The sequence below is a fragment of the Artemia sp. Qi Xiang Cuo genome, chromosome 3 (assembly GCF_049724085.1).
Source record: "Artemia sp. Qi Xiang Cuo chromosome 3, ASM4972408v1, whole genome shotgun sequence".
Lineage (NCBI taxonomy): Eukaryota > Metazoa > Arthropoda > Branchiopoda > Anostraca > Artemiidae > Artemia > Artemia sp. Qi Xiang Cuo.
The window spans coordinates 14106153-14250331 of NC_142796.1; the positions used below are offsets into that span (position 1 = coordinate 14106153).

General features: G+C 35.2%; 2 protein-coding genes across 4 annotated transcripts in view; one reads left to right on the plus strand and one right to left on the minus strand.

Annotated features, from left to right (window-relative positions):
* The window catches only part of Sas-4 (spindle assembly abnormal 4), a 117143-nt gene extending 91444 nt beyond the window's left edge, over positions 1-25699 (minus strand). The window contains exons 1-3 of the mRNA XM_089085901.1: positions 25642-25699; positions 16332-16537; positions 5236-5627 (exon numbers count right to left, since the gene is read on the minus strand). Of these exons, the coding sequence (XP_088942027.1) occupies positions 5236-5627; positions 16332-16503 (564 nt within the window). The 5' untranslated portion in view covers positions 16504-16537; positions 25642-25699. The remainder of the gene's footprint in view (positions 1-5235; positions 5628-16331; positions 16538-25641) is intronic.
* A 5010-nt stretch (positions 25700-30709) lies between these two features.
* Positions 30710-115778, plus strand: LOC148953791 (GTP-binding protein 1-like). Of its 3 annotated transcripts, none has more exons than XM_089086815.1 (14): positions 30710-30805; positions 37358-37458; positions 46897-47008; positions 52673-52853; positions 62747-62925; positions 65859-66022; positions 78259-78497; positions 86123-86267; positions 90471-90653; positions 94379-94514; positions 103161-103294; positions 110067-110186; positions 111360-111599; positions 115478-115778. In XM_089086815.1, the coding sequence occupies exons 2-13, from the start codon at positions 37396-37398 to the stop codon at positions 111564-111566; spliced, it is 1863 nt and encodes a 620-aa protein (XP_088942941.1). In that variant the 5' UTR covers positions 30710-30805; positions 37358-37395; the 3' UTR covers positions 111567-111599; positions 115478-115778. The 3 variants fall into 3 exon arrangements, with proteins under 3 accessions (XP_088942941.1, XP_088942943.1, XP_088942942.1); XM_089086817.1 differs by having other exon boundaries at positions 111360-111522; XM_089086816.1 differs by lacking the exon at positions 30710-30805 and adding an exon at positions 30975-30998.
* The last annotated feature ends 28401 nt before the right edge of the window (positions 115779-144179 follow it).

Consider the following 144179-nt stretch of genomic DNA (forward strand, 5'->3'; position numbering starts at 1 on the left):
GGTCCTTGGGAATGTGCAGTATTTCTTAAATAATCGAGACAAGACCTCAGACTTTAGGGTAAAGAATAGGGGCTCAGAGCACCCCCCCCCTCATATACGAAATAGCTTCTGTTCATTTTTATTTTTAATATCGCTCCTTACTTGTATTTTAACAAGTCTAAGAAAAAATTATATGGCCATTTCCCACTCAGGTGAGAACCTCAAGCGATCCAAAGCACTCTTTAAAGATACTTGTCATAAGCAGTTTCAAAACGTACGGAGTCATATTTGGTACCATATCACCGAGGAGCTTCCTAAAATTATCCTTAAACAAATCCTCTGAAATATGCTAAGCTTCCTTTCCTAATTTAGCGTCCATGCTTATTTGCTATACTGAGCTACTATTAGTACTGATGACAGGTCGTTGCAGCAAGAAGTCAAGTGAGGCCAAAAAGCTGCACAGGCTCCTTCTCCACCCCAATCAGTTCAAAGTCTCGCTCTTTTCTCCCTCCCAGAATTTCTTATTTCCTCGAAATAATTTCTAATGACATCTGCTCACCCGTTTCGAGGACGTCCTGCTTTTCATTTCAACTCAGATGGATGCCCAAAAAAGGATAACCTATCGGTAGGCTCAACTAGTCAGCTATGCTCACTACTCAGGCAGTCAGCAAGGCTCATTACATTATAGTCAGCTCGGATCAACAAACACTTGTTATTGAATGCATCACGAAATAAATTATTTATGCGGAATTTCACCAGCACCATTGATTGGGGCTGTAGCGTAGCACCATTGATTGGTGCTAAACTTCGTTCTTGTATCAAATATTACAAAGAAGTTAAGTGGATGATCATTTTTTTATACTGCTGTCTTTTGTCCGTGTCTTATGTCCTCTTCTTGTATTAATAGTTTTGTTGTTTGCGTTCTAGTTGTATGTCCTTTCTATTGTTGTTATTGAAAAATATGTTGTTCTATTGTTGATTACGGAATAAAATATATATGCGGATTTTCATTGATTAGTCTGAACTAACCCATCGTGTTAAAGCACTAAATTCTATTCCTATTTCTAATATTATAATGAGGTTGAATTATAATATTTTCTTTTGCTTTGAATTTTGGTCGTTTTTCCTTGCGTTATGCCCTCTTTATATATAATAATTTATTTGTGTTTATGTTTTTGTGCATATATTTTTCTATTGTTGTTTGTGTTAAAATGTGAATTTTAATCAAGAAATAAACTCTGTTTCAATTTTTATAGATTTAGAGTTAACCAATCAATCTTGTTCAAGAAATAATTGTATTTTTTTTTTTATTTTTTGTGGTTATGTTTTTGTGTATATATTTTTCTATTGTTGTTTGTGTTAAAATGTGAATTTTAATCAAGAAATAAACTCTGTGTCAATTTTTATAGATTTAGAGTTAACCAATCAATCGTGTTCAAGAACTAAGTGTAATTTTGTTTATATTTTGTGTGTTTATGTTTTTGTGTATATATTTTTCTATTGTTGTTTGTGTTAAAATGTGAAATTTAATCAAGAAATAAACTCTGTGTCAATTTTTATCGATTTAGAGTTAACCAATCAATCGTGTTCAAGAACTAACTTTAATTTTATTTATGTTTTTTGTGTTTATGTTTTTGTGTATATATTTTTCTATTGTTGTTTGTGTGAAATACCCGTTATTGATTTAATCAAGAAATAAACTCTGTGTCAATTTTTATCGATTTAGAGTTAACCAATCAATCGTGTTCAAGAACTAAGTTTAATTTTATTTCTAATATTAAAACGAGGTTGAATCAGGTGATTTTCCTTTTTTTGCTTTATACTTTAATCTTTTTTCCCTGTCTTTATGTCCTCTTATTAAATTAGTATATTTCTGTTTAAATTTTGTTATATATTTTTCTTTTTTATTGTTCGTTTGTATGAAACACCTGTTGTTGAAATAATCAGAAAATAAACTATTTGCGTCAAATTTTAAGGATTTAGTTTGAACAAATCAATCTTGTTCGACCATTAAATTCATTTTTATTTCTTATATTGAAACGAAGCTGAATTACTCAAATCAAATGATTTTTTTTAGCTTCAAACCAAGTAGTTTACACAAAAAAGCATGAAAACACTATTTTCGCTCTTCACGCTAAAGTTTTGTATCGTTTTAAAAAATTAAAGTTGTGAGACAGAGCCAAACTTTAGCGTAAACAGCGAGGCATTGAGGAGGGGACAGCCCCTTTCATATACAGAATAATTTCTGTTCGTTTTAAGTTTTAATGTCGCTCCTTACTTTCAGTAAAGAAAACTTGTTTTTTTATTTAATTTGTGAACGTTTTTGAATTAATACTGCTTTGATTTTGGCTAAATGGCTTTCTCGAAATTTAGTTCTGACGTAATTTACGAATTAATTTACGTAACGAACTTCTATATTCGTATGTTTTTGTTACGTATATTAGGGAGTTTGTCCCCTATTCAATACCTCGCTCTTTACGCTACAGTTCGAAATTTGTTCGAATCACAAACACTCTGAATCCCAGAGGCCGGTTAATTAGAATAGATAGCTCTTTTGAAAGAACTAAAAAAGCTTTAGCGTAAGAAGCGAGGTATTGACTAGGGGATGTACCCCTCATATACGCAATAATTTATGTTCGTTTTAAGTTTTAATGTTGCTCCTTACTTTCAGTTGAAAAAATTGTTTTTTTTTATTTAATTTCTAATCGTTTTCTAAATAATGCAGGGAAATCTGGCGCAAATTTAATGGAAATGTCCCTTCCCCCAAGGAAACATCCTCCACCGTAGCCCCCCCCACCAGAAAAAATATCTCCTGAAAACATCTGTATACTTCCCATTAACCAATACTATATGCAAACAATGTGCAAAGTCCATAACTTGCAGCCCTTCCCCCGAGAACTTTGGGGGATTAAGTCATCCTCAAAGACATATTTATAAGATATTTGACTAGGCTGAACAAAATGGCTATCTCAAAATTTTGATCAGATGACTTCAGGAAAAAATGAGCGTGGGAGGGGGCCAAGTTGCCCTCCAATTTTTGGTCACTGAAAAAGGGCACTAGAACTTTTAATTTCCACTCGAATGAGCCCTTTCACGATATTCTTGGACTACTGGATCGATACGATCACCCCTGGGAAAAAACAAAACAAATAAACACGCATCGTTTATCTTTCTTCTGGCAAAAAATACAAAATTCGACATTTTTGAAGACAGGAGACTGAAACCTCTACAGCACGGTTATCTGATACCCTGAATCTGATGGTGTGATTTTCATTAAAGTTCTGTGACTTTTAGGGGTTGTTTCCTCTTTTTTTCGAAAATAAGGCAAATTTTTGATGGGTAACTTTTGATGGGTATTCCGTTTTTTAGAGTTTCGGTTACTATTGAGCTGGGTCACTCCTTACTTACAGTTCGTTACAACGAACTGGTTGATAAGTGACCCGAGGTACCATTCTTCTACCTTTTCAAGCTCCTGTTGTCTATGGTTCAGGTTCATTTCAGGTACATTTATCTTTCAATCATATTTACATAACATACTAAACATACAAATATATGACAGAGACAAGCTCATTTGGCACAGATAAAAAAAAATTTAAAGAAACAAATGGATAATCAATCAAAGAAAGACATGAAAAAGAAGGAAAAAAGAAAATATGATAATAGACATAATATTAATTACTCACCGCGCCACAGCAGACCCGACGATACACAGAAAAAAAAATAGATTTTTTTCTCTTCCAGCAATGGGACAACAAGAGGGAAACTAAGACCCGAGAAAAAGACCCAAAAACAAAACAAAAATTTTTAACAAATAAATACGTAAATAAAATAAAACTGACAAACTTCTGTCTGTAGACAGGTGTTTGCTTTTGGGGACACTGATGGCTGTGCCTGTCAGACTAGCGCCGTTTGCCACTCTTTGCAACATGTCTGTTATTTAAGTGGTTGATTCAGCAAGGAATGTGCCATCGTCTGCGTAATCAAGATCCCCTAGTTTTTCACCACTGGTCAGCTCAAATTCGTCTTCTGATCTTAAGGAGTTTTTGAAGATCCAGTTAATTAGGTGTTTGAAGAGGAAGCTGACAGCCTTGCTGCACGCCCTAGGCTATTTCGAAGAGCTATGTGAGTTCCCCATACACGCCTATGTTGCTATGCGTGTTCTCAAAGCAAGCTTTTATCAGCCTCTAACCAAGGAGGCAAGAGGTGATGTATGGTAACAAGAAAATTCATCAAACGGATGACTTCACTTACCTGGGTAGAATTATAAGTAAAATGCTGGATGTACTGAGAATGTAAAAAATACAACAGCCAAGGCTCAGTGTTTTTTTCCGCAGTTGAAAAGGGTTTGGAAGAATGGGAAGATAAATCAGTAAGCTAAAATTAGAATATTAGAAGCCACAGTAGCAACAGTGGCCAAGTATGGCTCTAAAACATTGGCGTTTCGAAAGACTGAGTATGATTTGTTAAATATTATCCAGATGATTTGTCTGGTAGTTGGGTAGTAGATAGGTAGCTGTAGGTGCTAGTTTGACTGACCGTATATCAAACAATACGGTCTACGAAAAACATAGTAGTTGGGTAGTTGTAGGCACTCGTTTGCCTGACCGTATATCGAACAATACGGTCTTCGAAAAACATGGTTCGATCATAAAAGAAAAGGGACTAGTCCACGTCTTAAAGCGCAAGGATGATAGATTGTCAATCATTGGGCTTTTCTGTCATCCATCTGGGTACAAACGGAAAGCAGATAATCACCAAATGGAGTGACTCAATGTCATAAGAAAGGATTTAAAGGAAGCCAAATTTCACGGGGGGGGGGGGGGGGGTAAAGAGTGAAGCTTTTAATAGATTGGGGTAGAGGAACTTGCGTAGGTGCGTTGCCCTCATGCAGCTTGGTACAGCAATAAGCTGTTAGTAGAATTAATAGTAGTTTGCTTTTGAACCATATGATCTTATATTGTTTGGTGAGTTTCACAAATCCGTGTCAAAGCCCCTGATTCGTTTCCAATTTCTAGTATCAAAATAAATTTGGACTATTCGGCTATATTTCTTTTTTAATATTAGCATTATTATTTCTAACGATGTAGTTTGCACCATAGGTTCCAAAACCTTATTTTGATCTCTTATACTACAAACATTGGACATACTCTTTGGCTCTGAGCAACATGATACAATACTGTCAGCTATGAATAATTATTATTACATTAATTTAATACCTGATTAATTAGTTGGTAAGAGTATTTGATAATTTGTTACCTTGTGCTGTCTGTCTGCCTCTCTTATTTTCTGGTTAAAATCAGCGTCAATTGAATCTTCAAAATTCTCCTTCTCGGCATTATTATTGGAAGGATTTCCACGTTTTTTCAAGGGGCTTATCACCCTTCTATAACCAGGTGATGGTTTGGGTAAAAATTTCGGAGGCGTATACTGAAAACGTTGAAGTCCTGATCCCTTCCTCAGAAATGGCCTTTTTACAATTGTCGGAGAATTTGTGCATTCCGGTTCCATTTTTTCTTCCTCCAGTTTTGATTTAAGAATCTCTTCAAAACTCTTCGTATTATTCCCAATGGGTGTTTCTTCTTGGTCTTCAAACGTTGTGTGGGATGTGTTAGAAAGTGCTAAACTTTGTTTTTCTGGTGATAAATTTTCTGGAAAGACATGATTTAGTCTATAAAACTGTATAATGACAAAAATAATTAAAAGTTCAACTAAGCTGACTTATTTAAACTGAATTTAAAGAGTAAATTATAAACAATTCAACTGTCCAAATCAAGATATATCCTCTACAACATATTTTGTATGCAAAAATATGATTCAAATATGCACGGTCTATAAGGAAGAAAGGCAAATTTTATCTCTACTGAAGAATTTGAGACGTAGAAGGTGAAGCCAGAAGCCTGAACTTTTTAACCAATAAAGAGACAACTAGACACCTTAGGACAGATCAATAAGAACAGGAAATTAAGAAGAGAGGAAAATCAAAATCTTGTTGAGAAAAGAAAAATATCAACGCCATCTAATTCTCCTAAAAAACATGAATAGTTTTTGTAAATCAACTGACCCAGCAGATAGTTTATTAATCACCAGAGTTGTGGATACGCAAAATGATGAAATCAGTACTTCAATCTTTGCCCATTTGAGACCCAGATAATATTGGATTCTTCAATGATTCTAATCAAGCAATTCTGATTATTCCAGAATACCCACTGAATTCATGTACCTCTTTTCTGTCTCGGGGCCTGTACCAAGAACATAGGAATCTGAAATAGGCAACTCGAACTTGTCTTACAAAACAAATACAACTTACACTATCTAGCGTTAACCATTAGTCATGCAACTAAATATTATAAACATATTAATTGAACTCAATTTTCTCTTTTAGAATTTTGATTCACATTAAGCAGAAGACAAGAGACACTACAGGTAAACATGCTTTAACTTTTCACTGTTCCTCTTCCAACAAAACAATATTTTCATTAAGTTGTCAATACAAACTCAGTTCCCAATAAGTTGAGACGACCAAAAATAACAATTAGAACTACAAGATTGTGTGATGACGAGTGAGTAATTACAATTTCTTGTCTGATAAACATAAAAATTAGCTGTCCATTTAACTTCCCATGTTTATTTTAATTTTCCGCTGTTCATCTTTAAATAATACATTATTTTCATTAAGTTTTCGATACAAAATCAGTTGCCAATAAGTTGAGACGATATAAAATAACAATTTGAGCTATACGATTGTGTAATGACGAGTTAATAATTACAATTTCTTGTCTAAAAAACATAAAAATTAGCTTTCCATTTAACTTCCCATGTTTATTTTAATTTTCCATTGTTCATCTTTAAATAATACATTATTTTCATTAAGTTTTCGATACAAAATCAGTTGCCAATAAGTTGAGACGATATAAAATAACAAATTGAGCTATACGATTGTGTAATGAAGAGTTAATAATTACAATTTCTTGTCTAAAAAACATAAAAATTAGCTTTCCAGTTAACTTTCCATGTTCATTTTAACTTTCCATTGTTCATCTTTAAATAATACATTATTTTCATTAAGTTTTCGATACAAACTCAGTTCCCAATAAGTTGAGACGACCAAAAATAACAATTAGAACTACAAGATTGTGTGATGACGAGTGAGTAATTACAATTTCTTGTCTAAAAAACATAAAAATTAGCTTTCCATTTAACTTCCCATGTTTATTTTAATTTTCAGCTGTTCATCTTTAAATAATACATTATTTTCATTAAGTTTTCGATACAAAATCAGTTGCCAATAAGTTGAGACGATATAAAATAACAATTTGAGCTATACGATTGTGTAATGACGAGTTAATAATTACAATTTCTTGTCTAAAAAACATAAAAATTAGCTTTCCATTTAACTTCCCATGTTTATTTTAACTTTCCATTGTTCATCTTTAAATAATACATTATTTTCATTAAGTTTTCGATACAAAATCAGTTGCCAATAAGTAGAGACGATATAAAATAACAATTTGAGCTATACGATTGTGTAATGACGAGTTAATAATTAAAATTTCTTGTCTAAAAAACATAAAAATTAGCTTTCCATTTAACTTCCCATGTTTATTTTAATTTTCCACTGTTCATCTTTAAATAATACATTATTTTCATTAAGTTTTCGATACAAAATCAGTTGCCAATAAGTTGAGACGATATAAAATAACAATTTGATCTATACTATTGTGTAATGACGAGTTAATAATTACAATTTCTTGTCTAAAAAACATAAAAATTAGCTTTCCATTTAACTTCCCATGTTTATTTTAATTTTCCTTTGTTCATCTTTAAATAATACATTATTTTCATTAAGTTTTCGATACAAAATCAGTTGCCAATAAGTTGAGACGATATAAAATAACAATTTGAGCTATACGATTGTGTAATGACGAGTTAATAATTACAATTTCTTGTCTAAAAAACATAAAAATTAGCTTTCCATTTAACTTCCCATGTTTATTTTAATTTTCCGCTGTTCATCTTTAAATAATACATTATTTTCATTAAGTGTTCGATACAAAATCAGTTGCCAATAAGTTGAGACGATATAAAATAACAATTTGATCTATACGATTGTGTAATGACGAGTTAATAATTACAATTTCTTGTCTAAAATACATAAAAATTAGATGTCAATTTAACTGCCAATGTTCATTTTAACTTTCCCTTGTTCATCTTTAAATAATACATTATTTTCATTAAGTTTTCGATACAAAATAAGGTTACAATAAGTTGAGACGATATAAAAATAACAAATTGATCTATAAGATTGTGTAATGACGAGTTAATAATTAAAATTTCTTGTCTAAAAAACATAAAAATTAGCTTTCCATTTAACTTCCCATGTTTATTTTAATTTTACACTGTTCATCTTTAAATAATACATTATTTTCATTAAGTTGTCAATATAAAATCAGTTGCCAACAAGTTGAGACGATCAAAAATAACAACTTGAACTATAAGATTGTGTAATAACGAGTGAATAATTACAATTTGTGCTTTGAAAAACGTAAAAGTTAGCTTTCCAGTTAACATTCCATTTTCATTTTAACTTTCCACTATTCATCTTTAAATAAAAAAATATTTTTATTAGGTTGTCAATATAAAATCAGTTGTCAATAAGTTGTGACGATCAACATTAACAATATCAATATTAACTACGAACTCGAGTATTTGATTACAATTACGTTCTGAAATATAATATTTATTCTTCGAAATCGAGTAACTAATTTTTATCTAATTTTATTTGTTTCTAATTAATGGGAAGTACCTAGTTAGTTAACGAAAACTTTGATTATGCTCCCATATAAAAAGATGACAAAGTGAGTATAGTTAAAATTTTCAGTTGCTGTTTCAGTCGCAGTAGTAGAGCCATTGGCTCAATTTCTATGCATAGGCGCAGGGAGGGGGAGGCAGGGGGGCCGCTGCCCCCCCAAGACCTTCAAAATTACATTAGATATGGCTGAAAAAGCAGATGGTTGAAAAAGCAGTTGATAAAAGGTAGATGGTTGAAAAAACTGGAAATAATCAGAAATGTCCAAATATCGGTTCCGATATTTGGACATTCATCAATATGCTGACAATCATCGATATGCTAAAGCATATTGATGATTTATAATTTTTAGTGATTACTGATTAATAAAGATTACATAAATATGATAGGACTTGCTGGCAATCTGTGTCCTTCATCACAGAAGTGGCTGCCCCCTCCCCTAGGCCAGTCGCTCCGTGCGCGCCTGCCGCCATAACTTCATCTCCCCCTCCATCACACAATCGAATGCCCCCCCCCCTAGACAATATACTGCCTACGCCCATGTTTCTGTGGGAAGAAAATTACTTCGTACAACGATACTTATTAGACTATTGAGCTGCTCCTCAATACCTCGCTCTTTACGCTAAAGCTTTTTAGTACTATTGAAAAAGCTTCTGATTCTATTTTAAGGAATCTAATCTAAAAATCTAATTTGTGTTTCAGGAGTCGCATTTAAAGAATGGGGACAGAAAGTCAAAATTTCACGTAAAGAGCATGGTATTGAGGAGGGGCAACCCCCCTCATAAACGTAATAATTTCTGTTCGCTTTAATTTTTAATGTTGATCCTTGCTTTCAGTTGAGAAAAATTGTTTTTTTTATTTAATTCTTGATCGTTTTTTTAATAATACGGGGAAAATCGAATCCTCCTCTATGGAAAATTCTCTGCCCCCCCCACGGAAAATCCCTCCATGGACAGTTAGTTCCACGGAACCTCCCTCCCCCATCAGGCAAAGTCCCCTGGGCAATTCCATTCTCGTTGAAAATTACCGCAGAAAATTTCTTGTGAACGATTCTGCGTGAAAAATTCCTCTGAGCAAAGACTATAATTCCTTATTGTTTTTCAAATCACAGTGTCAATTTCTCCTGGAGAGTCCCCCCCCCCAAGAACTTCCCTCTCCATGGAAGATTCCCCCAGTCGCAAATCTCCCCAGGAGAAAATTAACCTCCTCCCCTGAAAAATGTCAATATACTTCCTGATAATAAATATTATACGTCAATAATGGTCTTTCTACAGACCTTTCCCCAGGGGCTGTGGGCGATCATATCATTCTCAAAAGCATAGATGTTGGATCTTCCGACTATACTGAACAAAATGGTTATCTCAAAATTTTGATCAAACAAATGCGGGGGAAAAGGGTGTGAGAGGGCGGCTAGTTGCCCTCCAATTTTTTGAAGGGCATAAGAACTTTTAGTTTCCGTTCAAATGAGCCCCCTCTCGATCTTCTACGATTATTGGTTTAATATGATCCCCCATGGGAAGAACAAAATAAATAACGCATCAGTAACCTTTCTTCTGGCAAAAAAATACAAAATTCCAATTTTTTTCAGATGGGGGATTAAAACCACTGCAGTAGGATTCTCTCATGCGCTGAATCCGATAGTGTGATGTTCAGTAAGATTCCTTGAATTTTCGGACGTATTTCCCCCCTTTTTCGACAATCCTGCAAATTTTCTCAGTAATCGTAGCCGTTGATGGGTAAAACTGAACTTAATGAATCTTACATATTTTAGAATCAGCCCAATAAGCCAACTCTTTTGATGTATCTATTGATATCCGTTTTTTAGAGTTTCGGTTACTAATGAGACGAGTCACTCCTTACTTACAGTTAGTTACCACGAACTGTTTTAAAACAAAGCATATATTTCGGCAACGTCTTGATTGCAACATCTACAACGTCAATCTATAACGTCTTCAACGTCTTGACTGCTCAAAAAAAATATGTGTTTACTCTAAACAAAGAACTAATATTTGGAAGTAAACAGAAAAAAGGAGCCACCAAAGCAAAAGAGTGACTGAAAAATATCTTCATTTTTTCGTACGTAATTTTCTTCGCTAGGCTCTTAGAGCCTAGCCAATTATCTATTTGTTTACTACAGTAAATCTAATCATCTCGGATTTCTCAATATAGCTGTAAGGTCTTTGGCAAACATAATCACTATTCCTTACCAAGCAAGCTTTGATTTTGTTGTATTATTTAAGATAAATTTTAAATTCTAACCCTCAATTTTACTAACAAGTTAAACAAAGTCAAAATTACACCAAAATTTGATGCTAAACTTATAAATGAAAAGAGGGAATAGCTTGCAAAATTTATGGGAAATTGTCCTTTTGTGGGGACTTACTTATGACCTTAGTGGCACCAGGATATCAAGTAGAAGCCACCAATCTTCTTGATGGTTTGCTACTGCCAGAATGTCCTCCAATAGAGAATGGATTGACTTGTGCAGGCTAAGCAGATCGCTCCTGTATATTCGTCGCTAGTGTTTCTGAGTCTGTCTCTGCAGCGCAAACTTGTTGAATGCCAGCGGAGCTCCGCACTGGGTAGTTACAGATTGCGCACACGTAGTACGTGGCCAAAATTTCTCCATCTACGATTTAGTATGACATATGTCACATGAGGCTGGCCCGTCTTATGGGGGATGGATTAATTCATTATTCTCTACTGTCAGTGGATGTGGAAGATAATTTTTAGACGTGGATTTTCGAAAGCCAGAATTTTTCTCTCTTGTTCCTGATTCGGGTGCCAGGTTTTGGATGCTTAAAGGAGAAGTGGTATAACGTTGCTATTGAGTCGTAGTTACAGCAATAGACAGACGTTTTTGGACCAAAAAACCTTCCGTAGTCTACTGAAGGCTCCATTAGCTTGACCAGTTGACTTTTCAGGTTCTAATGTTTTTAATGCATAATCACACTCATGTTACAAGCCCGTAAAAAGCAATAGGTAAAAAAATTAACTGAAGCCAACTATAAACAACAATTTAAAAAAATTCACCCCTAACACTTCTAACATATTAAGCAACATTTTAAGTTAAAACCTTTTAAATTGATAATATTTGATAGTAATTTAGCGTTTACTCTAGACACCAAACCTTTTAAATTGATAATATTTGATAGTAATTTAGCGTTTACTCTAGACATTCTTTAAATTTTTTTGCGACAGAAAATACTTGGCACATGAGGGTTCCCCGGAATCGAAATCCTTGACAGGCAATTCTTCGCACCAAACAAAGAAATATTCATATATTCCGCCTTCAGAAGTCACACCCTTCAGAAGATAGAAATTACAATTAAGCATCTGAAATCTAGTCTTGGCATTTAAAACCGTTAAATCAAGTTCAAAAGTATGACGAACTGATTACACTTGGGCCTAGAATCAGATCAAACAGTTCGTGGTAACGAACTGTAAGTAAGGGGCGAAGCGGATCAATAGTGACCAAAACTCTAGTAAAAGAGAGTCTTGATAACAATAGCTACATCAAAAGAATTGAATTTGGATGCTTATTCAAAATATATAAAATTCATCAAGTTTAATATTATCCATCAAAATTTAAGAGTCTAAGAATATTTGCCCCATTTTTGTTTACGGGGGCTACGTGGAAGAATCTTTCCATCGATGAATTTTTCTTGAGATAAGGGAATTTTCCATGGAGCCAGACTTCCTGGCATTATTTAAAAAACGATCAGGAATCTCAAAAAAAGGTTCTTTTCAGCTGAAAGTAAGGAGCAACATTAAAACTTAAAACGAACAAATATTACTACGTATATGAGGAGGGTTGTCCCCTCCTCAATACCGCACTTTTTATGCTGAAGTTCATTTTAGAACTTTTAAAACAGTTATTATCATAGGCAGTGCAATAGCGCTGCCCAAATAAAGAACGATGTTGGCACAATGCATTATTTATTATTTTTTTTTTTTTTTGTCTTAGACCAATGCACTTCGTATCGACTGAGTTGCCGTAAAAACTTCGAAAAGGGATCATCTGATTGGAAATTGGAATGGCTTGTGCCCTATTAGATAGCCGAAAGTGATAGGAAGACAACTAACACCCCTTCTACACCCACCATTTCTCCAAACACATCCAATCAAAATTTTGAGATAGCCATTCTGTTCAACGTAGTTGAAAGTTCTGGAAATTAGGTAGTTGAGGATGATAACCCCCAATACAGCCCTCAGGGCAAGGGGTTGAAGTTGTGCCTTGGGGGCATGTAAGATTTTTTATAGAAAGCATTGTCGTAGAAACTTCAAAAAGGGCTCAATCGATTGGAAACTGACCGGGCTAGTGCTCGTTTTGATGGTCGGAAGTGATTGGAGGACAACTAACCCCCCTCTCATGCCCACCTTTTCTCCAAACACATCCAATCCAAATTTTGAGATAGCTATTTTGTTCAACGCAGTTGAAACGTTCAGAGATTGTGACAGTGAGGTTGAAACTCCACCCACAGCCCTCAGGGCAAGGGTTGCAAGTTTTGCCCTGGGGGCATATAAGGTTTTTACAGAAAGCGTTGTCGTAGAAACTTCAAAAAGGGCTCATTCGATTAGGAACTGAAAGAGCTAGTTCCTTTTTAAATATTCGAAAGTGATTAAAGAGCAACTAACCCCCCTCTCACACCCACCATTTCCCCACACACATCCAATCAAAATTTTGAGAGAGTCAATTTGTTCAACGTAGCTGAAAGTTCTGGAAATTAGGTCTTTAAAGATGACAAACCCCCCACAGCCTTCAGGGAAAGGGTTGTAATTTATGCCAAGGAGGCATGTTAGGTTTTTATAGAAAGTAGTATAGTAGAAACTTCAAAAATGGCTCATTCGATTGTAAATTAAAAGGACTAGTTCCTTTTAAAAGGACAAGCCCACCATTTTCCCAAACACATCCAATCAAAATTTTGAGATAGCCATTTTGTTCAATGTAGTTGAAAAGTCCGGAAATTATGTCTTTAAGGATGACACTTCCCCCACAGCCCTCAGGGCAAGGGTTGTAAGTTATGCCCTGGGGGCATATAAGGTTTTTATAGAAAGCTATATAGGCTCATTCAATAGGAAATTGAAAGGGCTTGTGCCCTTTTTTATAGACAAAAATGATTGAAGGTCCACTAACCCCCGTCTCACGTCCACCAGGTCCCTAAACACATCCTATCAAAATTTTGAAATAGGCATTTTGTACAACGTAGTTCAAGGGTTCGGAAATTATGTCTTTGAGGATTACACTTCCCCCGCAGCCCTCAGAGCAAGGGTTGTAAGTTATACCCTGGGGGCATATAAGGTTTTTATAGGAAGCCTTGTCGTAGAAACTTCAAAAAGAGCTCATTCGATTGGAAATTGAAAGGGCTAGTGCCCTTTTTCATAGTCGAAAGTGATTGGAGGACAACTAACCCCTCTCACAATCATCATTTTCCTGAAGACATTCAATCAAAACTTTGAGATAGCCATTTTGTTCAACATAGTTGAGAGATGCGAAAATTATGTCTTTGAGGATGACAAACCCCCCAGAGCCCCCAGGGTAAAGGTTATAAATTATGCTCTGGGGGCATAAAAGGCTTTTTATAGAAAGCGTTGTCGTAGAAACTTCAAAAAGGGGTCATTCAATTGGGAATTGAGAGGACTAGTACCCTTATTAATAGTCAGAAGCGATTGGAGGGTGAATGCCCCCCCCCCACTCCCATCATTTCCCAAAACACTTCTGATCAACATTTTGATGTAGCCATTTTGTTGAACGCAGTGAAGGGTCCGTAAATTATATTTTGAGTATAACTACCCCACAGCCCTCAGGCCTAAGGTTGTAAGTTATGCCCTGGGGGTATATAAGGTTTTTAGAGAAAGTGTCGTCGTAGAAACTTCAAAAAGGGCTCATTCAATTGGTACTTGTGTGGTATATTTCCATTATTAATAGTAAAAAGCTATGGGAGGGCGAACGCCCCCCCCCCTCACGCCCATCATTTCCTCAAATGCTTCCGATCAACCGGTTGATATAGCCATTTTGTTGGACGTACTTGAAAGGTCCGGAAATTATTTTTTGAGTATGACAACCCCACAGCCCTCGGGGCTAAGATTGCAAGTTATGCCCTGGGGGCATATAATGTTTTTATAGAAAACGTTGGCGTAAAAACTTCAAAAAGGGTCATTGGATTGGAAATTGAGAGGGCTATTGTCCTTTTTAATAGTCGAAATGAATCGGCGGGAGAATCACCCCGCCCCATGACCATCATTTCCCCAAACACTTCTGCCTACAATCAAAATTTTGAAATAGCCATTTTATTCAGCGTATCAAAATGGTCTGGAAATTACGTTTTTGAGGATAAAAAATCCCCCAGCCCTCAGGGCAAGGGTTGTAAGTTGTGCCCTGGGGATATATAAGGTTTAGTAGAAAACGTGGTCATACAAACTTCGGAGAGGGGCTCATTGGATTGGTAATCAGACGCTCAAGTGCTCTTTTTAAGAGTCAAAGTGATCAGAGGGAAACTACCCCCCTCCCCCCCCAAACCCACACACACGTCGTATTGTCCCAAAATGATTACAATATAAATTTCTAGATATTCAGTACATAGATAATAGTCTAAATATCATATAACAAGGCTTTTGGGGTTGAAACAAACCCCAGTGATTAGGGGCAGGGGTTGTAAGTAATGCCCAGCGGGTATTTAAGGTTTTAATGGAAGGGATGTTTGTTTAAATTTAGAATAGGCTCAGTCTTTCTCCCTGAAAAAGACTATGCCAATATAAAACGCACAGAAATTAATTAAAAAAACTTTTTCCACAAAATATGTTTTTCAAAAAAAAAAGTAAAGAACTCCATTAAACCAAAAATGAACAAAAATAGAATCAAATAATCTATTAATCAAATAATCTCCATTAATATAATTTGTACTTTACTGAAAAACTTCTTTTTAAATGTTTTCACTTTTATAACTTTAAGAAATCAAAAATTAATTGAGATTTTAAGGAATAAATATCAGCATATGTATATTAAACTGACAGTGCACATTTTTTTCCATAATTCTTTTGAATTTTTTTCAATAAAATACAAATTAAATTCTAGCTTTTAGAAAGCATGGGGTTTAAAACCCTACTCATAATAATTTCTGCTCGTTTTGAGTTTGACTCTGTTATTTATTTTAATTTCTGTTTGTTTTGGGTTTCATTTATTTATTGATACTGATTTGTGTTATTTGTATGCTTGGTAGATTATTTGATTCTATTTTCATTCATTTTTGGTTTAATAGAGTTCTTTACTTTTTTTGAAAAACTTATTTTGTGGAAAAAGTTTTTCTAATTAATTCCAATTAAACAGCCCTTGTGTTTCGTGAGTCATTCTCAAATGATTGGAACAAAAAGTCCAACTGTAGCGTAAAAAGCGAGGGACTGAGGAAGGAACAATCCCCTCATATATGTAACAACTTCTGTTCGTTTTAATTTTTAATGTTGCTCCTTACTTTCAGTTGAAAAAATTCCTTTTTTTTGTTTAAGTACACATCAAAATCAATTATTTACCCTACATGAAAATGTTTACCTGTTATTGTAGATAGACTGGCACTAAGTACCTCTCTTTCCTTCTTTTGTGACGATAATAGCTGGTCTAGAGCTTGCTGCTGCCAGTTTTTCAGCGCTTGCAGCTGTTTGAGCAGATCTTTAGAAGAAGGGGAGGGGTAGCTGACATCAGACACAGCAATGGAGTCATTCATTTATGTTGTGAAACAGTCACTGTTGCTTTAACTACTGAAAACAAGATATTTGGAAATTATGTAGGAGCTTTTGTATTTTGATACATGGTTCCAGAGTTAAAAGACTAGAATTAAGTTTTGTCTTTTTAGTTATAAGGGCAAGTTGGCTAGCGAACCTGACAAGCTATCCATCACATAATCACGACTGGCAGAAAGCTCCCTGACCAATATCAACAAGAAAATAAAAATTTGTTGTGCTTGGGAAGCAAATCCTTGGCTGCTAGTAAAGTGTTCCTAATTAGTTGTTTTTAGCACCAAATTCAAACTACAACACTAATAGTTTTAAAACAACCAACAAGTTCTGTGTTGGCGCAGTGGGTTTGAACTTAGCTTGGTAATACAGGACCCAGATATCGCACCCAGCTGTAGTAAAGCACTGCAGGGTAGACACAGGAATCTCACTAATCAAGAAGCGTCGTTAAGCCAATTACATACTACTTCAAACAACCTGACTTAAAACAACCCACAAACTTTGCTGTTTTCTGTACTGTTTAATTCATCAACCTCATCAGATGAGTGGAGTTTTGATAACCTTGTAAAAGCATAACTAAGACCCTATTTCCAATGCCAGTTTACTAAAATAACTGAATCAGAACAACCAAAGGGAGGTCAATTTTCAAATAGCTCGCTTTTCTCAGTAGATATTTAATTTAAATAGCCTATCTTACTAACCAACTTTGTGACTCACTGGATATTCAAGACTTGCAGTTCTAAAAATATTTTTTTTTAACCACACTTCCTTTCCATTAACAACTAAAGCAAGACGGAAGAACAAAAACATCTAATAAAAAGATCTGATTATATTTTCACAAACAAAATTACAGTTTAAAAAGAGATATTTCCTTTGCAGCATGTAGTTGATATGTAAATAATGGTTTCCAGTATTAATGTTTGTGTATGAACCTGCTTCCTTATGCATGTTAGAAGTGGAGTAAAGTTGGGTACGTTTCCGAGCTGTATCCAGGAAGGAGAGGTGGTTATCCGATTTCGATCCCACCTTCTAAAATTTTTTCCAACTTGTGCAAAAGTAAAAATAAAGTACATGTAAACAGATTTTCTTACGTTTTATAATTTTTTTTACTAACCCCCTCCCTCGAACGTTAATCCTGAATAATGGCCCTTATGTGTATGTTTTTATATATGTATTTATCTGCGTGTGTATGTACTCCTTAACTACTGGACCAAACAGTATGGATTTTTTGACACATGCTACATATAATACTATAAGAAAATACATGTGCTGATACTACTACTACTACTACTAACAACTCACCACAGCACCAAGCCGCCTGAGGCCAACACAGCTGCTAGTCCTAAACATGACCCTTATGTGTATGTCTTTATATATGTAACTAAATAAAAAAAAACAAGTTTTTTTAACTGAAAGTAAGGAACGACGTTAAAACTTAAAACGAACAGAAATTATTCCGTATATGAAGGGGGCTGCCCCCTCCTCAACGCCTCGCTCTTTACGCTAAAGTTTTTTTTTTTTTTAAAAAAATAGTGTTGTGACAAAGTCAAACTTTAGCGTAAAGCGCGCGGCGTTGCGGCGGGGACAGCCCCTTTCATATACGGAATAATTTCTGTTCTTTGTAAGTTTGAAAGTCGTTTCTTACTTTCAGTTAAAAAAAAAACTTTTTTTTTTATTTAATTTTGAACGTTTTTTAATTAATTCAGGTTTTGATTTTGGCTCACCGTACATGAATAATTAAAACAAAACTTGCATATTAATTTTACTTTTATTTGGTTAAATGGCTTTCTCGAAGCTTGTTTAATTTTATTTACGAACCTTTTTATTAGTAATAAATATACGTAAATTACGAATTAACTTACGTAACGAACTTCTATATTCATAAGTTTTTAACACTTATATTAGTGGGTTCGCCCCCTAGTCAATACCCTGCTCTTTAAGCTAAAGTTCGAATTTTTTTCCAATTCTTTAAAAACTACCCCTTAATCACAATCAGTTGATCAGTTGAAAAACTTGTTTGTTTTTGTTTTTTTTTATTTAATTTCTGACCTTTTTCTTAAATAATGCTGGGAAATCCAGCGCCCCCTTCAGAGCAATGTCCCTTTCCCCATGAAAACTTCCTTCATGGAAAGATCCTCCCATATAACCCCCGACCCACCCCTCCCCCCCCCTACCAGAAAAAATCCCCCCTGAAAACGTCTGTATACTTCCCAATAACCAATACTATATGTTAACATTGAGTAAAGTTCATGACTTTCAGCCCTCCCCCCGAGGACTTTGGGGGATTAAGGCATCCTAAAAGACATTTTTATCATATTTTCGACCATGCTGAACAAAATGGTTATCTCAAAATCTTAATCAGGTGACTATATGTTATACTATATGTTAACATTTGGTAAAGTTCATAACTTTGAGCCCTCCCCCTGGGGGCTTTGAGGGATTAAGTCATCCTAAAAGACATATTTATAATATTTTCAACCATGCTGAACAAAATGGCTATCTCAAAATTTTGATCGGGTGACTTTGGGAAAAAAATGAGTGTTGGAGGGGGCCTAGTTGCCCTCCATTTTTTTTGGTCACTTAAAAAGGGGACTAGAACTTTTAATTTCCGTTCCAATGAGCCCTCCCACAATATTCTAGGACCACTGAGTCGATACGATCACCCCTGGGAAAAAAAAAACAAAAAAAAAAAAAAAAAACAAATAAACACGCATCTGTGATCTTTCTTCTGGCAAAAATGGATAATTCCACATTTTTGTAGATAGGAGCCTGAAACCTCTACAGTAGGGTCTTCTGATACGCTGAATATGATGGTGTGATTTTCATTAAGATTCTATAGCTTTTAGGGAGTCTTTCCCCCTTTTTTCGAAAATCAGCCAAAGTTTCTCTGGCGGGTAACTTTTGATGGGTAAGACTAAACTTGATGAAACTTATATATTTGAAATCAGAATTAAAATCTGATTCTTTTGATGTATCTATTGGTATAAAAATTCCTTTTCTTAGAGTTTCGGTTACCATTGAGCCGGGTCGCTCCTTACTTACAGTTCGTTACCATGAACTGTTTGATAATCTGTATGTGTATGTACTCCTTAACTACTGGACCAAACAGTATCGATTTTTGGACGCATGCTACATATACTACCATAAGAAAATACATGTGCTGATACACTTTTTTCACAAACTAAGTAGAGAAAATTTCTTTCTTTTTTCAATTTCACCAATCCCTGGTCTAAAACAACAGACTAAACCATGTTCCCAGTTTTCTTCTCAAAGAATATGCAAAACCTTGGCAAATTTTGGTAGAAAATTGATAGATTGCTTTTCAGATTTAGTAAAATTTTTATTTTTGGAGGTGTTTGTGGGATTTGTGAATAAGGTACCACACCATATACATAATCCATATTCAGTGACGGGACAGTATTTAAATACATGTATTTGAAATAAGTGTTTAAATACCTTCCTTGTATTTCAATACCTTTTTGCTAGAGTATTTGAAATATGTATTTAAGTGCATATAATGTACCACATCCTATCCATATTCATATTCAATGATGGGACAGTATTCAAATACATGTATTTGAAATACGTATTTAAATACTTTCCTTGTATTTCATATATATTTCTGGGAGAGTATTTAAAATACAAAATACTTTGACAAACCGCACCAAATACCACCCTGCCAAAACATAACAAATTGCATTTGACCAGTAGATGGCATGTCATTCTGGACCACCTCAGAAGGGAATTCTGCGTGTTGAAACTATGAATTAGTATTACTCACTATAAAGCACAATGACAAAAAATTCAGTTCCTACAATCCTGAAGAGGAAATATTTCATAAGTAAGATAGTTCAGCACCCAACTTACTCTTCCACTTGAAGGTAGTTTAGGTTGGTATAAGAACTCTAGGTGCACGTTCTATAAGGATTAGGTACTTGTCAATTAGCTGGGACCCACGTAAGAAGTCAAGTTTGGTTAATACTAATGAAATAAAACAAAATAGGATGGAATATACTAGTTTAGAAACAAATTTGGGCTATATATTCGCACACTAAGGGGGTGGGGGGAGGGATAAAGCATAGTATATATTAAGGACATAAACCAACCTAACTTAGGTACATTTTTCCCCCTAAACCCCCCCCCCCCCCTCCAAAAAAAAAGTTTAAATATTGTAAACGCAAATACAAACAACAGTTTGCAATCCAATCCTCTATTGAAAGAAGCCGGTTCGAATAGTTTCTTAAGCATCTTCCCTATACAATATATCACGTGGGTTCCAGCTAATTGACAAGTACCAAGGATTATTATACATCAAACAGTTCTTAGTAACAACTTGTAAATAAGGCGTTAGAAACGTTTAGAACCTCTAAAAAAAGGAACTTTAAAAACGATTAATCTATAGAAAGAATTAGCTGTTTGTGCAAATTTATTCATTTGTTATTTTCTTTTTTTCCCAGGGGTAATTGTATCAGACTATTGGTCCTTGAAGATTGGAAGAGGACCCTTTTGAACAGAAACTGGATTTTCCAGTAACCTTTATCAGTGATGAAAAAGATGTTTGCAATGAGAAAGTAATCTTTTCTGCCATTTTTAAGCACAAAACTGTAATTTTCCCAAAAAGAGGACTGAACATACCATTGACTGACAATAATAAGATAGGAGATAAATTTATTAGGATAAAAATATGTATTGAGATTCTCAGTTGTAGAGAAGTAATACTGTAATGTGGGGCATTTATTCCTGAAAAGTCATATAGTCTAGAACATACAAGATAAATGGTAAATGTAGGCATTTATTATCTTAATCCTTGTCTTAACTAAGTTGATTTACTTGATTTTTTATGAAATTGTGTGGAGAGACATATAATTGTGCATAAGCTATTATGAAGAATGGATGGTGGGAAGAATGGTGAGGTGGGGTGGGGTACCAAATGCCTGAAAGAGCACATTTCAATAGCTAAATTATCTAGCTCTACATGAGCATTCAGATAAATATGGGTATATCTGCAAGGAGAGTGTAGGATTTAATCTCAAGTCTCTCTTCATTTAGACAAAGCCTGAATAAGATTATTACAGGGCAACATCTCCTGTATTATTAGAGAAAAATGTTTCTGGCATTTGTTTTAATCCTTTATTTACCTAAACTGATCTGGTTTACACCTATAACATAATGATTTATAAGGGCATTTTATCAATTATGGAGAATGGGTAGTGAATCACTTTTTAGGTACTGTAGGGGGTTAGGTGTCTCAAAGAGTACATTTCAATGGCCTAATTTTCTAACCCTCATTGGGTCTTTAGATAAATATAGAATGAGTTTTGAGGGATTGTGTTCTAGTCCCTCTTGATTCCCACATATATTTTGGGCTTACGACTTTAGTCTACACCCACAGACATTTCCATGGAAGAAGATTTTACAGGAGGAATTTTTTGTGGGGAAGAATTCTCTGGGTGAAATTTTTCACTGAGGGAGAAGAGGGTTTTCCTGACAGGATTTGAAAAAGAATCAAAGTTAGAGATTAATTCAACTGAAAGTAAGGACCAACATTCAATTTTGAAGAAACAATAATTATTCCATATCTGAGTGTTATTGTACCCTCTGCCCCTCACTTACTACACTAAGTTTTTTTGTGCACTAAGGTTTTTTTTTCAAAAAAGCTTCCTGTTTCAATTAAATGACCTTTGTATTGCAGCAGTTATTCTTAAAGAATCATAGGCAGCGCGCTAGCGCTGCCTAAGTAAAGAACAATGTGGGCACAATGTGTTTTTTCTCCACCCGGGCACTTTGAATTGAAGGAGTTGTTGTAGAGACTTCGAAAAGGGCTCATTCAATTGGAAACAGCTGTGACTAGTGCCATTTTTAATATTTTAAATTGATTAGAAGGAACCTCGCCCCCCCCCCCCACACCCATCATTCTCCAAAATACATCCAGTCAAAATTTTGAGATAGCCTTTTTGTTCAGCATAGTTGATTTCCACATAGAAAATATGTTTTTCAGGAGGACACTCCCCCACAACCCTCAGGGCAAGAGTTTTCAGTTATGCCCTGGGGGCATATAAGGTTTTTTATAGAAGGCGTTGGCATAGAAACTTCAAAACTGGCTCATTCTATTGGAAATTCAAAGGGCTATTGCCCTTTTTAAGAGTCAAAAGTGATTGGAGGGCCCCTAGCCCCCCCCCACGCACGTAATTCCCCCAAACACATCCAATCAAAATTTTGAGATAGCCATTTTGTTCAGCATAGTTGATTTCCAGATAGAAAATATCTTTTTAAGGAGGACACTCCCTCACAACCCTTGGGGCAAGGGTTTTAAGTTATGCCATGGGGGCATATAAGGTATTTATAGAAGTCTGTGTCGTAGAAACTTCAAAAAAGGCACATTCGATTGGACATTCCCTGGGCTAGTTCTCATTTTAATAGACACAATTGATGGGCGAGCACCTAGCCCCCCCCCCCCATGCCCCACAGTCCCCCAAACACATCCAATCAAAATTTTGAGATAGCCATTTTGTTCAGCATAGTTAATTTCCAGATAGAAAAAATCTTTTTGAGGAGGACACTTCCCCACAACCCTTGGGGCAAAGGTTTTAAGTTATGCCCTGGGGGCATATAAGGTTTTTATAGAAGGCGTTGTCATAGAAACTTCAAAAAAGGCTCATTCGATTGGAAATTCAAAGGGCTAGTACCCGTGTTAATAGTCGAAAGTGATTGGAGGGCAACAAGCCCCTCCCCTGCACCCATCATTCCTCCAAACACATCAAATCAACAGATTGAGATAGACATTTTGTTCAGCATAGTTGATTTCTAGATAGAAAATATGTTTTTGAGGAGAACACTCCCCTACAACCCTTGGGGCAAGGGTTTTAAGTTATGCCCTGGGGGCATATAAGGTTTTTATAGAAGGCATTGTTGTAGAAACTTCAAGAAAGGCTCATTCAATGGGAAATTCAAAGGGCTAGTGCCCTTTTTAATAGTCGAAAGTGATTGGAGGGCAACTTCCCCCATGAAAACTTCCTTCATGAAAAGATCCTCCCATATAACCCCGACCCACCCCCCCCCACTACCAGAAAAAATTCCCCCTGAAATGTCTGTATACTTCCCAATAACCAATACTATATGTTAACATTGGGTAAAGTTCATAACTTTGAGCCCTTCCCCTGGGGGCTTTGAGGGATTAAGTCATCCTGAAAGACATACTTTTAATATTTTCGAACATGCTGAACAAAATGGCTATCTCAAAATTTTGATTGGGTGACTTTGGGAAAAAAATGAGCGTTGGAGGGGGTCTAGTTGCCCTCCTTTTTTTTGGTCACTTAAAAATGGCACTAGAACTATTAATTTCCGTTCAAATGATCCCTCCCACGATATTCTAGAACCACTGGGTTGATATGATCACCCCTGGGGAAAAGAAATAAAAAATAAATAAATAAACATGCATTTGTGATTCTTCAGGCAAAAAATGGAAAATTCCACATTTTTGTAGATAGGAGCTTGAAACCTCTACAATAGGGTTTTCTGATACGCTGAATATGATGGTGTGATTTTCATTAAGGTTCTATAACTTTTAGGGGGGGTCTTTCCCCCTTTTTTCAAAAATCAGCCAAATTTTCTCTGGCACATAACTTTTGATAGGTAAGATTAAACTTGATGAAACTTATATATATATTTGAAATCAGAATTAAAATCTGATTCTTTTGATGTATCTATTAATATCAAAATTCTGTTTTTTAGAGTTTCAGTTACCATTGAGCTGGGTTGCTCCTTACTTACAGTTTGTTACCACAAACTGTTTGAAAGCAGGACACTCAGCTAAGTTTAGATTGGTGACAAAAAAATCCAGAGGAATTCTGGACACATAGTCTTTAACCATTGAGCTTGACTTCTGCATCTAAACTCTTTTTTTTACCCCATCCCCAAATAGTTCCTCACAAACAATAAAGTAAAAAAGTGAAAATTCAGACAATAGCAAAAAAAAAGTATAAAACTAACCCTACTTTCAAATGCATATACTACTCTCTATACAGTAAAACCAAGGAATACCTACACTTACTTTGGCCATCCACAGCCCACTTCTGTTTAAAATGCAAAAAAAAATGATTTGACATTTTACAAAATCTAGAAATTTAAAATCTACAGGGTCATAAAACACCTAAAAGGCTGATTGGATTGTCTTGGTGGTAGCTCAAATTTGTTTCATAATTCCTGAATTATAGAAGTTACAGTTACCAAATATTGAGTAACAGTTGCCAAATGATTCCAACAGTTGCCAAACAGTTGCCAATATTGAGTAAACAGTTGCCACTTTAGTTGTTACTCAATAATATGATTTGGTATATATTTACCCAGGAAGAAGTTGGTTGAGGTCTAGCCTATGGGATGCTGGAAAAAGTCCTTTCCTATTGTTGTTACTGTACATAACAGTGTCTCATCCTAGAGCTGGCATCACTAAAAATAGTCTATTTGTTTTACTTATAAAAATCCTTAATCATAAGTTACCTATGAGTAAAACCAGCCAAGTGAATAGCATACCAGACTTGTGATACCATGCACTTCAGGATGCCCTTTCATTTTAGCAACCACACAAAAAAGTTATCAACACTAGCCTAGTTAAGCTATTGAAAAGTGGTTAAAAAACATCACTAGTTTATAAATAAGTTGTTCAAGAGTAGCCTATGCTCTTTCATAATTCATATAAAATACCTATTCCAAAAATAACTAACCAATTTCCAAGACAGCAAAAAGTAGCTAAACTAGAATTCTACTGTTATTTGTTGTGTCCTTTAATACAGGTCAGGAGAGGAGTGGTAAATACTTATTACAGTAGCCTAGGCCTACCTAAGAGTAGCCTGTAGTAGCTTCATATTCTACAAATCATCACCATCTTATCCTGCAGGCAATTGTAAGTTAAAGTTTCTGGTTAGTTTCTTTACATAGCCTAAGCTATATGAGACCATAGGAGTGAGGTAAATCAAACCATGAAAATATGCAATCTAAATAGCCTGTGTGTCCCTTTTGTCTCCTCCTGAAGATGCCCAGCTCTAAATCTTTCTCAAATTAGATTGTTCCACCCTTGAAGATCTGGACAACACAGACTAGCCCACTTAAATTTTGTTTCGATGGTAACTCACCTGTTGTTTTCAGGAACCTTCTAAACTGTAAGTTAATTCTTTTACATTCCGTTTTTTTGAATTGAAATTTTGCGCCGTTATTGAGATACCGAAATCTTTTAAAAAGATATTTAGCTTGAAGATGACGCTTGAAGATTAGCTTGAAGATTCACAAGATCATCTATAAAATAATCTGAAACTTGAGGGGAAATAAAATCGATTGATTTTCAAGTAGAATGTCTACTAAAAATGAATACCATAAATATGGTTCTTGATTTTTTTTATTAAAACTCCACCCAAATGATTTTTAATTATTCATATTTAAAATAAATTCCGGAAATTGTAGCTTTTCGCTTCAACTCAACATATGATAATGGTATTATCAAGCACGAATTATTCCTTTTTTTGCTTTGCATAAGAAAAATAATCGTTGTAATATACATATTTATTCTCAATTTGTTTCAAGGCATAGAAGTTTATCTGGTAATTGTCTTCTGAACGAAATCGCAAAAATACTCCCAAATATAACTAAAGAAGTGAAATGCCCATCCCCTAAGAAGACGGATCTAGACATGAAGGATTTAAGTGGCTCCTACAATAACATAAGACTCTTCGAAGCCTTGCTCCATTTTCATTCCAAATATTAATCCCGAGTATACCATAGGATCTATGAAAACTCTCCAGGTCTAAACTACCAGACTTTTCTGCTCTGAATCCCCGACTCCAAAAGTATTCGTATCTCCGCCCCACCTACCGGAATATGCTGAGCAGCTGTTTAAATAACTGATAAACGCCTATTGCATTGCCATATTTTTCTGACATATCAATAACTTGACCAGCTTAAGTTTACAAACTGATTCACACGCTACAAGGTAACACCTACCATATGCACCAACTACCGAGAATTTGGTGGATCGTGTCCTATCGGGAATTACTGAATATGAAACCTTTTGCCTAACATTTGAAGGCCTGAAAACAAAAGCGCATTTTTATATATCCAAAGTTGTATATAACTAGCATCCTGGTACTCAAATTTAGTAAGACCAGGGAAATATGAGAAGGGCTAGATTAGAATAGGCGCCACACCAACAATTTATCATCAAGCATGGGCGACCATAAGGGGGAGGGGTGAATGACACTGCTTTATATTTTACATTTTGTTTTGAGATTTCTATTATACATTGGAAGTGCCTATTAAACCTGGTTTAGCCCCCCCTAAAATTGAGCTTATGGGCGGCCATTTCATCAAGACCTTTTCGCTTTAATTAAAGCACATAAGGAAGCAAGAAACAGTTTCAACAAAACTTTGAAAGAGTATCGTGGGTAACTAGAGCCCGAAATTATTCAACCGAACACTTTATTGTTCAAATGTTTTATAAGTGTGGAAACACAAGCTCTTTTGATAACAAAAGAGCTTACATCTCGAATAGCCAAAGCTTCGGCACTTGTTGGGAGGCTGAGCCGCATCTCCTGAAAGCCAAACATAAGCCGCTTTACCAAAATGCGCATTTACAATGCTTCAGTCAGCACCGGGTTTCTGTATGGAGTGGAGACGTGGCCAGCTGCAAAATCCATCCTCAGTGCCGTCGATGTCCCACAGACGATGCATCTCCGAAGAATCGAGGGAATTCACTGAACTGACTTTGTTAGTAACCAGACCTTCCTGTCACGTTTGGCACAAACTCCTTTCTCGACTTAGCTCACCCAGCGTACTGTTCGGTGGTACGGACAACTCCTTCGCATGTCACGTGACGCCCCAGCACGGGTCGCATTTGACTTCGATCCCACCTTACACGGATGGACGTGACCCAGAGGACGCCCCCCTCCACTAGGTGGAAAGACAAAGCCGATGAATTCCTCGCCCAAACCCACATCCTGGTGGAAGAAGCTGCGAGCCTTGCAAGCGATGGGTCAACCTAAAGGCAACTGGCCTCTTCGTTCTCTACGCCGAACCCTCAGCAAGAGCTTTAAGTCAAGTTAAGTAAGTCAAAACAAACACAACCCTAATCTTCCTCTTAGGCATATCTGTCAGTCATGTTATAAAAATCTATCTCCTTTTGCTCACATACTTTATTCAGCTTGTCTAAATACGGTTTACTATGATTGTTATTTTTTACCATTGAGTTCCAAAATAACTTTAAGATAGCCAATCAATGCCAAGATTTAAAACTCTTAATTTTTGGAATGAAACTCACCGTTTTGAAAATAAAATGAAAAATATACTTTACCAACAATAGTACATGCATTGTGTCTTCTTGTTATATCACAGAAGTTATTTTACCAGATCATGGGCAGTAAAAAAACCATAAGAGGATTTGAATTTGACACTAATATTTCTAGTACATTTTTAAGTCACCAAATAGATCGAACAGCAACAAATTGTGACTTTCTGCCGTAAACGACTTGCTTAAAAGCAAGACATAAAACGTGACCCTCCCCTCTGAAACCCAATCATAGGCAGCGCTAGCGCGCTGCCTAAGTAAAGAACGATGTGGGCACAATGTGTTTTCGGTTTCTCCATACCCGGACACTTCGTATCGAAGGAGTCGTCGTAGACACTTTGAAAAGGGCCCATTCGATTGGAAATTGGAGTGGCTGGTGCCCTTTTCAATAGTCGAAAATGATTGGAGGGCAACTAGCCCCCCACCCTTGCCCATCATTCCCCCAAACACATCCAATCGAAATTTTAAGATAGCTATTTTGTTCAGCGCAGTTGAGTTCCAGATAGAAAATATGTTATTTAGGAGGACACTCCCCCACAACCCTCAGGAGAAGGGTTTTAAGTTATGCCCTGGGGGCATATAAGGTTTTTATAGAAGACGTTGTCGTAGAAACTTCAAAACAGGCTCATTCGATTGGAAATTCAAAGAAATAGGGCCCGTTTTAATAGTCGAAAGTGACTGGAGAGCCACTAGCCCCCCCCCCCCGCGCCCATCATTCCCCAAACACATCCAATCATAATTTTGAGATAGCCATCTTGTTCAGCGTAGCTGATTTCCAGATAGAAAATATGTTTTTGAGGAGGACACTCCCCTACAACACAGGGGGCAAGGGTTTTAAGCTATACCCTAGGGGCATATAAGGTTTTTATAGAAGGCGATGTCGTAGAAACTTCAAGAAAGGCTCATTCGATTGCAAATTCAAAGGGCTAGTGCCCTTTTTAATAGTCAAAAGTGATTGGAGGGCAACTAGCCCCCCACACCCATCATTACCCCAAACACATCTAATCAAAATTTAGAGATAGCCATTTTGTTCAGCGTAGTTGATTTCCAGATAGAAAATGTGTTTTTGTGAAGGACACTCCCCCACAACCCTCGGGGCAAGGGTTGTAAGCTATACCATGGGGGCATGTTAGGTTTTTATAGAAGGCGTTGTCGTAGAAACTTCAAAACAGGCTCATTCGATTGGAAATTCAAAGGGCTAGTGCCAGTTTTAATAGTAGAAAGTGACTGGAGGGCAACTAGCCCCCCCCCCCCGCACCCATTATTCCCCCAAACAAATTCAATCAAAATTTTAAGATAGCCATTTTGTTCAGCGTAGTTGATTTCCAGATAGAAAATATGTTATTTAGGAGGACACTCCCCCACAACCCTCAGGGCAAGGGTCTTAAGTTATGCCCTGGGGGCATATAAGATTTTTATAAGACGTTGTCGTAGAAACTTCAAAACAGGCTCATTCGATTGGAAATTCAAAGGGCTAGTGCCCGTTTTATTCAAAAGGTATTATATGTAAGTATTAGCTTTCGGATAAGCCCTTAACAATTTCTTTACGACAATTCAGTAATCAGCTAGGCCTGGAAAAAAAAGATAGAAACGTCAGTGATAGTGATGCTAAAATAGAAATATTCTTTATTTTTTGGATGCGGCGGACTGTAAACCAGTGGTGAAGAGTTTTCTTCCATGGTGATTTTAATCGCATACTTTTCATTTTGATTCGACGCCATTTTTGAGGGGTTTCCCGCTGTTTTCTGAGAATCGTAGAAATTTGTTGTCGCGCTCCAAATTTACTTCGCAGTTTAACCTAGGTTAAGTAACTTTTACCTAGTTTAACCTAGGTAATAGTTACTATTCCAGAATCAATATTGAATAAGAGATTCTTTGCACTAAATGGTTTTTCCAAAAACATATTTAAAGAATTTTCGGTTACTATTGGCCAAGGTTCGCTCTTTATTAGATTCCAGTTACCCTTGCAACTATAATAGGGACACAGTGGTCTATTTTGTTTCTGACTTCTCCCTTTAAGCAGCTCTAAAGAAAATTACTAGTGTACTGTGATGGTGGCAGATTTCGCCTATCTACGCTGATCCGTTACTAGTCTTCTGATACAAACTTGTGCTTTGTGTTTGGTTACTCTGCAGGAAAATTTTTGTAATGTATGTCTTGATTTGAGTTTTCTGATGAAGTCACAATTCTGAAAAGTCTAAATTATGTCGTTTCCTGGTTTGAAAGTCAAACACTCGTCGTGAATACTATTATTTGTTGTTCTTTTTTGTTTGTTTAGAGTCAAAGCTGTCCTAACGGACAATTTGTGACTGTGAAATATTTCAAAAATTACTCTGATTACCAGTGATTCCTCATTTCTTATCGTTTTTTCTTCTTTGCTTCAGGCTGACATTGCAACAAAATAGCTGTTAGTTATGGCAATTAGGACTTCACTACGATGGTGTATTTTTCTGACTGAGGGAATGTGCAATATAAAATGCCAAAGACAGCTAATTCTCTTGACTGTCTTACTGAAAATATTGACTTGTCCGTCTAATGTATTTAACCTGCTCCTTCAAAAACTCTGCATAGATTTTAATTCTTGTTTCATGGTCCCATGCACAATTAGGTCGTTTTGCTGGGCTCTTATTTCGCTTTTAACCTATGCTTATGTGTAGGTAGTCTGATATGCCAATTTTATATTATCCTCTTTTTACCCATTGAAGTTGAGCAAGAAATATTTGAATTAATATCTTTGATAATTTTGCCTGAAAAGGGCTAAGTTTTGAGCTATCATAGAGTTCGCTGTTTTTGGGTTAGTCTGGGCCATTTTTGGGCTGGTGATCGCTCCGGCTCAGGCTATACATTCCGCCAAAAACCTGGTAATTCTAAAATATATTTCAATAACAAGAAGAAGTAAAAAGGAAAAAATCAAAAATTTTGGAACTGATGAAACTTTTTGTTTTGATGAAATAGAAGAACTGGTAAAAATCTTGTTAAATAGGCTAGCCTACTTTTTTTCAAACTTAAATTTCTAATCATTAAAATATTTATTTTTAAGTGCATTTAGGAATTGGCTATATGTATGTTGTTTTGTTCTTAGGCAAGTCTCAAAGTGGCAAGATAGCCACCAGGAAAGTTTAAACTTACCTCTCATTTACATCAGAAATAAAATTGGTATGTTTTTACCAAATCATATTATTGACTTATGAATAAAGTGAATATAGGCTAGGCTACCACTCGATGCCTTTTTTTAGCCTATGCTCTTTCCAAATATAGGCTAATAATCCTTTGTGTTGGAAATGAATTTTACCCCCACCCTTATATATACCAATTCAGTATATATATTTGTACATTAGGGGGTGGGAGCAAATTTTATTTCTTATGTAAATAGGAGGTAAGTTTAAACTTTACCCCACCCCCCGAGGATATCCACTCTTTGACTGTTGGAAAAAATTAGTTTAGCCTATGCATAAAGTGAATATAGGCTATAAGCTTATATAGAATGGTACTAGGCTATCCAATCTCCTTATAATTAAAAACATTTTAGTCATCTAGTTGGAAAATTTGGCCCATCTGTATAGGAATAATCTAAATTTGCCAACTAGTTGACAATAAATGTTGCCCCAGCAAAACTTAATTTTGCCAACTAGCTGGAAACAAACTTACTCTATAAACACTTTTGTTAGCCATCTATTTGGCTAGTAACTTTTCCTCAGTATAATTTCTTAGCCAATGACTGCCAAAAATCCTAAATAACAAAGTAAGCCTCTACGCTGATGACTCAAAACTTATCGGTCGTGCAGACACAGCAGAGAATATTAAGTCAATCCAACTGGACCTCGATACATTCACTCACTGGACTAATATTTGGAGGCTTGAATTCAACGCATCAAAATGCAAGACTCTCCACCTTGGGAAGAAAAACCCACACACTCAGTACCATATGGATTGTAGGGATGGGTCCCAAAATGCCATTTCCAGCAGCCACGCGGAGAGAGATCTTGGTGTCCTGGTAGACGACGAATTGAAATTTCATATTCATGCACAAGCGACTATTGCCAAGGCTACTCAGACTCTTGGCTTAATCAAAAGAACGTTCACTAGCAGATCTCCAACTGTTATGACCAAGCTATACAAGAGTCTAGTTCGGCCAAGGCTAGAGTTTGGAATGTGTATCGCATGCCCAATCAATAAGACAGACCAAGCAGCTCTAGAATCAGTCCAGAGGAGGGCAACAAAATGTATTAGAGACCTCTATGATGTCTCTTATCCATCCCATCTCCGTAAGCTTAGAATACCATCTCTAACATATCGTCGCAAACGAGGCGATGTGATAACAGTATACAAGCTCCTAAATGCTGAGGATACCATTCCTGGCCTTTTTCAACCGGACAATTCAAACAGAACTCGTGGTCATTCTCAAAAGCAATTCCGAAAACGAGCCAACACCAGACTAAGGAACAAGTTCTTCTCAAATAGAGTTGTCAGCTTGTGGAACTCCCTTAGTGAAAAAACAGTAACCTCTACCAGCGTGGATGCATTCAAGTCATCAGTGGATAGGGAGTGGCTCAACAAACCGTGGTGCACCGTTTGGGACGCCACAAATGATGAATAACTATAATCACTGAAGCTGGCGGACACAGGATTCGTCCTATTGCTAGCAGGTGTGATTTAAGGTAATGACATATATATATATATATATATATATATATATATATATATATATATATATATATGTATATTCACTTATAGAAGGAGAAGACTTAGTTCTGTGGCTTCAAGACTATTTACTCCTGAATTCAGTTTGTTTGATTTACCTTAGCTGTAGTGCTTTGTTAAAAGTACATACTGCCAATTTTTGTTGGACCAGGAATAGTATGTTTTTTGTTTTCTTTTTATGTCATGTTGTTAGCTAAGAAATTATTCTGACAAAAAGTTACTTGCCAACTAGATGGCTAACAAAAGTGTTTATAGAGTAAGTTTGTTTCTAGCTAGTTGGATAAAGAAAGTATTGTTAGGGAAAAGTTGCTAGTCAACTAGTTGGAAAAAAAATTGTTTTCTGGGGCAATGTTTGTTTCCAGCTAGTTGGCAAAATTAAGTGCTGCTGGGGAGAAGTTATCAGTCAACTAGTTGGAAAAATAAAGTTTTGCTGGGGAGAAGGGACTAGTCAACTAGTTGGAAAAGGAAAGTTTTGTTGGGACAGAATTTATTATTATCTAGTTAGCAAATTTAAGTGTTGCTGCAGATAAGTTATTAGCCCACTAGTTGGAAAAATTAAGTTTTGCTGGGGAGAAGTTATTTGTCAACTAGCTGAAAGAATTAATTAAAAATCATAAAAATGAGACAAAAATATTCCTCTAGTTAAGAAACAGACAGATAAATGAAGGAACATACACAATTTATGTCCATTAAATGCAAGATAGAAATGAACAAGACTTCAAATGAACAAATCTTAAAGGGCAAGAGGAGAACTGTTGCCCTTCATTCCTTTTTCAATATCTTTTGTAATATGCCTTTGGAGTTTCAACTTAGTATCCTAAGCCATTCCTTAGATATTACATATATTCTTACTTCATAGCCTAACATGCAGAATAATTGTAGCTAATACATTTTCTATGGTGCCATGCTATACTTTACCCCCCCCCCCCCTAATGTGGAAATGTATAGCCCAAATACATTCCTCATCAAAGCATGTTTTGAGTTGAGTTCCTCAGGTTAGTGTTTTGGGTCTACACTTTTTAATATCTTGATTAATGATACTCTTTCCACTGTCAGGAGTAAACTAACACTCTATGCTGATGATATGAAGCTCATTGGACCAGCCTTGTCCTGTGAAGATCATACCCTTCTACAAAATGATATTGGGCTGCTTGATCAATGGGCTGAGGCTTGAGGTCTTAAATTTAATGTTGTCAAGGGACATCTCTCAGGACACTCACTTTTCTCTGTAAATACTGAGCAAGATCTTGGAATCACTATTGATAATGAATTGAAATTCAGCACTCATGCTAAGAAGTCTGCTGCTGGTGCTAATTCAACCATGGGGCTGATTAAACGTACTCTCCACTCGTTCCCCTAAAGTCATCAGTCTTCTGTATAAGGGACTTATGAGTCCTAAGCTTAAAGTTGGAATGTCTCTAGCCTCCCCTTATTTTAAAAAGGACATAAAAGTGTTGGAAGATGTGAAGAGACATGCCACCAAAGTGATATCTGGCATGCAGAAACTTTCCTACCCTGCTTGACTAGCAAAGCTGAAACTCCCAAGTCTGGTATACAGGAGAAACCCATTTTAATGAGTTAATGAGGGCTAATACACTCCCAGCATTATTTCCCACTGTTGGCCCTAACTCAAGAACTAGGGGTTATCAGTTGAAACTTGTTAAGTAGCCTACCCTATCCAGAGTCCATGCTCAATTCTGTCCTTCAAGAATCATCAACACTTGGAATAAACTCTGTGAAAAAACTGTTACTGCTGAATATGTGGACATCTTTAAATGAAGACTGGTTGCTGAGTGGTCCTCCAGAGAGTGTAAACTCAACTGGGAAGCTATGGATCAGCACAGTGCACCTGGTTACTAAGTAATCCTGAATTCAACTCAAATTGTCAACTCTGGAGCTCTACAAGGAGAAATCCTTTGATTGCTCCAAGCTGCAATTTATGGTAATGCATTCCACAATTCATCACTCCTGTTTTTCTGGTTCTTGTTTTGTCACAGTTAATTCCATTTACAGGTACTTAGGTTGAAACAAGAGAGACACATTAGGAGAATACATGGGAAATGTCTATTTTCAGCTATATATTTGTGCATTAGGGGAGTTGGGGGTAGAGTATACCAGAGCTGCATGTGAAATGTGTTAGCTGCAAATATTCTGCATATTATAAAGTAAGAAATGTTTTATAACATCTTTCCTTCTCAATAGCACCTAATTTAGACCTACACAATTCATTTCCAACAGGAATGACTGTTATATCTGAATTCAGGATGAGATTTTGATTTCTAAAGGCATGTTTAATTTTTAATTATCTCATTAGTGATTTAATTGGAAAATTTACCACCCCCTGATGGTCCCATATATAGTGCAAATTATTTCATATAGCATTTCATAATTTACACTCTGATATATATTGCAAATGGTAACCAGGTTAATATAAAAAGGTATGACCACATTGATGTAACAATGAAATACATATTAAGGCTATATATAAAACCATCAGATGAGAGGGGAGTAAATCTGTGAGGAATCACCCTAAATCACATCTTAGAGCAAATTTAAGGATTTTCAATCCTTTTAATGCTCTGTCATAACTTCTATAGGTTATTTGAAGTGGTTGCTTGCTACATTTGGGGCAAGGACTCAACAGTCTCTCAGTTGCACAGGAACTCCTGTTGTAGCCATCCTTTGTTGATATTTTGCTTGAATGCATCTGTTGAATCAGCAGCCACTAAGTGGCTGCTGAGATTGACAGCTGGGACAGAGTGAGGCATCATGGACATCCCTGTACTTACTCTAGTCATTTGTGCCTATAATACCCTTAAATCAGTCACAGAAAAGTTAAAGCAAGTCCACTGCATGAAGTACAATTTCATGGAGAACTACTCTTCTTCACTGCTTGATCAGCATTCACCATTATAAAATGTCAGCGTTTATCAAACAGTTAGTGGTAACAAACTGTAAGTAAGGAGCAACCTGGCTCAATAGTAACCAAAATTCTAAAAAGGGTATTTCAAAACCAATAGATGCATCAAAAGAATCATTTTTTATGCTGGTTTCAAATATATAAGTTTCATCATGTTTAGTCTTACATCAAAAGTTAAGTGCCTAAGAAAATTTGCCTTATTTTCGAAAAAAAGGAGGACACACCACATAAGAGTCATAGAACCTTAATGAAAATAACACCATCGGATTCAGCGTATCAGAGAACCCTATTGTAGAGGTTTCAAGCTCCTATCTGCAAAAATGTGGAATTTTGTATTTTTTGCCAGGAGAAAGATCACGGATGCGTGTTTATTTGCTTTTTTGTCTTTTTTTCCCAAGGATGATTGTATCAACCCAGTGATCCTAGAAAATCCCGGGAGGGCTCATTCAAACGGAAATTAAAAATTCTAGTCCCCTTTTTAAGTGACCAAAAACAAATGGAGGGCAACTAGGCCCCCTCCCATGCTCATTTTTTTCCCAAAGTCACCTGATCAAAATTTTGAGATAACCATTTTGTTCATCATGGTTGAAAAATACAATAGCTATGTCTTTGAGGATGACTTAATCCCCCACAGTCACCAGGGGAAGGTCTGCAAGTTATGAACTTTGCCCAATGTTTACATATAGTATTGGTTATTGGGAAGTATACTGAAGTTTTCAGGGGAGATCTTTTCTGGTAGTTGGGGGGATGGGTTGGGGGGTTATGTGGGAGGATCTTTCCAGGGGGAAGGGGCCTTACTATGAAGGGGGCGCCAGATTTCCCAGCATTATTTAAAAAAATATCAGAAATTAAATAAAAAAAAAACATTTTTTCAACTGAAAGTAAGAAGCAACATTAAAACTTAAAACCAACAGAAATTATTGCATATATGATTGTGTTTGCCCCTAGTCATTACCTTCCTCTTTACGCTAAAGTTTGTTTTTTGTACTTTCATCAGAGCTATTTATTCTAATTAACAGCCTTTGTGATTAAGGGGTCATTCTTGAAGAATTGGAACAAAATCTGAACTTTAGTGTAAAGAGTGAGGTATTGACTAGAAGGCAAATCCCCTAATATACATAATAAAAATTACGAATATAGAAGTTCATTATGTAAGTTAATTCATAAGTCATGTCAGATCAAAATTTCGAGAAAGCCATTAAGCCAAAAAAAGTAAAATTAATATGCAAATTTCGTCTTAATTATTCATGTACAGTGAGCCAAAATCAAAGCTGCATTGATTCAAAAACGTTCAGAAATTAAACAAAAAAAACAAGTTTTTTTAACTGTTTTTTTTCGTAAACAAGTTTTTTTTGTTTTCTTTTTAAGGAGCAACATTAAAACTTAAAACAAACAGAATTTTTTCTGTATATGAAAGGGCTGTCCCATCCTCATTGCCTTGCTCTTTATGCTAAAGTTTGACTATGTCTCACAGCTTTATTTTCTAAAACAATAAAAAACTTAAGCATAAAGGGCAAGGCATTGAGGAGGGGACAGCCCCTTTTATATATGGAATAATTTCTGATTGTTTTAAGTTTTATAGTTGCTGCTTACTTTCAGTTGAAAATACTTGTTTTTTTTATTTAATTGTGGTAAAATATGGTGGTAGTGTATACAATGAGCTGTATATTTATCCATCAGAGGAGAAGGGTATTGAAGCAATGTGCCTTTAGCAATGAGAAAAGTAAGTATTTATGATTGTTTCAAAGTAGTTTTCAGAGTTTTGAAGGACTTCTTTAAAACAGTTTTAACAACTACTAAAGAGGATACCAAAATGATTATCTCCCTCCTTCTAAAATTCCATGACTCATCCCTGTGTAACACCAAATAAAATTGTAGTTCTCTTTTTGATTAGGTTGCCAATCAAGTTTGTCAGTGATTTAGTATACCACCATGGACTTGCAGAAACTAAGCCTTTTGTTCCAGAAGAGTGAGGAAGAGCCTGTCTCAGTAAAAGTAAGATTTTATGTGATACTTGATAGATACTTGAGCATAGCTGTACATTTGGCTTTTACTGTCACAGGTTCTATTGAAGGATTACAAAATTATTGATAATAAATCTGTGGTTAATATTACAATATAGAAGTCTAAAAAGCAAAATACGGCAAGTAAATATTCAAAAATGTTGTTTGACTTCCACTAAGGTTAATATTTAGTTAAAACAGAGTATATTTTGAATAGTTCATCCTTTTTTTATTATAACCCCAAAAAAATAAATAACACTTAGACTCCCAATAATGTCTTGTTTTTATAAATCATTGTTTTATTGTAACAATCAATTTATCTATTCCTTTCAATCACACTTGTAATCAATGGACTGAATAAAACTTTAGATTTAAGCTTTCATATAGGTGTCAGTGAAGCATAACTATCTAGCCGCCAGAGGGATTTTTTTGGGGGGGGCAGCACAATACTTATTTAATGGTGCTGCCTATTTTTTTTAAAGTCAAGCTTTATGATTCTTTGTTATTCCTGTTCTGATAACGTTTTATTTCTTCATCAGTAGTAATTAGTGTGTGTTTTATGTTTGCCATCTTATATTAGCTAATTGGTAATTGAGGATAAATTGACCTAATGCATGTTTGTTATTATGCCTTTTGACATATTTGTTTCAGACACCCTTCCTAGAATATACAATGCTGAATGTGCACACAGGGCCAGCTTTTAGAGTTGTGTAGACTAAGGTAATAATTAGCTTAGTAGCTGCATTAGGTTGTACAAACTAATTGATAACTGTGGCAATCAAGGCAAAAATTCGTCTTACTACTGATGAAGTATGCCTTTTAACACATTTTTTAGATACCCTACTATAAAATTGTACATACACACACTGTTTTGGCTCTTAGAGGGAGAGGGAGGAGATCAAAATTGAAAAAAGGTGATTTTTAGACAGCTTACCTTTCAGTTAATTGAGCCCTCAGCATGCAGGTATAAATCAAGCTATGGTGTATTAGTTTTCAAACTTTTCTTGTAATTAATTAATTAAAAACACTATAAAGAGAGTATTTTAAAGTAGTGGTAGGTGGCTCTCCAATCGCTTCCAACTATTTATGAAGATCAGAACTTTCAGTTTCTCATTGAATAAGACCCTTCCAAATATCTAAAACGATCCTTTCTATGTGGAGGTGCTGGGGGAAAATGGTAGAGTTATGGCTGTGTACCAAGTAGGCCTAAGCTGCTCTTTTTTTTACTATGACTCAGTTTTTTTCAGTTTTATGAATATTCTAATTTACAGTTCTTTTTAATACTGCATATTATGAGAGATAACATCATTTTTTTCCCAGCAGCGTGGGGAAGGTTTATTGATGTATGCAGTTTTTTTTTTCCATTTAGAGATTCTTCCCTTACAAAGTTATTAGTTAAAAAATGTATTTTCCTACTAAGCATTTTCCTGCTGGCTTGATTCCCCCAAAACAAAGAAATACATCTAGAGAAGGCAAGCGGGTCTATGGTCAGTATGAGGGAAAAGAAGAGAAACAGTCAAATGAATATTTCGCCTGTATAGAAAAAGGCATCTTCAGGGTTTAAAAAAAAAACAAGAAAAAAAAACTCAAATCTAAAATCAACAGAATATATATTTGACAATAAAAATAAAAAAACAAACAAATATAGAATTAGTGAACTAGCTCGCTAATTGTATATTGGCTGGGGTATGGGACTTAATGACTGGAAGTCACTAAATATAAGGTATAATAAACCTTTGAAATGAAAAAAATTGCCAGAACTAGTTACATATCATCAAATGATGGCACTATAGAATTGGACATGGCATTTAAGTCACTGCTTTACAAATACATACACAACCCTTGATTGGAAGAGCTGACAAAGCTCATACCTGGCAGAGTTAACAAATAATAAGCACTTGCCATATTTCAAATAATAAGCACTTGCCATAATAAGCACTGCCATATATATATATATATATATATATATATATATATATATATATATATATATATATATATATATATATATATATATATATATATATATATATATATATATATATATATATATATATATATATATGCCTTTTTTTATACAGGCGAAATATTCATTTGACTGTTTCTCTTCTTTTCCCTCATACTGACCGTAGACCCGCTTGCCTTCTCTAGATGTATTTCTTTGTTTTGGGGGAATCAAGCCAGCAAAAGACTCCTTTAGCTTCCCGCCCCTCCCATTCCCAACCTTTAGCAGAAAGGTAGCTGCAGGTTGTATTGTAAATTTCAGAGTTTTACGTTTGCATACTTTCAATAGCTAAACTCTCATTCACTGTGCAATTTATTTAATACAAATATTTATTTAATGCGATTTATGTAATAAAAGCTAGCCCCAAGATTTTATCTAACATAGGGCGCACTTGTAATAAGATTTAGTTGCATTTCTGGACTACCTGAAGCCAACATCAAAGCAGAGGCGTGATTTTTTCAAAATCCTTGGGTTTTGTGAGTAGTACCATAAAGGCAAAGTTATACTAAAAAAAAACATTATCTGTTTCTTTGGATGCTTAATTATGTAGACATATCTTGGTTTTGACGATGTTTTCGAGGACGCTAAATTTCAGCTGGAAGGGGGGAGGGGTTCACAGGGATCGGGAGGAAAATCGCCCCCATACCCCATAGCAAATTACGGCCCGGCATCAAAAGTTAATCTATCTGAAGTATTTGTGGAATTTTATTAAGGCCTCCTTTATTCATAGAGCTTTATTATCAATTACTCATTGTGTGAGAGCTAACCATATGGTGAACACTTTCTATCTGAACTAGCCAGCCAGATATATATTATTTGTCTATCGTTAGCTATAGTCTCAACATTTGCTAATTCGCGATGTGAATTAGCAAATTCAACTGGGGAAATTGGGGTAATTGATCTACAAATGCGCTTACACGTATGTAGCTACCATAATTTTCAATTATTGAAAAACTTTCAGTCTTTTGAAACGTTTATAATACAAATTGAATGTTCGAGTTAAATAGAGCAAAAATAAGCTATTTCTTTTTTTTTATTTCTTGTCCTTTTAGTTGGAATCTGACGTTTCCACAAAACGTGGTTTAAGTTCTTTCCAATTGTTGTCATTTACAATAGTATCAGCTAGGGTTAAATATGAAAAGATATTTTGTTTCAAACGTTTATGATTGACGTTAAAATTGCAATGCAAAAATTGCATTGATTGCAATGCAATTGATTGCTAAATTGCAAATGCAAGTAACTGGCCTATTTATTTTCTGTGAGATTCCTCTATAAAAGCCGTAAATTTTTAAATATTTTTTGAAATATTGATTTTGAATTTAACATTTAAAAGGGGTTTTCTTCTGTCAAGGTTGTCGTAAATTCACTTTTCGTCTCAAGTTTTTTTTTTCACTCAGAGAAGGAAAAGACCTGGTTTTTTAATCTTTATAATAGATCCAATTTTTGCATGTTTGTAGAGAAACGCTTACCTAAAAAAATTTAATCTTTTACGAGTCAGTAATATCATTTTTATCAGTAGTTAGTTTATTTTTTGAATTAGGTAAGCTTCTTTTCTGATGATAAAGTTTGTGAAAGATCTAAAGCCGAAATGGCCAGCCATGACAAAAAACGAAAATAAAGAGATAGATTTTATTTGGTTTTATGTTAGTTTGAATTTTGTTTTGTTTCAAGCGTTGAAGACGCCTTGTTTTATACAAGCGAAATATCCGCGTCGTTTTAGTTTCTCTTTTTCTTCAAATGACCGTAGTCCCTTTCGTTTTCTTCTTCCTGAGATTTCTTTTATTTTTTGTTCTTGATAAAATTTATATTTGCCCGTTTTATCCTCATCGCTACTTTTAAACTAAAATATTTCACAAAAGTAATTTTTTTATATTTTATTTTATTCATCTTAGTTAAGATTATATATTAATTTAAATATCTGAATGATTATCATTATAGGATAAAACAAATGAGATATAATTGTATTGCTTCGTTCTTGTTTTCACATAAGAGAATGGCAATAATCTTGTCTCCTTCTAGGGCAGGGGACAGGATTATTAAAACAATCCCCAGCCGGGAAAAAAAACAAAATTTTGATTCAAAAATCTACCTTTTGGGTTTTGAACTCACATATCTTTGGGATTGATGTAGAAATGTGAGCAAGTTGTGGTACGATAGGGAGAATTCTCCATTAAACTACTCCAAAAGACCCCCCCCCCGGAAGTCTAAAACTGCACTTGTCATGTTTTAAGCTCTTTTCCCCTAATAGATAGTATCCTCCTCATGAAATAGATAGATAGTATCCTCCTCATGAAAACTCCCACATAGAAGAGTCATGTTGGTACCCTTCGATTCGAGATAGTTCTTTACTTTGCTAATCTATCTCGACTAGTGCTAATGTTCCTCAAGGCAACATTATAAACACGCTGAAACGCTGCCCGATTAGACTACTTAGATGAGAAGAAACTAAGCCCGTTCTTTAGCTCTGAGATCTTAATCTTTCTGTGCAGGTGGTCGTTCTTTGTTCATAATTTAAGATCTTAAAGCTTAGTGATGTTATTAAAAACTGCAAAGAACGCCATTTTTCTGCACACAGAACAATGATGAGAGAATTTTGATGATATACTCATCATTGTTCTTAGACTGCTGATCAGAGCAGAATGATGAATGACGTTTGCAAAAGAACGACATAAGAAGTAAGATTTAAGTCCTAAAAATTCACTTTTAAGCGTTCTTTGTCGAAAGGTGTAAGATCTTAGTATAATGTTGAGCCAAAGAGCGGCCTCACTCTCCACTGAGTATTTGAAGAACAGCGTTTTCAGACGTTGCTTTATCGCTTGATATATTGTTTTGAGAGACATGGTCCCTAAAACCCATCAGTTAGTTCCTTCAAATGAAAATTGAAAGGACACAAAGCTAGAATAACTACTAGTCAACAACGAAGTGACATTTATAGGTGTCTTGTTCTAGGAAAGAACATTTTATGAATGTTTGCGACTCAGAAATAGTATTGAATTCAGTCTGTTGTTATATTTTATTTCTCATTATAATAAATTAAATAATAATTCTTTTTTTTTGTCCAAATGGTTTCAAGTTTATTAGCCACCACATGGAAGCATAACTTATCCAGTTCTCAAATGAAATACACTTTTCGTTTGAGAGGGGGGGGAGGGGAGAATTGGCACAAAGTGAAGTTTCGAGGAGTATTTTGAAATTGTTTTTTTTTTTTTTTTTGAAAGTCGGTACACTAGTGGATTACCTGAGTTTTTTTTTTTTTTTTTTTTTTTTTTTTGGATTACCTGCGCTAAATAGTAAAGGTAATATAATTCTAGCAGAATACGCGTATTTTTAGACCCTAGGCTTTTAGGTGTCTTACAATAAAGAATGTTCTATAAATAATAGAAGCAGTATGTGCTTCAAGTGGTTTTATAAAAATGACCTTAAATGAGCTTGTCAAGAGCGAAGTTTCCTACAGTGTCTGAAGTCTACCTCGCTTTTGACTATGAATACATAGGCCTATAAAAAATGAATTAAAACAGAAAATTATAAATTAGAAAAAATACCTGCTTCTACCTTTAGAAATATTAAACGTGATCAGCATCCACATCATCACGAATCCTCTAATGAAGATACCATACACGTCCTTCCACCTATGTAAGGCTTAAGTTACATACTTGATGTCCAGTTTTCAATAAACATGAAAAATTAAATACACTTGAAGAACACGTACATAATGCTTGAACTGTGCAAAAAGCCATAGCAAAATAGCTAAATTCTGGTGGTCACTAACTTAGTGATTTTCCAAGGTGTTGGCAGCTTTTTAATATAATTTGACTAAAATATGCTGTGATTTATCTTACTTAAGGTTTATTGAAATCTTTCTGTGAAATCTTACGTAAGATTCGAGCTGTCTACAAAGTAATATATTGTAAGCTTAGCAGTTTTAACAAATCATATTAAATTCACCAACAAATTTGCTGTAAATTTACCAATAACATGAAATTTAACTCTTTTTTTGGGATTAATGTGAATATTACCAAGAAAACTCAGTATATTTACAAGTCATATTCTGTAGATTTACTAAGTTTATAGTAATTAATATGCAATGTCAACGTAGTTTTAAAAGCAGATGCTGTTAGTAAAGTTGAAAAAATTAGAGTTTATTGTGACTTGAATTTCGTTGCAAAATTACTAAAAAAAATTGCACCGTAGTGTGGCATTTCAGACTTGTTTACTACTGACCTTGTTAAGTGCTTTCATAAATGAATTGTGAATAAAAATTTAATTTGGCCAACGAGATAACGTTACTTCCTGTCGTTATTTCCTGTCTTGCTTTCATAAATGAATTGTGAATAAAAATTTAATTTGGCCAACGAGATAACATTATTTCCTGTCTTGTTGAGCCTATAGCCAGGAGCAGTGTTTCCACTTTTCTTTTCAAATAACCTGCGAAACTTTGGCGATTTTTGTAAAACGCCTTTTTTTTGTCGGAGACCCCCCCCCCCCCCCACCCCAAAAAAAATAATTGGAAGAAGTGGAAACTGGGCAGGAGAGTAGTGGTGTCAATTCAGTCAAATTTGTGGCTGGATAAAAATGGTTTATTGAGTATATAGGGAGGGGCAAATTTGCTTATATTTTTAACGAGAATAATATAAAAAAGTATTTTTCAATGAACCCCCCTCCCCGAAGATATTTTTCATAAAGGATGTTCATCAAAATCTGGGGATGGGATGCGGCGGGGGGTAAAAGAAGCTGGTTTAATTACCTTTAATTTGAAATGGGTAATTAAGCGTGATTTCATTGACCCGGGTCATTTAACCATTTTTAGCGCCAGAATAATCTTCAGTTTATACAGAACTATTGAAAAGTACAATTTACTTATAATTGAATATTGTATTATTTTTTTTAATGTCGTTTTACAGTTTTAATTCCAAAAAGTACTCAAATGTTAGCCGGAACAAATTAAAAAAAAATATCCTTAAATTAATTTATAATTTATGAGCCACGAGGTGCTCACCAGAATAGGACAAGGGAATGATGTGTTCAACAGGCTATGTCAAGTCTTAAAATCTCACAAATTATCTCTGCATCTGACGCTACATCTTTTTTAACAGCTATATTATGCTAGTACCGCTTTGCGCCGCAGAAAGATGGCATCTGGATCAAGCCTCGCGTTCAAAATAAGCTTACCGTATTGTAACTAATTTCTGTAATTTTTTTTGAATTCTAAAAAATTATCCATAAATTAATTTATAATTTTTGAGCCACGAGGTGCTCACCAGAATAGGACAAGGGAATGATGTGTTCAACGGACTATGTCAAGTCTTAAAATCTCACAAATTATCTCCGCATCTGACGCTACATCTTTTTAACAGCTATATTATGCCAGTACCACTTTATGCCGCAGAAAGATGGCATCTGGATCAAGGCCTCGCGTTCAAAATAAGCTTATTGTAACTAATTTCTGTAATTTTTTTGCGTTCAATAGGCAATTGTAATTATTGAATTGTGATCAATGGGGCTTATTGGAACCTATTAAATTAATTATTTCCTTATTGTCAGAGCTCAATGTGATACAATTCTTTGTTTTCTAGATAGAGCATTTTTGGGTGTATTTATCTATTAGGATAAATTAGAAATGTTCCTATTAGAAGCTTTCATAAAAGCTGCTGTGGAAAATTAATATTACTGTCCAAAAGGCATTTAATAAAGCGCAGTAATTGCGCTTATTCAATAAGTAATCGCAGTTAATTACTATAAGCTAATTGAACTCGTGGAAAAACAAGGGTCTTGGGTTTTGAGAACTCGTTCCTTCAGAGAATTTAAACATGAACTGATCTCAGAAGACGAAAAACTAATCCATTAGTGATGTGATATGACAACCTTGGTGATCAACATCATCCAGATTGGACGGTGGAGTCTTCTTGGGACATGTTATCTGCATGAACGACCTTAGACTCCCAACGGTTTGCACTGGCAACCGACATGAAGTCGTAGTCGGGGAAATACAAAAGGTATCAACCAAACCTTTACACCTCTGTTCAGCCAGAGTAGGAGGACATAACTGCAGCTGCAAACTGGGAGGACAACTAGCAGCTCCTCTTGGATACCCTGGGTGTCTCCTGGAGGCACAGGGGTATTAAGGTCTAAAGTAAGGTGTTTAGCCACGTTGCTTGAAGATATATTACTTAACTATATATACTAATTCGAAAAAATAAAAACAAAATACAAAATAAAAACGACAAAACAAAATAAAAGTCGAATCTTGTCTCAAGCATTCAATTAGGCAAATCTATCGTAACATTTTCTCTACCCTTAACCGCACGTACGGTTTTTTGACATGCGGCATTCATCTTCTCACTATTTTGGCTGTACACTAGTTTTCTCCTTTTTTTAATACTTATATTTGTTTTGTTTATATTTGTGTTTTAATTCATGGTTGATTTAAAACAATTTTATAAATAGCAACAATTAATTTGAAAAATTGCTCACTTTTTAAACTTATATTAAAAGTGAGTTTAAATTTCTTATTTCAGTTTTTGCCATAAATTTTTAATGTTCAAGTCACTAATAACTTTTATCAATAAACACTGTTTACTACTGCACGAATATTCACAATGACTTTTGGTTCTGGATCATATAATTTTTAAATTTCGCAAAAATAGTGGATTTTGTAGTTAATGATTTGGCCAAGATGTTTTTTATTAGTAAATATCGTCGTAATGTTATAGCAACGAAAAAGTACCTTATTGAAATGGGAGATTTAGAGATTTAGACAAATTGGAATAGACTGTTTTATTTAGAAGTTTTCGAAACAGATGAATTAGAATAGACTGTTGCTGTTTTACTTAGACGTTTTCGAAGATAGACGAATTAGGATAGACTGTTGCTGTTTTACATAAATGTTTTCGAAGATAGAGGAATTAGGATAGACTGTTGCTGTTTTATTAAGTGAAATACTAGACGTTTTTGAAAATAACGAATTAGAATAGACTGTTTCTGTTATATTTATACGTTTATTTAGCTTACTTATTTATGGGGAATTAGGATAGACTGTTGCTGTTTTATTAAGTGAAATACTAGACGTTTTTGAAAATAACGAATTAGAATAGACTGTTTCTGTTATATTTATACGTTTATTTAGCTTACTTATTTATGGGAGGTATAGTAACTTTTCCTGTCTGATTTGTTAAAAAGCTTTTTATTTCGCCCCATATACTACCATCTGTGAAATGTTTTGCTTGAGTTTTAAATAAAGGGCATCGTAAACACCAGTCATGTGGTCAAAGATCTTAGGGAAAAAGAAAAGTGAAGATAGATATAACATAGTGCCATTAGGGTATAGCCTTTAGAAACACTTTAATTTTATGTTCAAGAAAGGCTAAAACATTTCTTGGTTTTTGTTAATGCATATTTAGAAGCATTAATTTAATGGTATTTTTTTAGCATCCTTTCCTAAGCCCATCTAATGACGAGTATGACAAGTTGATTCAGGATCTGAAGGATCGTTTTGACAGAGGCAATGGCGAAACCATTTACCATATCAAGGGAGAGCAAGGTTAGTTTGTTCTTAAAAATAGGTCTAACCAGATATCTTAATCATGCATGTCATGCATCTAACCATATAGGTCAAGAGAGAAAGGAACCACATAGAAATCCCTTGGGAAAAAAAGGTTGAAATTAGTAAGAAGATATTGATTCGGAACTGCCTGTATTTTTAAGTAGCAACCGCCCCCCCCCCATGAAATTATATGTAGTCACCTTTTGCGCAACACCTTGGTTTGCACAACCCATGTCTAACCATAGGCTATATTCCCACAGAAAAGGGAATTCCTTTGAAAAAAGGCTGGAAATTAGTAGAAGAATGCTTTAAATTGAATTAACTGTATTGTTAAGTAGGACAACCCCCTTATGGAATAATGTATGCCACATATTTCGTACAGTATTTTGGTCTGAGGGGGGGGGGGTAAACCCGTCAATTTTTTTTTTGCAATTGTTTTCAAAACAAGGGTTCCACAGAATATAGGCCTATGTATTATTTACATAGTTATGTTTAAACTAGGTTATTATATACTTAATAAGTCTATAATAAAACATAAAAACAACAAGTTAAGAAAAAGGGGCGATAACCTTGATAAGTCTATTTAATCGTGATCGATTTACTTTGGATAAGACTGCTGTCAAGTCGATGCAGTGGCAGTTCTAGGCCCGAGCAGGGAGGAGGACACCCCCCCCCCCCAGTTTTCCTTACGTCTGACATTAAATTCATTTTATTTTATATACTTTGGTATATCTAGGTATAGTTTGCCCCCCCCCCCCTCCCATGATCATGAGGCCTAAAACCGCTCTGAGTCTATGTCAGCTCAGAATACCTATCTTGACTTACTGACTTAAGTCCCATCCATCTTCAAAGGTTGTTTTGGAGCCTCTTCATTTACTATGTTATTGATGTGGCGTCTGTATGAGCATCAATCTTCAGACAGGTGTAGAAGTTGCGGCAGGTTGAGTGTAGAGAAGTTGTCTTTCCATCTCTTCGGGGGCCGACCTCTGGGGCGAGAACCATGCACGCGACCATGGGAATTTTCCATACGCTGGATGTGGCCTAGCCACCTAAGTTGTTGTAGTTTTATTTTGTCAATTATGGTGTGTTTGATCTTGAGTTTTTCAAATAGCCTAATATTAGAGACCCTGTCCAGGTACGTGATGCCCGCAATACGGCGAAGTGACTTTGTTTCGAATGTGGCTAGGCAACGTTGGTCATTTGTTTTGAGGGTCCATGATTCACAAGCGTAAATGGCAATGAGGATAATCATTGTGTTGAAAAGTCTTGTTTTTAGCAGTGTCGACAAGTTCTTGTTCCTCCAGATCGGTATCAAGGCTTTAAAGCTAGAGTTGGCAAGCGCCGGGCACCCTCTTATAATAAAATATTTTCACAGAAAAATTTTGATTTTCAGGAGAGGTTTGGCATTACAAAGCATTAAAAGGAAGAATTTCAAGAACTTTACCAAGGTTTCAAAAGGCCGAAAATTTTTGCAATCGGCCGATTTGTTCGGCGTTTTGTCCATGAAATGCCAAATGGAACCGCGACTTGAGGCTTCCAGTACCTATGGTAGTGTAATAATTAAAATTACGCCCCCCCCCTCCTATTAAGCAACGTCTAGAAAAGCCTAACGTTTAAGAGAGATCCTGGTAATCCGACTAATTTTGGGCGCGCAAAGCAACACTTAATGGTCAATATAAACAATAGAAAGCACAAAGAAAATCAAAATTAATTAATTTGAGATGGACAAATTGGCAAGAATTAAATAATTTTCTGAACAGCATTTTAACAGATGCAATACATCAGACTTTTGTGATTAGAAAACAGAAAAAAACGATGATGTGAGAAAAAGAGCAAAAAAGAACATTTAGAATATATTATAAAAACACGGAGTACATTTAAAAAACCAGATAGTAAACTAATGTCTGTAAAACGGCCTTCTGATAATTATGCGCTTTAATATTTGAAGATGAACCTTGCGTACACTTGAACATTTATTGACTTCTGATCGTATCCCGAAAATAACGCTTGAAGATCACGAGACTACGAGAAAAACCATGGAAGAGGTCGGTTGAAAACCCCGACTGCTAACGCACTGTACAGCTCTCCAGAACAGCGCTAGGTAGGAACCAGAACAGATCATCACATCAAATCCTGGTCCAATCTCTGTGAAAAGGAGGGGCCTAAACATCCCTGAGGATGGACGGGACTTGAGTGAACAAAAAAGCAAGTGTTTAAGAAAACGATTCGAATGAACAACTAACCTTCATTTGAATCTTGTTTAATGTTTGAACTTAACGAATACGGAAGTTCGCTCAAACATTGTCTTGTGAATCATGATGACTTACTGATTCTAGGCTGGCTTACCGAATGTTTGGCTTACCATGATGGATTACCGAAGTTTTAAGGCTAGCCTAATTCTTGTCCAAACGACGGTTTAATTTTCCTAGGCTGATTAATTCCCTTCCTGCACAAACAGGGCCATTCCCAGCGTTCCATATATAAACCTGACAAAATGTATTGGATTTTTATGATGCTAGAATATCTTCACACCCTTGTAGAACATTTCTTTACGGGGTTGTTGTTCGAGTCGTGTATATATATAAATTGGAAAACTTACAAAGTTTCAAGAAGTAATTTGCCGCTTGTATCTCTCCATTTAGATTAAATTAAAAAAAAAACAAGTTTTTTTAACTGAAAGTAAGGAGCAACATTAAAACTTAAAACGAACAGAAATTATTCCGTATATGAAAGGGGCTGTCCCCTCCTCAACACCTCGCTCTTTACGCTAAAGTTTTTTATTGTTTAAAAAAATAGAGTTGTAAGAAAGAGTCTAACTTTAGCGTAAAGAGTGAGGTGTTTAGGAGGGAACAGCCCCTTTCATATACGGAATAATTTCTGTTCGTTTTAAGTTTTGATGTTGCTCCTTACTTTCAGTCGAAAAACTTGTTTATTTTTTTATTTAATTTCTGATCGTTTTTTTTTAAATAATGCTGGGAAATCCGGTGCCCCCTTCATAGCAATGTCCCTTCCCCCATGAAAACTTCCTCCATGGAAAGATCCTCCCACACCCCCCCCCCTACTACCAGAAAAAATCTCCTTTGGAAACATCTTTATACTTCCCAATAACCATTACTATATGTAAACATTGGGTAAAGTTCATAACTTTCAGCCCTCCCCCGGGGACTTTGGGGGATTAAGTCATACTAAAAGACATACTTATTATATTTTCTCATGCTGAACCAAATGGCTATCTCAAAATTTTGATCGGCTGACTTTGGGAAAAAAATGAGCATGGGAGGGGGCCTTGTTGCCCTCCATTTTTTTGGTCGCTTAAATACGACACTAGAACTTTTAATTCCCGTTCGAATGAGCTCTTCCACGATATTCTAGGACCACTGGGTCGATACGATCACCTCTGGGATAAAAAACAAATAAACACACATCTGCGATTTTTCTTCTGGCATAAAATAGCAAATTCCATATTTTCGCAGATAGGAGCTTAGAACCTCTAATGTAGAGTTTTCTGGTACTATGAATCTGATAGTGTAATTTTCTTTAAAGTTTTATAACTTTTAGGGGGTGTTTCCCCCTTTTTTCGAAAATCTGCCAAATTTTCTCAGGCGCTTGACTTTTGATGGGTAGGACTAAACTTGATGAAATTTATATATTTGAAATTAGTATTAAAATCTGATTGTTTTGATACATCTATTTGTATCAAAATCCCGTTTTTTAGAGTTTCGGTTACTATTGAGCCGGGTTGCTCCTTACTTATAGTTCGTTACCACGAACTGTTTGATAGAAGACCGTATAACCTTTATAGCGATTCAGTTGAAGTGTCGTGATTTTATGGATTTATTTATTGAACACAATATTTACAACATACATGAAAAACATAATACTCCTCTGGGTTGCCCAAGAAGCTGACAAAAGGCTGTCCAAAGGAGCAGTCCAGTAAGCATGGAAAAACAAAATAATCTTCATCCAAAAGTAATGTACTTGTTCCACAAATTGTTTGATTATAAGAATGTTTAAAGAATTTTAAAATTTAAATTAATGCCCGAAAATTTCAGTTATTGAGAACCTACTATTCTTATTATTATTTTGGGTAGACTCACAAAACTTAGTTTTGGCTCAGGCCACAAAGGTGCATTGCATCCACACCCCCTCCCAACAAAATCATATAGCCAATAGCCTCTGGGCTACTGATGCCCAATAGGGCTTTGTATTTTAAAATGGAGTTGCCTATCTCTTTCCCTTAGTACAACCATTTTCCTTGGTTGTGCAAAGATGTTCAAAGATGTTCCCCTTCTTGTAAACCCCACCAGCCAGCCTCAGAGCAATTTGGGCATGCAACACTTGCCCTTAAAAGTGAGGAGAGTCACCCACCATATGCCAGAAATTAGTGGTAAGAGGGACTTGATCAACTGGTACTAGTAAAAGAACTTCTTTCTCCGATTTCGGGTTTCTTATCAAGGCATTTTTCTTGCACCTCAGTCGGCGCTTTATCTCTCCAGATGGAACAACGCCTCGATTTTGGTGATCTTAATGGCTTCAGTCAGACATTGTTCAGCCAAAATACAGTGCTTTATGGTCAGACACTGGGCAGGACAGCCAGCCTATTGAATGAATCTTGTTATCAAATGTCTGATGTTAGCTAGGGGATAGCTAACTTAGACGGTTTTTATTTACAACTTTAGTGCTTGATTTTTCTTTAAACAAAAATTAATTACTTCTAACTTTTCTAATCTATCAGAACGTTGTTCAACCACAGATAAACTGTTCCCGAAGAAGAGTCTCATTACGATTTGACTGTGGCAACGGCTAAAGAGAGTCTCTTTGCCAAACGTAAATTCCGATTCAGCTATATATGTATTTTTTCTATATGAGCAAGGTGTAATTTTGATCAACTGTATTATGAGCAACTGTTCAAAGGGCGGTTTGACTGATTCCCTAACAATGACTATTGGGAAAGATGAAATACATTACATATTTGATGTATCAATCACAAGGCGAGGGGGAGGGATTTATCCAGAATAAGATCCAGTCGTCGATTTGAAAACTCAACTTTTTACAATAATTTTTCATATAAGTGTTCAGGTTTCCCCGTGGAACATTTCTCTTTGAATAATCAATAGCTATTAGATGTTCTTTATATTGAATAACTTTTTATATTGAATAAAAGATGTTCAATATTTTAATAATTATATCAGTATTTCTTCTGATGAGCCCTAATGAAAGGTTCTACTTGGAAATATTTCGCTAGATTTAAGGTGCTTTTGCTTGTAAATTTACAACGAATTACATTTATGGACTTTGCATGGATTTGGACATTTCGATTTGGTTGATGGTTTGGTTATACTGTTTTGTCCTAGGTAATTGGATAGATGAGAAAGGTTAAAACCTCGTTCAAGTGCACATTTATCTCGATTACTAGATTAGGATGACAGTCCTTTTCTTCTTCTTCTCTCTCTCTCTTTGTTTTTCTCTCTCGCCAAGTAATTACCTCTAAAACATTATATATATTTATATTTATAGATATATACATATATATATATATATATATATATATATATATATATATATATATATATATATATATATATATTTGTGTATATATTATCAATTTAGATACATTTTTTTGTATTTTGCCAATATTACTATTGTTTTAATATTTATTAGATGCCACTACAAAACCCCTATCTAGAGAAGATTATGAGGTGTGTGTGGCAACCTTAAAATCGTTAGCAGCAACGAAGGATGCTGATTGTGTGGCACTACGTGAAGAGATAACTGAAAAAGGTTGTAGTGGACATTTTCTGGTCAGATGTAAAGCAGAGGAACTAGACTTTGTGGAGATACGGTAAGTTGTATTCTCATGCCACAGCTAAGGTATATTATATATACTACAGTCATGCACATTTGTTTCAGAAATGTGGTACATCACACCGCCACAAACAGATGTTGTCAGTGGAGTAAACTATTGATTAATTTCCTAATAGCGTCACTCACTACTTGGCATTCAATAAGATAAGATCAAAATGAGTTTTTTTTTTTTTTTAAGAAAGTTATGTGATTGTGCTGTTGTGATTAGTGAATAATGGCAGCTGCAAAATGCATTAATGTAGCATAGGCAATGGTTCTTAGTTATTTTCTTCATTGAAAGGTTAGTTGTAAGTTTACTAATTGAATCATGTGTAGAAAACACCAAAAAAACAGGTCGTCTACATTCTCAACGCATGTATAAGATAAGATTTTATTCATTATCAATACACATACAATAATACACTATGCTAGTCCCCCCAAAAGCTCCTAGGCCTGTAATTAGGGGAGTCTTCTTAGGGGACTATCCATGACAGTTTATCCTTGACAGTTCACAATTTCTGCACAATTTTGTTCAAAACAGTTTCATACATCATCTCATTTAAGCAAGAGAGCAAATTACTTGAAAAATTCGTTTTGAACTTCCGTGCTTTGATTGTTAAATAGTTTGCTACACAATTTACCTACAAAAAAGTTGCTGCCACTGTTTGCTAAGGTTGACAGCTCGGCCTTCAAGTCTACCAAACGGACCAAATTTCACTCGGGTACCACATGGGCCTATGGTCCTCTCATGATGTTATTTGATGTATATTTCAGAATTTCTGTTTCTTATGGTTTTCAGGGGGTTCTATTATTTACAGTCGTACTGATAGTTGCAAGATGATTCTGCTGAAATTTCCTGTTTCTAGCCTGAATATTTTATTTAATACTAAGAGACCAAGAAAGTTACATCACGACACGTCGTGACTTGAGAGTGAATTCGTCCTATTTCTAAAGAAAACTAAATTTTGGTGGTCAGCCTAATTGCTTTTCCCGTTTTGAAGGGTTGGACTCTGTGTGAAGCTCTTTCCCTCAGCAACATAATATGCAGTTTTATCAGAATCAGCACGTCAGAATTTTTCCTGAGAATGAAATTATCCTTCGAGAAGTATTATTCTATTCTGCTTATTTATTTTCTTTGTTATTAACGGCCCTGGAAAATTGACGCTGATATAAGTTCATTTGCTGGACTATGGAGTGTTTAAAATATAAGGTGCAAAAACTTCAATCGTATTTTTCTCGGGATGAGCTTTGATCACATCCGCATTTATACTAAATCACTAACTACTAACGAAGCACAAATTCAAAACTACAAATTTGAGTAAAATGTCTATCCACACCTGTCAAAAAGTTCCCTTTACATATAATTCGTAAATACTTAAAGGCCTATCTTTCTATCTTTCTACCCCTCTCTCACGCCCACCATTCTCCCAAACACATGCAATCAAAATTTTCAGATAGCCATTTTGTTTAACGTAGTGGAAAGTTCTGGAAGTTAGGTCTTGTAGGATGACAACCCCCCCCCCCCCCCCGCTCTCAGGACAAAGGGCTGTAAGTTATGCCCTGGGGGCATATAAGGTTTTTATTGAAAGCTTTGTTGTAGAAACTTCAAAAGGGGCTCATTCGATTGGAAAGTAAGAGTTCTAGTGCCCTTTTTAATAGTCGAAAGTGATTGGAGGGCAACTAGCCCCCTCCTCCAGGCCCATCATTTCCAAAGACATATTCAATACAAATTGTGAAATAGCCATTTGTTCAGTGTAGTTGATTTCCAAACCTAAATTATGTTTTTGAGGAAGACAATTCTCCACAGCCCTCGGAGCAAGGGTTTTAATTTATGCCCTGGGTGCATATAAGGTTTTTTATAGAAGGTGGTGTCGTAGAAACTTCAAAACAGGCTCATTCGATTGGAAATTCGAAGGACTAGTACCCTTTTTAATAGTCAAAAGTGATTGCAGGGCAACTAGCCCCCCCCCCCCCCCACGCCCATCATTCCCCCAAAAACACATCCAATCAAAATTTTGAGATAGCCATTCCAGATAGAAAACATGCTTTTGAGGAGGACACTCCCCTACAACCCTCAGGGGAAGGGTTTTAAGTTATACTCTGGGGGCATATAAGATTTTTATAGACGGCGTTGTCGTAGAAACTTCAAGAAAGGCTCATTCAATTTGAAATTCAAAGGGCTAGTGCCCTTTTTAATAGTCGAAAGTGATTATAGGGCAACTAGCCCCCCCCACGCCCATCATTTCCTCAAACACATACAATCAAAATTTTGAGCATATAAGGCATATAAGAACGATGTTGGCACAATGTACTATTTATTATTTTTTTTTCCTTTAGAGCATGGCACTTCATATGGAAGGAACCGTCGTAGAAACTTCAAAAGGGGCTCATTCGATTGGAAATTGAGAGTTCTAGTGCCCTTTTGAATAGTCGAAAGTGATTGGACGGCAACTAGCCCCCCTTCACGCCCATCATTCCCCCACACACATCCCATCAAAATTTTGAGATAGCCATTCGGTTCAGCGTAGTTGATTTCCAGATAGAAAATATATTTTTGAGGAGGACACTCCTCCACAACCATCAGGGCAAGGGTTTTAAGTTACGCCCTTGGGGCATACAAGGTTTTTCTTGAAGGCGTTGTCGTAGAAACTTAAAAACAGGCTCATTCGATTGGAAATTCGAAGGGCTGGTACCCTTTTTAATAGTCGTAAGTGATTGGAGGGCAACTAGCCCCCCCCCACGCCCCAAACCGCAAGGGTTTTAAGTTATCCCCTCCTCAACGCCTCGCTCTTTACGCTAAATTTTGACTCTGTCTCACAACTTTGTTTTTTAAAACAATAAAAAACTTTAGCGTAAATAGCGAGGCGTTGAGGAAGGGACAGCCCCTTTCATATACAGAATACTTTCTGCTCGTTTTAAGTTTAGATGTCGCTACTTATTTTCAGTTAATAAAACTTTTTTTTTTTTTTAGCTTATATAGTAAAGATCGAAGTGGGTATAATGTATGGGAACTTCGAAAAGGGCTCATTCGATTGAAAATAGAAAGGGCTGATGCCCTTTTTAATAGTCGAAAGTGATTTGAGGGCAACTAATCCCCCTTCCACTCCCACTCTCCCACGCCAACCCTCCCATTTCTGCTCTTAAAATTTAACCCAATCAAAATAGAGTAAGTGTATCCAAGCTATCAAAGAAAGTAAACAGATTTTTTTGCGAATGGTATCAAGTTTCAAACAGTTCGTGGTAACGAACTGTAAGTAAGGAGCGACCCGGCTAAATTGTAACCGAAACTGTAGAAAACGGTTTTGATACCAATAGATACATCAAAAGAACCAGATTTTAATTTTAGCTTCAAACAAGTAAGTTGAATCAAGTTTAGTCCTATCTTTCAAAATTTACGCGCCAGAGAAAATTTGGCTGATTTTCGGAAAAAGGGTGAAAGAACCCTGTAAAGTTAATTAATCTTAATGAAAATAACAAGATCATATTCAGCGTATCAGAAAGCCCTACTGCGGAGGTTTCAATCTCCTATCTACAAAAATGTGGAATTTTGCATTTTTTTCATTAATAAATATCATGGTTGCGTTTTTTTTTTTTTTTTTTTTTTTTTTGTTTTTTTTTAAAGGGGTTTTAATATTTAACCAGTTGTCCAATAATATAGTGGGAGGGCTAAATCGAAAGGAAAATAAAATTTATAGTGCTCTTTTTAAGTGACCAAAAAATGGAGGGCAACTATGCCCCTTCTCACGCTCATTTTTTTCCCAAAGTCACCCGATCAAAATTTTGAGATAGTCATTTTCTTCAGCATAGTCGAAAATATAATAACTATATCTTTTAGGATGACTTAACCCCCCCAAGTCCCAGGGGGTAGGGCTGAAAGTTTTGAACTTTACCCAATGCTTACATACAGTATTGGTTATTGGGAAGTATAGAAACGTTTGCAGTGGGGATTCTTTCGGGTAGGGGGGGGAGTGGGTCGGGGGTTATGTGGGAGGATCTTACCATGAAGGAAGTTTTCATGGGAGAAGAGACATTGCTATGAAGGGGGCGCCGGATTTCCCAGCATTATTTAAATAAAGATCAGAAATTATATATAAAAAACAAGTTTTTTAACTGAAAGTAAGGAGCAACATCAAAACTTAAAACGACAGAAAACATTACGTATATGATTGGGTTCATTCCCTAGTCAATACCTCGCTCTTTAAGCCAAAGATTATTTAGTACTTTCATAAAAGCTATTTATTTTAATTAACGGCATTTGTGATTAAGGGGTCATTTTTAAAGAATTGGAACAAAATTCGAACTTTAGCTTAAAGAGCAAGGTATTGACTAGGGGCAAACCCTCTAATATACGTATTAAAAATATAAGAATATAGAGGTTCGTTACGTAAGTTAATTCGTAAGTTACGTATATTTATTAGTAATAAAAAGGTTCGTAAATAAAATTAAACAGGTTTCGAGAAACCCATTTAACCAAATAATAGTAAAATTAATATTCAAATTTGTTTTTAATTATTCATGTACGGTGAGCCAAAATCAAAACCTGCATTAATTCGAAAACGTTCAAAAATTAAATAAAAAAAACAAGTTTTTTTAACTGAAAGTAAGGAACGACGTTAACACTTCAAACTAACATAAATTATTCCGTATATGAAGGGGGATGTCCCCTCCTCAACGCCTCGCTATTTTCGCTAAAGTTTGACTTTCTCACAACTCTATTTTTTTTAAACAATGAAAAACTTTAGCGTAAAAAACGAGGCGTTGAGGAGGGGACAGCCCCTTACATATACGGAATAATTTCTGTTCTTTTTAAGTTTTAACGTCGTTCCTTACTTTCAGCTAAAAATACTTGTTTTTTTTTAGTTCCATTTCAGGTCAACTAGAAGAGGTATGAAACTAAATTAAACACTGCGATTTGTGTCCAGATTTTTAAAAGGGTATGTGTTGTTAAAAATTGCTGAAAATTTTTCTCCAGCATACAAATAGCAGGCCAAACTATAAAGTCTTAAAAAAACGAAAAGATTTAAAATGTTATTTGCTTTTCCCCTGAAAACACTATGTCAATATAAAACGAACAGAAATTAATTTAAAAACTTTTTCCACAAAATAAGTTTTTCAAAGAAAAGTAAAGAACTCCATTAAACAAAAAATGAGCAAAAATAAAATCCAGAACATAATTTGCACTTTACTGAAAAAAATATAAATGTTTTTACTTTTATAACTTTAATAAACCAAATAATATTAACATTTTGATTGCTAAATATCAGTATATATATATTAAACTGACAATGCACATTTGACAGTATTTGACTGCATTTTTTTAAGTAAAGTGCAAATTATGTTCTGGCCTTGGCAAGGCATAGGGGTTTTGCACCCAACTTATGTTAATTTCTGCTCGTTTTGAGTTTGACTCGGTTATCTATTGTATTTTCTGATCGTTTTGGTTTTCATTTATTTATTGATGCTGATTTGTGGTAGTTTCACGTTTGGTAGATTATTTGATTTTATTTTTGCTCTTTTTTTGTTTGGTGGAGTTCTTTACTTTTCTTTGAAAAACCTATTTTGTGGAAAAAGTTTTTGAAATTAATTTATAGCAAAGATCGATGTGGGTACAATGTATTATTTTTTTTTATTTTTTTTAGACCAGGGCACTTCGTATCGAAGGAGTTGTCGTAGGAACTTCGAAAAGGGCTCATTCTATTGAAAATAGAAAGGGCTGATGCCCGTTTAATAGTCGAAAGTGATTGGAGGGCAACCAATCCCCCTTCCACGCCCACCCTCCCATTTGTCCATTATGTTTGAAAACTAAATGTTGCCTTAAGATTAAATCAAAATGCACTGTGTTAATGCTAATTCCCAATAAGGCATCTCAGCAGTATCCCAAGAACGACTGAGGGTATTATGTTCAAACTTTCGGGGCTACTTCTGCTCTTAAAATTTAACCCAATAAAAATAGCGTAAGTGTATCCAAGCTATCAAAGAAAGTAAACAGATTTTTTTGCGAATGGTATCAAGTTTTCCATTTCAGGTCAACTAGAGGATGCATGAAACTAAATTAAGCACTACTATTTGTGTCCAGGTTTTAAAAAGGGTTTATGTTGTTAAAAATTGCGGAAAATTTTTCTCCAGCATACAAATAGCAAGCCAAACTATAAAGTCTATAAAAAAACGAAAAGATTTAAAGTATTATTTTCTTTTTCTCTGAAAAGTCTATGTCATTGTAAAACGAACAGAAATTCATTAAAAAACTTTTTCCACAAAATAAGTTTTTCAAAGAAAAGTACAGAACTCCATTAAACCAAAAATGAGCAAAAATAAAATCAAATAATCTACCAAGCGTGAAGCTACCACAAATCAGCATCGATAAAGCAATGAAACCCAAAACGAACAGAAATCACAATAAATAACTGAGTCAAACTCAAAACTAGCAGAAATTAACATAAGTTGGGCTCAAAACCCCAACCCCTATGCCTTCCCAAGGCCAGAAAATATTTTGCACTTTACTGAAAAAAAATACAAATGAATGTGCATTGTCAGTTTAATATACATATAGGCCTACTGATATTTAGTAATCAAAATGTTAATATTATTTGATTTATTAAAGTTATAAAAGTAAAAACATTTATATTTTCTTCAGTAAAGTGCAAATTATGTTCTGGCCTTGAAAAGGCATAGGAGTTTTGAGCCCGTTTTAGACAAAAATTTCTATGTATTTTTTTTTTAATACAAAGGAAAAGGTAATTTTCAAACCCTAGGCGTCAATTTTTACCATCCAATTGCCATCCCTAGTAAGTTTTAATTAATGTAAGGTTTTTACCACAATCCTGAAAAGAATCGTTCAGATTTTCTGGGCATTCTTAATCAAACAATGTTCAACGAATAAGTTATTATTTCACACATTTTTGTTCGAATACTTTAACTTAAAAGTACTGTCGCTATTTAAAATTTTGTAAGTAAAATTCCGAGGGGGATTATCCATAGAGCAGAATTTCTGCAGGGGTGGGGAGATCTTTATCCGCTGAGTTTTTTTGTTGGACAACGCTTTTTTTGTTATTTTTTATTTTAAAAAAGAAAAAAAAACAACCCAAAGCACTCTTTGGGTGTCATATGTCGCTTTGCGATTGCCTTATAAAGTCAAATTTATAAAGAGCAATTAAATATAAAAATTACTTTATAAATGAGCCCATAATTAGCTCTTTATGATGTCCATGTGTCCGGCCCAGCCTTTTCATTCCAAAGATGTTACCCAAATTGCGCTTTTAGTGCACCATGTGCCACTTTTATGATGGCTTTGTCGAGTCTAGGCATATAAAAAATATAAGATTTCTCTTTTAAGAGTCCTTAAACACCAATCTATTATGTACCAGTGCCTCAATAGCGGCGAAGAAAAATAAGAGGACGAATCACTGCTGCCCAGGTAACAAAAAGTGACGTTTTATTGTTGTTCAATGAGTATCATGTATCGTGCAAGTTTCCTATATAAGGTTTCAACAGTGGTAATTTAAAGCATGTACTCTCTGATGTGCATGATGTCATTTTCATTCTAAGACGTCATTTTCAAATCACATGCAAATGAATGATGCGGTGCACGGGGCTGCTGGAATAGTGCGTAGTTCAACTGCCAGATTTTTTCTCCTATGAAAGGCGCTAAGGGAGTTAAAGGAAGTGCAAGGGGGGTATGTGCCTTAATATTAAGGGTAAAGCGGGTAAGGAATCCGTGCTTGTTAAACTCATCACTACCCACACGAAGTGTTTGCAGTACACTACTGTCGTCTGCACCAACTCATTGTTGACAGCCTTAGTAAAAGCTGAGTCCACTACTTAATTTATGTTTGTTTGATGCGTGTGTATTGTTTACTTATGTGTCCTGTAATATTTTTGAATTTAACCAAGTATTGTCTTTGCTAAATAGTAACTTTTCTTCGTTATTGCTTGAAGAAAAATGTCCTATTGAAGACTTAGGGAAAGAACGGGTTATGTTAACTTTTTAACCGTTTGGTGCCCCCCCCATTAGGTAGAAGAGTTCTCATGTGGTTCCAGGATAGGGACAGCTGGGCTGCTACGTACTCTGTAAATTATTAATTCAGAATAAGCGCGTCCTTAGCTTCAGCGATGTAAGATGGCCAAACTTAGGGTTCCTTATCCAGTTCCGTAAAAATTAGCTTTGTCCAGCTCTCAACTTTGATGTGTTTTATAACGTTATTAAAAATATAATTTGTGTCAATTTTAATTGGTTGTAACAGGCTAATGAAATCAGTAAAAGGTAGAGCTCTTTTCTTCTTTGGCTCAGAACTAACTTTATAAAGCAACGGAAAGTAAAACAAGAAGGAAAAGATATTGAAAAGGGGTTTGATTCCCATCTACGTCTTCTTATAGTAACACAAGAACAGAAAGTGAAGACAATCTTAAGGGTGAAAACAGCTCAACTTTGACCCAGTTAATTAAGAATATTATCCAATTAATGGTCCAACCTCAACTTTAGCTCATATTTATGATGGCCCCTTTCAACAAGATACTTGATTTTCCCTTTGACTGACGGGAGAAAATTCAGGGAATAATCAGAATTTTCAGACGTCTTTAGAATACATTTAGGCTCGTGTTTTTCAATAGTTTTCTAAAACCCCCCTCTCCCCACAAATGGTTTTAGATGGAAGGGGCTGGGCGGGGGGGGGGGGGGTAACTCGTCTCGGGTGCAGAAATTTTAAGGGCGCAAATTTGAAATAAATAATCTAACATTTATAATCACTTTGTAGTTTTTTGAATTTTATCTTTATTAAAATAAAGTAGAGGTCGTGGTTGGCTGAGTTACTTACTTACTGTAATATTTATATGGTAATACTTAATACTTACTGTAAGTATAAGCAAATTGAAGAGGCCAGAACCGCCATTGATTTCCCCTGAAGGATAACCCATGCTCATTGACCCGAAAGTGGACCCCCTCCCCCCCAATAAAAATGCTGATGCTACGCCCCTGAGCATATGTATATTATGAATTTGTATTTATTTAATTTTATATACAATAAATGTATATATTATTATTTAGTTTGTGTTTATTTTTTTAATTCTATTTTACAAAATACGAAAATATTCGCTGTTGCTCAGGGATCTCTATAATAATTTAGTGTGTACTTTTGGTATCACTCCTCTAAAATCATAGTATTTCGTGTTATCATTCTGCCATCAACTATCCCCGTTCCGCTAAGAAAACTTCTTCCTCAAGGAAGAGGTTATCTCTTCCTCAAGGAAGAGGTTACCTCTTCCTCAAGGAAGTGGCTGAAGAAGGGATGCTTCAGCCACTTCTTATCCTTTGTTGCAGTTTCCTGCCGTAAATTGTCAACAAAGTCGAATCAAAATCGAACCAGAGTGGTGCTACACGCAAAGCACACCTGATAACCACTGCGCAATCGAACCATATAATACTTCATTTTGTACTTCAGATTAGAATTATGTCATTATAAATCATAATGTGAGAGCATGAGAACGGTTAGATATCAAATAGCTCGGATTTTAAATCGGATATGAATTAATGTTAGGTAAAGTTTTGGTAAAAGCTGTGTAAAAAGAACGTTTAATATTTGAGCATATAACTCTTAATCATACTTTTACATTAGAAGAGGCAAGTATTGCAACCCCTTGTCATTGCTGTTGCCTTTGCCTGTACCCTAAATTATGTAAAACGGTGATGTAGATCCTCAGAAACACCGTTTTTCACAACAAAGTAACTTGTTTATCTGAATCTAGTCAAGTAGCTTCTATTTCTTTGTGTATAAATCCTTTAAATACCCTCTATCCCAATTTCTCTCCGATTTAATCCGCTTAAAAGAAATGGCAAGGATCAATGTTTGATGTGGAAATCCGTACCGTTCAAATCTTATAAAATTCCGTTTTGTTCAGCGTGGCTGTCGTTGGCAATGTCGATGCTGGCAAATCAACTTTACTGGGTGTCTTGACGCATGGAGAACTGGATAATGGGCGTGGCACAGCACGATTGAAGCTGTTTCGGCACAAGCATGAGATCGAAACAGGGAGGACGTCCTCAGTTGGGAACGACATCCTAGGGTTTGACAGTAAAGGTAAGGATTACCTCCTTTTTGGGGAATAACTTTCGTAAGGGTTCTTCATTTTTGGTTAATTAATTAAAAAAAAAACTTTTTCCACAAAATAAGTCTTTCAAAACAAAAAGGAAAGAACGCCATTAAATAAAAAATGTACAAAAATAGAATTAAATTATCTACCAAGCATATAACTACTACAAATCAATATCAATAAATAAATGAAACCCAAAACAAACAGAAATTAAAATAAATAACAGAGTCAAACTCAAAACAATCAGAAAATAATATGAGTAGGGTTGTAAACCCCATGCTTTCTAAAAGCCAGACTATAATTTTTACTTTACTGGAAATAATTCAAATGAATTTACTGGAAAAAAAATATGTATTGTTTGTTTAATATACATATACTTATATTTATCTCTTAAAATATTAATTAATTTTGTTATCTTGAAGTTATAAAAATGAATATCTTTAAAAGAATTGTTTTCAGTAAAGTACAAATTATATTCTGATATAGGCTCCATATGCATCATCAAAGGATGGAAGCGGGGAAGAGAAGAGGTAAATTTGAATTTGTCTTGTTGTTATTTTTTTGGGGAATTTAACTACTGCCTATTTTTGATGCTTCAGAATCATATGCATATGTATCACCAAAGGGCGGAAGAGGAGGACAGAGGTAAATTTGAATTTGTCACCTTGCTTTCTTCATATACATAACCAAAGGGTGTCATCCTTATAGACCTAATTTCCAAAACGTTCAACTACGTTGAATAAAATGGATATCTAAAAATTTTGATTGGATATGTTTGGGGAAAAGGAGGGCGTGAGAGGGGGGGGGGGGGATAGTTGCCGTCAAATCACTTTCGACTATTAAAAAGGGCACCAGCCCTTTGAATTTTCAATCGAATGAGCCCTTTTTCAAGTTTCTACGACAAAGATTTCAATAAAAACCTTATAAGCCCCCAGGGCATAATTTATAACCCTTGCTCTGAACACTGTGGGGGGAGTGTCCTGCTCAAACATTTCCTGAACTTTAAACTGCGTAAAACAAAATGGCTATCTCAAAATTTTGATTGGATGTGTCTGGGGAAATGGTAGGCGTTGAAGGGGTGTTAGTAGCCTTCCAATCACTTTCGACTATTAAAAAGGGCACTAGAACTCTCAATTTCTGAGAGAAATTGAGACTCTCAACTCTCAAACTCTCAATTAGACAACGCGTTCTATAAAAAACCTTATATGCCCCGAGGGTATAACTTACAACCCTTGCCCTGAGGGCTGTGGGGGGTTGCATCCTGAAAGACCTCATTTCCAGAATTTAAAACTACGTTGAATAAAATGTTCATCTCGAAATTTTGATTGGATGTGTTTGGGGAAAAGGTGGGCGTGAGAGGAGGAAGTTTATACGACAACGCCTTCTATAAAAACCTTATATGCCCCCAGGGCATAACTTAAAACCCTTGCCCTGAGGGTTGTGGGGGAGTGACCTCCTCAAAAACATATTTTCTATGTGGAAATCAACTAATCTGAACAAAATGGCTATATCAAAATTTTGATTGGATGTGTTTCGGTAAATGGTGGGCGTTGAAGGGGTGTTAGTTGCCTTCCAATCACTTTCGACTATTAAAAATGGCACAAGCCACTCCAATTTCCAATTGAATGGGCCCTTTTCGAAGTTTCTACGACAACTTCTTCGATACGAAGTGCCCTGGACTAAAGAAAAAAAAAATACATTGTGCAGATAGCGCTCGTATATGCCCCCAGGCAACCACTGAAAATCCTTGCCCTGGGGATTGTGGGGGAGTGACCTCCTCAAAAACATATTTCTTATCAAGAAATCAACTGTACTTAACGAATTAGCTGTTTAAAAATTTTAATTGGATGTGTTTGGAAAAATGATGGGCTCGGGGGGGGGGCTAGTTGCCCTCCAATCACTTTTGACTATTAAAAATGGTACTAGCCACTCCAATTTCCAATCGAATGAGTCCTTTTCGAAGGTTTTATGACAACTTCTTCGATACGAAGTGCCCTGGCATGGAAAAAGAAAAAGCAAAAAACAAAAAATAGAAATATATTTTGCCAACATCGTTCTTCACTTAGGCAGTGCTATTGCACTGCCTATGATAAGAAACTCTGTATGCAAACAATCGGCAACTTGCATTACTTTCATCTCAAAATTTCTATCGGGTATTTTTTTGGGGGAGGGCAGCTAAACGGTGTGAGAAGGGGCCAGTTGCCCTCCGATCACGTTTGACTCTGGAAATGGGCACCAGAACTTTCAATTTCCAATCGAATAAATCCCTTCTGAAGCTTCTACTGCCACCCCTTCCATGTGAAGTGGGAAAAAAAGTTCACACATTGAATCCTTTTGGCTGTATTTTATAGGCAACGATAGATCATTGTATTTGACACTATAACAGTATTAAATTTAAAACTTATGTCTGAAACATGATTAAAAGGAAATGAAAATATTTAAACGAAACCATAAATAATGCAAAAAAGAATGCAAGAGTATTTTGGCTTCTCATCTGAAATTTTTTTTTTTTTTTTGCTTCGGATCTATGAAAGAAAAAAAAAATTAGACTATACAGCTGAAACAATCAAGAAAATAGTGTAAAGAAAAGGATAACTGATCAATAGGAAGAAAGTAAAAGTTGTAAACAACTCCTTACCGTTTTCCATCTCTTTACGTCATTGTATGTCTTAGCTTTTTTATTCTAGTTTGCTCTTTTTCTCTATTCGTTGATAAAGGCTTCCAGGGAAGCCGTAATCTTCAAAAATGTTTCGTATGCTCTTATATATTTTCTCACTCTCTTAATTAGAAGTTATAGCCTTTTTTTATTTCGGTTTATAAGTGTGGTCAAAGAAAATATTTAAGCAATTAGTATTAGCTCTTTGTATAGTCTCGAGGCCAGCTTCTCGGAAGATACGAAATTATTTTATCTCTGAAAAAGGTAATGTTGTCAACAAACCGGTTCAAGGCTCCTTAGATTCGACAAAGATCTGTGAAAATGCTACCAAAGTCGTCACATTCATTGATTTGGCTGGACATGAGAAGTACCTAAAAACCACGGTCTTTGGCATGACGGGTCATGCCCCAGATTTCACCATGCTGATCGTAAGTTCCTTAGACGATTTCTTTGGTCGATTTTGTAGGTTATTGTGTAGTACAAAGAGCCTGGATAACTTGTAAGAGTGGGAACTGGCGCTGCTGTCGACAAAAAAAACTATTAGCACCATCTAGTTTTGGCGACGCGGCATTTTTTGTGTTATAAATAGAATAATTTAATTAATTAGTGTATTAGTGTAGTCTATTTAATTAGTGTAGTTGGTAAGATTAGGCTAGTTATTAGAGTCTGATCTCAGTTCCTTAAAGAAAAACGATTGCAAAGCTTGAAAAAAATGCCAAGTGTAACCAAACTCTAGATGGCATTGATAGTTTATTGTTTTTTTTATCGCCGACTATACTGCAAGTATAACACTACTGTTTGCCGACACTACTCTTTGGTTTAAAAATAATGATAAGTTTATTATAAGCTAAACAAGGCTATATAGCACAGAATTGCATAGTACACATTACAAGATGAATAATATTAATTTCAACTAAATAAATAAAATTTCATGAAGCGGTATCAAATTTAATATATATTATATTCTCTACTCCACACATTTCAAAGCAGGTTAATAACTAGCCAACAATAATTCATTTTTTGCCCTGCACATTTTGCACTTAGGTTGAATTATCCGTGTTTGAGCAAAGTCTGCCTGAGACTTTAAGCAGGGGAGCCTATTAGGTTTAGGTCACTTGTTCGCCTGTGAGTTCAAGCAAATTCAGTCCCCCCTTTTGCATACAAGTCCAATGAACATTATCCGTCCTGAGTCAACCCAGAAATGTCGACCATCCCCAAAGTCCTATGACTCTACCTTAGTTCTGTCCCAAGATTGATGGATGGATGATAAACTATCTATCAACAAGAGAAAATGACATCATTTTTATACATTCCTGAAAAAGGCTTATGCCAGCTGTGCCTCTCACTCAGACTATCAACTGTCTTGGCTTTTCTCCAATTAGCCATGGATTGATGGCAACTTGATTATAATTCAAGGCCAAATGCATTTTCTTTTTAAACATTCCTCTTTTACAAATGGGCAATGTTTGCACTAGTCATCGCAAAGTCCTATGGTACGCAAATCCAAAGTCATATTTTTCTTCTTGGGGTAAAAACAAATGGATACGTAAAACAAGCTATCAAAATTGAGCAAGCTAAGAAAAACCGAAAATAAATAACATAACCAGCCTTAAATAAAGACTATATAAGAGAGGAGAGCATAATTCGAGAAAGGCGAATGTTAAAACAGTTAAACAAATTGGTAAGTAATTTTAACGAGTTCCTGAAGAGGTAGTGACAAGCATGACATTCCGGTAAGCCCTCTCCATTTTACTTACTTAAATGCCTATTTGGTGTGTATTTGCTCGTATGCAAAGACATTTATCATGGCGAGGAGTCAATATATATTGTTTGCATCCATACGCTCTTAGAACGCCAAAAAAGCCTTTTCACCCCTTAATTTTTTAAATATCTCTTGGTTTAATTAACTTATATGAAGCGAAACCTGTGTTGCTTAAAAAAAAGTTCACTAATGAATATAGCACCAGAGCCCCGCAAATTCGTCAGATATTTTAGTGCATATGCTGCTATAACTATTTGTAGTACCAAAAATAAATATTTGTAACTGAATTTCGTAATCCAATTATGTGGTTGATGTCACTTTTATACGGGATCGCTTATATATATATATATATATATATATATATATATATATATATATATATATATATATATATATATATATATATATATATATATATATATATATATATATATATATATATATATATATATATATATATATATATATATATATATATATATATATATATATATATATATATATATATATATATATATATATATATATATATATATATATATATATATATATATATATATATTATGTTTAAGAGGTAATTACTTGGCAAAAAAAAACAAAAAAAAAAAAACAAAAAAAAAAACAAAAAAAACTGTCGTCCCAATCCAGCAATTGAGACAAATGTGCACTTGAACGAGGCTTTTACCTTACCCATCTATCCAACTACCTAGGACCAAATAGTATACCCGAACCGTCAACCAAATAGAAATGTCCAAATCCATGCAAAGTCGTCATCAATAAATGTAAGTCGTTGTAAATTTACCAGCAAAAGCACCTTAAATCTAGCAAAATATTTCCAAGTAGAACCTTCCATTTAGGGCTCATAAGAAGAAATACCACCTGCCTTAACGGGTTTCGAGGCTTTACATTCTTTACCCGGCACGGTGGAGCCTCTACCATAAGATCTATATGGTAACCCTATGTCAGGTAAAACTTGTGAAATACATGCATACTAGTCAAGCTATTAAAAATTACATACAAAATGTGTTTCACTGTTTCCATAATAAAATCCCAGAGGTCACTGAAAGAGACCATTCTGGAACAAATGAAGACATGTCCAGATGTATCTTTTATTGGTATCTGGAACCAATTACCAATTTAAAGATCCTCAAGCTTGTTTGAAAACCCCTACAAACTCAAACTTCCAAAAAAGAAAAGCGCAAGAGAAATTATATTAAAATATCATTCAGTATTTCTTTATAATTTTTTGTATATTTACTTAAAAGTTCATGATGCATGAAACTAAATTTTTTGAATTGCCAACTAATTTTTTTGGCAGAAAAACCTCTTAAGATCAATTTTTCACTCAGCTTTTTACATCTATTTTTAAAATCTGTGTAATTACTGCATATTTTTGCATACCTAAATAATTGGGAATAATAAGCGAATAAGTTATATTTGAATGTATATTACTTTCAAGAAATGGAAAATTAATTACTTCAAGATTAAAATCATCCGTTTTATTATATAATTTAAAAACTAATTTATAATTATTTGAAATATTAATATTTAAATCTAAGAAATGGTCGGAGTGTCCCATCCCATAGCTAGGCTCAAGAATTAACTCTTGTGGATAAATATTTTTTGAAATCTCAATAAACTCTGCACAATTTATTACTAAAAGGTCGTCCAGATATCTTTTATTATTTGAAAGGTTATATTTTACATTGCTTGGGCTATTTTTATTTATCATATATTCATATTCTAATTGACTTAAAAACAGGTCTGCTATAAATTGACTCGCATTCCCACCCATAGGAATACCTACAGTTTGTTTATATAAATTCCCATTGAATCTTATAAATGTATTAAATAGAACAAATTCCAATAAATCGCATACCATATCCAAGCTATAACATCTTGAATTAATAATACTTCTAAAGAAATTCGTCTATCGGGCTTTTTTATTAAAAGTATCAATTTTCAAAAATCTGATATTAGACAAAAGAAAAGATTTCTTTATCACCATTTTCAATTTTCCGAATACTAAATTTAGTGACAAATTTGTATACAAAGTAGTAAAATCAAATGACTCGACTCTTTTAGCTGAAACATTCGCCAAAGAATCTATCACTTGTAACGAGTTATTAACACTCCAATATGGGTTAAAGTTAGAAAATTTTTTAATTCCGGAGCAATATGCTTTAAATTTATTTCTAATTTCTCCTAAAATTAAAGATAGATCAGTAGCCGCAATTCTGGTTGGACACCTTGCTGCCCCAGCAATAAAACGTGGTTTTGGTGGATTTTATGAAATTTTATCGTCCAATATAAGAAAGAAAACTGTTTATCATTTTCATTTATTTTAATATTGAATTTTTTCAAAATTCTTTCTTCTATATTTTCAATTAAACTATTCTCCTCCATATGAGCCTTTTCGTATGTATTTGTTGTTTGTAACTCTTTTGATAAAATATCACAATAGAGTTTCTGACAAATTATGGCAAAATTATTGCTAGCTTTATCAACTGGTACAATTATAAATTCATTCTGTATATTAGCAATTGCTTGTTTTTAACTTGCATTATAAAATAACGATCTTGCTTAATAAATTTTATATTTAGATCTGTGCATGCTATTTCGTACACTATCTAAAATCAAATATATCAGGGACTGAAATCCGTCTCCAGCTATTTTCTCCTTCTTGCAACGTTTATAATTAAATAAATTTAAATCATTCTTTAATCTCCTAAGAATATCTGCTGGCCTTATGCGGTAAAAAAGACGGAACTTAGCATCCATTTTCATTATATTTTGAAGATCACGATGCTTTATAATGGACAAATCCCCCGTTACAATATGCTCATAAGTTTGATCCACATACAATAAAAAGTGCTCACAATTACAAACCGGTTTCCAATTACTCCCCCTTTCCAGTTCTTTAATTATTGAATTATAGTTAAAAATCATTTGACCAATTGTTTTTGAAAATTTATATGTTAAAATTGGACTACCATTATACACCAAATTACATGGAAGGGCATTCTTTACTCTCCGCTGGTTTAAGATTCTATGCAAATTAATATCTTCTATTTGTTTAGAACAAAAATTAATAGACAAATATAATCTATTATCCTTATTTACAATTTTATCAGATTTATTATATTTTGAAATAAATTTTGATTTAGCTAAAATACAAACTGCATCATAAATTAATTTATTTTTTGAGTTACATGTTGTACTTTTTTTTGCAATCCAGAATACTTTTATTGAATTATTCCTTGATAACTTATTTGAATATTTTATTAAACAAGTCATTCCATTAGTCTCAAATATGTGACCTAAATCGATTAAACTGCATTTAAATCTAAATAATTCTTTTTCCTATGTCCTCTTGATCGGTTTTTACGTTTAGTGGGGCAATTAAAAGAAGGGTGCTCAGTTAACCCATTGATACAATTAGCAACTACATTCGACATGTCTCCGTATTTCGCAACTCGATCATTTAGCCCAAAAGGATACACGGTACCCAGGGCTTGGATCCAATACTCTTCTTGTCTGCGTAATTTATTTTTTTTTTCCTCTTTAGTAAAGTTTTCTAGGTCCAGATTCTCTAAAATTGTAATAGTTAGATTAAATACTGAGCAAGTACCATTATTACAATGTTGAACTAGATAATTATTAGTTTTTTCCCTGGTAATTATAGTTTTATGTCCCGAAAATCTATTATATATGTTGTTAATTGTTTCCCCCACATATTGTAATTGACAATTTTTACATTCTATTAAATAGATGATTTTATTTTTTTTAAAATTTTCCTTTCCAGTTAATAAACATTTAAAATTTTTATTATATAATGAGATTTTAAAATATTTTTGTGGTATTAATTGATCGTTAAAATTAAAACAACGACCATTACACGTACTAATATTCAGCAAACCCCTTTGAATATAATCCTTACCAATATTATTCAATATAAAATCAGAAATTAAATAAAGCCAAAACGACAAACAATATATATATATATATATATATATATATATATATATATATATATATATATATGTATACAAGGAATCATGGATAATTAAGTATCTTATTTGTGTGTGATTTTGTGACAAGCCGTCAGATCATAAACGAGACAAAATCACGTCAAATAAAAAAAGTTCAGCAAGACAGTGGAGACACATTTCATTTTTTTTTTTTTTTTTTCGTTCATATTATTTGGATGCGTTTGAAACAAGAAAATGTGCTGTTTATTATGTGGGAATTTTGGTGCATTTCAAATAAAGTTTATGCCTTTTTGTGTGAATAAGCTTAGTTTTTGAAAAATTATTCAATAACAAAACTTAATTGAAAAATTAATTTATGAATTAATTATTTCTGTTTTAAGTGAGAACTCAAGGGAAATAAAATGCTATTATTGACTTGCGATTTACTGTAATTTTTTTCCAGTTTATGTACTCGGTTTTAATATTTTACAAATTTGGTATTGAAGAATGATGATTGATAGCAGATTGTGGGTTTATCTAGAATTTCTATTCTGCCAAGATCCTCAAAATCTTAACCTTTGGACTTGTTTCCCATTTTCTTGAGCGAGTAAGTTGCAGCACTGTCACCAAATCACCAAAGTTTTGTATAAATATACAAAAGCTCTATTCGATTAAATAAGAACTGAAGTTTAGGATAGTGAACAATCAATTTATCAATTGTCAATATACTTATACTTTCATATGTATTATGCATATATACGAGTATTATTTATAATTTTATATATATATATATATATATATATATATATATATATATATATATATATATATATATATATATATATATATATATATATATATATATATATATATATCAAACAGTTTATGGTAACAAACTGTAAGTAAGAAGCGACTCGGCTCAATAGTAACCGAAACTCTAAAAAACGGAACTTTGATACCAATAGATACATCAAAGAATCAGATTCTTATGCTGATTTCAAATATATAAGTTTCGTCATGCTTACGCAAAAAAAGTTACGCGCCTGAGAAAATTTGCCTTATTCTCGAAAAAACGGGAAAACATCCCCTAAAAGTCATAGAACCTTAATGAAAATCACACCATCAGAATTCAGCGCATCAGAGAACCCTAGAAAGATCACGGTCCGTGATTCACGGATGCGTGTTTTTTTTTTTTTTTTTTTTTTTTTTTTTTTTTTTTTTTTTTAGGGGTGATTGTACCGACCCATGGGTCCTAGAATATCACGGGAGGGCTCCTTCGAACGGAAATTAAAAGTTCTAGTGCCGTTTTTAAGTGACCAAAAACTGCAGGGCAACTAGGCCCCTTCCCACGCTCATTATTTCCCAAAGTCACCCAATCAACATTTTGAGAGAGCCCTTTTGTTCAGCATGGTCGAAAAATATAATAAGTATGTCTTTGAGGACGACTTAATCCCCCACATTCCCCGGGGAAAGAGCTGCAAGTTATGAACTTTGCCCAATGTTTACATATAGTATGGGTTACTGGGAAGAATATAGACGTTTTCACTGGGAATTTTTTCTGGTAGTGGGGGAGGGGGGGGGGTACGTGGAAGGATCTTTCCATGGAGGAAGTTTTAATGGGGAAGGGTGATTGCTATGAAGGGGGCACTGGATTTTCCATTATTATTTAAAAAACCACCAGAAATGAAATAAAAAACAACAACACGTTTTTCAACTGAAAGTAAGGAGCAACATCCAAGCTTAAACGAACAGAAATTATTACGTATATGATTTGGGTTCGCCCCCTAGTCAATACCTCACTCTTTACGCTAAAGTTTTTTTAGTTCTTTCATAAGATCTATTTTTTCCAATTAACGGGCTTTGTGATTAATGGGTCATTCTTAAAGAATTGAAACAAAACTTGAAATTTAGCGTAAAGAGCAAGGTATTGACTAGAGGGTGAAACCCCTAATATACGTAATAAAAATTTACGAATATATAAACCCGTTACGTAAGTTAATCCGTAAGTTACTTATATTTATTACTAATAAAAACGTTCGTAAATAAAATTAAACAACTTTCGAGAAAGCCATTTAACGAAAAAAAAAAAAAAAATTAATATGATTTGAGTGGTTGGTGAATGTGTGTGCGGATGATGGGTATCCGAAGCTTGGCACGATTCCTTCGTCTCGCGATGAATCATAGAAGTAGATTTCTGTAGGATTATGTTAGGTTATGTGCAATTTCTTTGTAATGGTTCTTTTTTTTATATTTTTTTGCCATGGCCTATGGGCTTTTAGCGCAAATAAATTCTATTCTATGCAAATTTTGTTTCAATTATTCATGTACGGTGAGCCAAAATCAAAACTTGCATAAATTCAAAAGCGTTCAGAAATTTAATAAAAAAAATAGAACTTTGCTTTGTTTACCCTCTCGTACATTTTAATATACCTGGAAAGACAAACATGAATCAGTTTAGGGTGTGCATAAAGAACGACAAAATTGCCAACCGTTAGATCACCCTTGTGTTAGACCTAGGTTGACCTAAGTGTTGAAACAAAAAGAATACGAAACTTATAAGCGTTAGATCCTTGGCGCTTCAACATGGGAGATAGGGACTAAAAGCTGTCGGCGCCAGTTATAATGTAACGTCTGGTAACTTCATTAAAAGAGTAGGAAATCTTAGAGCAAGTTGGATGTTTGATAAGACTTAATATTTTGATAAGGCTAATAATTTTTTTTTTTTTTTTTTTTTTTTATTCAAAGAATCATTTTAAGTCAAAATCTAGTCTGCGCAGAGTTGGTCTATTTTAATTTTGGGAAATCTTAGTAGGTTGGTACGCTGGCCTATTTGGGAAAGAATTCTGCTTTCTTTAGGCTGTTCTCCATTTGAAACTACATGAAAAGACAAGTACGCGACAGTTATGGGTCGAAACCAAGTCGCAAAATGTTAGATAGCGCTGGTAGTTTTTCACTGGAACACTAAAGCCTGTTTCCACTGTCGTAAGCTTCTTATACTCTTTGACTATGAACTCAATTAACGATCACTTAGGTATCACCTACATTACACAACCCTGTTGGATACATAGCACTTTCGGACCATCAAAATGGAGAAGGATACTTGTAAAATATCAATAATAGTAGTGAAAGTTAATCCCTCGAAAATTTCTAAAATTCTACCAATTTTACAATTCATGGTAGAATTTTATAAAAGCAGACTGGGCACTATAAACAATGCCATACATGCTGAAATTTCACTTATTTGACGTGCTTAACTAGTGAAAATAGTTCTTTTATAAAAAGGAATTTTGACAAGTGTCGGCTTTATTACTCCTTCTGAATTAGTGATAGTACTATTGAACAGCGTGTTTTGGCACGCTGACGCCTAATTTTCCTAAGATGAATCATTTATTTAGAGGGAGGAATGTGATAGCCATTTGCTTGATATGATCCATGAGCTGATAGCCATGATGCCTACTTTTCCTAAGACGAATCATGTATTTTGAGGGAGGAGTGTGAGATCGATGATCTTGATATGAGCCATGAACTGATAGCCATGACGCCTACTTTTCCTAAAATGAATTATTTATTTAGAGGGAGGAGTTTGATAGCCATGAGCTTGATATGAGCAATGAGCTGATGAGACAAGAACCATGAGCTGACAGCCATGACGCCTACTTTTCCTAAAATGAATCATTTATTTAGAGGGAGGAGTGTGATAGCCATGAGCTTGATATGAGCCATGAGCTGATAGCCATGACGCCTACTTTTCCTAAAATGAATCATTTATTTAGAGGGAGGAGTATGGTAGCCATGTGCTTGATATGAGCCATGAGCCATGAACCATGAGCTGACAGCCATGACTCCTGCTTTTCCTAAAATGAATCATTTATTTAGAGGGAGGAATGTGATAGCCATGTTCTTGATATGAGCCATGAGCTGATAGCCATGACGCCTACTTTTCCTAAAATGAATCATTTATTTAGAGGGAGGAGTATGGTAGCCATGTGCTTGATATGATCCATGAGCTGGTGAGCCATGAACCATGAGCTGACAGACATGACTCCTACTTTTCCTAAAATGAATCATTTATGTAGAGGGAGGAGTGTGATAGCCATGAGCTTGATATGAGCCATGAGCTGATAGCCATGACGCCTACTTTTCCTAAAATGAATCATTTATTTAGAGGGAGGAGTATGGTAGCCATGTGCTTGATATGAGCCATGAGCTGATGAGCCATGAACCATGAGCTGACAGCCATGACGCCTACTTTTCTTAAAAAGAATCATTTCTTTAGAGGGAGGAGTGTGATAGCCATGAGCTTGATATGAGCCATGAGCTGATAGCCATGACGCCTACTTTTCCTAAAATGAATCGTTTATTTAGAGGGAGGAGTATGGTAGCCATGTGCTTGATATGAGCCATGAGCTGATGAGCCATGAACCATGAGCTGACAGCCATGACTCCTGCTTTTCCTAAAATGAATCATTTATTTAGAGGGAGGAATGTGATAGCCATGTTCTTGATATGAGCCATGAGCTGATAGCCATGATGCCTACTTTTCCTAAGATGAATCATTTATTTTGAGGGAGGAGTGTGATAGCCATGAGCTTGATATGAGCCATGAGCTGATAGCCATGACGCCTACTTTTCCTAAAATGAATCATTTATTTAGAGGGAGGATTATGATAGCCATGTGCTTGATATGAGCCATGAGCTGATGAGCCATGAACCATGAGCTGACAGCCATGACGCCTACTTTTCCTAAAATGAATCATTTATTTAGAGGGAGGAGTGTGATAGCCATGAGCTGCTAGCCATGACGCCTACTTTTCCTAAAATGAATCATTTATTTAGAGGGAGGAGTTTAATAGCCATGAGTTTGATATGAGCCATGAGCTAATAGCCATGACGCCTACTTTTCCTAAAATGAATCATTTATTTAGAGGGAGGAGTATGATAGCCATGAGCTGACAGCCATGACGCCTACTTCTCCTAAAACGAATCATTTATTTAGAGGGAGGAGTGTGATAGCCATGAGCTTGATATGAGCCATGAGCTGATAGCCATGACGCCTACTTTTCCTAAAATGAATCATTTATTTAGAGGGAGGAGTGTGATAGCCATGAGCTTGATATGAGCCATGAGCTGGTGAGCCATGAACCATGAGCTGACAGCCATGACGCCTACTTTTCCTAAAATGAATCATTTATTTTGAGGGAGGAGTGTGATAGCCATGAGCTTGATATGAGCCATGAGCTGATAGCCATGACGCCTACTTTTCCTAAAAAGAATCATTTATTTAGAGGGAGGAGTATGATAGCCATGTGCTTGATATGACCCATGAGCTGATGAGACATGAACCATGAGCTGATGAGCCATGATCCATGAGCTGACAGCCATGACGCCTACTGTTCCTAAAATGAATCATTTATTAAGAGGGAGGAATGTGATAGCCATGTGCTTGATATGAGCCATGAACTGATAGCCATGACGCCTACTTTTCCTAAGATGAATTATTTATTTAGAGGGAGGAGTTTATAGCCATGAGCTTGATATGAGCCATGATCTGATAGCCATGACGCCTACTTTTCCTAAAATGAATCATTTATTTAGAGGGAGGTGTATGATAGCCATGTGCTTGATATGAGCCATGAGCTGATTAGCCATGAACCATGAGCTGACAGCCATGACGCCTACTTTTCCTAAAATGAATCATTTATTTAGAGGGAGGAGTGTGATAGCCATGAGCTTGATATGAGCCATGAACTGATAGCCATGACGCCTACTTTTCCTAAAATGAATTATTTATTTAGAGGGAGGAGTATGATAGCCATGTGCTTGATAGAGCCATGAGCTGATGAGCCATGAACCATGAGCTGACAGCCATGACGCCTACTTCTCCTAATACGAATCATGTATTTTGAGGGAGGATTGTGATAGCCATGAGCTTGATATGAGCCATGAGCTGATAGCCATGAAGCCTACTTTTCCTAAAATGAATCATTTATTTAGAGGGAGGAGTGTGGTAGCCATGAGCTTGCTGTACATGGACTTATATATATATATATATATCATGTTCGGAGGCTTTGAACAAAATGTGGCCTAGCATGTCAGAATCAAAGGCTCTGCTAGCAGTGAGTGCTCTTCAGAAGAAAGGGATAGAATTGACTGGTATTTTTGACTGAAATCAACTGGTATAATTTGTTATTATACCAATTTATCAATCAATCAAACATTTATTACCCACTCAAGAGAAAAAATAGTGGAATAGGACACGAAAAGAAAAGAAAAGGACATACACTGAAAGTTTCATAATATATATAAAAGCGCATTAACATCACAGTAACCGGTATCCAAAATAGGTGGAAGATCACTTAAATTAAAAAAAATAAACTAATTGATCATAAGGACCAATGCGAAAAGCTGTTTGGTCATACATCCTCCCAAAAAGGACAGGCAAGGCAGAAGGGGCCATGTTCCTCCTAAGCTTTTTATACATCCTGATGCCCTCCCCCCTCTTGATATTTAAATTGTGCTATTTATAATTTTATGTATACTGAAGAAAGCGCTGGATGGCAGATAGTTTTCTCGTTTGTAGTTTTGACCGCAGTTGATTATATGATTGTATATTGTCATTGGGCTATTATTTTTTAAAACTTTGCCTATTTATTTGTCTTTAGCTTCAAGTTTGTTTTTTTTTTGTGTGTATCCCTTCTCTTAGAACTAATTTTCTAACTCTAGCTGACTTTGTTGTATGCAAAAGTGCTTTTATTTAATTTTTTGACACTCAGTCACCAATTAAAAGACTCGGGATATATATATATATATATATATATATATATATATATATATATATATATATATATATATATATATATATATATATATATATATATATATATATATATATATATATATATATATATATATATCGGTCTTATTTCCATAGGTTGGAGCGAACATGGGGATCGTTGGTATGACGAAGGAGCACCTTGGGTTGACATTGTCGCTACACATCCCTATTTTTGTCGTCGTAACCAAAATAGATATGGCACCTCCAAACATTTTAAAAGAAACTTTAAGTCTCTTGATGAAAATGTTAAAATCCCCAGGCTGTCGAAAAACTCCCATTTTGATTAAGAATCATGACGATGTTGTTTTCAGTGCGACAAATTTCTCAACTGAAAGGTAAGTATAGTGTAGATGTATAGAGTAGATCAGTGGTTTCCAACTGATTTCCCTCCTAAGCTTTTTAAAATCCTGATGCCCTCCTCCCTCTCTTAGTATCTAGAAATATATACAATATTATATCAAGTATGATATTCACCTAGGTGGTGAATATCGATATAGCCTATAGGCTGAGCCAGTCATAGTTGTTCATAGAGCTTTTTGATTGGCTAATACCAGAATCTTATCCAGATAGAGGAAAAACTGTAAACAAACAGTAAGTAATAATTGGAATAAAATACGATTTAGCTTATATTCTATATAGAATGATTTCTGTTCGTTTTAAGTTATTTTGTCGTAATTTTTTTTTTAAAGATAAACCTTATCTAATTTATTTTAGATTTCCGTACCAGTTCCTGAGTGTCTGTAAAAGGAGAGGGGGCCAACCCCTGGGCCAGAAAGGCCTGGAAAGGGTTTACTTCTAATTCATAAAAAAAAGACATTAGAACTTGCAATTTATTTGTTAAATAGCCCCTCCTCCAATAACCTGTGACCATTTTCGAGATGAGGTTCCCTTGTGGTTTTTCTTTTAGGGTAATAGAGAGAGAAGGGGTATAAAACCCTTCGGTTTTACAGGGCTGCCGTCGCTCTCAATTATTCAAAGAGTTAAGGTTTATCTCTTTGACCTAGAATATGTTTGTTGCATAATATATTCATCTACATAAAAAAGGGAAGGTTCTTGGATCCTAAATTTGTCTCGTTATATTCTTCTTGTAATCGAAGTTCCAAAAAGGCTTAGCCTTCATATTTATCTAAGGCTCCGTTCACACATGTGCTTAACTGGACATCGATGTCCAGCCATCATTATGGACCAATCAGGGCTACTTATAAATAGGAAGTGAATTGGGATTGATCGAAAATTATTATAGCTAGACATTGATGTCTGTCTTAGTATTTATGTGAATTGAGCTTAATACAATTCTGTGATGAACTTTTTCATTTTATATTAGTCATTCTTCGAAATGTTTTATGAAAGATATAGAGATCTATAACAAAATGCTGGCAACCTCTTGAGTTCAACATAATGTATGTGCAAGCATATGTTTTTCACTGTCTAAATAAATGGATTTATTCCCATTTGAAAGTTTATTTGTTCGTCATAAAACGGCAGTGTGGTCTAAAAAACAACTAATTAAAGGTGTTACGTCGAAAATTCGTCGTATATATGGGGAAATGAGACCAACCCAGTAAATAACTACAAAGTCAACATTTGGTCTGGAATTAGAAAACACGGGAGGCTTTGCCAATTTCATTGGAAATTTGTTTTACATTTGGGCAAGATTAAAGCAGAAAATTTGCACCAAGAACTTTGAATGAACTTTGTTTATGAACTCTCTCTGAAAATAATCTAATGAATAATCAGGAAGATCATTATTTTGCGAATGACCCGAAAAGTAATTTATTTTGTTGCATATACATATGCTAGTTTCAATTTTATTATTTTAGTATTTGTACTGAAGACGGTCGTTGTATATGTGATCGAAATATCTGGACTTTTGTACCTTATTTTTCACTGTCTAAATAAATGGATTTATCCCCATTTGAAAGTTTATTTGTTTGTCATAGAACGACAGTGTGGTCTAAGAACACAACAACTAATTAAAGGTGAAAATTTTGTAAAGGCTTGAAAATTTTTGAAATAGAGCGCAAAAAATGGCGTAGAAAGGGACTTGGGGATCTCTTAGACCTTTTGGCTGTTGAAAAAGATACATAGAACTTGTAATTTCCGTTAAAAATTATGTGTTTTTATTTATTAATCCTTGTATATAAATTGAGCAGGTCTTAAACATTATCCTCAGAGTTTATGGGTCGTAAAGCCTTGGAAATTTACACATGATAGTTCTTCCTTTTTGAAAAAAAAAATGAAAAAAAAAAAGAAAAAAAAACGCTCGATACTCTTTGGCCATGACGGGTAATGAAGGTATTAGCTGTTGAAAAAGATACTAGGAGTCGTAACTTCTGTTGGAAGGAGCCCCTTGCCCAAATTGTATGAAAACTGGTTCAATATAACTGTCCTTTTAGTCCAGTAAAAGTAAGGAGGAAAGTGGGTCGACCCGGACAAAATTGCAACAAAAGGTTTTTTACACCAAAATGTTCAGAAAAAATCACTGAACAACATATCCAAAATCCGCTAAAATCGCCTTCCAGGAAAACCTTGTGGGGCTGGTAAAAGAGAGCGGAAGGGGGCGACAAATTGTTTTTTAATTTTTGACATTTAGAAAGCTTTTTTTACGCTAAAATGTTAAAAAAAACTGCTGAACAACATATCCAAAATCCGCTAAAATTGCCTGCCGGGAAAACCTTATGGAGCTGCTTAAAGGGGGTGAAAAATCCTTTTTTTGATTTTGTTATTTCGGCACGTTTAGGGACTCGATTCTTGTATAAATTAATTCATTGGTACTGACGCTGGTGCCAATTCTATCATAGCATGCCTGTAATATCTCTTTAGATGTAAATGGGGTTTTATTAGCTTCTTCGCATAGATATATGAAGGAGCTTTTCTTCCGAAGTAACATAAAGAACAGATCTATGAAAGCCTAATATACTTCCAACAGAAGTAAGGGAACACCTCGTATAGAAATTAAAAGGATCCGAGAAGCATTCTATTCTTCGCTGCTTTGGTAATCATTGGAAAACTGGTCATTCAATGAGAATGAACCGCGTGATGACCATACCAAGGAAAAAAGGAAACTATAGGCATAGACGCATAAAAACTTAAAAAATTATTCTTACTAACGGCTTCTAATGCAGTGAGAAACGAAATATACTAACGTATCTATATATAAATCGCGGTTTTAATCATTATTATTTTTAAATCACATAGAATTGAGGATAACCATTTCATTAATGAGCACTACAACAGAGCACAACCATCGTTAATACAAGGCACAAAAACCGTTCTTCTTCTCAAGATGTTGGTTCAGAGTTTACAACTTGATCTCATAGACTCTCCGCAATCAATTGTGCGATGCATACAATTTTTACTGGATTTACATCTTGCTGTTCCACAGCCTGATTTGCATGTCCAACAGATAACTTTAAGTAGACTTCGAGGGCCAGGTTTCTTCTCTGCCGTTGCTGAAATATAGTTATTAACAGAGAGTTGCCATCCCCGGTTACGCGGTTGCATCACCGGAGTCTTAGTTATTCGTTCCATTACCTGCAAATAAAAATAAGGAGGATGAAACTTCACAGCTAACATTGTGGGAGGCACCTAGTCACTATAGAACAATACGGAAAAGAAAGTAAACTTATCTAAGAAGAGGTGATATCTTATGGACACGAGAGTTTCTTCACGCTTCACTGTACAATTTCTGCAAAAAGTTCATTCACGTGTTGATATGAGCTCATGCTTCTTTGCCTTCGAGTCTACGAGGACCTTGGTGAACTCAAGAAAAGACAGATCAAGCTGGTAAAATGATATTCGAAGATATATATCAATTCTTTAGACCCTCGAAAACAGGTTACAACCTAGGAACATGAACTTCAATTGAACTGCACCACACGCATCCTCTACTTTTTCTTTGATGGAGCATATAGTCCGTAGCTTCTGTTCGTTTAAAGCTTTTGTCTTGAATCTAAAATACTGGTCTTTTTGGGTGGCAGTGCATTATAGAGGCGAAAGATGAGGAGGTCAGTATCGTTTCCGACGAGACATGTCAACCGAATTCTTGCTTTATGAATGGTTGTGGTTGCAATCAGAATATCCGCATCAGCAGGGGTATGTTGTGCCAAACAACTTGTTGAAGACAATTTTTTTCCTATCCTATTGCTCGAAGTATCCGCTGATTGTTTGTGCAGTTTTGCAAGAACTCTTCCTTCTTTCTTGTTGACTTTATTGTATCAGTGAGTACTACCGCTTGACACTGTTTACCCCTGGATCGATTGAGGTAGGACGCGCCTTTTGCCAAAGGACCTTTGTCATATCCGCCAAAAACTACCGAAAATTTTCCAAATCTAGTGGTGACCTACTTTACATAACTTTCGCAAATGAAGTCAAATGTAGATTTGGATTGCCAAATAGAATTCTTTTGTACCTATCCACCATCAACCATACTTTGGCAAGATTCTAAGTACTCATCTGATGGTCCCCTAGCTCTTTGTAAATAGTGTTTGACAGACATTGTGTGTTGGTGGGACACAAAACTTAATAAGTTACAAACTGGCATAGGGAGTACGTATAGCGCTTATGCGACAAAAGATCTTGACGGTTAGATACTTCCTCGTTTGCCACTGTAGCTTAATATTGGAAGAGAAACCCTGGACATACATGAATCAGTTCATTATGGATAATAACAGTCGATTTAGATGCCATTTTGATAGCCTTGTTTTTCTTTTGGAACAAAAATGAATCAGCTGCCTTCCCAGTCATTTGGTCTAGAATTCAGGCTCCAACTTTTTTCTCGTTGTCTGCATCTACATCAGCTGATTCAGTTATACCGGCGACGATGTGAAGGAACACTTCTTGTTCTCTGAACGGAACCGGGGTTTACTAAAAGTACAGGACCTCCTCTTGGGCTTAATTATCTTTCTTCTTCTGCCACTGGAACATTTTGACTTGTTGATCACCTGTTGAGTAGCTCAGGCTAATCATACCTTGCATTGAGGCACTTAATTCTATAGGGATTGGCATCGAAAAAGCCCATATTAGACGCTGAGTTTGTGTGACCCCTCGTCCACGAGTTAGTCCACCTGTTGTCTTCAAACTGCGCATTAGAGCTTGCTCAATGTTGTGTGCGCTGTGCAGCCTGTGTTTTCGAAACCTAACTGTACCTAGTCTTTAATGAGCCGTATAGACTAGAATATTCAAGTTTCTATGCGTCTATGCTAAGTCTCTCTTTTTCTAAAGTCTGGTTTTCACAAGATTCATTCTCATCCGAAAACCATGGTCCCGACGACTAGCAAAGCAAAAAGGAATAAGGTACGCCTCTGTTCTTTTAAGTTCTATCTTTTGATCTATTGCTTGTTGCAGGCTGTTCAATGCATTTGAAGCGTCCAATCATCTGATCTCTCTGCAAAACTTCGGAAGAACCGCTACTTCCTTTATTTTGGCATTAGAGTTATTAAAATCTTATTTTTGTAGTTTAATATAAGTTAGAGAAGTGTTACAATAAAAGTGAAATCCTTTTCGGTTTCAGCAAGTTGATTTATACCAGAATCGAGTCTCCGAACGTACCGAAATAACAAAATCGAAAAAAGGATCTTTCACCCCTTTCACCCCCTTTAAGCAGTCTCAGAAGGTTTTCCCGGCGGGCAATTTTGGTGGATTTTGGATATGTGGTTCTGCAATTTTTTCTGAAGATTTTAATGTAAACAATGCTCCCCAAAAGTCAAAATTCAAAAAAACTATTTTGTCGCCCCCTACCAACCCCTTTAAGCAGCCCCAGAGAGTTTTTCCGGTGGGTGATTTTTAGCGGATTTTCGATATGTTGTTCAGCGATTTTTTCTGAACATTTGAGTGTAAAAAATGGTTCCTAAATGTCAATAATGTAAATACCTAATTATTCGCCCCCTTCCACTCCCTTTAAGCAGCCCCAGAAGGTTTTCCGGAGGGCGATTTTAGCGGATTTTGGATATGTTGTTCAGCGATTTTTTCTGAACATTTTGGTGTAAAAAAACTTTTTTTTGCAATTTTTTCCCGGTCAAACCGTAATTTTACTGGCCTATTTATAAGAAAAAACCAACAAAATGGCTTGCTATTCCCTCTGATAAAAAAATAAATAAAAAAAAAGTTCCTGTCTATAATGTTTATCATGTCTATCATGTTTATAATAAAGTACTAACCATGTTTTATCTAATGTTTCTAGTAACTTCTGATGTTAAGTATCGTCTAACATAAGATTCGCATGGTAAGTTCGCATAAGTCTCACGGTGGATTCATCCTGCCATTTGGGAATTTTCCTTGACCAACTTCTATAATTTTGCTTTCATATTGATCATTTACTTGTGCAATTCGAACGCAATACTGGTCTTATGCTCCTTGTAAAACACATTTTCCGTTTTCAGTTTAAAAAATGACTTAACGCTCTTTGCTTGCATAAGCATTGCTATATTAATATAAACAACTAATATACATGCATATTAATATTCAAAAGCCAGGTTACCATTTCTAAAAGAGGTGATTCTGTCTCATTCATCGGTGCTTATTCTACGGTATATTGATTTACTCCTGTCAATCCCGAAAGATCTAGGCTTTCAATTAGATATTAAATCCGCTAATTTTAAATAAATATAGATTGATTGAAAAAAAATCCCAACTGAGTCATTTGGGATTCAGTTGAGATTTAGTATAACCTAAAAATATTAAATGTTATTGAGCTTTATTATAAATATATATATATATATATATATATATATATATATATATATATATATATATATATATATATATATATATATATATATATATATATATATATATATATATATATATATATATATATATATATATATATATATATATATATATATATATATATATATATATATATATATATATAATATGTTACCGTGAATGTCTGAAACCTAGTTAATATTGACATTCACCAGTGAATGTTCGAAATTCCTTTTTCTCTACATGGATTCAATTAATTTACGAGTCAGCTTTTTCAGTCTTATGTAAGCAATGATGGTAAAAGTTAAAGTTAGGTTACATTATGTTAGTTTAGGTTAGGTGAGATTAGGTTAGGTTAAATTTGGTTCTAAATATTAGAAATGGGTTAAAAACCTAACCTAAGCTACCCTAACCCAACCTCACCTAACCAAACCTAATCAAACCTTGCATTAAATTGAAAAAGTTGACTGGCAACGCTGCCTAAACCCAAGCAGAAAAAAAAAATTATTTCGGGCATTCACCGGTGAATGTCGACATTCACTAATTTGTGGACATTCATGGTAACATAATATATATATATATATATATATATATATATATATATATATATATATATATATATATATATATATATATATATATATATATATATATTGACGTGATTTTGTCTTGTTTGTGACCTAACGGTTTGTCACAAAATTACACACAATAAGATATTTAATTATCCATAATTCCTTGTATACATGATATATATATATATATATATATATATATATATATATATATATATATATATATATATATATATATATATATATATATATATATATATATGTATATATAATGTGAAAATTATATATTGAGCTTTGGTGACGGAGCATAAGCCCATTACGCAGTCTTTTTGTTGTTTTATTTGCCCATTTTGGGGTCATCCCCTTTACGCTGCTTATCCGGCATTACTGTTTTTCTCTTTTCGTCTAGCCTTTTATTTTCTAGTTTTTTTATCTGCTTTTATTTATTCACTTTTTATTGTCTTGATTGTTGGTTTTGGATGAATCCTTGTATTTGTTATCCCCAACAACTACGAGCTATGCTCTCCATTGGAGTTTATTATCGTTTTGCTCTTGTGTTGTATTGAGTTGAGTCAATAAATCTTTCTATCTACCTAACGTGCTAGTAACTTATTCGAACTTTTTTTCTATTATAGACCATTTTTAATTTTTTTTTCTTTCAACTTTGTAACTATTTTCAGACTGTGCCCTATCTTTCAAGTGAGCAACGTCTCAGGCGAGAATCTTGATCTCTTAAGAAGCTTCTTGAATTTACTATCTGCAAGAATGCCAGCTCATGTGAATGATCCAGCTGAATTTCAAATTGATGATACTTATTCAGTTCCTGTGAGTTATATTTTAGTCATTTATTCATTAAGGCAGCTCAAACTTGGCCCTTTTTACCCCTTAAACTACCCCTTATTATCTAATATACGAATTTACAGTTCTAAAGATCGAGTGTAAATAATAATATTTGATACCAGAATATCGATATATTCTAATAAAATCGATATTTCGATCGTCATACCGAATACCACGAAACACTAAGTCATAAAGGTCGTAAAATCTCTTAAGCGGACGTTCGGCACAATAAACCAATATTGAGTAAACATAGTTGCCACCTCTAGTGATCTGTCACTGTTTTTAGGGATTTTTATCTCTTTTTGCTTTCTAGTGTTTTATCTTCAAAATTGTAATCACTTCCTGATTACGGATTTTGAATTAATGAGCTACGCATGTGCTTCTTTATACATTATAAGCTGTTCTTTTTTTTAATATTAAAATGATTCCTTATAGACATGTTTTTTTTTCAAAATAAATCGAAAAGTTGATAATTTCGGAGACCACACTGCCTTTCCATGACGATAAATAAAAGTTCAAATAGGGATAAAATCCTTTTAATAAACAGTGATGATAATAACAGTAATAGAAATTCACAAAAATACCAGATGTTTCGGTCACATATACAGTGACCGTCATCAGTAGTAAATCTAAAACTGACTACTGACTTTTAGTTTTACTACTGATGATGGTCACTGCATATGCTGCCGAAATATCTGGTATTTTTGTGAATTTCTATCACTGTTATCATCATCACTGTCTATTAAAAAGGATTTTAGGCCTATCCCTATTTGAACTTTTATTTATCGAAAAGTTCAAAGTTCCTTTCCTTCCCAGTCTATTCAGAGCTTCAATCTTTACCTCCTCCCACGTAGTTACAATTTCCTTCAAATCTTTCCGTATAGTCAACCCCATTTGGGGTTGACTATACGTATGACCTATCAAGATAACCTGCTTTTGTCAGTGGCTTATAACTGTTACATTTTCCCACAAAAAACGAGCTTCTCGATAAGCAATTATTTAAGTTTTTAGTAAAATATGCGATTTCAATGTTAAAAAAAAAATCAACAAAATACACTCCTGAACGTGAATGTAGAAACAATAGCAATTTAGCTGCCAAAAAAATACTTAAACTACAATGACACCAAGCCGCCTCAGGTTAACACAGTTACATACGCTCCCCTTTCTTCCCAGTCTATTCAAAGTTGCCCTCTTTACCCCATCCTAAGAACTTGTAATTTCTTTGAAGTATTCCCACTCCATTTGAAGAGGTCCTGCCAAGAAATACCATCATTTTAATATCGTATTTCATTATCAAATTTGTATCAACGGCTCATAGCTATGATGTATCCCCCAACTTTTCTGTTTTTCACTCACTAAACCTGACAAATTGCTAAATACAATCAATAAATAATCCTAACAAAAGAAGTATTTCTCTTCGACTTCATCAAAAGGTGACATCCAACACTTACGCCCTGCAAGACTGTGTTTAAAAAGATTAAAGTGTCCTGTTTAGGCAACTTATAAATATAATAAAATATAAACAAAAGCCAAAAAAAGAATTCAGGGCTGAAATAGTACAGTACAAAACTTTTTAAGTGTCATTTTTATAATTTACTAATGTATCTAATTTTTTGCCTGGTAAACTTTTATTTAGATTTTTCACGAGTTCTTCTTGTACTTGCGGCTCTTGTGAAAATATGTATTCATACTTGTTTTTTTATAGAAGTTTTCTCGGTAGAACAGATAATATCACCTTTAATATATTTAGATTTTAAATTGTTGAATTGAGGTTCTTATATTGATAAAAATTAATATTGAGATTTTTATATTGAGATTTTTCACGAGTTCTTGTTGCTCTGGTTTAAATTTGTATTCCTAGTTTTTTTGTTGTTTTTTTTTTTTTCATCGAATTTTTCTCTGTAGATGAGGATTCCACCTTTAGTACCAGCCGGAATTACTTAGTGACGTCGTTCAGTTGTTCACAGAACTTTTTGGCAGAGTTACGACAGAACCCAGTGTTTTGATTGCCAGGAATTAGAGTTGGGAGGCTGTTGCTTTGTAAATGATGCTAAAACCTAACCTTTTTAACTCATTAAAGATTTACACAAAAAGTTCATAGAAGATACATAGTTAGTCCTATCAGCTGTGAAAAAATTGAAGGAAAATGAATAGATAAAAAACTTAAATGAAAGGTTTTTTTTCAGTGTTGTTTAAGTCCTTAATTTTTTTTTCTTTTATTTTCATAATCACATTTTTTTGTTATTATTTTCATCTTTTAATTTACATTTGTTCTTAATCTGTGTATTTTTTCCTCATTAGCCTGGTTCATTTTATCCCTTTTTTTTTAAGTTAATAAAAATTTTTGAAAAAATTTTGGTGATTTGTTTCCCTTAAAAATAAAAATTGATTATGGATTTTCAAAAGAGCTTGATATGCCAACGAGTCTCCTTTTCCTTCAGTACTAGCGGGTTACTAGATCATCGCAGAGCTGTTTTAGAGTTTATTCTAAGCTAATACTTACTCTACAGGCTTTTTATAAATTAGTCTTGATGATGCTATAAGGAAGTGCCATATTGTACTGGAACTGGGACTTTTTGTCATTCCTGGATTCGAAGGCCTGGAAACTATGAACATTGTACTATTGAAATCATCTTGGCTGAAATTCCCTAACCCGAGGTTCAAAATTCCCCTTCTTGAAAACTCCTTCTCCCAGTTTCTTTAATAACCGGAAGTCTTAATGAGCGTTGTCAAAAAAAGTATAGTAAAAGTAAAAAATCCAATTAACGCTAATTAAGAAATACTAACAATTCCACAGATTAAAGATAGTAGTAATTTTTAATATGAAAACAAGTTTTTTAGAATTTTTCGAGTTTGGTTACCCTTTGATTATCCAAATTTTCAAATTTAGGTGATCAAACAGGATTGATTAACACAAGGTATACTACTACAAATTATCAAATCTATCCTTCTCTTAAATCCCTCTATCTATACGAAAGTTGAAACCAAAAAGCGATCATACCAGTTTCCGTAAGGGCAGAGCTTTGAGCCCTAGTGTCACTAATTATTTAGTTTGGAACGGGGGTCGGTGGCGTGGCTCTGTAGGCGTAGCCAGAGTCGACCCAACTTCAGAGGGATTCCTGGACAAATCTGGGGAAGGTGAACAGGAAGGTGCGTGAAAGAACAGGATTGCAGACCCTCAACCCCCATTGCACTTCCTGGCTGAAGGGCCATGAAACAAAGGTCAGCACCACCGGATTGAAATTTAGTGCTCCATCCTTTACCCTTTTTTCTCTGTCTTAATCATATTAATTTCTTGGTGGAAATCGTGCTTTCATTGGAAGAATGTGACAACAGTGGAAAAGGTTTGATGTGGTGTTGAGAACTGTACTCTGTGGGCTCATCCACTTACCTTCCCCTTTATATCTGTGTATCCATGTCTATCTTTTGCCAAGACGAACTCGTAGGTTCACAGCTTGTTGTGATAAACTGAAATAGTTTAGCCTTGGGCTATATTTAGCTTTACACCTCCTTTAACATCTTTACATACACTACAAAGGTACCTTTAGCATCTTTACAAAGGTACCATACGGTACCTTTGAGTACCTTCTGTGCCTTGTTATAGAGAAGGAGTTGCTATAACCTTCTACATGAAATTGGACCTTCTCTTTCGATGCTGAATTATTTTTTAGGTTCTTAATTGGTTAAGAAACAGGGGTGTCATTTGACGAAAATTTAAGGGGGCTGTATTCTGCAATGTTTAGGGGGGGGGGAGTAAATTTGTCCCGCTTCTAATTTTTTTTTCCGATAAAAATACCTAAAAAAGGCATTTGTAAACGAAAATACCCCCCCCCCCAAAAAAAATGGTATTTTTCAAAATAAATGCATAGATAAAAAATCTAGAGAGGCCTTGTCCCCCTCCCCTACTATTTGACGCAACTTGTTCATGAAAGGACTATATTTTCAAATTGAAAAGTTCCTAAAGTTTATATTTTACACAAATCTAGCCAGAGGCCTATACATATTTCATTTCCATTAAAAATGAAAGCTCGACATCAGCAACTGACAAAGTGTTCGTTGCTAAAATAACGTCTAATATATAGATAAAAATAATTATGTGAAAAATATAATCTTTGTGTTATACAGTATCTTCTTTGCGTATGTAATATCTTTAAAAATAATTTTGAAATAATTTTTTTTTACTTCTAGGGCGTTGGCACAGTTGTTTCTGGCACGACATTGCGTGGCTGCATTAAACTCAACGATACACTCTTGTTAGGACCGGATCCAGTTGGACAGTTTGTCCCTATTACCGTTAAAAGTATTCATAGAAAGAGGATGCCTGTGAAAGAAGTTAGAGGGGGGCAAACTGCATCTTTTGCTCTAAAGAAGGTATTATAACAGTTTTAGTGTGTGAAATATTCAAGGCCGTTTCACCAAATAGGCTTATATAGGCTAAGATTTTGAAAATTCAACTCCACAGTTTTGTATTTTGAATTGTATGTACAGTACTCTGTAACTTTTTTTTCGTATAACTATTTTAGGTTTTGTATATTTAACGTAGACACCAAACCTAGAATGATTCAAATATCTGCCAGTTTTTTAGTCTAGTAGCCTACATGCCATCGCCTGCTGGCCGTCTGACTTAAGGTACCTTACCATATAATAAAAAAGCGCAAAACAACACGTTTATGGACAAATTTCAATATTTTGCAGTGTTGCATAACCAGGCGATTCATTTAAACGAATTCTCTCTTTAAATACAGAAATAGGAAAACCAAATAAAGCAAAGACGCACCCCGTTCTAGATCTAGTTTGGGGCTAAGCGATGTAAAGATCTGAAGAAAGCTCCCGAGGAAGGGAACACCCCTCCAACGATTGCACTCACTAAAGAGCTAGAAGGCTGCATATGGAAACTTCTATTGTTGGAAAGATGCATCCAGGAAGGTTTTCACTTGACAGATTCTCCCTATGATGATTTTCCCCCAAATAATTGTACCCAAGAAGAAATTACCCCCGAAAAAAATCGTCAGGATTTAGTATAATATCTAATTTTAGCCCCTCCCCTTAACACGGCCTGTGCATACGTAAAAAGTGTCTTCTAAATAAGGTTCATTCTAGCGAATGAACCTCGCCACTCAGACTGATCTTCCCATAAGGTATAACATGTCCGCATTTCTACCTGATGAGTCTTTGAAGTCCGCTTGAATGTGAATATCTTGAATGACTGAATGTCATTCTTAGATGGGTTGTGCGAGATTGAACTTGAGAGTGGGTTTCAGGATCATTCCCTTGGTGACTCTTATTTGAAACATCTCTGACTTCTTTTAATAAACGGGCTTAGCAGTGGGAAGGAAGAGTTTTTCTGGAGTTCTCATGATATGTAGATGATCAATTATGACTACCTTCCTGAGTGCAATCTTCCTCATCGATCTGTATAGAAACAAGAAATCCCAATATAGATGTCTCTATTTTAAATGAAGGGGTTCAGTTTTGGGGGAAATCCCAATATACATGTCTCTATTTTCAATGAACGGGTTCAGTTGTCTCTATTTTCAATGAACGGGTTCAGTTTTGGGTCCTTTAAGTGCTGATTAGAATATTTTGTAACATATTTAAGAAGCATATTGTTCGGGTTTGGTTGACAAGGCGGTTAAAGTATGCGTAACATCAAAGAGCGCTCAAAATTATTTTATCCGAAAATTTTTGCGTCACAAAACTATAAATAAATACCTCAACTTCAAATAAACCGACCCCCCCCCCCCTCTTCTCTAAAGAAAAATAAAAAAAGTAACCACTAAAAACATAAAGGTTTATGGTGGAAATTGACTCACCTCTCTAAACTACTCTACATCAAGCTGGCCACCATCGGCTATATGCAATAAGGTATTTAAGTATATGTGTTTCAGTTAAAAATACACTAGTCATCCAGAATGATTTCTGAAACTGATTTTCTAATTTTGTAAAAAAAAATTCACCAACTGCAGCAAGACTTTGCTATGAGAAGCAGCGCCACCACTCCGTGGTATTTTCCTCAATATGTTGTATTTTCAGTCCTGTTTTGGATTTGCCGAAAAGTATGTATATTAAAAAATATCCTCAAAAAGTATATTAACATATTTATTATCATTATTTAATATATTGATTTGTTTTTTTGAACATTAGGGTTTTTTGCAAGTAAATTTTGGAATATTGATAATGTTCAATGGTTGCCCTGATGAAAACTGAATCGTTCAATGGATGCCTTAAAAAAACTGAAAACTGAAAAAAACTGATAAGCCTTCAAGAAAACTGAAAACTGAATTTGTTACTGTGGAATTATTTTTACTACTATCCAATGTTGAACGATGTTTTCTAACAGAAGTGGCATCAACCCCAGTTCAGTATTACAAAACTTGATTTTTAGCCATGAAAAGAAAAGATAATTTCTTCAGACCACACTGCTTTTCTATTTACAAAAAATTAAGCAAGAAAAACGGGTTTTAATTTTATTAAAGCAGTGGATAAATAACAACAAAATAAACACTTAACTAAAAAACACTCCGAATATTTCGGCCCCACGTCCGGGAGCCTTTCTCAACTGAGAAAAAAAAATGTTCTTTAAAAAATAATATATATCAAAATACAACAAAACTAACGCACGAAGAGAGAGAAAAAACAAAAGAAATATAAATAAACAATTAGGAAATAAACTCACATCTTAAATAACACTTCCATTCACTGACAAAAACGAATGTCTATAAGGGTACTATTCGTCTCCTCACAATCAATGAGAATCTAACAAAAGGTGAAGATTGTATTTATACTTGAGCAAAACAATAAAGATCACCTAATAGACACCTATATTATTTTTTAAAGAACTTTTTTTTTCTCCTTTTTTTCCGTCGAGAAAGGCTCCCGGACGTGGGGCCGAAATATTCGGAGTGTTTTTTAATTAAGTGTTTATTTTGTTTTTATTTATTCACTGCTTTAATAAAATTAAAACCCATTTTTTTGCTCAATTTTTCGTTAGCAGTTAAAAGAACAAATTTCAATCTAAAAAAGAGAGTTTATTAACTTCATTATATATTCTTTTGCTTTACTTATTTCAGTTGTCTGTTTTTATGCCCAGTTTTTATTATTGCAATTCATTTTTTTGAAGTTTCGCTATACGGCAGGTAATGTTATTTTTTTTTATTTCCTAGCAAGTTTAGTATTACGTTAAGAACGAGACAGACGTAAAGTAAACTTACAGAAACGGTAGTTAATAGAAGCAGAGCAGGTTTTTTTTTAGTAATTAAGTTTCTTTTCGTTATTTTACAATATATTTCGCTGAAGACGGCTGTTTGTTATTATAACCGAAATATCCGCTTATGTTCCGTTTTTCTTCTTATATTTTCTTTTTCTTATATTTCTTTTTCTTCTTATAGTTTACTATACTTTCTTTTTATTATTATTATAATTATAGTCTTTCCTTCTTTTATTTTTTTCGGCGAGTTTTTGAGTAGTTTAGTTCTTTTCTTTGTTTTACAATGTTTTGCAATATATTTCGCTGAAGACGGCTGTTTGTTTTATAGCCGAAGTATCCGCTTATGTTACGTTTTTCTTCTTATATTTTCTTCTTCTTTTCTTTATAATTTATTATACTTTCTTTTTATTATTATTATTCTTATAGTCTCTTCTTCTTATATTTCTTCTTTTATTTTCTTCGAGGAGTTTTTGAGCAATTTAGCTTCTTTTCTTTGTTTTACAATATATTTTGCTGAAGACGACTGTTTGTTTTGTAGCTGAAATATTCGCTTATAATACGTTTTTCTTCTTATATTTCTTCTTCTTCTTATACTTTATTATAGTTTATTCTTATTATGATTATTTTACTTCTTCTTATAGTTTCTTCTTTTATTTTCTTCGGCGAGTTTTTGACTGAGGTAGTTTCTTTTCACTTTATTACAATATATTTCGCTGAAGGCGGCTGTTTCTTATATAGCCGAAATGTCCGCTTATGTTGTATATTGTATTTATTCATTGTCTTCAGAAAATTTCTCGTTTTTCTTCTTGTATTTTTTATTATGAAAAGACAGTTTTGTCTGGATCATCATTTAAATTAGTGTCATTTTATCTTCTGGTTTCTATTTAAGGTGAAGAAGTCACTACTGCGCAAGGGGATGGTCATGATTGCCCCTTCATTGAATCCTGTTGCTTGCTGGGAGTTTGAAGGAGAAATCCTTGTATTGTACCATTCTACAACCATCCAGGTTCGCTACCAGGCAATGGGTAACTGCTTTATTCATAACTCTTTTGGTTTAGATTTGGTTAAAATTTGTATTCAAAATCTAAAAAGGCGAATTTTATATTGGCAAACGTCATAAATTTCAGTGCGAAATTCCTTCGCATTTGGAAGGTCAACTTGGTTGCCCAATATCAAATTTTCAGACAAGTAAATTCAGTATTTTTGTATCGCAAAACAAGTCTTAAATAAAAAAAAATTAAGGTCAACTCTGTTATTAATTATGAAATTTTGAGTTTAATGGAAACGGGTATGAATGAAATATAAAATAAATGAAATTTTGGCTTGGTCTGTAAGCAAGTCTGTAAGATATTTACAGACTTCCTCTGTTTTCTTTTTTTTTAGGTTTTGCGTTTAGTGTAAAATTTGAAAGTCAAGTCGGTCGTCCAAAAACTAAATTTCGAGTTAAAGTAAAGTGATTTTAATTAAATTAAAACGGTTTTCAGTTAATTATAAAAATTTGACAATCAGCTCTGTTTTCAAGTATCAAACTTTTAGTTAAATAAAAGCGATTTTGAGATAATAAAAACGATTATAAATTAAATAAAAAAGTTAAATCAAAACGAGTTAAATATACCACTTGTTGCTAAATTACGTAACCTGCAGGACCTAGTAATTTTATTTTTAAAAATTAAAAATAAAATGTTATTTTAGTAATATTATTTTATTTTATTGTCCAAAATAATACAGCCAAGTAATATTATACTATTATTTATACAGCCTAGTAATATTATTACCATTGAAGGTCACATTCAAGGTTAAATTGAAGGTCACATCATAACGTCTTTGAACGTCATGTGAATGTTGTGTGATTTATGTGAATTTAATATATGAACGTCAGTCACATTTTTGACTATGTTTTATAAAACATGGTCCACATCTCTTTACATATTCCACATATTAATAGAGTATAATACGTTTTAGTCATTTATGACTAAAAATAAAAGGTCACCCAAATTTAAGAGGGACTATCGAAATGGATCCCAGCTCACGGTGGTCTTTTGCAAGCACTTTGGCAAGCATTAATGACTTTTGAACTATTAGGGGGTTTGTGCCTCTAAATGCATTGTCATTATCCTCCAATGGGACTGATCTTGTATCAGTCATAAATATCAATGTTTTTCTTGCCAGTTTTGCTTTTTCTTTCTTTTCTTGTTCGTCCTCTGTCTTTTTCTGTTGATTGTAAGACAGGTTACTAATAAAATTCATTCATTCATTCATATTAATAGAGTATAATACATTTTAGTCAATTATGACTATATTTACTAGAAATCTTTAATTTGTATTTGAAGTGATAAAACCTATTATCTATGTTAGTTCAAGGAGTGTTTTCTCTTGAAGAACAAAGCAAAAATAACCTGAAGTTATATTAAAGTAATTATATTAATCATCCTGATAATACAGTGGAATAATATGAATGAAATTAATTATTTTATTAAATATAAATGAAAATGAATGATAAAAATCATCAATAAAAATAAAATTATTTTATTGTAAATTTTTTTATAAATGTCTCTAAACAAGAAGTTTTGGCAAGGAAACCCTCAAAAGTAGCTTTTTATTTTTTTTATTTTTTATATATTCTACTTACTAATCTTAGCCGTTCCTGAGATGTTGCAGCTACAACCATTAAAAATTGGGATACACATAGTGTCTTAAAGTTAAACACCATCCTCAACAATCTTGGAATGTTTCCACTTCATATCCTCCCCTAATTGCTCTTGAAATATCAAAGATATGCCAGTAGTTTTTTCCCTAATCAAGATAAACAAATACTTGAAAGATCTTAAGCCGAACTGGCCAGCCATGACAAAAAACTAAACAAAGAGAGAAAAAATGACAAAGGAAACTGCGGCCAGTAGAGAAAAAGATGGAAAACAAAAACAACGTGGATATTTCGCCTGTATGCAAACTAGGCGTCCTCAGCACAAGAGAAGCGAAGATAAAAAAAAAACAAAAAAAAACAAAAAAAACAATAAAACCACAACCAATAAAAATACAATTGTCGCGACTGATCCACGTAGGGAAAAGAAGCTATTAGAGTTACTTCGATGAGAACACCAAAGCAACTTGAGTTGCTTCGGTGTTATCGAAAGATTAGTAAACTTATGTTTTTTAATTTCTATAGCCTTCCTCGCCTACTGAGAAAAGCCTTCAAAATTTCTTCCCAGAAATTTCTGGATTCAGAATTGCTATATTTGAGGGATAGTTTGTTTTGTAATAATTCCTCAATTAGGTTCATTGATAAAATAATAGAAAGACGTATTAAACATAATAGTAGGGTTATTGAAGTTTCACAGTCTTCGGAGTTAATTATATCTAACAGTTCATTTCATTGCCATATTTACCTGGTTTGGGGGAGAAGCTTTCACGAATTTTGTGTAAATTTGACATTAATACATGTTTCCAATCGGTGTGACCAATGGGTAGTTTTTTTAATTCTGGGAAGGATTTAACCCGGGGAAATTTTGTAAGTTCGGTGTACAAGATTTCTTGTTCTCATGGGAAGTTTTATATAGGTAGAACTCGCCAACAATTTCTTTAAAGATTTATTGAGCATCGCAATTCAATAGAAAAAACCCTAGAATTAAGCAAGCCCTCTGAAACTTTTGTTTCAGCTCTGGCGGAACATATTTTCTTTCAACCTGAACATTTTGTAAAATTTGATGAGGCCACGGCTATTTCTAATGATAGAGGTTTTTCTCAGTGGGTGAGGGTGGCTATAGAAATTAAAGAAAAAATATGTCTGCTAGTCTTTCGATAAAAAGGGACAAGGGAAATTTAAATATTGACTCAATTTAGGATAATCTTTGGAAAAGTGAACCAATAGTCAATTAGGGAATTGAGATTTAAATAATTGAGATCAAACAAGAGGATTATTTCGCAACAGAATAATTAACTTAATTACAATTTTTATATTTTTACCTCAGTTGCTGTGGTGTTCTCATCGAAGTAACCAATAGCTTCTTTTCCCTACGTGGATAAGTTGCGAAAATTGTTTTTTATTGGTGGTGGTTTTATTTGTTTTTAGTGGGTTTTTTTTTATCTTTGTTTCTCTTGTGCTGAGGACGCCTAGTTTGCATACAGGCGAAATATCCGAATTATTCTAATTTTCATCTTTTTTATATAATGGCCGCAGTCTCGTTTACCGTTTTTTCTCTTTTTGTTTAGTTTTTTAAACAAATACTTTGTTCCTTAATCAAGATGTAGAGTGAAAGTGGGTTCCTTGTGAAAATCCTGTTTTTCTATTTCCTATTTATTTGTTTTTTTTCTGTTTCCACCACTTTCCACTTATTTGTTGTCTTTATTTTATGTTGTTCATACAGTGATTAAATTATTTACGGTAACATTAGTGATTAATTATTGCTGACAAATAAGCTCCTATTCACTAGGAGGAAGCTAAAACGCTATTAACTTCGTCTAATAGCTCTCAAATTGCCATTCTGTCTGGAATGTACAGCATGTCCGAGAGCTCATTTGTTACTTTGGTGAGTGGGAGGATTTTTCATCGGAGGAATTCACGAGGAGATGATTTATATTTTATATTGTTTAAAGATATTTTTTTTTGCCTTAATTTTGTTTTTACTGAGAAAAAATATCTTTTCAAATTCTAGTGTTTATGTGAACATGATATGTCAGAACTAATGTTCTGACAGAACCCAAAAACTGTCAGAAACTAATGAATAAAAACTTGTTGCCGAATATCTTATATTAACTGGACTATAAATACAAGCGAAATTACACTGAGAAAGACGGGAGGATTTAGATTTCCTATTGGGAGGATGTACAGGCGCTTGACTACTATTACAACCAATGGGAATCCAAGAAATGATCACGTGCTATATATTTGAGGGCCATAGGCTGTGCTATAATCTGAGAACGAAATTGTCCCTCTGCTCAAAAGGTGTTGAATGCTCCTTGTCGGACGCTCAGTTGTCCTGTTAATCAACTTGTATCACCTAAATTTTTTCTTGGCCGTTAATGAAAGTCAAAACAAATAGACAGTATAGGCTAATACTGCTCGTGAATCATTTGGCTCTCAAGAAAAGTGGTGGTGTGTTGATTAGGATGAAACTAAATTTTCTGTTGTTAAGCAAGTAAACGTCGCACGAGAGTAGAAAAGCGTATATAGGTGAAGCATATTTTGATGTAAATGATCGAGTTTGGATTTATGAATGTTATAAAAGAGGAAAAGTTCAATGTACATTTAGTTTGCAGATGCCTTTTCAGCAATCTAAATGCACCAAGTGTCCTTAGATTCAGTTAAACCTACCCTGAGACTTTCCACTAAACACCCTTAGCTGCTTCTAAAACATTGCAGATGCGCTGTTTTCAAAATATGGATGTATATTATTATTATTAGGCGTGCAGGGGAGATTTTTCCTGAAAATGTTCCCAAAGATGCTAAAGTTGATTTATGGACAGAAATATACCCTAGTAGCAAAACAGCACCAAAGAGAAAAGGTGATAATGCCTCCGCTCGGCATGTGAAAGGTATGATTGATTTGCTTCGGAAGTGCAAAAATGAGGAGTTAACAGTGTCAACGTAATTATTTCACCCACTGAAGTGCCGGTAATTCCTGCTGTTGCTTATCATAAACTTGCTTCTAAAATTTGTGCTCTGGATAGTACCCTTAACTTCATCAAAGAAAACGTAACAGCTTATGATTTGAATTTTCCATCATTTCCCATTCCTTATGCTAGTCCTTATATCGAAAGCACCGCCACCGTTATCATTTCAAAAATGTCTACTAAACTTGACGACCCTTTGCAACGGGCTCGTGCTATTAACAAAGTTCCTGGTCATGAAGCTATTTACAGCATAAAGCCTTCTGGCTATAAGCTGTTTGTTCAGATTTGTCAATCTGCAGCAAATATTTTCAGCGATGCGGTTCCTACTGTATTGAATAGCTGTGACGTCATGATGCGCGAAAAGAAATTTCATGGCGTTGTTAAGGGGGTGCCCGCTAATTATGATGCTATGATTTTTAAGCAGTGTGAAGGTGTCATCGACGCTGAACGTTTGGGAAAATCCCTGGAATTAAATAAAAAAAATGAATGATTTTGACATTTTGTTTTTGCAAGAACATTTACTTCCTGCCATCTCCGTTAACTCTCTAAGAAGAACCAGCTACCATATTGTGTTTACCACCATTGCCTGCAAAACAAAAGGCCGACCCTCCGGGGGCCTTGCATATGCTATCAAACGATTAGCTACTCCTTTGTCAATTGTCTTACTTCATTCCTCTGGTATATTATGGCATACAACTTGGTCACCTTGTATTTATAAATATATATCTTCAGTCAGAAACTCTAGCTTCACTTACTAAGTTTTCTAATGCCTGCTCATCCCTTAAAACTCTTTTATGCAATATTGAAAAGCATGGGTATCGGTGGCTAGTGATAGGTGACCACTAGCCAGGTGACTTCATTGATAGGTGACTTCAATTGGGATGTTTAGAGCTCCTCTACTCGTACCAACTTAGTTTTAGATTCGTTACCAATTGGTTACCGCATAGTACCTAAAGTCCTTAATTACAGTTATATTCATAATAGTGGTACTATGACCAATATTGATCATTGTATCTGCTCCGCCGATGTTCCCTGCTCTGTTATTAATGTTGACGAAGACGAACGTGACTTCGACCACCTTTCCCTTACTATGATATTAACCGCTGACCCATCTAAGTATCCTTGTGCTACTACTTAGAAAAGATGGTGTATGAAACGAGAGTGGAGCCAAGCCAATTGGCCTTTATATATTTCTACCCTAACAGCTCTGTTGTCCTGCGTCAAGATCCCTTTTAATCTACTGTGCATGAGTGTTTATTTGCCATAAGCCAGAGGGCAACTGAATGTTTATTACCTCCGCTTAGTTGAGTGCATAAAACAAGCTGAGAATGTGGCGGTCCCCCTTGTCCGGGTTAAACTCAAAACTCGAAGTCCAATTTGGAAAGAAGACCCGGGTCTTAAAGCCGTCAAAAATCGTGCTAAATTCTGGCTTTGCATCTGGATTGCGCGTGGGTGGCCCTTGCTATGCCAGGTGTTTGGTATAAAAAGTAAGACAAAAGCGGAGTTTGAACGATATCTTCGTTTGGTTCGATATAATGGTACTGAGTTCCCTAAAAGTGCGGTACAATGGAAACAAGTCATTAATGCGTCTAAATTTGATTCACTAGGAACCAGTGATGTTATCCCAGATTCCTCTTGGCTTAGGCATTATAAAAATATTCTTTGTAAGATTGAGTATAGCGCTCATTATCATTTTCAGTGCTTAGTTTCTAATGTTTGCCACCTAAAGTTTTGCAACGTCATGTTATTCCTTATATCAACTATTAGTATTGTTAGTTGGATGCTTAAACTTAAGTCTAAATTGAGTGATCTTGATGGGATTAGCGCTTACCATTTACGTCCGGCACTAGTCGCTCAGCTCCAGTTACTTTTTCAGTTCTGTTTATGTTTGTCAATGGTACCTGATTCCTTCCTTTGCGGAACGGCAATTTCTATTCTTAAACGTGGAAGAGACCCTTTTGATTGCAGTTCACATAGGCCCATCACGGTGCTTGCAGCATTAGTAAGATTTTTGAATATGTTCTGCTCCCATATATTATTGAACGAACTGCGAAAGACTCAAACCAATTTGGGTTTCAACCTCGTATTGGGTGCCAACATGCACACAAGGTTTTAGCTTCAATTCTTTATGATGCCCAGTCTAAAGGTTACTAGTTACATATTTGCGCTTTGGATTTGTCTAAAGCTTTCAACAGTATTTGCCATGCACAAGTGTGGCACTCTTTGTCAGAGTTTGGGGTGAACCCTTCTGTCATACATTTACTTAAATTTTGGTATAGTAATTCGTTTCTTCGTTTAAAATCTGGTACAGGGTACTCCGGTAATATACCAGTTAAATCTGGATTACGACAGGGTAAAGTGCTATCACCTTATCTATTTAATGCTTGCGTTCAAAATGTGTTATTGGGAATCAAGCCTTCGTATTTCTATAATCTATCTGATGTCTTATATTGCGTATGCGGACGACCTGCTAGTTTTAAGCCGAACCAAGTCTATTTTGGCATTATCTGCGCAACGTATTTCTATGATGTTTCGGGATGTTGGCCTGTTTTTGAATGTTGATAAATGTGAATATTTAGTTTTCAGTTCCAAATCATCAGCTCATAATTTGTCCTGTGGATCCACAGTAATCCGCAATGTTGCGACTTTACGGTGGTTAGGAATTAGTATTTGTTCTACACTCACTTTTCTGCGACTTCAGGTTCTGACAGATGTTAAAGAAAATTGAAGATTGGATATGAGAAAATTGTACCTAACCGTGGAAAATATTCACGCCGAACTTTAGATAAAATGTATTCTACATATTGTGACCATTCTGTCTTGTTTTTAAGTGGAATGTATTCGTTAATGAATAAGAATGATTTGCACCAGATTCGCATTGCTTATTTTAGATATTGCACGTTTTACTGTACCTTCCCACTTCATATCGTAGTACACGTATTATTAAGATGTATGGTGCTACCACCATTATTCAATCGTTTGAATTGCTTAGTACTAATTTAACAAGACATGCCTTTGTGTCCCTAGGCCCAAACCATAATATTATCCGCGTGTTTTGTCTGTGATTAAGGTTTAAGTTATCTATGTTTCTCTGTATTTGATCTTTCTTCCTTTTTAGTATAATTTACTCCGCTTGTTTTGTATAAAAGTGGGTTATGAATAAATTATTATTATTATATAGGGTCTTTTGGTTTAGTTCAACATCCCCTGAAAGCTCCAGTTTAATATCCCTAGCCGTGTTGATTAGGATGAAACTGAATTCTCTGTTGTTAAGCAAGAGAGAGTCGCACGAATGTAGAGAGAATCATATTTCGGTGTAAATGATCAAGTTAATCGCAAGAAATACTATTTTCTACAGAGAGCGTTGAATATCACCACGTTAAATTCAACACAGAGATGTATCTTTCCATCAACATTCTCACAAAGACACTGTTCTGGTAATATATGCAGGTATTCCATATGTTTGTGTTTTTTCGGTAAAAAACCCTAGTCTAAGGGCATGCATAGGAACGGGCAGATTCAATGTCCAGTGGCAATTTAATATCCGGGGCACGTGCCCCGGCGCAGAATTTTGGGGGCGCAAAATTTCAAATAAGTAATCTAACAATTATAATTATTTTTTAATTTTTGAAATTTTACGTTCATTAAAACAAATTAGAGGGTGCAGTTAATTAATGAAAATAATTTATGAATTATTAATTAATTAATAAAATAAATTTAAAAATTAATTAAATATTAGCGAAGGGCTGATAAATTCAATAGAAAATACATCCCTGGCGTTTCTGACAAGGTCTACTTCCAAGCACCAACAACAATTTTGGCTATATCTTAATGTTTGTACTATTTCGGTTATAATGTTAATTATTAAGCTCTTAGCTTATTTTACGTAATTTGAGAAAGGGAAAAATTATATTGACAGTATTTTCTCTTCAAAAATTTAGAAGGATTTAAACTTGTGTGTTTGTTTATCGTTTGGTATAAAGTCTTTTATTGTTGTCTTTAATTATTTATTTGTATTTTAGTATTTATTATTTTTTTTGCCATATAATTATATATTTCAGTTCATTGTGGCAGTGTGAGACAGACGGCAACAATCTTGGAGATGTCTCAAGATTGTTTACGCACGGGTGATCGAGCCACACTTCGCTTCCGATTTATCAAAAACCCTGAATACCTACGCCCTGGACAGAAAATCGTAATTTCTCTTTTTTACTTAACATATAATCTATTATATATAATCTGTGGTATCTGTCTGCTCTACGTCTGCTGAGAACGGTTTTTCCGAATATGTATTTCCAAAATTCGGGAAAAACGAGTCTAAAATTTTTGACATTTGTATCTCAGAATCGGCTGTAACTAGAGCGCTGACGTCTTACAGCAATGTCAATTAGACCATTCGGAAGAGATGTTTGTTTACACAACATAGCGTTTGTAACTCAGTTGCGATAAAAACTGTTATTTTCGGCAAAACCTCTCTCAGCGGACGCATAGCTAATATGGAAACTAAGACAATGCGAACATGAGAACGTGAAATCTGGTAACAGTTTCCCTTAAAAGAGGAGACCTATAATGATCTCCAAAAATGGAGATCAGTCGTTTAGTTCTTTGATGCTTCTAAGACAGCATGTTTTTTTTCACAATGGCAAGGGATCTCATTATAGAGATTAAATAAAAAAACTAAGTTTTTTTTTTACTGAAAGCAAGGAGCGACATTAAAACTTAAAACGAACAGAAATTATTCCGTATATGAAAGGGGCAGTCCGCTCCTCAACCCCTCGCTCTTCACGCTAAAGTTTTTTATTGTTTTAAAAAATAGAGTTGTGAGAAAGAGTCAAACTTTAGCGTAAAGAGCGAGGCGTTGAGGAGCGGACAGCCCCTTTCATATACGGAATAATTTATGTTCGTTATAAGTTTTAATCTGAACGTTTTTAAATTCATGCAGGTTTTGATTTTGGCTCACCCTACATGAATAATTAAAACGAAATTTGCATATTAATTTTACTTTTTTTTTGGCTGAATGGCTTTCTCGGAAGTTGTTTAATTTTATTTGCGAATTTTTTTATTAGTAATAAATATACTTACGAATTATAATATAAATATACTTACGTAACTTACGAATTAACTTACGTAACTAACTTCTATATTCGTATATTCTTACTATATATATTAGGGGGGTCCCCCCCCCCCTAGTCAATACCTCGCTCTTTACGCTGAAGTTCGAATTTTTTTTTCAATTTTTTAAGAATGACCCCTTAATCACAAAGGCCGTAAAGAGCTTAGCGTAAAGATTTAGCGTAAAGAGCGTGGTATTGACTAGGGGGTAAACCCAATCATATACGTAATAGTTTCTGTTCGTTTTAAGTTTTGATGTCGAAACAATTTTCAGTTGAAATGTTTTCAGTTGAAAAATTGTTTTTTTTTTCAATTTAATTTCTGATTGTCTTTTTAAATAATGCTGGGAAATCCGGCGCCCCCTTCGTAGCAATGTCTCATCCCCCATGAAAACTTCCTCCATGGACAGATCCTCCCACGTGACCCCTGATCCACCCCCACCCCCCCCAACCACAAAAAAATTCCCCAGAAAACGTCTGTATACGTCCCGATAACCCAAACTATATCTAAACATTGGGCAAAGTTCATAACTTGCAGCCCATCCCCCTGGGACTGTGGGGGATTAAGTCATCCTAAAAGACATATTTATTATTTTTCGAACATGCTGAACAAAATGGCTATCTCAAAATTTTGATCGGGTGACTTTGGGAAAAAATGAGCGTGGGAGGGGCCTAGTTGCCCTCCATTTTTTGGTCACTTTAAAAGGGCACTAGAACTTTTGATTTCCGTTTGAATGATTCCTCCCGCGAAATTCTAGGACCACCGGGTCGATACAATCATCCCTGGAAAAAAAAACAAATAAACACGCATCCGTTTTCTTTCTTCTGGCAAAGAAGTACAAATTCCACATTTTTGCAGATATGAGCTTGAAGCCTTAACAGTAGGGTTCTCTGATACACTGGATCTGATGGTGTGATTTTCATTAAGGTTCTATGTTTTTTAGGGGGTGTTTCCCCTTTTTTTCGAAAATAAGGCAAATTTTCTCAGGCGCGTAACTTTTGATGGGTAAGACTAAACTTGATCAAACTTATATATTTGAAATCAGCATTAAAATCTGATTCTTTTGATGTATCTATTGGTGTCAAAATTCCTTTTTTTTAGAGTTTCAGTTACTATTGAGCCGGGTCGCTCCTTGCACGTTACCACGAACTGTTCGATTGTATGTAGTTCGTATGTTTCATTAAAAAGAGATGAAATTTAATGCGTAGTTTGGTAAGACGTTACCAAACTACGTAGTTGGTAAGACGTAGTGCGTAGTTGGTAAGGCCTACCTGGCGAAGACGTAATGAGTAGTTGGTAAGACGTAGTTTGGTAGTTTGGTTTTGTTCTACGACTCGGGTATCGAGTTGGAACTTTCAGGAATAGTTTTCTTTCTTGGGAAGACAAAGGGATTTTTTAGAGAAAGCAGTACAAAGCGTGTACAAAACGTGTACACGCTACGGTTTAACTTTTTTTTTTATGTCTGCCGTTCTATTGCCTCTTCAGCTAGTTTTGTTAGTATTATTAATATCCCATTGTTCCGCTTTGTGTAACTTCGATAAGCTGTATTTTGGCTAGGTCATATTTTGGTTTTGTTTAGGCCTTCCCGGCGAGCTTCAGTGTGGTTGGTGTCACAAGTGAACGACTATAATCTGTTTTTTAGAGTTATTACCACATTCATATAAGTTGGTAATAATCTAGACTTATCGTATAAGTTGGTAATAATTGTGTAAATTATTGTAGTCTATGGGGAATTTTTTTCTGTTGCTTTCATCGTTGGATAAATAAAACAGATCTAAATTTTACTGCAGAGCGAAAATGCTATTTTGACCTTCTTTTTCTCAAAGTTATATAGTAAACCAATAACACATCGTATTCTGTTTGCCGCCAATAAAGAAAAGACGCATGGGTATCGCTCGAAATTCTTTAATGCACGTTCTATTAATTTAATTTTTTTATGCCTTGTATACTGCGCCCATGCGGCAATATGCCCTGGAGCCGGGGTCTATAAGCTTGTTTAAAACACCCCTATAATAAAAAAAAAGAAATATGGCCTCACCCAATTTTCAAATAAAACCCGGAAAAAGTATATGGCAACCCTGTTATTTATTTAATTGCCAGTCGATTCCATGGCTGGTCTCTAATTAGTGTTGATAATGTGAAGTAATTTCGACTTGACACCCAACGAATGCGAAGTCTCTTCTCTTCGAACTTGGCTTATTGATGATGTATGCAAACAAACCCTGTAAATCGGCTTGAACTTACTGCTGATCATTAAATTTTGAGCAGTCTTTTCGTAAATTTGGCAGTCGAACGGTGAATTTGGGCGCTGAGAGGGTCTTCATAGTATTTTTTATGACGAAGGCTATTGCTGTGATTTTTATAAGGCGTTTGACAATAAAATCATTTGAATTTTAGTTTGAGAGTCTTCAAATTTCAAATAGAAAGGTCCAAATAAAGGCTCAGAAGGCTTGGGACCAAATCTTCCCATTATATATTGTGAATTTTTATTTTTGCTATAATTTCTTGTTGTCTATGTAATTCATGTATTTCTGGTATTTTTCATAGTTGTTTATTTTAGGAAAACGGAAAATGTTACAAAAACTGGTAAATCAGTTCTTGCCGTCCGTTCATACCTATCTTAGTGAAAAATTTGTCCCTATTTCTCTCCATATCCTTAAGGACAAGTGGAGCCAAAAATTAAATTGGAACATTATCAAGAATCACTAGCGAAAGATGAATATGCCCTTTTGGTTGCTTTTCGTTAGTGAGACCTGAAAAATATTACAAATGTACATCCTTCCTTATACATTTAAGATTGAGTTTTTAATAATAAATAAGATTGTTATGTAATTATAAAATAAGATCTAGTCTTAAAGTATAGATCGCAATCGCTTCAATTTTTCATTTTAATTGAGCAATCTTCGATCGCATTTTTCTTTTTACCATATTTTTGCATTAGGACATTAACCCTTTCCGACGAAGTGGTTCCAACGTGAAACCACCTTTTTATATTTTTTTTCCATGATCCGTATGTGGTGAAAATAAGAAACCACTGGTCTAGCATATGCCTATGCAGCGCTTTATGGCAGGCAAAATTTTATAGGCTGCCTAATTGAGACCTAGTGAGGTGACACCTAGTATTTAGATTGGACCACGTGCTGCTTTTTAATAAAAAGTAAGAAAGTTTAAAATACTTGGAAATAGTAGTATCTTTAATATTGTTTTTCCTGTCAATTTGTTCTTTGTGTAGTAGAGTACAAGTTAGTAGCATCACAGTTTCAGTTATGAAGCACGATAAGGAGATATTTGACATGAGAGACTGGTCGTCCCCAATGACCACCTTGCAATATATGCTAAAAAGTTTTTTTGTTTTTTTTGAGTGGTTTGAGTTTGAGACCACTTCAGCAGCTCGACAAAAAAATGAAACTCAAGCAATTTCCACAAAACTAAGTCTAGCATCTAAAATCTTAAAATAAATTTGCTCTTTTTTATTCTTTAATTCTAAATTCTTAATCTGATTGACCACATCGTATTTCAAACAAACTTATATGCTACTCAGAAAGGTGTTTCGTTCACCCCAATTACTGGAGATGAAATGAAAATTTTTTTAGCAATAAATATGCTTATGGGTGTCAAGACAGTACCACCTTATCGATATTTATGGTAAAGCCACGGTTAACTCGGAGATACTTATACCTCTGGACTGATAAATAAAAGCCATTTCAGCTGGCTTCTTGCTCACGTTCATCTAAATGATAATTTGATCTTACCCCGGAAAGGAAGTGACAACTATGACAAACTGTACAAGATCAGACCTCTGATTGACAAACTACGCTCAAGCTTTCGAAGGACTTACAAGCCTACCAAAGAGCAGGCCGTCGACGAAAGCATAGTCAAATTCAAAGGACGTATTGCTTTCAAACAGTATATGCCTATGAAGCCCATAAAACGAGGATACAAGATCTGGGTCAGAGCAGACACGCACGGTTTCGTTTGTGATTTTCAGGTCTACACCAGGAAGTTAGCTGACCATAGAGAGTTTGGACTTGAAGAACGAGTAGTTATCGATCTTACCACGGGATTGGAAGGCAAAAATTATCACATTTATTGTGACAATTTTTTCGGTTGAGTAAACCTCATCGAAAAAATGGAAAAAACCTCCTGGAACAGCAAGCTCTACTGCTGTGATGCAGTTCGTGCAAACTGTAAAGGTCTACCCAAACTCAAAGCCGAAAAAGAGCTGAGACGAGGTGATTCGGACTACGCTGTGAGTTCAGATGGAATCCACTGTGTATGCTGGAAGGACAAACGATGTGTACAACTTCTTTCGACGATTCATAAAGAAAGAGAAGTGACACGGATCGGTAGGAAGGAGAAAGATGGATCTATTACCCAAGTTACATGCCTAAACGTGGTCGTCGAGTACAACAAGTTTATGGGATGCGTCGACAAAGCTGATATGTTGAAGTCTCTCTATGGGATTGACAGAAAAAGCAGAAAGTGGTGGCACCGCCTACTGTGGCACTTCATCGACATTACAACAATCAATTCATTTATCTTGTTCAAGTTTTCCGCTATACCAGATGCTAATAAGATGACGTTGCAAGATTTTAGATGTCGCATTGTCACTGGTTTGGTTGGAAGTTATTCGTCCAAGGGTGAGAGAGGTCGGCCATCCAGAAAATTGGAAGTTTTCCCCAAATTCAAGCCTTACGTTCCTCCAGAAAAGAGATTGGATCAATCGAAACACTTACCTGTTCAGGGTACTTCAAGAAGATGAGCTCAATGTAGTACAAAGATTGAGCCCCATCGCACGAAATGGCAATGTTCAATTTGAAAAGTTTCATTGCGAATGAATTGCACAGAGAACTGCTTAAAGTCTTTTCGCCAGAAGTGAGGTTTTTCCTGCACATGTGTCAAAGTGGTCTCTACGAGACACCACCTTATATTTCACTTCATAGTTGGAACAAATTTTTTTTAGTTCATTATTTGTAAGTTTCTAAGCCAAGGGACATAGTAAACGTAAAAAAAAAGCGAAATTTTCTGACGATTTCATAATTCGTGCCGGAAAGGGTTAAGTGTTCCTACTTCCTTTAAAGTATTTAAGTGTTTTTTTTTCATCCTTTCTTAATAATTCTACGTCCTGTATTTTTCTTTTTATCATGTTTTCGCATTAGGGTGTTAAGTGTTCCTACTTCCTTTAGGGCATTTAAGTGCAACCTCCCTGCGTTTGCTATAGATATAATTGCAAAATTATTTGGTTATTTACCGTGTTTCTGCTAAAACGTTCTTGCCAGATTTCTAGTAAAAATTTTTGTGAAGTGCTGCACGACATTGGGGATAGTCTGTGCAGCTATTTCAAACAGTAAGAAATTCGACTTGACACCCAACGAATGCGAAGTCTCTTCTCTTCGAACTTGGCTTATTGATAATGTATGCCAACAAACCCTGTAAATCGGCTTGAACTTACTGCTGATCATTAAATTTTGAGCAGTCTTTTCGTAAATTACGAAAACTTACTACCATACGTGAATTTGCACAATTTAAGAACAAGGGGACAAACACCCAGAAATGGTCATCTTGCACTGATTAAAATTGTAACTTCCAATTCAGGATGTCAAAGACCGATATTTCAAGAGACCGCTATTGAGAAATGGAATGTAAAGGGTAGTTTTCATTGCGTTTACGATATTTGAACTGTTGTTTTCTGCGGTTTAGAGGGGGGGGGAGGTACCTAGGTTAGGTTATGTATTGAATATATGGTAAAAATTTCCAGATTTCTAGTATAATTTTTGTGAAGTGCTGCACGACATTGGTGATAGTCTGTGCAGCTATTTCAAATAGTAAGAAATTCATAGTTTGCACATTTCTAGGTATTTAGAGAAGGAAGAACCAAAGCAGTTGGACAAGTCACTAAAACGGTTCCTTATGCTACGTCAAGTGCCCATCAGTCAGGAAGACAGAAGGCCCAAAAGTATCAACAACATAACCAGGTACGCTCTCCCTCGCTCTCTCTCTCTCGCTGACTCTCTCACTTTCTCTCTCACTCACTTACTCCCTCGTTCTCCCTCTCTTCTTCTTTTTCTCTTGCCATTTCTCCCCACGTGTTTATCTACCAATAAGAGGCCCTTTCCACTGACAAACCGAATTATTAAAACACGATTAAGAGTTGTGCGGATGAAGGATGACAGATTGTCGAAGATTGTTCTTTTCGGCCAACCGTCTCTGGCTAAATGGAAAGCAGGTCGTCCTCATCTGGGGTGGGAGGACGTCATAAAGAAAGATTTAAAGGAAATGGGAACTTCATGGGCGGGCGTAAAAAGGGAGGCTTGAATAGATTGGGATGGAGGAGGGGCGTGCATAGCTGTGTTGGCCTCAGGCGGCTATGTGCTGCGGTGAGTTGTTAGTAGTAGTAGTAGTAGTAGATTGAGAGTTATCAGTGGAACAATGAAGTTCATGAAACTAGTTTATAAAACTGGATTGTGGAGTCGCAATCTGTGGAACAACAAAGGTTTGTGAACTCAATTGACGACTGGGCAAAATCAACAATCCAAATCCACAATCTTTCTTTCGAGCGTAGTTGTAAAATTCACAATCTAGATTATGAACTTACAATCCAGATTGTCAATGGAACAGAATTTTCATAATCTCAATTAGCAGTGGAACAGCAAATTTTCAGAAATATATATATATATATATATATATATATATATATATATATATATATATATATATATATATATATATATATATATATATATATATATATATATATATATATATATATATTGTTTTTTCAGATCAGGGATGAAAAATTTGATTTTCCGCACTGCAAAATTTTGTCTTGCTGGTAAAGTAAAAAAAAAACCTGGCGAACAGTTAAATTTAATTCTGTTGTGGATTAGTTCGTTTTTCCGGCTGAAGTCTGGTGGCAAAGTTTATCAAATATTCTTATTTCAAACAGCAACAATGGAAAAGTGAAGAGTTATAATATAAAAAATTAGATCGCTAGGTTTTATATAAACTAGGTTTATAAGTGATCTGCCTTTAGTCTTGCGATTTTAGACTATTTGCTAATGATTTTTAACGATTTGTCTAGCTATTTGTGACAACCCTGGTGGAAAGGTTCATTAAATAATTTGTAATATTTTCTCTTTTTCTTTTAGCGTCAGAGTGAAGCAAATGGTTTGATCCCAAGCGTGAATGGAGAAAACTCTGAAAATCAACCACAGAAGCCATCTAAGAAACGTACCCGAAGGAATAGCCGAAGCAAAGTAGGAGAAATGAGGACCCATCCATCTAACGCACCCGTCACTACTCCCCCACAAGGTAGTCTATCAGAGCAGTGTAGATCTTCGATACAGTTGGAATGATGGTGTGGTCGACCAAAATACAAAATTCATTTGGTAAATATTTCAAGTTCTTGATTCGTAATGCAATATTGTCGTCTTGTATGGGCCTTGCATGCAAGGCCGTATCCAGGGGAGGGGTTAGGGGGTTTTAACCCCCATTCCCCCAAATGTTTGTCCGACTCGTAAAAACATAAGAAAAATGAATATAAACAAATTTTTTTTTTTTTTTTTGTACCCCCCTTCCGAAAAAAAAAATCCTGGATACGTTCCTGCTTGCATGTAGTGATTACCAATTGCCAGCGATATGGTGATCCTCTAGATATGCCAACTTTTCAAGAGAGTTTCGAAATAATAACAAAGAGAACAAAATTTTAATTATGTCGTTAAACTTCGTGTCGGACTTCTTTGCTTGATAGTAAAACTTGTTGGATTGATTATCTCTGCTCTAACACTGCATCTCATCAGCAGTATTTAGGCATAGCATAATACTCCTTCGAGGACTATAAGTTACCTAAAGTAGCTTAAGCTAATATATTTTTTATATGGGCCTTTCTACGGACGTAAAATTTTTATTTTGTGCGGGGTTCTAGCTTTTCGTTTGTAAAACCCATTGCCATTTATTATAACTAGCCTATAATCAGAATAAGATCTTCCAGCCTTTGCACTAACCAGAGATGTCAATTGAAGGGGTAGAATTGACCAAGGTTGTTTCCAGAGGGGTTACTAGGTCTACCCCTTCCCCCCTGAAATTTTGTCCGACTAATGTAACAAAAGCGTAACGTAACTAACGTAAAAACGTTAGAAAATACACATTAATGAATTTCTGATGCATTTCTTCAGGGTTTGTTGTACAAAACACTAACCCCGAACCGCTTTCCCCCCAAGAAAAATTCTGAATTCGGCCTCGGAATTGACCCCTAGAATTTGAAAAATACTTTCTCCTTAGTATCTTTGTTTTTTCTTAAAACTAAATCTCTAAAAAAAATTGTACTTTTTTTTTCTTGTGTGAATCTGGTTATATCTCAGGGTACGCCTTTCTGTGGGGTGGCTTTCCCTTTTTGGGGAGGGGTATATGCTGGACGCAGTTTTAATGATTAAAGTCACTTCACTGAACAAAGCTTGGTCCAGTGGCCATAAGACAAATAAAATCCAAAATTGCTGATATATATTGTTTTTTTTTACACTAAGATTTTTTCATTTGTTTTTATTCTACGTTTGAGACATCAATATGGTTAGCCTAACTCTTCGTGTTGACCTGTAATCGACTGAAGTTAATTGCACTCTTTAAACGGCAAAGAGCCCAAAGCTTACGAGCTTGGAAAACGAGATTTTTCCTTCAGTCACAAATTGGCTGCCCATTGGCAGCCAATTTGCGACTTCCTTAAAGCAACTAGAAAGCTCATCATACGTTAGTTTCAGCGTTGGGTCTCTAGTGTCTGGAACAGCCTAGCATAATTACCAAAGAGACGCTATTAGTGCTTATTTTATTCATTTTTACTTTGAGTAACACCAGGACATTTTACCAGAAATATTGGCATATTTGAATAATGTGACATTAAAGTCAGTTGAAGACAGATAGTGTATTGAATGTTTTTAATTTATGTACTCGTTTATGAGGCTATTTTGGTGAAGTACTGATGTTCTTTAAGCTACCAAGGATTCTCATTTTTCAAAATTGGAATCTCAATATCTCTCTGAAAACTAACGTCTCAAATCCACGAATAGTAATACGATATATAAATTGTTAATCATCTTATGGGGTTGCAACAACTTTTTTGATTAAAAAAGGTAATTTTCAAAATTTAATTTTGAAAAAGAATCGATTTTTTTGTTAGGAACGCAAAAATAAAGTACTTTTCTATGTCTAGGGAGTGGCAGTTGCTACAGCTCACTTGTCATCAATTGATATCACTGAGAAAAAAAGATGTTACCGTTTCGTCCTGGTACCAAAAACAGCACGAGTCTTTCCTCGTCTCTTATTAGGTCATATGATGATTTTTAGAGCTATATGCTTTTTATAATTTTAAGTTATGCTATCAACTATTTATGATGCCTGAATGTTTCAAATATAACTGCGACTCAGTGTGAGTTTTGGGGGGAAATAATTCTCAAGCTCTCTTTTTCAACTTATCTGTCACTACAAGCTTCTGCACAGTATGTTAATCAATTGATTAATCAGGCGAATTTATCAATGAACCAATATATGATTTTTTCCTTTGTAAATGAGAGTTTTCAAAGTTACGGTGAGTCTTCTCTACCCTGTGGGATCGAGGTGCAACTTTCAGCTTTCAGGGGATTTTTTTTGCTAGAAAGGGGGATGGGGTGGTGTTCAAAATGGTTGAATTTTTGTTGAAGGAGGGGAACAATTTTATCTGATCCTCACTCTTACCATAATATATATTTTTTCATGTTTGTCATCCAGTGAGATTCGGTGCTAGTTTGAATAATAAATAACAACTAAAATAATAAATATTATAAAAATAATAATATTATAAAATAAATAATAACTAAAATAAAAAATATTAATACAAAATAATATTTATTATAATAAATATTATAATCAGCTTATAAAATAATAGCCTGAAAACATATGAGAAACAATGAGAATATCAAAAGCTATAGTTATTATAATTCTTTGGTTTAATGGCTGGAGGATAAAGCTTCAAATTTTAGGGACAGTTTTTTTTAGGGGAGGGGGGAATGCGACAGAATTTTTGTTGATAGAGTGAAACTATTTTTACCGCGTCTTAAGTAAAAAGTTTACCACGCGGTTTTTCGTTGATGCTTGTCGTTCAATAAGATTCAATGTACAATTGTTCTGAGGTTTGAGCGGCTTTCTCTATTCCAGTCCTTGATAAACGCGTATCAGATTTCAACTTTTTTGTATGAATGTTGGGGCAAACGGTTCTACCGTTTTAGTTTATGTATAAGCCTTTAAAAAGTTAGTCGCACAAAGTCAATTTTTCACCTTATAATTTTTTATCAAGGATCTTTGCTTGTAATTTGCGTAATATTAAGCCAAAGAGCCTAGCGAGGACACGAGAAAACTCGTTGTGTCTTCTCGCCTCACCACAAAAGGTTGAAGCCTCCTAACTCCTTTTCTTTCCCCCTCCCCCCCCCCAAAAAAAAAAAAATTCTCCAGCAATTTGAACTCAATCCCCTGTCATGTGACAATAGCGAAATGACCGGTCGACAACGAAACTAGAGATAAAATTCGCTAAGCCTACTGACCGTCTAATGAGGAATGCTCACCTGACTTCAGACACGTTCACACAACTGTGGTCATAGATAGTGGCTAGTGATTAGCTGTTCTGGTTCGTCACACCACACAGTAGACTTCACCCTCTGTCAATTTAAAATAGTTCCCTAGAATCGTTAAAAGCCTGATTTCCAAACCAATTATTTCTTTTTGGAACGATTGTTATAATTATTAAAAAGGAAATTGTCCATCTTTCTACTACACCCTGAAAAGTTCCTGTTTTCGGTGTTGATGCTATTAGGACCAGAATTTCAGCAAAAACAAATAGCTGAAATTTATTTAGTAAAGTGCCTCGGAGAACATCTCAATGGGCGATATTGGTCCATACACATATATTTGCCCTAGTTCGATATCATGTTTTACAAGTAAAAGAGTTTCGAGACCATAGGGGAGTTAAACGAAAGAGGTACAATGCTACTGCTACCAACAACTCACTACAGTTAAAAGCCACCTGAGGTCAATACTGCTGTGCACGCTCTTCCCCCAAATCTACTCACTTTTGCCCTTTTTTGGCAAAGGGCAAAGGCTTCACTTTTCGCCCTCTCCCAAGAAGTTCTAGTTTCTTCTAAATTATTCCTTATGATCTCTTCTCCGCCCCATTTAGTGACGACCTGGTTTTATTTTGACCCTGATTTATTGGAAGATTTGAGTCTTTAATATTTTTTTTTTTTAGGTTCATCAAAACAGCGTCTGCGGGAAGCCCACTAGTCATGTGTGCATCTTGTTTTTACTTTGTCGCTTTTCAAATAGTTAATATGTGTATTTTGGATGACCGTACTGCGATTTGAAAGTTGAACTATCTTAGTTTTGAATGAGTATATGATATTTTCAAATGGTTCTGAAAAAAAGAAGAAAATTGGAAGTGTTGTATGAGTTTAATTTGAAGTTTCGTAATTTGCAGAAGTTAGTTTCTTTTTCTTATTTGAAGTTTTGGATTTTTAATCGGATTTTTGAAATTAAAGTATTTAACAGTATATATAGACTAGTACAGATATGTCAAATTCAGTCTTTTAAAGCCTTTGTAAAAAAAAAATAACACACACACACACACACACACACACACACACACATATATATATATATATACACATATATATATATATATATATATATATATATATATATATATATATATATATATATATATATATATATATATATATATATATATATATATATATATATATATATATATAAACGAAACGAAAACGGTGAAAAAAAAAACGGAAATCCGTTTCTGTTTTTCCGTTTTTTTACCGAAAAACACAAACGACCTGTTTTTACTTAAAAAACGGCTGTTTTAAAAGATATTTCTGGGTTTTTTATTCAGTTTCTTTAGATTTACGAGAGTAAAGTGAATATTTATTAATATAGATTAATAAAAAAGACCAAATATACAAAAGACCAAATATTGAAAAGACCACATAAATTAAAATTTATCACTTAAAAACATTCAGAGTTCAAGTGACTTTGTAGTCATTCGTGAGCACTGCTTTCGCGTAAAGTACCCAGTAATCTTAAATGCACTCTCACTTGGTACTGAAGTTTCAGGGACTGATAGATTAATACATGAAATTTCACGTAACTCTGGTTAAGTGTAACAGTAATCAGACCAAAATTCTAGTGGATCAGAATTATTTTGTCCTGATCTTCGTCTCTCGCTCAAAAACACAGGAATCCTCTCCTCATATGCCCTGATAATATTTGTTGCCACGCGGTCAATGCTTATACTGTTGGCATTTTGCCTCGTAGAGATCATCCAAAACCCAGTCGTGTCGAGAAACTTAGAAAACAAGCTGTGTTCTTGATCAACAGTCTCTGGTGACCCTTTTCGGTTAGTCCCTGCCTTAGTATGAGCGACGTCAAAAGGAAAGATTTGGAGTTCAATTGGATTGGATCGAGTTCTTCTGTGCTTCTCCGCTCGGAGATGAATTGCTGGAGAAGCGAGGAGATGGACTGACGAACTGACTCTCTGTTTACACGTGTCATTTTTTCATAAATTGCAGGGTCCAAAAAGCCAGCTCTTGTCAAGAGCATCATATCAAACTTAGGACTGGCTGAAAAGTATCTCCTGAGCTGAACAACTAGAAGTTCCTTCAGCCCATTGATTGACTCAGCCATAATACTAGTTTCTGGAGTCTGACAAAACAGCAGTAATCCCTTAATCATCAGCACGACTTTGCTTGCCGAAACATAATTGTATCCACTAGCTAACACTGTTGCCTGTTTGAACGGGCGAAGAACCTCAATGGCAGCTTACACGACGGACCACTAATTGCTACGAAGTTCGAGCTCTCTAATCTTAACGTCACGTAATTTTTGGTTGAAGAAGTCGCGCAGTGGCTCTTTTCGGCCACAATACATTTCTATAATTGTAAGTGTGTTGTTCCATCGAACATTCATGTCTTTTGTGATGGATAGACTAAGATTATATGTCTTGCAGATAGCTTCATAAAGATCGTGGAATTTGGAAGATACTTTCAGGAATCTAACCAGCTTTCGTATTTTTACCAGTGCTGGTCCAAGCGTCAATACTTCACTAGAGACGCCTCTTTGTCTAGGTATTGAGCTCTCACTATCGCTGTCAAGGTCTGGATCATTTAATTCTGAGCTACTATCATCATCATTACTGCAGTCGGTAAAACCATTTTCTTCAATGTCATCATCTCCTAAAATCACGTCAGTAAAGTCATCTTGTTCAGCAGTATCAACATTGTCATCAGATTTTGAACTGGATCCTGAACCATTTAGGCGTGGAACACTCACTAAATCTGCCTGGTTTCTGCATTCCCACAGCTTAAGGGCATTAGTCACCACATTATGCATGTTGTTTGCAAAACCTGAGCTTCGCATAATTTCACCGTCTCTTAGAGCCTTTACTATATTAGCTCCCGAATCAGTAATTATAAAGTAGACTTTCCGTAGAATTCTAAACTTCTGGAGGCTACTACGGATTGCACGAAGAATTTTGGCGCTAGTGTGAGCAACTTTTAGTCTCTCAAACTCAAGGATTCTATGCACCAAAGTTAGCTTGCCATCAGTGCTTTTCATCACATAATGAGCTGTAATACCTGAAAAGCCAGACCCCGTTCTTGAAGACCAGCAGTGTTGGGTAAAATTCACTTTCCGGACTTTCTGGAGTTTAGCTTTGAGCTGCTTAACCTTCCTTTTCTTTGCTGTAACTAGATGTCTTGCAACAGTACGAGCTGATGGGCCAGTAAGACCTCCTGTTCCGTAAATGAAATTAAATGTTTACGTAAAAGTAAATTTTACGTAAATGTTCCGTAAAATTATTCCGTATATGAAAGAGGCTGTGCCCTCCTCAACGCCTCGCTCTTTACGCTAAAGTTTTTATTGTTTAAAAAAAGAGTTGTGAGAAAGTCAAACTTTAGCGTAAAGAGCGAGGCGTTGAGGAGGGCACAGCCTCTTTCATATACGGAATAATTTCTGTTCGTTTTAAGATTTAATGTCGCTCCTTACTTTCAGTTTAAAAAACTTTTTTTTTTATTTAAAGGCTGCGAAAGTGGGGGGTTTGGGGGCGGCAGCCCCCCAACTGTGCCTCCTAATCCCTGTACGTTTTAAGGTTCGACCTTGTAACTCAGCCTCTTTAACTCTTTAGAAAACGTAGTTTTTTTTCAAATAATTTCTGCACGTTTTTGTACAGTTTATTACTTATTATTGCTTGACTAACTGTTAGATGATTGTGTATTATTCTTTTCTTTCTCGACAGGGTGTTTTAAGGGTTGACCTTGTAATTCAGCCTCTTTAACTCTTTAGAAAACATAATTTTTTTCAAATAATTTAAAAAAGAAACTGAGTTTTTTTTTTTAAATTTAAATTCAGTATATAAAAAATTTTATCTAACGGTGAATCGAACTTGGGTTTTCCGCCTGACAGCGAGGAGTCTCACCGCTACACTAAAGAGACATAATTGAAATTGTTTTTTAGTAACGTGATGAATCTTTTTGACGCAAGCAAAACTTGATATTTGGTTTTTGGAAAACAGGGAAGGAGTGATTAGATTGAGCTGAAATTTCGAGGATAAGCTCCCAAGCCCCAGGAAAGCATAGCCTCTAAAGTTCCGCCCGATCAGATAACGTTAAAGGGGGATTGTGGTGGGAAAAATTAACATGGGCTAATATAGGAAAACAAGGTTTTTCGTAAATGTAAATTCGGGGGATAATTTTTTCGGTCTGAAAATATCAAAAGGCCGTAACAGGTCGAATTCTGCTTCAAATGAGTCCTCATTCAACCGGATCCGTTGCCAACTGTGGCCTGTAGGCGTGGCTAAGAAAAAAAAAGAGATGATGAAGTTTAAGTGGCTATATTTGGTTTTTTGAAAACAGGGAAGGAGTGATCGGATTGAGCTGAAATTTCGAGGATAAGCTCCCGGGCCCTAGGAAAGCTTAACCTCTAAATTTCAGCCCAATCGGACAACGTTAACGGGGGGCTGTGGTGGGAGGGTCCAAACTTCCGGCCCAGTTTACCCCATGAAGATAAAGTCGGAGGAGGATGAAATTTTGCAAGTTTCTTAGTTTGAGCTTGGGCTACAAAATGCGATTACCGCCGTCTCTCTGCGACCTCTAGGACCTGAAATCGCTTAACATTGTGGTGGGTCGCCTCTTTGTAGAGGCACAAGTGTGCCTCCTTGATATTTATTATTTATATATATATATATATATATATATATATATATATATATATATATATATATATATATATATATATATATATATATATATATATATATATATATATATATATATATATATATATATATATATATATATATATATATATATATATATATATATATATATATATATATATATATATATATATATATATTAAGTTCAAATTCTTTTTTATTCTGTAGTGATAAAAAACTCTCATATCCAAAAAAATCCGGAAAGGCCCAGGGGCCTTAACTGAAAAAAAAATAACACTACCTATCAATCATTTGCAGGTTACTGAACTAGGCCTAGACAAAAAATAAGTACTGCTCAGACGCAGCTAACCGATCTCCACGTCACCTAACACCAATAACAAATCTCACTTTGACAGCGACATGAAGAACCAACGCTAAATCATAAAAAAATAAATAAAACAAAAAACACTCAATTAAAATTAGAATTGAAAACCATATTATTAAGTAAATTTTGCAATCAACTATTCTTCTCCAACAAAAATCTTTTTAGGTGTTGTTTTAAAGGAACCAAGGGTATGGGAGTTCTGAACCCCAACAGGAGTTCCAGGCATGTCCCATAGCAGCTGCAAGACCAAAGTCTGACCGCACTGAGGGGTGGAAGAAACCAGTATATCCTCCCGATTCCGAACTGCATACGGGTTGAATTCACTCACTCGTTGAAACATGTCAGAAAAACATACTGGGAGATCTCCGTGGAACTACAGGAATTCCATTGGACACATCGAAAGTGTATCCTTCAGGTTTAAGAGTTGGACAGGAGCATAAGGGGTGGGCTGGTGAACTTTTGCTGCGTTCAGCTGGAGATTACGTATGGGCGGAAGTACAGATGAAAAAATAGACATCCAAGCAGATGAGCAGTAATATAGATAAGGATAAATAAGAGAGAAGTATAAAAGACAGAGACTAGAAAGAGGAAAAATTAGTTTCAGTTTTCTTATGATCCCCAGTCCTCTTGAAACCTTGACTTACCATCTGAATATCTTGCTTAGGACCTCTTGAAGTAAGAAGTTCCATTACTGTAGGACAACTCTTGCCTATACGGGAAAAAATAAGTAGGTATGACCTTTTTACATTCATAGCTAAAAGATCATTGATGATCTTTCTCGGTCATCGTTTGTAACTTTAGTATAAGGGATTCTTCATCTGTAGCCGACGCACCTAATGTAGTGTCATCAGCGAATGCGATTAATTCTTCTTCTTTATTTGATGTACCTATTGGTGTGATTCGGGAATTGTATTTGTATACATAATTTGCAGCAGAGATTTGGTGTAGTGGTTGTAAAAACCCGATAGAGGTTATTGACGTAAATGAGGAATAGTGAAGGCCCAAGAATTGAGCCTTTAGGCACTCCATAAGGAACTGGAATTTGGTCGTCCGAAGCTTCAGCAGCGATAGTACGGCTAGTGAGGCATGAAGAAAACCAGGACAGTAGTTCCCACGAACTCTGTGATGAGACAGCTTATCGATAAGGATCTCGTGGGTCAGACTGTCGAAAGCTTTTCTTACGTCAATGAAAATGGCTGCCAGTATGAGACCAGAATCCAATGACTGTCGTACGAACTGAAGAAACTTATTGCACGCATGCTCCATTGAATGTTTCGCGTGAAATCCAAATTGACGTTTACGGAAAAACTGTTTAGAGTCAACATAACTCATTAGTCGCTTCAGCTTTTCAATTATTTCAATTATCAATTTTCATTAGCTTTTCAATTAGTTTTTCAATTATTTTAGTAAAGATGGATAGGAGAGAGATTGGCCTGTAATTCCCTTGATCACCTCCTTTAAAAAAGAAATCACTCGTGCCAACTTGAGTTGCGGGGGGAATACTCCTAATTAGAATGACTTATTAAACAAATGACACAGTGGCTTTATAATTGATATAAGAATGAACTAAATGGTATTAGCAGGAATTTGGTCGAAACCCGAAAAATAATTCTTGAGGGATAAAATTATTTTTTCTAATTTCTGCACTGTGACTGGCTCGAGAATCATTGATTAAGAGCACGGAGGACCTAGAAACTGTTTCCGAGCCTAAGCTTCAAAAGAATGAGGCGCACCTTCTGCTGTTTTTTTATCTACATCAGCAAAAAAATTCGTCAGCTGATGTGGAACTTAGCCTTCATCTGTAATCATCTCATAATCTATTTTCAGAGATTTTGGGCAACCAAGCGGTTTTGTTGATTTCCATGTAGCCTCTTTTATCACAACCCATGTCTTGTTAACATTATTTCCAGACTCTACAAGTCTCCCAGTAAAATATACCACTTTAGCTTTGCGTGTCAGTGATTTTAGCATATTTCGGTATAATTTAAATGTCTCTAGCTTTTCGTCGCTTGGTCTTTTTTATACGCTTATCAGAGATTTTGCTTTCTTTTTAGTAACGTTAGAATTCCACCTGTTGTCCACGGGTCTATGAGTGTCGATCTTTTAGACCGACTAGTCGGATGTTTTCGGCAATGTTCCAAAAAACTTATTTTTGACATTATAATAAATCTGATCAAATATCCTATCATAATTTCCTAAATTAACTTCCTGAATTTGTACCAAATTCCACGAAGTAGTATTCAGAGTTTTCTTGAGTGAGTCAAGCTCTGTTGGTGTATATCGGAATATCGGTTTATCTTGAATTATTTGTCGTTTAGAAATCCGGGGAAGGGGAAGCAGGACTCCAATTGGAAAGTGATCCGATAAGTCGGACATCAGCACTTCATTTTGTACGGAATGCATTGTTGAACAAACGTTATTAAAGTTGCTGATTGATTAATTGTTGAGCGTCAGATGGCAATTTTTTCTTACTAGGCAGTTTTTCTTTTTCAAAACGCGTTTTTCAACTTTTGGTTACTATGGGCTGTGGTTCGATCTTTAGTAGGTTGCAGCAGCTGCAACCATGACTAAAAATAGTAGGGAGACCGGCTATAACTAGGACATTCAACTTTTTAGTGTCTTAATGTCCCGTAAAATATCCGAAAACGCCACTGAAAAACCGCCATCTAGTAGCCCACATGTGAGTGAAGTTTGGTCAAGATGATTGAAAGTCTTCTTCAACAAGTTCAAAAAGTAAGTTTTTATTGTTATTTTGTAATTATTTTCCGAATTTCCAATGCCTGGCCATTCTTGAACGCCTGAAGGTAGGGAATCCATACTGGTTTCAGGTGATAGTATATTCATCAAGGTTTAGATGGTGCTAAGAGTTTGTAAGCATACTTGCGCCACCTTTGAAAACAAAAAAAGACATTAAGTTACCTAAAGAACAAAATACTGGTAATCGCAAAATTATTTGTGTATATTTTAGCAAGGGATTACAACAATTCAAAAGCCTTAAGCAATCAAACGAAAGTTCAAAACTTAGTAGAAATCGGACTTGCTGTAATAATGAAATATCTTTGAATAGACAGCAGTATGAAAAGACATTGAATTGTGGAAAGAGCAAAAACGTGTAATTGCTAAAATGTTTGTATATATTTTAAAAAGGGATTGCAACAGTTTAAAAACAATAAAAAACAAAAAACCATAAGTTTGAAACTTAGTAGAAATCGTTGTTAGAAACTGGACTTGCTGTAATAATCAAATATCTTTGAATAGTCTTTTGTATGAAAAGAGATTTAATTGCGTAAGGAGCAAAAAAATGGGAATTGTAAAAATATTTGTATGTATTTTAACAAGGGATTACAACAATTCAAAAACCTTGAAAAATAAAACCAAAAGTTTGAAGCTTAGTAGAAATCGTTCGGCTTCGCCGCCGAGTTTCGGCACTCGGCACGCTTCTATATATGGATTCTCACTGTCGCTTGTATTCTAAACGCAGAAAAATATATCCTTTTCTTGATGTCATGACGTCTAAATGGACCTTAAATTAGAAGTAGTTCCTTTGTAAAATTATGTTTTTTTTATTGTACCTTAACTTTTGCATCGCCTTGTCTTTTGTCATTGTGAAAGACATATCGCCCGAACCTTTGTTTCTTTTAATTGTCCAGGTGGTGGGACAAAAACCTCTTTTTTTGCCTCGGCTTGCTTGAAGCTTTGAAGCTTAGCAGATATCGTTGTCAGAAATCGGTGATACTGTAATAATCAAATATCTTTGAATAGAAGCAGTATGAAGAGTCATTTAATTGATTAATGAGCAAAAAACCGGTAATTGCAAAAATATTGTATTTATTTTAACAAGGTATTACAACAATTCAAAAAGCTTAAAAAATAAAACCAAAAGTTTGAAGCTTAGAAGAAATCGTTTGGCTTCGCCGCCGAATCCCGGCACTCGGCAAGCTTCTATATATGGATTCCCACTGTCGCTTGTCTTCTAAACGCAGACAATTTGAGCCGTTTCTTGATGTCATGACGTCAGAATGGACCTTAAATTAGAAGTAATTCCTTTGTAAAATTACGTTTTTTTTTATTGGACCTTTAAATTTCGCCTTGCCTTGTCTTTTTTCATTGTGAAAGACATATCGCCGAACCTTTGTTTCTTTTAATTGTCCAGGTGGTGGGACTCTTTTTTTGCCTCGGCTTGCGTTTTTTTATTATGAAAGGCATATCGCCGAACCCTTGTTTCTTTTAATTGCTCGGGTGCAGGGACAAAAACTTCTTTTTCTTCCAACAATTTATCTAGTCCCGGTTTTTGATTTTCAAAGGTATGGTAGGCATTGATGACCTTATCTATGTCAAAATCCAAAACCTAATAATCCTCGCTATCATTTTCAATTCGTGTGGCTCGTTTTACCTCGGCTTGTCTTTCGTCATTATGAAATAAATAACAAATTCAAAAGTTTGCCCTAGCGACTTATTTATAGTCATGGCAAATGCGAGTTGAATTGGAAATTGATGTCGTTTGAAATAGTACATCCAAGTTGACTTTTACTAGAGTCCACTGTAACTCGGGATATGTGGACTTCTTTTTCTGATTTTTCCCCAGTAATTATATTTGCCTTAATTATGTTCTTACATAATTCAGTAACAAGCAAGGAAGGGCATTAATGTCACCAATGGATCAGATTTTGAGTACCCTACTTCCATTTTTTACGAAAATATCACCATTCACAGCCCATGCATTATTCCTGCCACACTGGGTTTGAGCTTGTGAAAGTAAGGTAAGCCTAGGTTTAGTCAAAGGCTCATTAATGACCACACCAGATCCTTTCAGGTCCTTTTTATTTTTGAGAAGCAAGAATCGTACTCTCAGGTTGCAGAACTCAATAATAACTTGCCGATTTTTCCTACCAACTCGTTTTCAAATACGTTTCACAGACACAATGTCATTGTTCAAAAGACTAATGCCAGGAAACTTATCTTGGCAAAGTGACAAAAACTTCAGTTCCGAGTTGTAAAATGTAGTATCCGCAGGTAAACCAAACACAATGAGTTCATTTTTTAATTCTTGCTGCTTAAGTTGATCAGTTTGAGCAGCAACATGATCAGCCAGCTTTTTTTCAATGTCTGCAATTTTACCAGAAAAGTCCACTTCTTGAAGCTTGCACTGACCATCTGTTTAATGTCTTCTTGGAAGGAGCTTGATATCAGGTCTTTTACTGTCAAATTAAAGTCAACTTTGTCACCTTTCATAGGCAGACCAAGAGATTGAATTTGTGACTGAATACTCTTTGTGACAGAAGTAAGCAGGGATTTAAAGACATTTTCTTCAATGGACTTCGCCATCTTCTTCAAATTAGTAATATCTGTCTGAATCTCAGGCGTAGCAACAACAGGATTACTTGAGTTAGCAGGCCTAGAAGTAGCAGCAGCAGCAGATTGGCTCCTGGTAGACGTTTAAAAGAAGCAATATGAGCAAAGCACATCAGAATGCAGAAAGCAAGCAAAATGCAGGAAGCAGGCAGATGCTGAGTAGCAGCAGGATTGGTGGAATTAGTAGAAAACTGGAAGGAATCTTACCCTTATTGTCCCCTCTTTACCCTAGGGGTATCGTTGGATATGCTTATCAGTTGTTATATGGACAACTGATGAACCCACTGGTGCCAGTGGTTGTTGTTTCTGGTTAAAACCCAATGAGATAAAATTCAAACACACGTCTCGAATTTTGAATTCCACGCAGAGGTTTTTTTTCGCAGAGGTTTAAATATTTTTTTTTCTTTTTCTGTTTTTATTATTTACACGGTTACACAATTCAAAATTAACAACCTATTGATGGAAACATGTTTGAAATTCTTCCAAAGATGACTTTTATTTGCAACCGCAGATGCCACTGCGGTGGCTTCGGGGTTGAACTGGTAAACACTGTCGGTAATCACCTCCAGCAAGTTTGGATTTGCATGGACCGTAACAACTGATCCATATTTTTTAAGCCATGCTTTGAAAGCATGGGCGCTTCGTCAAGTAGAAAAACCTCTAATACGCTAATTCTTAACCTCTGCTTGAACCAGGTATATACAGGAAACAGAATCGGAGGAGAGTGGAACTTTCAAGCCAAAGGTCTTATGTGTTGTTGATCCAAATGTCAATAAAGTTGCTGCTATCATAGGCACCTTAATAGTGCTGCCTAAGTAAAGAACGGTGTTGGCACACTGTATTATTATTTTTTTTCTTGGTCTTAGACCAGGGCACTTCGTATTGAAGGAGTTGTCGTAGAAACTTCGAAAAGGGCCCATTCGATCGGAAATTGGAGTGGCTAGTGCCCTTTTTAATAGTCGAAAGTGATTGGAGGGCAACTAGCCCCCCCCCCACGTCAATCATTCCTCCAAACACATCCATTCAAAATTTTGAGATAGCCATTTTGTTCAGCGTGGATGATTTGCAGATAGAAAAAATGTTTTTGAGGAGGTCACTCCCCCACAACCCTGAGGGCAAGGGTTTTAAGTTATGCCCTGGGGGCATATAAGAACAAAGTTAGCACAATGTATTATTTTTGTCCTTTAGACCAGGACACTTCGTATCGAAGAAATTGTCGTAGAAACTTTGAAAATGGCTCATTGAATTGGAAATTGGAGTGGCTTGTGCCCTTTTTAAAAGTCGAAAGTGATCGGAAGGCAACTAAAACCCCTTCCACGCCCACCATTTCCCGAAACACATCCAATCAAAATTTTGAGATAACTTTTTTGTTCCACGCAGTTTAAAGTTCAGGAAATTATACCTTCGAGCAGGAAGTGCCCCCCCAAACCTTCAGGGCTAGGGTTATAAGTTATGCCCCGGGGGCATTTGAGATTTTATTGCAAACTTTGTTGTATAAAATCGAAAAAGGGCTGATTCGATTTGAACCTGAAAGGGTCAGTTCTCTGTTTAATGGTCATGAGTGATTTGAGGGCAACTAAACTCCCTCTCATTCCCACGTTTTTCCCAAACACATCCCATCCAAATTTTGGGATAGCCCTTTTGTTTAGTGTTGTTGATTTTTAGTTAGAAATTATGTTTTTGAGGAGGACATTCCCGCACAGTCCTCAGAGCAAGGGTTGAAAGTTATTTCCGGAGGGTATATAAGCTTCTTACAGAAAGCGTTTTTGTGGAAACTTCGAAAAGGGCTCGTTCGATTGGAAATTGAAAGGGATAGTGCTCCTTTTAGTAGTTAAAAGTGATTGGGGGACAACTAACCCCCCTCTTACCCCCACCGTTTCCCCAAACACATCCAATCAAAATTTTAAGATAACTATTTTGTTCAACGTAGTTGAAAGTTCTGGAAATTAGATCTTTGAGGATGACAACCCCCCATAGCCCTCAGGGCAAGGGTTGTAAGCTATGCCCTTTGGGCATATAAGGTTTTATAGAACGCGTCGCCGTAGAAATTTCAAAAAGAGCTCATTCGATTGGAAATTGAAATGGTTAGTGCCCTTTTTAATCGTCGAAAATGATTGGAAGGCAAGTAACACCCCTTCTACGCCCACCATTTGCCCAAAAACATCCAATCAAAATTTTGGGATAGCCATTTTGTTCCACGCAGTTTAAAGTTCAGGAAATTACACCTTTGATTAGAACACTTCCCCCACAGTCTTCAGGGCATGGGTTATAAGTTATGCCCTGGGGGCATATAAGTTTTAATTGAAATCTTTGTTGTAGAAACTTGAAAACGGGTTCATTTGATTGGAACTTCTAAGGAGTAGTGCCCTTTTTAATAGTCTCGAAAGTGATTTGAGGACAACTAACCCCCCTCTCACGCCCACCTTCTACCCAAACACATCCAATCAAAATTTTTAGATAGCCATTTTATTCAACTTAGTTGAAAGTTTTGAAAATCATGTCTTTAAGGATGACAGCCCCTCCACCCCCACAGCCCTCGTAGCAAAGGTCGGGTCAGGCCTCAAGGCAAGGGTTTTATATAAAAAGTTGTTGTAGAAATTTCAAAAAGGGCTCATTTGATTTGAAATTGCCTTTTTTAATAGTCAAAAGTAAATGGAGAGTAATTAACCCCCCTCTCACGCCCACCATTTCCCCAAACACATTCAATAAAAGATAGCCAGTTTGTTCAACGTGGTTGAAAGTTCTGGAATTATGTATTTAAGGATGAACCCCCCAGGGAAAAGGTTGTAAGTTATGCCCTGGGGGCATATAAGGTTTTTATAGATAGAACTGTCCTTACAAACTTCAAAAGGGGCTCATTCAATTTGAAAATGAGAGGGCTAGTGCCCTTTTAAATAGTTGAAAGTGATTGGAGGGTAACTAACCTCCCTATCACGCCCACCATTCCCCCAAACACATCCAATCAAAATTTTCAGATACCCATTTTGTTCAACGTTGCAGAAATTTCTGGAAATCAGGTCTTTGAGGATGTCAACCCCCCAGCCCTCAGGGCAAGGGTTTTAAGTTATGCCCTGGGGGCATATAAGATTTGTATTGAAAGTCTTGTCGTAGAAACTTCAAAAGGGCTCATTTGATTGAAAATTGAAAGGGCTAGTGCGTTTTTAATAGTTGAAAGTGATTGGAGAGTGACTAACGCACCTCTCATCCCCAGTATTTTCCCAGACACATCCAATCAAAATTTTTGAGATAGCCATTTTGTTTAACGTAGTTGAAAGTTCTGGAAATTAGGTCTTAGAGTATGACAACCACCCTCACAGCCCTTAGGGTAAGGGTTGTAATTTATGCCCTGGGGGCATATAAGGTGTTTATAGAAAGCGTTGTCGTATAAACTCAAAAAGGGCTCATTCGATTGGAAATCGAACGGCCTAATGCCCTTTTTAATAGTCGAAAGTGATTGGAAGGCTTGACATTTTTATAGTAAAGATCGATGTGGATATAATGTATTATTTTTTTGTTGATGTTGTTGTTTAGACCAGGGCAGTTCGTATCGAAGGAGTGATCGTAGGAACATTGAAAAGGGCTCATTCTATTGAAAATAGAAAGGGCTGATGCCCTTTTTAATAGTCGAAAGTGATTGGAGCGAAAATAATCCCCCTCCCATGCCCACCCTCCCATTTGCCTACATGTTTAAAAACTAAATGTTCCCTTAAAATTAGATCATAATGCACTGTGTTAATGCTAATTCCCAATAAGGCATTTCTGCAGTGTCCCAAGAACGACTGAGTGTATTATGTTCAAACTTTCGGGGCTACTTCTGCTCTTAAAATTTAACCAAATCAAAATAACGTAAGTGTATCCTAGCTATCAAAGCAAGTAAGCAGATTTTTTTGCGAATGGTATCAAATTTTCCATTTCAGGTCATCTAGAGGAGGTATGAAACTAAATTAAACACTACTATCTGTGTCCAGATTTTTAAAAGGGTGTGTGTTGTTAAAAATTGCTGGAATTTTTTTTCCAGAATACAAATACCCGGCCAAACGATAAAGTATTAAAAAACGGAAAGATTTAAAGTAATATTTTCTCTTTCCCTGAAAAGACAATGTAAAACGAACTGAAATTAGTTAAAAAAAACTTTTTCCCCAAAATAAGTTTTTCAAAGAAAAGTAAAGAACTCCACTAAACAAAAAATGAGCAAAAATAAAATCAAATAATCTACCAAGCGTAAAACTACCACAAATCAACATCAATAAATAAACGAAACCCAAAACGAACAGAAAGCCGCTATTCGACTTCGCAGTCGCAATTCAGTCTCTGACCTGTTAAGACATATTTATTCTTTAAAAGGATTAAATCCCAGTTTTTGAACAGGTGTGAATTAAAAGGATTATATTCAGACTTAATTAGAGACTAAACTTCATTATATCCTAAACCCCAAAAATGACTAGGAGAGTATGCCCCGAGTGTCGTTGCAGGGAAACTTTAAACTGTTTGATATGCAATGACTGTGGATCATATTTCCACAAACAATGTGCTGGAATTGAACGTTTCCAATGGACTAAAATTTGGTTATGCCTAGATTCTTCTGTGAAAAAGGATAGATTAAACAAGGATAGTCCAAAAAAGATAATTACTTTGGCTGATACTTGTTCCAGTCAGCCCCAGCCTCTCCCAATTACTCCCCCTCGTCGTCTATCGGGCAATGACCTGGCGAACATTGTGATGGATTTTGATCATCCCCTCTAGCTCCAAACCTTCCAAGTATTAATGACCATCTCGAAGTCAACAAATCTAATGCCTCCTGCCAGACTGAAACTACTACTTGTGGCAATTTTTGTTCTAACCCTTTTGGCAATTTTTGTTCTAACCCTCTATCGGACTTATCACTCCTTTCCCTTATAGCAATGAGAGATGAATTAGAATTAATAAGTAAGGAAATATCTGCAATCATAGACCTAAGGTCGTGTCTAAATGAAACCCCTCCAAAGTCGTCTGATGTTAATGAGGATCAAAATCAGGAAATTATCATTAATAAATCCCACCCGGATAAATATTCAATTGGTTCCTGGAATAAAGAGGTGATGAAACAAACTTGTTTTTTCAAAAGTTACCTTGGGGATAACATAATTAAGAGTTTATCTGACCTGGAGAACATGAAGTTGAATACTAATGAATGCGAATTAAAGGCCAAGTCAGTCAAGATAAGCGGTCATGAACTGACTATACATAAGGGAGTATGCAAATTTGCCTGGAATGATATTTGCAAAAATGGCAAAAAATGTAAATATCTGCATGTTTGCAAGAGTTTTAATATTACCTAGTAAGTATATGAAAACGTGGATTCAGCTTCGAGCCAATTGTCTACCAATACAAGGAAAAGAAGTTTGGAAAAATAGAAAAGGTCCGGAAACGCAGCGTACTTGTCTAAAATGTGGTGAGAATGATTTTGGGCTGGGTCACTTCCTCCTGCGATGCCGGCGGCTTTCTCATATAAGGGGGGAGGTTTTGAAAGAGGGTAATGATTGGCTACTTCGGGGGATTTTGAGTTCGGATTCACCACAAACGGTAGTAGGTGTGGTGAATTTTGCATTGAAGGGTATGAGTGTTGATTAAGAGGATAGTGATTTTAGTATGTATTCATTTTATTTTATCCTTTTTCTTTTCTTTTTGTTTTGTATATGGCTGTAAAAAAGCTTTAATAATACATTATTAATATTGGGGGTGAGTGTAAAGTCTCTGACTGCCAACTATTACACCAGAAAGTTTGTTTTAAGTTCGGAAGTGGTCGTTGTTTTGGTTGTGACCGGATTCATTTGAATCATGGCTATGGCGTACTCAAAAAACTTTTTAATAATACCAGAAAGAGTTATCATCAACTGTCAAACTCTCCCCCGTGTATTATCACTATGAATAATGAGCAGCCAAAAAACGAAGTTCGCCACTCCCGCCCACTGTTCCCACCAGCCCTCAAAAGCGTCATGAATCCGAATTATCAACGGTACTGAACAAACACATTCAGAAGACCTCCTTGTTACGTTCCAGCTCCCTCCCATTTAAATTGCCAAATCAGTCCACCTCCTCAGTCCCGTTATTTACATCAAATGAACCCAAGAACTTACGAGAAGTCTACTATAACAAATCAAGAAACCCTAGTTTGATACATTGCTCCTCCTACTACACATTTCCCAGAATCTTTCTAGTGAATATAAGGCCACTGGTAAATAAAATGGATAAATTTCAAATTAGTCTTGACAAAAACCAGATTGATATTGCTTGCCTTACCGAAACACGGTCTGCAACTGAAGACTTTTGTTTCATTCCAAATTATGTTTCCCATTTTGAGCCCAGGATAGACAAAGATGGTATCCCTCTATCTCATGGTGGAGAAGTAGATTTTTTTGTCGGTCTACCCTTCCTAATCAGATTCCTTCATTTTCTGAAATAGTGAACGACTCCAAAACCGAAGTTCTATGGCTATGGACTAGACCCAAAAACCTCCCAAAAGAAGTATCTTGCATGATTTTTTGAATTATTTATTACCCTCCTCGTAGTGAATTTAAGAAGGAGCTGACGGCATATCTGCAACCATGGGCGCCCATAAGCTGAATTCCAGGGGGGGGCGAACTTCGTTTAATTGCTACTTTTAATGCTATATAATAGAAATCTCAGAACAAAAATATAAAAATAAGGCAGCATAATTCAGCCAGGGGGGGGGGCAAGAGCCCCCCCCCCCATATGGGCGCCCATGTCTGCAACTTTATACTGACAGAATTCGATGCAAGTACCCTTATGCTGCAATTACATTATGTTGTGATTTTAATGAGCTAGATCAAAAGTGGCTTAGCTCTGTTCTCGGCCTTCATCAAGTGATCAATTTACCTATATGTAGTGATAAAACCGTAGACTTAATTTTTATCAACATTGAAGATTACTACTGTGTCTCCAAAATAGCCCCTTAATTGGGGGCAAGTGAATATCTATGTATCTTTTGGACCCCTTTATCTTCCTTTCCCCCTAATAAATTGATCAGTTACTCTTATAGACCCATTACTGACGAGAAGGTCGCCCATTTCAAATTAAAACTTAGTCCAAAATCATGGGCCAATATCCTATGTCTTACCAATGGTAATGAAATGGCTTCTAAGTTTTCAGCGGAACTTTTCCAGTTATATTGTGACACCTTTCCAGTGAAAAATGTTACTCGCAAATCTAACTGCAAACCGTGGATAAATAAAAAAAAATTGTACCTAATAAATGAACGAGATAAACACTTTTTATGGAAGGATTTTTCCAAGAAACTCGAAAACTTAGAAACATCGTTGTTAGCGAAATCTGTAAAGCAAGAAAGGAGCATGGTGCGCACGTGCTCAATAAGTTATTGTATTCTGACCCTAAGAAATTCCACAAAAGTGTCCAAGAACTCATGGGAAAGGTCTCTTCAAATTTTTCTTACTGGACAGTAAGTGACCCAGTGGGTGCGGATGTCATAAATGATCATTTTGCTTCAATTAGTAAAATTCACCCACCACTCCAGCATATGCAGGCCAACAGTGCAGTGAGTGACATTCCTGTGATTGAAATTCATCAGACTCAAATTAAACTCGAAACTCTTGACACAAATAAGTCAGTATACCCAGGTGATATCCCTACCAAATTGATTGTGGAATGTGCCCAGTATTTAAGTGTACCTCTAACTGCTATTTTTAACCAATGTTTTGTAGATGGTATTTTTCCAGTGTGTTTTACAAGAGCTATCATATCTCCTATACCAAAAACTAAGACCCCAAAAGTTCCCTCTGACTTAAGACCAATATCAAAAACCCCCATTTTCTCTAAAATCTTTGAAAGTTTTATTTACAATTTACTTTTTTACGGTATTCATGATAAAATCAACCCAAATCAGTCTGGCCTTAGGCCGAATCATAGCACCACGCATTTCTTAATTTATGTACTTGACACTATTTTCAAACATCTTTAGTTGAATAGTTCCTACGTTGAGGCTGTTTTTGCTGATATTAGCAAAGCCTTCTACAATTTGGATCATCAGACATTTATAGATAATGCAAGGGCTTTAGATGCAAGAGATTTTTTTTTACGTATGTTAGCTAGATTTTTGTCAGGCCGTGAGCAATGTGTAGTCCTCCCTAACGGGGATTCATCAGGTTTTTCCTCGATTTCCCGTGGAGCACCTCAAGGGACTAAGTAAGGTCCTTTAGCGTTTTTAATAATGTTTAATCAAGTTTTGACATCATTCTTGAATTTGCAGATGATTTGACATTGCTGGACCTTTGTCAAACATCTAATACTTTGAATTCCGCGTTTGATTCACTCATGAACAATTTAAAGAATGATCTGAAGAATGATTAACACAACTTGAGCTTGCCCGAAAGTAGTGTTATGCTATTTTATTTTTTTAAAAATATACCCCCTATTATTAATTACCTTTGCATACCAAATTTAAATACTGTTAAACTGTTTTGTATGCAGTTGGACAATGACCTTAAATGGAACTTCCACATTTCCCACTTATTTTAGTCAGGTTGTTTTCTCCTTAAATCTTTCTCTCTTCTCAAACGGTTCTCCATATCAATACAAAACCTTAAAATAATTTATTTGTCTTATATAAGGCCCTGTCTGGAATATGCTTGTCCTGTCTGGCACCCTGGGTTGACCAAAGACCAATGTTCTAAAATTGAAAGTATTCAAAAATGAACAATGAAAATTATTCTGGGGACGGCCTATAATACATGCGAAAGGTTTGAATAGATTTGAACTTACTACAATGGAATCACGACGTCACATCCTTACCATGAACTTTGGTCACAAGTGCCTTAGTTCTGACCATAATCGACGTTTTCTCCCTCCCTTTAAAGTAAATCCACCAACCCTTCCTAACACAAGACTCAATCCTCGTAGAGCTCCAAATACCCAACTGGACCTGCATTCCCAAATGATGACCATGAGGGACAAAAACTCTTTTGTCCCCTATTTTGTTTCCCATTTTAATAAGTGATATAACTTTTGTTTTATATTTATCCCCTAACATCTGTTTTATTATTGATTCAATTTTTTGGTTTATGTTTATCCCATAACATTTGTTTTATTATGGTAATTTTGACGTGCTTATGCTAGCTTTTGTGCTATTTTAGGCAATAAATAATATTCTATTCCAAAAAAAAACAAAAAAAACCGAGTCAGGCTCAAAACGAGCAGAAATTAACATAAGTTGGGCTCAAAACCCCTATGCCGTCCCAAGGCCAGAACATAATTTGCTCTTTACTGAAAAAAATACAAATGAAAGTGCATTGTCAGTTTAATATACATATACTGATATTTAGAAATCAAAATATTAATATTATTTGATTTATTAAAGTCACAAAAGTAAAAACATTTCTATTTTTTGCAGTAAAGTGCAGATTTTGTTCTGGCCTTGGGAAGGCATTGGGGTATTGAGCCCAATTTGTGTTAATTTCTTCTAGTTTTGAGTTTGACTCGGTTATTTATTGTAATTCCTGTATAAGCCATATATTGAACTTTGTAATTTTTTTCCACACAGAATGTGATACAAGGTCTTATAAACAAATGTTTAACCGGTACCACCTGGTCCATCTATGAAAAAACATTTCCCCCAAAATAATCAGGGTCATTGACAGCTAGTAAAATATTGTCATAAGATGTTGACGTATATGATTTCAATGTATTTTTGTTACGTGCATAACGTCATTGGAATTTCTGATGCCATGACTTAAATGACGTCATTATATATTTTTTTACGTGCATAACTTCATTGTAGTTTTTACTACATGACGTCATTTGCAAAAACCAAAGTTAAGGTTCTTAACGATGTTTCTCAGACTTCTGACCTATATAGATCGTTTTTTTTTATGCGGAAATATCCCAAAATAGGAGCCGTTTTCGAGAAACAGAATAAATATATACATACACAATTATTGATATATATATATATATATATATATATATATATATATATATATATATATATATATATATATATATATATATATATATATATATATATATATATATATATATATATATATATATATATATATATATATATATATATATATATATATATATATATATATATATATATATATATATATATATATATATATATATATGGGCGCCGGAAAAGGGGGGAAAGGGGGGCCATGGCCCTCTCTGGAAATTTGGGACTTTAAAGTAATTATAAGGAAACCAAAGGAAAAAGAGCAGAACAGGGAAGGACCATGAAATAAATGTTTGTTGCTCCCTTGTTAGCTGCCCACCAATAGATTTCGACCCATAATAAGGAAAATATAAGTTCTAATTTGTGACTGAGTAACCCTTAACCAGTTTTCAACAAAAAATTTTCTATATGATTTGGTTGTAGCAAAAAAAAAAAAAAAAAATCAAATTCTTCATAGCAATGAATGGTAAGTAAATAACGATCCTTGTCAATAACGAAAGCATAAGAGCCTAACTATTGATAACATTCAGTAAAAGAATCTGATTTTTATGGTGATCCTAAATATGTATTTGTTTATTAGTAATTAGTGCAGTTATTAGAACACAAGAAAGTTCGTATAATTATAGAAAAAACAAGGAAAACAACTTAATAAGGGGCAATTTCGGTAAGAATATACCGTCAACTTTTGCTTGCGTTGCAACAGTACCAATGAGCTGATATATAAAGCCACCATAATCAGAAATGTTTCCTCTGAATGAAATGCTAGGAATTTCTGTATTTTCCCCTTGAACGGATACGTTTTTTGTGCTTTATTATCAATTTTTTTTTTAGGAGTGATTGTATTTATCTAGTTGCCACTTTGAAAAATATTTAATTTTTTACAATTATATTATTAAACATTAAAACTTTAATTATATTCAGTGTTTTACTTTGAACAAAGTACTTTGATAATGCATTACTTTTTTATAAACACCGAGTCTAAAGGCATTAAATATGTTGATGTTTGATAACCAAGTTCAAACCGTCGATATTATTAAATAATATCCGTCCAACGCTTCGGCATTGCTCAACAGAACTAAATGCTGAGAGTTTATATCTTAGTTTTTGTAAGTAGACAATTTTTTGTAATTACTTACTTTTTTCATTTTCAAATAGCCTATTTTTGCTTTCAATGACATAGGGCCTACTTTTTCTATTTCCTTTGGAAAAATTTGCGTATCTAAGCTTCACGAAATAAAGAAAAAAAAACAAGTCTTTTCAGCTGAAAGTAAGGAATGACATCAAAACATAAAACAAACAGAAATTATTAAGCGTAGTACGGGGGTTGCCCCCTCCTCAACATCTCAATAATCACACTAAAGTTTTTGGCACTTTAAAAAAAGTTATTTGTTACTCTAATTAGGCAAACCTTGTGTTTCAGGAATTGTTGTTAAAGACTTCGTACAAAATTTAAACTGCAGCGTAAAGAGCGATGTGTTAAGAAGGGGCAACCCCCCTCATATACGTAATAATTTCTGTTCGTTTTAAGTATTAATGTTGCTCCTTACTTTCAGTTGAAAAAAAACTTATTTTTTCTGATCGTTTTTTAAATAACGCCAGGATACCTGGCTCCATCTCCACAGAAAATCCCCTTCCCCTTAGAAATATCCTCTGGAAAATTTAATCCTGGCGAAAATTTATCCTGGATAATAACCCTTAACATCTCCACGCGTAAGATTGAATCGGTAAAGAGAAAGCAAGACATATAAAGAAATTTCATATATAAACTCTGGCAAATTCACCAGGTGTAAAATTTCCTCTGAAAATTTCACCCCCTGGAAACTATCCTCTCCATTGAAAATTCTCCCAGCAAAAAATTCGTTCTTCCCTCCCCATCCGAAAAAATGTATGCATATTTCCGAAACTTGAAAAGACCACTATAACTTCTCATTTCCGTTAGAATGAGCCCTCTCCCGACGTTCTAGGTCCACTGGGTCTTAACGATCACCCCGGAAAAAAACTCAAACTGTTTGATTACCCATCAAAATCCAAACAGAGATCATTGAAATATTGGTCGTTTTTTCTGCGTTACCAAAATGATTGCATTCATAAGACTTTACAGTTTCACGAAATGTAATTAAACAAATAGAAAAGGTTTTTCAACTAAAGTAAGGAGCAAGTTTAAAACTTAAAAAAAAAAATATAAATTACTCTGTATATAAGGGGGACTGCCCCCTCGACACCTTGCTCATTAAATAAAATTGTTTTAGTGCTTTGAAATATTGTTGTCCAATTGCAAATTTTCTTTATAAACTTGAAAAAAAGCCAAACTTCACAGTAAGGAGCTAAAGAGGAGACAGCCCCATTCATACAAAGAATAATATGTTCAAATAGGTTTCAAATCTTTTCCTTGCTTTCATTTGAATTTCTTTTTTTTATTTTATTTCTGATTGTTTTTCAAATCCTACCCAGGCCTAACCAAGATATAATTGAAGGTGCCGGTCCCTTAAATCCCTGGGCAGTTGCTTTTAAAATGTGTAAATCAACAATTGTACGTTGATTAGTACCGTCCTACGTTTAAATTTGTAATTTCAGTTTTGAATAAAATTTAAATATACTTAAAAAATTTGCGATGAATAGTAATTTTGGTGAAAAATCCTTGTTAATATTACTACTGAAGAATTTTGGTTGGATGAAAAGGAGTATTATTGTTTGTATTGATGGAAATTCTGTTAGACTTTTGATCTTCTACATAACTGAAGCCATCACAAACTCTACAATAGGCTTTTCTTATTGATAAATACATTACATATATTTTTTTAAATACATTGAAGTATTTCATATAAATAGAAAAAGAAAATATTACCATTGAAAATTGCTGAAAACTAAGTTCCTAGCAGTATTTGGCACCCTAAGGAAATTTCATAGCGGGGCTGATGATGACCTGCCTTGTCTTTTCCACCTCTGTGCTGGTAGATATCGGAATGTAACATAGTAGCTGTACAAAGAAACATCTAATGAATTCGTCCCCCCCCCTTCCTCGTTCAACGTTTATCTGAAGCCTCTTGAAGAGTAAGCAGTTTGTCCATTAAAATTTACTTTTGCAGGAATCAAACCTACCCCTACCTAAACAGTGACTCACTCCCCCCTCATTATAGCTGATGCGCAATTACAGATCACCAAACGTAGCCTAATTTCATTGCAAATAAAGCGAATCAACCTGGTTGAATCCACCACTACCACCGTGTGGCATTACTTCCTTTGGTACTGGGAAGCCTAAAATATAGTTATTGATACTTTTAAATCAATCTGCTTCATAGGATTTTAAACTGATTGCAAATTCGTCCTCTTCGGGGCAAGGTCGTAGTTTGGTGCCCTATGTATGTATATATATACATGTATATATACATATATATATATTATATATATATATATATATATATATATATATATATATATATATATATATATATATATATATATATATATATATATATATATATATATATATATATATATATATATATATATATATATATATATATATATATATATATATATATATATATATATATATAAGGGGGGCTGAAGGCCCCCCTCCCACCCTCAGAGGTGTCGTGTTAAAAAAAATATGTCCTAAATACTACATAAAATTTTGCGTATTGATCAACTTATTTTTCCATTTTGAATTCATGTAGATTTATCTAATTGAATAAACGTATAAAAATGACCGTTGTGCTGGTTAAAACTGCCCACCTTCTGAAGATTTTCTTATTTCTTAACTTCCACCAAAAGCCTCTCTTCTCAAGAAATAGCAAAATTCAAGTTTTTTGTTATCTGTTCTTGGTAATAACAATTCTTGAATTAGTCATAAACAAAAAGTGGGTGATCACCCTTTCCCAAAATCCATTGCCTCCTAGAAAAACCCCTTTAGTTTTCTCATCGAGGTAAAAAAGAAAAAAAACACTGACATTCCCACTTTCAAAGCCAATTGATTTTAAGCAATATTGGTCGTTTTTCCGCAAAAAAAATACATCTTTTATTCCACTAACTTATTAAACCAAATTATTCATGTCTTCTATGCTCTGCTTGTTTTTAAATCTCCGTATATTAGACTACTGATTCAATATGGCTGAGGACACGCATTTCGTATGAAAAGAAAGCGTTCTTTTTTTCGATTAACTATCAAAATATTAGCCTCGCCTTCACTTCATGACAAGCACACTTTTTTTTCAGGAAACCACAAGAAAATGCCATAGATTTATGAGAAAAAAACAAGCAAATTTTCGTGGAACGATGATCAAATGAAGGAGGCAATACAGTCTGTTGAAGCGAGAAAGTCGTTGAGACAAGCTGAATCAAATTACGGCATTAGCAAATCTGCTATTCAGAGATACAAATGCATGCTCACCACCCTGCCAGCTGAAGAAGAGGATGCTATGTTACTTGTCCCAAATTATCACCACAGATAGTTCTTCACTAGTAAAAATGAGGCAAAGCTTGAAAATTATCTCATACGATCTTTCAAGTTACATTACGGCTTCCACAGTACTCAGTTCCGCCGGTTTGCTTGGAAATATGCGCGAGCGAACAATATTGAATATCCCTCCACATGGGAGGCCAACCATATGGCAGATGAACCTGGCTAGATGGATTTAAAGCTTGAAACCCTTCTTTGAGCTTGCGTGCACCCGAAGCAACAAGCATAGCCAGAAGAACATGCTTCAACAAGCACAACCTGAAACTTTCATGGATAACTTGGAAAAAGTTATAGTAGAGCAGAAGATTTCTCCTTTTCAGATCTACAATGGTGGCGAAACCGGGTTGACAACTCTGTATCGACCTTTCAAGGTGTATGCCCAGAGAGGGGAAAGCAAGTTGGCCAGTGTATTTCTGGGGAGCGTGGAACCTTAGTAATTTTGATTGGCTGCATAAGTGTCGTAGGAAACCACGTTCTGCCGCTCCTGATCTTCCCGAGAGTCAATTTCAAGGATAGATTTTTAACAGGCGCTCTACTAGGGTCCATCGGAGCTGCAACGCCGAGTGGCTGGGTTAACGAAAGCGTTTTCAACCATTGGTTTCATCATTGCTCGACCTTGCTCAGAGAGACGATTCTAAGCTTCTCCTCACATTGCTGCAATAAGCTACTACCGCTTTAACTGTCGGTGTACGGCCCTTTGAAGAGTTACTACAACAAGGCTTGCTACAACTGGCTAGTCAACCACCGTGGCACTCTGATCAGAATCGACGATATAGGGGAGCTCGTTGGAACTGCTTTCCCAATCACTTTCAGTCAAAAAACATTATCAGTGGATTCTCCAATCCAGGGGTCGTGCCCTATAACAGATCAGCTTTCGACGAAGAACACTTCGCTGCTTCGGATGTAACAGACCGGCCGGCACCAGAGATCACGGATTCTGCAGAGAAGGCAGACGAGACCCCACAAAACGAGACCACCGGTGATGTCTCTGGCTGTTCTAAGGTGGCTTTCCATTCTCCAGAAAAAGTCGAGCCTCTTCCTAAGGCAGGCCCTAGAAAAACAACAAACAAAGGAAGAAAAAGAGGCAGCAGCTCAATTCTCACAAGCACGCCGGTGAAAGTGACAGTCGAAGAAGCAGCTAGGGAGCGAGAAGAAAAAAAAGAAGAAAAGAAAACACGAAGGAAACCAAAGGGGATTCTAAGAAAGTGAAGATACATAAATCGAGAAAAAGGGGGAAAGAAGTTAAGAAATTGAACCTCGGGTAAGACTCAGAACTTAGCGAGGCACCATCTGTCGAATATCCTGACAATTCTGATGATTCGCTCCATGTTGGAAGCAACGAAGACGGAGAAGACTTGTCAATAAGCTTTTTTGATTTTGTCCTAGTCAAGCTTCAATCCAAGACCAGATTATGTTACTTAGTAGGAAAAGTAACCGAAAAAGTAGGGAAAGACCATATAGTACATGAAAAAAACTAATTGGAGGGTGAAAATTTGTCTGGACTGAAGAGACATCTGTAGAAGAGAAAAGCTGCGTAGATCTTAAGTTGAGATCGCCAGTTGCGTGAGGAGGAACAGACAGAGCTGCCAAGCGATTCGTTATGCCCGAGTTATGGAGGGTATCTTGATAAGTGAGACAGAATTACTGACTACAATTTTGCCAGTTTCAAGAAAAGTAACAGCGCTAAAAATCGGTAAAATTCCTGGAGAAACTTGAATGTTAGGCTATCGGTTTGTCTTTAAAGTGTTCAGATACCTTCATCAGGACTCGAGCAAAACTTAAGCGAAGATCTTTTGTCCCAATTATGGCCAGTCTCCCCTATCAATCGGTTTTTGAGCGTTTCCCCATGTGTCTGAACGGGTTATTAGCTCTGAAACTACTGAAGAAAAAAAAAGGAAAGACCTATCATGTACAGCTGCACCCAAAATTAGGTTAAGTTACGAAACTAGGTTACTAACTTAATCAGTATAATTAGTAATCAGTATAGTAATAGTTAATAGTTAATACTTAATAGTTAGTAATCAGTATTACTAACTTAGTCACTTCCTATCTATTTAAGTATATCAAGTTGATTAGGTTCTACGAAAGTTTACTCTGACTTAAAACTTTGTACTGTCCATATCACTTAACTCATATACTGTCAAATATAATGAAAGATATCACAAAAAGCTTCACCCTTTTAACAAATTCATTCTTAATATTTTACCCAGCTTAAAAAAATTATTTAAACTCCATCTTGAATTAATCACCATGATTGTTTGAAATATACTCCATTGAGCACTTAAATCCTAAGCATGCAGTCCAAAAATTGCAAGTCTCACTAATCCATCAAAAACATAAAATAATTAACAACATAATTTGGAAATAAAATTATCTTTAGGATCCTGAGGTTTTTGCAGTTTCATAAAATGCCTAAAAACACTGAACTTCTTATGTATTAAGTTACAGCGGAGCAATATATCATGACCACACTGAATAGCGTAAAATATGCTATTAGGATATTAGGAATCTAATATTATGATATTAGGAATTTAAGATTATCGTAAAAAAATAAGGTGAGCGCAATAACATATTTCAAAAACCTTCCTAATATCACAAAAATACAGCGGGAGATAGATTTTTCAGACATTTACCGAGTACAAATCTAAATATATAAGGACATAAAATCTCTCTTTGTCTAACTCCCTTCCTACCAGCTACTGGATTGGAGATATATGACAGCCACTTAAAATACACATATGAACTGCCATAGTAGTATCGCCGCGTAGAAATAAATGAATTACTGAATCCGGAACAAGCAAGGGAATATTAGGGCTGGACGTGAACAACATTATCAAAAGCTCTGGAAATGTCTACTGTGTAACAACACAATGAGTTCTTCTGGGCAGAAGCTTCCTTCAACAGTGAGTCGAGTATATGATGCGCCTGAAGACAGTCAAATCCTCTTTTAAATCCTAGTTGAAAAAAGTTAAATCACACTTAGAAGTTAATTCGGGCAAAAGAATATACTTAATGGGGTACTTGTATGATAAACACCCTACTGCTCAAGTTGTTCATTCATCAAAGCATTGCAGAACCAATTTTTCGTTAGCTTCTTTCAGCTTAGCGTGAGTCAAGACAAAGAGAAGGGACAGAATAGATCGGAAATATACAATTTGGGATATATATTTGCCACATTTAGGGTGGGGGTGGGGCTAAAGTACCTCGACAGTGTGAAATTAGGAAACAGTTCTTACTACATAATATGCAGAATAATTGTACCTAACACATTAGGCATACAGACTCAATATATTTTACCCCCACCCCCCCCCCTAATGTGCAAATATATAGCCCAAATTTGTTTCTAAAGTATTATATTTATTATCACACTATCACACAGGTATATTTCATCAGGATTGAGCGTCAGAAAAACAAATTAGAAGAATATTAGGTAGGGGTATATAAAAAAAAGTACCCAAAAATCTTATTCATAAAACATGATATACTAATCGGTCTATAATTCGAACATGAATCTGGATCTTTACCTCGTTTACGTATAGACGTGATACTACCGAAAAGAAAACTGTCGGGAACTGGAGATTGAGCTATAGAAACTCAAAATAATAACTACAGGTGGTTCAACAATAATGGACAATCATTAGAAAAATTCCTAAAATACAGGCGATCAGGAGACTAATCTTTTACTTTCTTCAACGCCCCATATAAATCACTCAAACTTAACACAAGAACTCTATCTTGACAAACAAGCACTGGTAGAACTCAACTAACTAGATTCAAAAAATGATTTTGAATAAACTAGTTAAATACGAAAAACATGTTAATATAATTCATAAGATTAATAAGCGCACAAAATTTGTAAGATTTGATCCTGACTGAGCTGAGGGAGTACATTCACTCCTATTGATAGCTCTTTGCCAGGTCATTATACTACTTGAAACGTCCCGCGCCTTTAGTCCTGCATTCCGTAAGCAGCATTTGTATTCTTTCTTCGTTTTTTAGTTGACTATAAACACAGCGTCGAAAGAGGGTCGATCGCAAGCGATCCACAATCCCAACTAAAACTTTGCGGTTTTATACTTTTTTCATTTCTGGAATCTGGATGCATATTCCACAAAGGCTTTCAAGACCCAAAACACACGTACTCAATCGGAGCCGTAGCCTGGGTGACCAACTTTCGACATGCCACTGGAACAATATGAATTCAGGTCTGCCTTAGAATCAGGGTACTTAATCGAAGTCTGTAGCTAGTGCAACTGGGCTTTAACCGTTGAGAATAGGGTAAAAAAAAAGTAGTAATATACATTTTGACGTTGATCCAATTACAATTGGGATTTTGAAACCATTTTAAAAGGTGACCCTTAAAGTAAGCTTCAAGATTAGCTCAATTATGCACAAAATAGGGAGATGGTCGTATTTGTATTATCCTCATCAATAGGTACCTCTGATTTATTTAGACTAGACTTAGACCCGATAATATGGTCGAGATCGGATTTAGCGGAGCCTCAATTATGAATGAGGTTTCAATGTTTCTATTCTACAGAAATAAAATAAAAGTTCAAAA

What these genes read in the sequence shown, in the direction of transcription:
- LOC148953791 (XM_089086815.1), top strand. Translation starts at nt 37,396, where the DNA reads ATGGACTTGCAGAAACTAAGCCTTTTGTTCCAGAAGAGTGAGGAAGAG. An exon ending in TACGCCCTGGACAGAAAATC is followed by an intron (nt 103,295 to 110,066) that starts GTAATTTCTCTT and finishes GCACATTTCTAG; the next exon opens with GTATTTAGAGAAGGAAGAAC. An exon ending in AGTATCAACAACATAACCAG is followed by an intron (nt 110,187 to 111,359) that starts GTACGCTCTCCC and finishes TTTTTCTTTTAG; the next exon opens with CGTCAGAGTGAAGCAAATGG.